We start from the raw sequence: 121,896 nt of genomic DNA on the forward strand, positions 1-121,896 counted from the left end.
CAAGGTGGAAGAAAACTTTAAATAACCCCGTTATATCCAGAAACTTTCTTGAAACTTATTTTAACGGCTACTCCGCCGCCATGCTGATCATTATATGTCTGGTACTGAGATGTGATCTGAAACGAATTGCAGTATAGTATGATGAAATGTTCTAAGTACTTCTACCAACATCTAAACATTCAGGCATTTATCTTGTATCAATGTATCAATGTGTAAAGAACAATATGGGTTGGCTACTTTTTTTTTTTGGATTTTCATTCATAATTGTTCATATGGAACTCTTCAAATAATGAATCCTTTTTTATTTGCGAGGATAACATTTCCAGTGATTAACATTCTTCCACCAGGTCTTTGATAGATTTAAATGAGAGGAAAGTGAGATGGTAGAAAAAATCCGACCAAATTGTTGGTTTCTTATTTCAAATATTCGGACTTGTTTCTAATAATATTGACATTTTCTGTGTACTTTTCATAATCAATGTAACAGACAATATTTTCAAAGAAAAAAAGTAAAATGAAACACAATACCGAACTCCGAGGAAAATTCCAAACGGAAAGTACATAAGAAAATTGCAAATTCAAAAGCTCAAACACATCAAATGAATGGATAACAACCGTCATATGACTGATTTGGCATATACATATTCGTACGTAAAAATAGTTGATTAAACTTGGTTTTATAGCTAGCTAAACCTCTCACTTGTATGAAAGTAGCATACAATTCAATTATATTGACATCGATGTGAACAAAACACACAGACATAATATGATAAGTAGATGTCAAAATAGGGATACAGCAGTCAACAGCGTGATATAATCTTAATTTCCATGAAAAGAAACAAATATGTCAACACATAAAATAAAAATGCACATGGACAAAGCACATTAATAAAATCGGAAGAAAAAATACACAAATTTACCAAAGCACAATAACACAATGATTTGCATTCTTAAATGTTGTTTAATTAAACAATCAAGTTTAAGGCAAAGCATAATATGCAAATAATTTAAATGAAAAATAGCGACCACAGTTCACTTTGCATTATCTGACATGATAGATAGCAGAATATCGGCGTAATTGATTTCAATGTCAGATCTTTGCCCCGTTGGTGACAACGGATGTTCAAGTTCTTCTAGGTGTTGAAAGTCAGAGTCATCCTTTGGAATTGCACCTATTGCCCATTGAAAGTGAAAATAAAAATCCATACCGAAAGCAATCGCTTGTATTTGCTCCACCAGTCTGTGAATTAGTGGGAATGTGTAATATAGACAGCGGACCAGTTTTCGGTTGCTGTCTTTCGTTTCGGCCTCTTCGTCAGCAGAACCTGTTACACTGAATCAAACATTCCCGTAACAACATCTTGAAATTTGAAAAATTCTTTTTTAGCAACACACGACGTTAACGTTGCATTTAACGGTTTATGCATCTAAGATCACCACGTGTTTTTGGTTAATTTCGTGTTTATTTCAGTTTTCAGTTTTCCATGTTGTGTTTTGTATACTGTTATTTGTCTTTTAAACTAAAAACCATATTTATGAACTAGGTGATTAATATCTTAACTTTTACCAAGGATTTGTATAGTATTACTATACATTGACATAAAACAACATCCAACCAGAATTACAAATGAAACATCATGGCTATAAATACATGAATGTTGGATATGAAATACCGAGACACGTCTAATATCAATGCGAATTTACACTCAGCAAATATGTCATTATAAGGAATAGGTCACGTTCGGTATTTAGAAGACCAGACGGCGTAGATGGAAACCACATGTAAGACGTGGTAAAAATGTCATTAGTTAGTTTAGACACAGACAAATCAGATAGATTAACCAGGGCGTGATGGTGTCCACTGATGGTGTCCATAAAATTTACGGAGTGTCATTTGTGTCAATATTAAAACAAAGATAAAGTAATGAAGTAGTCCTTCTCGTATCAGTAGTATCTTTGATTTCAAATTCACTGGTATATATAAGATACAAGTACTTGCTGAAATATTGGTTATTCAGTGATAGGATAGTATCTGAAAGTAAATCCAATAATTTCGCAAGGTGATATTTTCGTTTTGCCATTTAGAAGGTACTGAATTAATTCTGCTTCATACAAGTACAAAAACAAATCGGCCAGTAGTGGTGCCCACTCACTACCCATTGGAAAACCGACTAGCTGTTGAAATATCAATCATCCAAACTCCAAAAAATTGATATCGATAAAAATGTACAGTATTTTGTTGATATCATCTTCAGTATTTGTTTTGAATGAATCAGTGTGGTTCTTATAAACAAATATTATAACAAAAACAAGAAATTTATATCTACGGTTCCCAATTTTATAGAAAAAAAACCTGTTCAATAAGATGATGGAGTCGATCTTTTAATAGAACATTTTAAATAGTAGTGTAAAACGTAGAAAAATCAAAAGTTTTAATTTGCTGCAAAATTGCAGAGATTGTGATCTATAGTAAGCAATAGATCTCCAGAATGTTTACGAATCCGCATCTGATTGACACCACTGGTGGAATATATCTCTTCACAATGTTTTTGAAGTAAGTCTAATCTAAATTTGATTTTAAAAGAATAACACATGGACCAGTTCTTGATATATAATTTAATTACAACGATTGATGGAGTTTACCCTGGTTGTCTGCAACAATTGTCATCGATATAATCGATTTGAAAACATCCATTAATTTGAATAGTACTTTACCAAGAAATTCTACAAAAGATTAAGAAAAATCAGCTGAAGAGCTTAAAGATACCAGATATTAGTTGAAGCATACACTTATAATCATTTTTAAAATTTGTGGTATTGAAAACCAAATACGCACACAAACATGGCTGCTTCAACATAAAAACAACAATTTATAAACTAACTCGATATGTTTATATATATAAAAAAAAAAAAAATAACAAAAAAAAAAAAAAAAACCCACCTGTTTTTGAAATATTTAACGTTATAAGTATTGTATTCAGTAGTCGTTAAAACTCTCGTTATTCTCCTCAATGTTGCACTTACTGGTAATAATTTATTATGTTCTAACTTGAAAAGAAAAGAGCAGGGATCGAAATACGCCGTCAAATCTGTTTAAAACTGATACTTTTTAACGTTGCAATATCTGTTATTGACACCATGCAGAATAAAATGTGTTTCCACATCCGTCATTCAGTTTTATAGAAAGGTTTGCTGTAACGATATATATATAAAGCTGCTCATACGGGATCTGACAACGTCTCGTGAGACTATGCCTAGATAAGATATTACCACAATGGGGTAAGTAATCGATTTCCACTCATTCATTATTATTGAAATGGCATTACAAATGATTACTTAAATTAAAGAGACAAATGTTTATAGTTTTAAATGCAAGACAAAAACAAAAAGAACCTCACTTTTTACATAGTTGGCATTTGATATTTATCGTTTTCGAAACACTCGAAGGAGATTATAAAAGATTTTTTTTTTGTAATTTGTGCATTGATAATTTGATTTAGTTTTACATTATTAAAGCACAAAGATAAACTGTCGTTACAATTTTTTGGGAAAAGACCACAAGTAGTAAAGATCAGTTGGCATATAAATCAGATACGTCATCCGAACATATACAATAAGAACTTATTTACCTATACTGAAAGAGGAGCGAAAGATAACAGAGGGACAGTCAAACCCATAGAAAAAAAAAATAAACTGTCAACGCCATGGCTTAAAATGAACAAGACAAACAGACAAATAATAGTGCAAAAGACACAACATAAAGACTAAGCAACACGAATTGTTCTTTTTCTAGAAAGATTCGAAATTTTGCTCGAAGAAGATACGGATCGCATCGTTGATATATTTATATGCATATGGTCGATCGTGATCTTCATTGTTCTTTCAGTTCCAGGTTTTGTTGCATCTTTGTGTGTCTTGCATACTGATTGGAATATAATTAGAAATCTTATCTCCATCTTTCTGTCTAATGTTATTGAATTTATTCTCAAAAGAAAACCTTAACAGCGTTGTTCAATGGTTTCAATATCACATAAACCACATGTACCATTGTTCTATAGTCTATTTACACGAAAACATAATTATATTGAAAACACAGTGTAATTGATCGAATTCATTTCGATGGCTTGGAAATCATTTTGAGATAATTGACTGCAATGTTATCAAGGTGGAAGAAAACTTTAAATAACTCCGTTATATCCAGATATTAGTCACTTGTAATTGAAAGTTTCTTGAAACTCATTTTAACGGCTACTCCGCCGCCATGCTGATTATTATATGTCTGGTCCTGAGACGCGATCTGAAACAATTTGGAGTATATAGCATGATGAAATGTTCTAAGTTCTTCTACCAACTCTTAAACTGTAAGGCATTCATCTTATATCAATGTATCAATGTGTAACGAACAATATGGGTTGGCTACTTTTTTTTAATTTTCGTTCATTATTGTTCATACGGAATTTTATAAAAAATTGAATCCTTTTTTTATCTGCCAGGATAACATTTCCAGTGATTAACATTCTTCCACCAGGTCTTTGACGTGTCACAGTACTTTTCTATCCCAAATTCATGTATTTGGTTTTGATGTTATATTTGTTATTCTCATCGGATTTTGTCTAATGCTTAGTCCGTTGCTGTGTGTGTTACATTTTAATGTTGTGTCGTTGTTCTCCTCTTATATTTAATGCGTTTCCCCCAGTTTTAGTTTATTACCCCGATTTTGTTTTTGTCCATAGATTTACGAGTTTTGAACAGCGGTATACTACTGTTGCCTTTATTTACTGCCGTGTGGCCATTGTCAATTCCACAGTCAACCGTGTGGGCTTAACAGCGGTACAATACTGTTGCCTTTATTAAACATCAAATAAAAATCAAACAATTTACAATTAAATGTATACTACTTCAGATGAACTTTCTTTATATTGGTTTGACAAGATCAATATGATTATTGTCTATTTGATATACACAATTTCAAATCTCTAAAGGTAAAGATGACATTTGACGGTTTGGGTTGTTATGTTCTCATTTTTTTAAAATCCACGTGTATGATTATGGATATGCTCGAAACACTACTGTTTTGCACTTAAGTCCTTCATGTTGTTTTTGATATAGTAGGGAAACATTGAAATAATTCATTTGAGTTTGACTGACACGGCGTAGTTTAACATACCCTCACACATCTACTAGCCCTCTTCAGAATATGAAAAATCATACACTCTGCACAATAATTTAAAACCTAAAGTCAAAATGTGTACAGTTTTATTTAAAAATTCATTTTCGTTGCACTTAGTGTAACTTTCTGCTTTCTTTGGTTAAAAAGTCCTTGTATGTAGTAGTATGTAATCATCGGACGTCGATAGAATAGTACTGCTATTGATGAATAATTGCTAAGTATTTTATCAGATGCATGAACAGGATACAGTTCTTCTAAATCTGAAACCCGAGGCATATAAAGCTTTCAAGAAGTCTACGTTAATGCTTATATGTTATAAAGTTATTGTCTGGATAACAATTATACTTTTTACAAAAAAATGTCACATACTTTAGAAAACCTGCTGATTTCACAAAAAATACAATTTGACAGAAAGACATAAGAAAGTTTCCATCTGAGTCTGTTGTTTGTGATTTGTAATTTTCGTGAGATTTCTATATTCCTTTTGATGTTATAAACTTATTTGTGTCTACTATGTCTCATCTAATATTATTCAATATTGAAAGAACTTCATCATTAAATGCTACACCAGCAGCATGTAACGGTTATCTATATAATTCAATTACACCGATTGATATAGTTTATCCTGTTGTCTGTCTGCAATGGAACAGTGTATTGAAAATCCCTCGTAACAAATATCTTCAATAAAATCAATTCGAAAAAAAATGAGAATAATTCTATTACTTGCAACTACTTCCAAATATAAGTCATTTGTAATTGAATTTTCTATCAAAACCCAGTTAACAGCGTATTGTATTATTTGCTTATACAGTAGACGGAGAAACTAGCAGAATCGTATTTCATATAATGTATGAATAACGAGTTGTATTACAAAGAAATTAAAAAAAAACCTAAAAAATAATTCAGCTGAAGATCTGAAAGCGATCACACATGAGTTATATAGTATACGCATTGTCATCTTTAAGCTTTGTGGTTTATAATCAAATCAACCATGCACACATGTCTGCCAACATGCAGATGAATAAAAACAATAGTACTGTTGTTCGATAAAAGATTAAATCGATTTGATCAATCTAAAAACCAACATGAACTTTTATATTCCTGAATAATAAATTTTCAAGAATAGTATTCAGTTGATTCCATTCATTAGCAGTTATCATAACTGTATGAACTAGTGAGAAGGGCCTTAAATTATCGTCAAACTGAGAATTGTATTCAGTTGTTTCCATTCATTAGCAGTTATCATAAAGATATGAACCAGTGAGCAGGGTCTCAAATTATCGCCAAACTGATGTGTCTTGACAGAATACAAATTTATAGATTTATCACAAGTATTTCCTTTAATCTAAATAAAGCAGAAAACTTAACTTGAAAATTGCTTTCTGATTGACGGTCATTAACTAGGTGACAGGGTCCCGAAATAGTGATCAAACTGGTATAAACTGATAGTTATGTCATTTTATAGAAAGTAACATTGATCTATCACAATGGTTTTTACCAAACTATCTTGAGCTTAACAATTGATAACGCCCACGACGACGTCGCCGAAAAGGAAATTTTTGTTTCTCCTTCCTTGATTTTTGACGTAGACAAGACAAAAATAAACTCTTTTAAGAGTTGGTACTAAAGATTTTTTCCTCGATCTCGAAACACTAGAAGGAGATAAAGGAATGATAAAAAACAATCGAAATTTTAATAAAAAAATTTTGTGCATTTATTCTTGTACGTATTACTTTTTTATACTATTTTGTTTAATTGTTTGAAAGCATACAGAAAAGTTATCTGTGATAAAACATATCAGAAATGTTCTCCGATCAGATAAAGAATGAAATCATTTACCTAAACCCAAACTGAAAAAGGGATTTCAAAGATTAAAAACTATGAAGAAACTGAAATCGTAATTGATATTGTTCTATATACAACGGTGAGCCTATTCATTATTGTTCATTCAGTTCCATGTTTTGTTGCAATTATGTATGACTTGCAAACTAATTGGAAAATAATTAGAAACTGTGGAAATCTTATCTCCAACTTATCTGTCTAGTGTTATTCAATTTAATCAAAAGAAATCCGTAACAACATAGTATAATGTTTTCAGTGTCACATGTATCATTGTTCTATAGCCTATTTACATGAAAATGTAATAACATGAAAACATAGTGCGATTGATCGAATTCACCCTGGAAGTCAGCAGTCTATGACTTCGAAATCTTGTTCTGAAAATTGACTTACTAGTGTAATTTAATCAAAGTTGGAAAAAACTTTGCATATCCCCGTTACATGAAGATTTTAGTCACATGTAATTTAATATTTTCTTTAAAATATTTTTTAACGGCTACTTCATGCTGATAATTCTCTGTCTGGTACTGAAATGTGACATCCAATTAATAACAAGCAGTATGAAGGAATATTCCTTGTACCAACCCATTAATTTTAACGCATGGGTTTTGAATCATAGGATATCATTTGCATGTTTTGTTTCAGTTTTGTGTGACTTGCAAACTAATTAGAATATAATAAGAAATCTTATCTCCATCTAATCTGTCTAATATTATTGAATTTACTTTCAAAAGAAATCATTGACAACATCGCATAATGTTTTCAATGTCACATAAACAACCTGTATTATTGTTCTACAGCTTGGTTATACATGTATGAACACATAATTACATGAAAACACAATGGGATTGAACGAATTTGTAATGGTTGTCAGCAGTCTATGGCTTGGAAATCTTGTTGTGACAACTGACTAACTGTAGATGCGGGAGAAAAATTTGTATAACCCCTTTAAATCAAGATATTAGTCACTTGCAATTTGATATTTTCTTGAAATTCTTTTATAACGGCCACTTCATGCTAATTAATCTTTGTCTAGTACTGAAATGTGATCTTTAGCTAATTACAATAAATAGTCTGATGAGATATTCCTAGTACCAACACCATAACTTTAACACATTGGTCTAGTATAGAGGGACCAAGAACAAATGCGTTTGTTACTCTTTTTTTGTTCATTCATCATCGTTCGTGAAACTCTATAAACAATAAATCTTTATTTAGTAAGTATCACATTCTTAATAATCATATTTTCTTCCATAAAGTCTACGAAAGATTGCCATGAGGAGAAAGCAAGAAATTTTTAATGATTCTTTTATATCAAATAAATAATATTAGCGTTACATTTAAGGTTTTATGAATTCTCCATGACCATTTTATAACACATATTTGTGTTTCTCATCTATAACTATTAATGGTATATCATATAGTATTTTATTTATTAAACTGAAACTCTGTAAGTGTGTTTATTCTTTCCATCTCTATTCATGAATACAAAGCGCTACTGACATACTGTTATAATATTCCAAGAGAGTCAGTCTATTTCATTATTAATGCAATACAATGATGTCTTAAAAAATGACTATATTTTGAACCTTTTGGTTTTAATGCTCGCCAAAAGATTAACAGTGTTGGCTTCCAAAACTGGTTTTACTTTTTATAAGAAAGTGGTTCCAGAAAGACTGGTCAAGTATCATTATCTAATATCCTTGTGACGCGGTATGAGAATTTAGTTGACTATCAGCCGCAGTAGATAACATTCTCTTGGTAGCAGGTGCATCAGTATTGCAATACTATTTGTCTGTTCATGTTTAGGCAAACAAATGTGCAACTGTCCTAAATTCAAGGTTCAAACTCGCTCAAACAAAGCTGACACTTGTTGTAGTTTATTCAGAATTTTTAGTTTCGTTATTCGCAAATTCTCCATATTGCTCGTTTCTCAAACATGAGTTCATGATTATTCTAATTAAAAAGCTATATCATGGAAATCGGTTCCAGCAGATTTTTCTCAACAAATGTTTCGTGCAGAAATCGGTCACATATTTTTTGTCACTTGAGTGATGGGTCATTGAACCAATACAAGATCCTAGAAAGTTTGAATAAATCTCATTTATGATACATTAAAACATTCAATGCAAATATAATGTAGAAGGTATGGAAATATTAGCATTTTAGATTTTACATTAGAAGCTACACCAGTTTATCGATGTCGAGAAGATACAAATCAAGGTAAAGAGGACAAAAACCGAGGGAATCGAATGAACTTGAAAATATTTCTTCTTCTATGAATACACTCATGGAAAATGTCAAACGTTAGTTTCTAGTGATTGCGTGGTGTTTTTTGTGTTGTGTTTTTTAGGAGGGTAGGTCTTAATATGAACCATACTATTTAACGAGGTATGTGGAGGTGCAGCGTATATTGCTCAAACAATCAATTATAAAATATCATCATTTGGTACCTACCAAATATCCAATACAATCAAAGCTATATGTCCAAACACATCTTATCGTAGTCGCTTTAATTAACTGTATTTGTCAGATATAAAGATCAATCTTCTAATGAATTACTACACCACTTCACAAAATTTCATTTCATTTTAAAATCACCAGATTAATGAACACCCATTTGAAGATTTTGATGGCTCGACTTATGTCCATATAATATCGTAAAGTACACATTTAGACAAAACATTTCAATGTGAATGAGGAATTTCATTAACTTCACAACATAAACCACCGGGCAATATCCGTTTTCTAAGGATGTAAATCTGCAACTTTGATTGCATTTTAGTTGCTATCAACCCTGTTAATCTGGACATAACAGATAAATAAATCCTCTAGAAAGGTTTATCATGGAAATGCTTCTTTCATATTTGCAGGCTTACTCTTGCACTACCAGTTTTGAAATAACCCATTAATAATACCAGACTTATAACTTTTACGCCAGACGCATGTTTCCTCTACAAAAGACTCATCAGTGACGAAAGAATTAAAATAAAATACTGATAAATATAGTATGATTGCCAATTAGAAAGGATAAATATAAACAATATTGAGAATAATTATATATATATATATGCAAATATTGCATAGATTTCGCATTCTTAGCTAAACTGCGTCAGTTATGAAATGCATTTCTTCTTGATTCATTTTGGGCTTTATATGGTATAGAGCCATTTCTCTTGTTGAAGACTGTATTTTGACCTCTAAGTGTTATTTATACCGTTCATTTGTTACTATAGTGTGTGATAACATTTTGTGAGGGAATTCGATGTTTGCTATACCACTGTTCATTTCAACGCACTTTATGACGATACCACTTTATCAATATGAATGAATTTTTTTGCAGTGTTTTAAAAAATAATTTTACTTTAAAATCACGTACCATTTGTGAACTATTAAATGTTTTACAAGGACGAATTTTCTGTATAAAGTCAATAATTATGTGAACTTTTGAAGCTCAAACTTTTTATAGCTTTAAATACGCCAATGAAAGGTCCGAAAACTATACCAATACAGAACGATATATTTTTGAAAGTGTAGCAAAACTTTTGGTCGACAAATTTTAATTCGTTTTTGCATAAATATCAACTTGAAATATCTGTCATTTTCTCCCTACCCAGTTTACCCCTATTACTTATTATAATGTGGACTGGACATTGTTATTGAATCTTATGCAATTTGATTGGATTAAGTTCTTTTTGATTACCTTCAAACTGTACATGCTTTTCGTACGAGTATATTGATTAAATCAGACCATGCGTGAATGTGTACAGTAAATTAAATGACCTGCATACTGGACACTGGACCAGTCCATATCACGTTTTATTAATGAAACTTAAGGTATGAAAGGTAACAATTGCCACTTTTTTATATTTTCATATAATTTTCCGATTTCACATTAGATAAAATATTTTTGAAAGCCTATCGGGGAGAAAAAAGGGAAAGTTTACTGTTTTTACGTTCTATTCCATTAAAAACGCCATTTTTCGAAGATAAATACAGAAAAACATTTTACGCACGGCTACGCCAGGTAAAATTGTTGTTTATCCTATCAAAAAAATACATTTTTCAGTTTCATTCGAATATCATAATAATAATAAATCCCAAATTTATGAAGTCATTAGATAAAGTCCTTATATGCACGATCTGACTATTTTTGGACATCAAAAGACAATACGATCGTCTTAAGGTCAATTTCGTCTACCTCACCCAATCTTGTTAGGCACTATAGGGTGCTGTCTCATGGATAATTATTCACATCTTCCATTTCCATATCAATGTTTTTTTTTAAATTTTAGAACCTAAATACAATTTTGAAATAACATCGACTTTAATTTTTATAACTTAAAGAAAATTCTCTTTTTTTATGTTAAAACGTACTACTGGTTAAGCAATATTATTGATTTTTCACCATGATACACTTCAGGTGATTCATATCACACTGACTTTGACCTATAAGATATTTTTCTATTATCATTCATTTAATAAGTCAATTATTCTGCTTCTTATTTATATAAGGCGTTGTTTTGACACTGTTTTTATATTGATGTATTTGCAATGACAAGTTGTGAATGTATTTACGAAACTATTGCTTTCAAGCAGTATTTCTCACTGCTGGAGTGTTGAGAAAAGTAAAATGAATCAATGAACAAAAAGTTGACAAGAAAGCCAAACGACGAAGCAAAGCTGAAATTGTCAATTGGTTGCACACAATTCTTCCGGAAAGAAAATAAGTCTAAACAACACAATGAAATATATTACTTTCTTGTTAGAGGTTAATACTTGGAATACATTCATATTAACTTAACATTGCCAAAACATTAGTACAAAAAGAGAGTAAGAACTACTCAAAACACCATTCAAATGCAATGAGATTAAACACTTCATTCAAATACCAAAAGTAAGTGTATTTATTGAATTTAAGTAGTTAAAGATTGCTAATCGCAGCGTTTTCCCCACTTGATTTGTTTAAAACTATAGCTTACATGTGTGATAGCCACTATTAAGTTTGTTTATCTTTTTGTTAATGCAATTATGATCTTTATTTTTTTTAATTTTATAATATGTAGAAGTTGGAAGATTTGTCATAATGCCAGTGCGCTAAGTAGTAGTAAAGTGTATACAAGCATCTGTTATCTTCAAGTTTTATCAGTCACAACTACTTCAACCTGGCTAACAAAATTCCATAAAGGCTTCCCTTTCATGTAAGATTTATGCTGTGAAATTCCGTAAAGATATCCTATGCAAAACTATGGGTCATATTAAAATAATTTTATTTTACTAGGTTATATTTTTGTCAAGTTGCAAAACTCTTTGACTTTCAAATATTTTTCTCTTATCTGTAGCACCGTCATTTAAAGAGAATATGGTAATTAATTAGTTTGTTTGTTATTTGCTTGTGTTTTATGACTCTAATACACCTTATGACTAATCCCGGCTGACCCGGCTACCTGAACTTCTGACGCATATTACAATCACTTTTCCATTGTGGCGTCAGATATTTTGTTTTATGACGAACCTGTGTGCTATCCGGTAATGACTGATAAATAGCGATAAGGTGTATATATCAGTTATTTCCCCTGTATTTAATGTAACATTAAATATAGGCAACAGTAGCATACCGGTGTTCAAAAGTCACCAATCGTTTGAGAGAAAACAAATCCTGGTTGCTAAATAAAACCAAGGAAAACATATCAGCCATAAGGCCTCAGGCCACAATTAATTCCCTTTGTTCGTGGTCTAGGATTATTATTTCCAATTATTATCTAGGGTATTTCTTCCGATGTTATCTGTCTAATGTTTTCTTTGAAATGTTTACTATGTAAGTGGTCCTATCAGTTGCATATATATTGAAATAAGTAAAACATGTGCAAAAAAGTCATTGTTGAAAGTGAAAGTAGTGATTTGGCCAAAATGAAAGTAGGGTAGTAATTAGCTTTCGTCATGTATTCAAGATTCAAATCCTACCATTGACATGTTAATAGGGCTCTCAAAAGAAAAATCACTGATGGATTGTCCTGGGACAAGCATATTTTATTAGAATAATAATGGTCTATAAGCAGTTAAATTTATTTCATGTTTGAAGCAGTGCAAATTTTTTAATTCAATTTGAATCTAACCAAAAAAATGCATTGTAGCCAAGGGGAAGAATAATTGTGTTCTGAGACCATAAGAGGAAAACAAAAGAACCACATGAACACTGACGTGCAACAAATACAAACGCCAACACTCATTAACCTTTTTTCAATGGAATAATTGGCGAATGTACATCACTGATCTGATGATAGCCTTTTCACCAGTGAATATTGATCCCTGCTAAACAATTTATGATTCCATTTAGTTCCGATAATAGACGCAATCGGATGTAAAACCTGTTTGTGGTAACAGAGAAGGGATTTCAAATCCCGCACTCCATGCAACCAACAGACACAAAATTCGACAAAAGATTACACTGTTTGGGTTTTTCATTTTTATATTCGCAAAGAATGGAACAGGTCACCAACTTTAGCTAATATTACTTATCTAAGGAATCACATATCATCTGTCAACAACAATACATTTAAGAAATTTATATGTACTTTGTATTAATGATATGAACCCTCTTTTTTGTTAATTTATCAACAAATCCGTCAATGTAGTTAATACATGCAATTAAGAATTTTTTTCTCAGAAGGAAGCATTGATTAAAAGAAGCTGATGATATATAAAGTACGTATTGCTAGGAATATATTTTGTAGAAAAGTATGATTAACTTTGTAATAAGTGAGTTTAGATTTTTCTCTTGAAAATAAATCCCTTTCTCTAAATTTCGCCACCTGGAAAAATAGGCTTAATGATTCAAATCTTATGTTCCCCCAAGATGTTTATACATTTTGTCAACCAACAGAAGAAATTACATACGATTAAAGTTCAAAACTGAAAACGGAAAATGAGATGAAGTAGAATGCATTTTATTTCACCTATTTTTATATTCAGTTTCCTTGTCACCATGCATATCACATGCATGAAAGTTATGAGAACAAATCTTCGATATTGTGGTAGTCATGCTTTAAAAAAATTGTTAGTTGTTGATATCCTCCTATAGATTTGAGACAAAAGTAGTTTACCGATGCTTAAATCTCGTAAGTCCTTTCTATATATACTAATCAAGATGAAAATAACAAGAGTGAGAGAATCAAATCTAAAAATAATGCTTGTACCAAGTCAGGAGTATGACAGTTGTTATCAATTCGTTTGATGTGTTTGAGCTTTTGATTTTGCCAGTTTAGTATTTTTGAGATTTTACTTTTTACGCTATTAACGCCAATCTAACTAAAATATAGAGCAAGCCAGTTACTATACGTTTGCATTCAAATCTGATTATATAAATGCTCCAGACGCCCCAGTGAAGCAACATTCAGTCAAAATGTCACATAATATAGAATAAGTCATGATCGGCATATTTAAGATCAGACGACTTTAGTGGTTTCTAAAGATCTAGCACCACAACAACTTCTGAGTTTGTGTTGGTCAACTTAACCCCATGGTGTCCTTAATACTGATGTAATATTAATTTCGAACTTTCTTCCTCATAACCCTGTTGGAGTATTTTTTTGTGTCTGGAGATTAAGATATAAATTATGAAAATTCGGTAGCATTTCTAATTTTTAACCTTTAATCTAATTTGAAAGAGGGGCGAAAAATACCAGAGGGACATTCACACTTATAGATAAAAAATAATAAACTTACAACGCCATGGCTACAAATTTCATTCCACGTGAAAATGATTGGTGTAACTTTATCGTTACGACGAAATTAAGAAAAAGACAAGTATGATAATATCTTTTTTCTCATTTTGATAACTTCATAAAGTCGCTTTACATCTTCAAACACAAGTTAAAGTGGATAATACATTTCTGTTGATTCCACAAGCACTTTAAACTATTTGGTATTTACTTCAATCATATCTATCTCCTACATTTGTATTTTTTAGTCATCATATTGTTGAGGGAAGTTTTCAGTGTTTTACCGTCTTGAAAATTGTCACAAGAATACAATAGGACAGATTATATTGAAAAATAACTTGATAATATCATGTTCAGATGATCGGCATTTAGATGTAAATTACATCTATTTCTATAAATTTACTATTCTATTAGTTTAATATCGCTAAACTATTTATATTCATAAAAGCAGTAAATACCATAGACTTTTTATACACATTTGTATGTGCAATAGTAAAGAAGATTGATACATTTTTTTTTTTATAAAAATCATTGCAGTCATAGAAACAACTTAGAACCCCCATTCCAAATGCTGACAGTTCTGGTCGATTCATCCTCTTATCCAGAAAATACTTCTGCTCATTAAATCATCCCATTGAAAGATTTTCAAAGTCATAATATCTTCCATTGCAATTACAACAAATATTAGGTGCAATATTTAAAGATTATATCAGGATTAAAGATACATTTATTTATTTCTATAGGTGAATCACGATGAGTGGATCATGTGGTGCTGCAATTTCTTCAGGAGAACCTGAGATCATCGCTGGATTGTGGTAGGAATCAAGACGTTCAGTCGTTTGTTTTCTATGTTGCGTTTTGTATTCTGTTGCTTGTCTTAAGATAGTCTTACGTTTTTTGCAATGACATTGTCAGGTTTTTTTTAATAATGATGTTGAATTTTGATTTGTTCGCCTCTCTTTTGAAACTAAAGAAAAAAAGATTTGTAAATAAATATAAGATTTAAGGATATGCTTGAAAATAAAGTTACCAAAAGGTATGATCGGATATTTGAGTGCAGTGATTTTAATGCATAATATATTGAATAATATGACTGAACTTTGGACAGGTATGTGCTCCAGATGGCAGAAGTTATCTATTGAAATCGATTAGTTTATGAAACTAACAAAGAATATAAAAAGGGTATTCAAAAATAAAAAAAGAGATAAATATTTGATTACACAAGTTTATTAGAAATAAATTTACAAAAACATTTGACTACTTAGAAAACTTGGTTTCAGTAGTAATTTTCCTCTCAAAAAGCAAAATACAACCAATATTAGAAAAAAACACAATTTAGTTTGAAGTAGACACGATATTGAAAGTAGCTTAAAACAAATTTAGTAGCAAACTATCGATATTTCAGTACCGTAAAACAAAACAGTGAGCAAGGAACACAATATATTATTAATGAGAACCATCTGTACTGATGTCATTGCTAATGAACGACCTATATACAGGGAATGTTTTACACTCGATTTATACGAATGTTTTTATTACATTGACTTCAGTTTAGTCTTCATGATCCCTGGTTTCATAGATTCCCTGTAAACAGGTTCCCTCTCACAATGATATATTGATAGGAAAAGTATGCTTTCAATATCGAATCAACTGAATGATGTAAACCGCCAACATCACGAATGGTTGCCATATACAATGCATCGAAGTTTGTAACCTTAATTTGTCTTTTTTTTAATTGTTTAAAACATTTAAAAACGATTAAAACCTTAATAAACTCTATGTGAACACAGATATCGGATCTAACAATGATAAGATTGAAATCATCTCTTTTGTAGCATTATTATTTTCTCATTCGACCATCACTGTCAATTTGTTTTCTTGTATCTAATATAAAAAAAAAAAGATGTGGTATGATTGCTAATGAGACAACTGTCCACAAGAGATCAAAATGACACAAACATTAACAACTATAGGTCACCGTACGGCCTTAATACGATATAAGTCTAGATTTGAAGCAGACGTATCTGTAGTGTCTTTCATTTTCTTTTTTATATAGATGTGATCAATCTAGTTATCAAACTTTACGTATTCGGTAATAGGAGATCATCTATAAAGCGAAATGGCACGAAGCTGAATGATAATTCAGGTTTATATTCATTCTCCTTAAGAAGCCTCAGGATTTTGTCTTTCTCGTTCGCGTAATGTATCAAGGAGGCTCAACTCAACAAATTGAAATGCTGACTACTGGGCTGTATATATCCCCGATTAGTAAAACTCCAGCTGCAATGTCTAGTCGAATTACAGATTCTCGGTGAATTATTCGTAACTTTTGAAACAATTTCGATATACATATGAAGGTTAATCACATCAAACAAAATTTGACAATTCGTTTTTATTTGGTGAATTAACTTACTAATGATATAAAACGAAAGATTGATGTCCCGTGATATCTTCCATGTAATACTGTCTATGATTTTCGTCGGCTGTTGTCTGAATAACATTCATTAATTTTCTTTCTAAAATTGTTCTATTTGAAGTCATTTATTGAAGTGTTCACACCATATAAAGCGGATGTCGATAAATCACCTTAACCGATTGTAGGAATGATATACTTGTTGTCTCATTTAATTTATATTTTATTGTTTTCAGATTAAGGTCGGATTTCCCAATTTCTTAATAAACAGTCTTTCTATAAGTACATTTAGGAAATTGTGTCCTGATCATTTAAGATGCACCCACATATAGCGAATATGTTATTTATGTTTTTATATAACACAATAGGAGTATTGAAAAAAGTAAAATCACAAAAATACTGAACTCCAGGGAAATTCAAAACGTTATTTTCCTAATGTAATTTTATGTTTTATATGCAAAGTTGTTTTTGTTTGAAAGACAGTTGAACAGCAGACATGCAGCTGGAAACAATGATTCCCACTTTCAAAATAGCTTAACTGTTTTGGTTACAGTTAATCACATTTTCTATTGTTCCATAGACATTTCAGGTTTTAACATGAACTTAAGTTCGTTGTTCTAGCTGCCGAGAAAAGAGTTAGTTTTCTAAACTGACGACGGATTTATTTTCTGTAATAAATTCTGGTATAATTGAACTAAAATACTGGTATAATTGAACTAAAATACTGGTATAATTGAACTAAAATACTGGTATAATTGAAATCACCAAAGATACAAGGCTTAATTATGACAATAATGAAATAAACGGTACCACTTTTATTGCAACAGACCTGTATTTCGACAATCATATTCTCGTCAGTGATGCTCGAGGACAGCATATTTGAAAGTCCAAAATCTTTTTAATAATTGGAAAAATTATTATAACCAAAAAGACCAACATCATTTCTATATCCAGGCAAGGAAGGATATGTTGTTCATAATTTTAAATGATTTCCTTTTTTTAACATCAATTTTCAATCAACGATTATCTTTACTTTAATGTCAATGCCGAAGTACTCGCTACCTGGTTTAAAACTAAGTGAACTTAATGCGTGTTATTTCTGCCACAATACGAGAACATAGATGTCCCAAAACAGTAAACAGACAGGAGCTGGGTACTTCGTAAATCGAATTTATTTTCCTGCATCGATATGTCTTTTTAATAGATATATAGTGTTGATGACTTAAATTTAAAAGTTTTTAAAAATATTTCATGTTGGTCAACTAAATCTCAGATGGCGTCTTTGAAACTTTTAAAGGGATGCAATCAACTTGAATGATAACTAATTTTAAAGCATCTAAGTTTTATCGAGATAAAAAAACACGGAAGTAATGGAAGCATATCAACTGTAATGATGTAACATAGAAATGGATAAGTAACAATCTGAGAATCGCAATCATCTCTTTTGTCGGTATGTATTATATATGAAACGACTCTTAATGTCAATTTCCTGACGTAGAGAAGATGCAGTAGATACCAAAGAGACACTCTAACTCATAATTACAAAAAACCGACAACGACAAAGGCAAAAAGAAAAAAATACCTTAAAACAAACTACAGTACACAAAACACAACATAGAAAACAACTAAAGACTGAGCAAGGGGAAGCCACCGAAATCTGGGGTTATCCTATCTACCCCATAAGGGTACAGATCTCCTCTTCCTTTTGTTGCAACTGTTGTGCTGCTTATGTTAGTACAATCCCTGTGATACGTCTAATTCAGTAGGTTACATTTAAGGAAATAAGGATCGGAATATAATAAAGACAATTCGAACGTATCAGTCGTTGTCTGTGAAAATATGCTATTCCATATCAGTCAACTTAGTCGTGATAAAGTCCGTAAAATTTACGAAGGGATGATTTCCTTCGTCAATTGAAACGCTGTTTTTAATAGCTTCCTTGTGATCAGCAATCCTCTATCAAGAAAACCATAACAGTAAATACATGCCCTAGCATATCGTATCAACTAGGAGATATATACTCCATATGCATGTACAGCGGAAATGTTGCTACGTAGAAATAGAATGTTCACAATTGGGAAGCTGCAAATCATATCTACTTTTGTTCAGCGTTGTTCCCAACAAACCTCCATTTTTATTTTCTAGATATAAGTCAAGGTAGACTTGACTGTATCTGTTAAATTAATTTAATTCTTTATTTCTATAAAGAGGGTTGCCATCAGCCATCCTGAATTTGTTGCATCCTTTATCTCAATTTCGATTGTATAAAGATACGTCCTATAATGTTCCATTTGGATATTATGCATACGATTCAGAACTATGACATTTTTTATATAAGTAAACCATAGAGGAACGTAAAGTTATATGATTATGGTAATATATATTAAATAATACAAAATAAGTGAAAAAAGTTATAAGCCACCTTTTAGTTTAAAACGTATCTAGTTTATTTTAAATGATATTTAATATAATATCTTATATTATTTTTTTCCCAAAAAATATCTTATAAACTAAGATTTAATCAAAAGACATGCCAAAGTATGTATGTTCACGTATCTTCATGGCACAAAACCTGCTTAAACAGAGACTTCCTAAATTGACATATGTAAGTTAGACACTCACCGTCACAAATTGGTTAACCGATACGAAGTGTCTATGTCTCAATTCATTATATCTTTTAGAGGTCTTACATTTTGTGTGGATTCGTATGTCTGTCGACGTACATAGTCTCGCTCATTTTCGATGATTTCGAACGAGCCCTTCAGTTTGTTTTAACCTTATTTGTTTCTATTGAATGGATGTATAAGACCTACACATCGGTAAATGAAAATAACATTTAGTAATGTCCGTGTGTCCGAAGCCATTTTCTTGATTTATAAATAAAAATAGAAACAACATGAGTCTGAGGCGCTTTTCTGGATTTACCTTCATCGGGAACGTTCAAACATTAATGTTTGAGAGCAAGAAATGTATATCAACATTGAAATGTTAGTAACTCGATGACAAACAGGGACATCAAATGTATAACCAACGATAAACTGCCGTTGTCTTTAATTAACATAGATCTTGGAGAAATGATCCATAGGTTAAAGTTGACTTCATTCCTTATGAACATTTTGGAACACCTTTATCACAACTGATATGTTCCACTATTCGTAACCAGAATTTTGTCCTCTTAGATTGTGACGTATTTTATGTGACTTTTTATCGAATATGTGCTTGCATGAGTAGTAAACTAGGAACTGCTGACTCTACCGGAATACGTAAGTTCACCCGTTACTAGGTGGGGGTCGGATTAGCTTCCTATTTGTAATTTTGTTTGTCTATTCAACGTTTTTTTTTAACTTTGTTGTAACATTAAGATGTTGATAAATATTATTATTTTGATAAATTTCTTTTCTTTTGTATGATTAATGAACCAGTTATTTCGATTTACTAGTTTTGTAAACTTAACACATGGCGTACATCAAATTGTAAACCAATTTGTAGCAACCTATAAACTTCGTATCTTTGATGAGTTTTACATGTATTATCACTTCAAGTGGGATGTGTCTGTAACAATTTTGGAATTGACAGTTATTTTGTGTTTGTATGTTTTTATAGTGTTTTGACATTCTCCGGTGACCTTTCAATTTAATTGCAATTGAGGGTCCTTAATACTCTTAAACTTCGTTTTTTATTTTGGCCTTTTTAACTTTTGCTTTACTCAAGCGTCACTGGTGAGTCTTAAGAATACATAACGGGCGTCTGGGGGAACTTAAGCCTGATATCCTAGATGAGTTTTATGTTGAGTTTAACCAATTACTCTAAATACTTAAACCACGTGACCAATTCGGAAAAAAAAACCTGTTCTTTTTTAGATAGATTACAATGTTGTATACTATGAGTGTAGCCATCAATCGAATTAGAATATAAATTAAAGTTCGAGTTACTGTTTAAGTAAAACTTTGAGTCAGTCTTCGATTTCGAATTCAAGCCATCATTATAAAATTAAAGTTCTATTTAGCATTGAGTTTCGAGTTGAACTTAAGTTTGAGTCACATCTAAAGGTAGAGTTCTAGTTACAACTTTGAATCTGAGTCACTTTTTGAGGTAGAGTCTGACTAAGGTTCGAATTTAAGTTTCATTTAGATTAATTAATATTTTGAGTTGAAATTCGAGCTATCTTATATGAGTTCGTATTTAAATTTTCTATCGCGGACCAAGAGCTTTTGCGCGGGCTTCCGAAAAGAGGTCTCCGAGGAATGCGTACAAACTGAGATAAACAATGTTACAGTATACAAAACGCAACATAGAAGTTGAAATAAAGTTAGATGTGGTGTGATTTCCAATTACCACCAGAGTTTAAATGCAATGGATGTACGGAATCATGTATAGGCAACCGTACAGCCATCAGCACATCGCATAGTCAGCTACAAAAGGCCACCATGTGAACATTTAAAACAAAAAATCAAACAAAAAAACTGACGGTCTAATTTATAAATAAACAATCTACAAAAAAAATATGACACACATGATTCAACGACAACAGTTGAACTTCATGCTCCTGACTTGGGGCAGGTTTATAAAGAAAGTGCACGTAGCGGAGTTTATCATGTATGTGAGCGCTAAATATTAACTTAACATCGGACTGTTGTAGTATTGTAACAGCACAACATGTGAACAAAATGTAAACTAGTCAAAGTGATACTCCCCGCACTGCATTCTAAAGTAACTGTATTATAACAAGTCAACGTAGGACTTTCCTTGGGATATTTTTGTGTCTGCCCCTGCAGATGCAAAGTGTAATCTAAAAATAACTATAACATTTAACTGCTTATACCCAAAAAAATTAGTTCAATTACATTTGTTGTACTTCCCAAAAGAGCATACATTAATAAAACTAAAAACCCTGACCACATGCACACTTTCAATATATGTTCAAACAGACAGTAAAGAGAAAAGATTCAAACTGTAGGTTAAGTTATGCGGAATAACTATATACCCATAATGGGACGGACGGGCAGATAGGGGTGAAACAATATGCCTCCCCAACATTCAGTTGCGGGAGCATAAAAAACAGTTTCGATTGGCTGACTCAATAGATCGGTATGACTGAGTAATATAAATCCATCAGGGTGAACTCAGGTGCTCTAAAAATTTAAAAGATTCTGCTCGATGTTAGACACCCGTTCTGTTATTCGTGAAAGTACAAACCCAGAGATTTGCTATTATTTGGTAGTTAACATTCGAGGAAAAGTTGACGGTATTATGGTTACGACAGCTGGAACATATCCGTCGTCACATGTGAAACAAATATTCAAAAAAATATAATTTCTCAATTAGTGAGAGATAGATCAGAGAATTCAATCGATAATTAAAGTACGGAATTACTGAACATCGGATGATCGCAAGTTCTTGTGGATGGTCCGACAAACACTTGTTTCAGAAAAAAAAATCACATCTCTATACTTGAAAGTGAGGTTAATGTACAGATATAATTCTATTCTGGGACAAGTTTGTGCGTGGTGGATAATACATTAATGACGGGGAATTCATCCTCACAGAAATGACTATTATATTGTAGGGATACAAATCAGTATACTTTGGTTTATTGTTATATATTATATTAATACTTGTTTATTACAGGTACATGTACAAATAATTTTAATGCATTTGTATATCATTTTATTCTACTAAATTGATAATAGTGCAGTGCAAGTATTTGTTTGACACGTCACTCTTCTGTAATAATTTGATTTTTCTAATAGAATGGATTTGAGTAGGCGTTCGTATTTTCCCGCAAAAAATGTTTAATTATCCATGCAGAGTTATCGTTCCTTTAGATTGCAAACGTTCTTGAGATATACTTCCGTATGCGTGTGCATATATATTAATGATTTTTCACTTATAATTATATACATTTAACAAAACATTTAAAAAGTTTTTGATGAGTATTCATTGAAGAAATGAATTTATAACAATCGATAAGGACTATTCGTTTGCACTTGATGATGTCTACGTATAATCATGTTTATAGATCGGTTAAAAACCCAAAACGATTATTACGTAATGGAAATCTAGGCGATAGCAATACACCGGAATGCCCTCACGGCCATCCGCTGTTAAACGATTGACATTCGTTTATGTTCAAATGATCATTCACGTAAACAAAAAGTGGGAGACTTCTTATTTTATAGTATTGATGCTTTGTCGGTTAGTCCGAGCCCTGAACATCCCCTACCCATGTCCCTGTAACTTGAGTGTGGGTTGATTTAAAGTGTCTCATTTGTTAACAATTAAGTACAAGTCTTTTGGTTTGTATTGAGCCTGCGACATCACTGTAGCGGCAATGAGACATAGCAAACCTATATTCCGTCGTCAAATAGTGGTATTGGCGTCTCCATCGTTTAAATCGTTAGGTTTTATTTTTACATTTTTCATTTCGGAACCTTTTATAGCTTACGGTGGGGAATGGGTTTTGCTCATTGTTGAAAACCATACAGGCTTTATTTAGTTAAATATTACCGATTTAAACTATTTTGACATGATAATTTTTTGGAAACCACAATGAAGTGTTTTAAAACTTGTATAGGAGTTATTCCTCAATATAAAAAAAGCATCTACAGAATAAAAAACATTTTTTTTTAAATTTTGCTTTTACCGATAAATGTATCTATAAATGAACAGCCGGTCAACATTACGTTTTACACCGACAGCAGCAATATCAGGCGAGACACAGGGTCCCGCGGAATATTTTACAAAATTATATAATGCGGCTTCTATTAAAGAACTAAGAGGAAAACGGCAGGACTGAGTGATTTGGGAATATCCCAATTATGTCGGAAGTACTGTAAACTTTTAGTACTATTTTCTTATTATTCTCTGCCATTCCCCTTTTTCATACCAAATAACTCTGAACGAGCATTCGAACTTTAATTTAAACTTTTACTCAATGGATAGCAATACTCGTCCAAAGCACATAAAACAAACGACATATTTAAATCTGTTTAAAAATAGAACATATTTTTTTTCGAAATTATCACGTGATTTTACCTCATCAAGTAATGGGATAACCACATCAAGGAATGACAGGACCACATCAAATATTGAAAACAAACACATCATGTAGTGTAAAATTGTGAAACACCATTACGTAATGTTAAAACCATATAAAGAATAGGCAAATAATCATTACGAAATAACAAAACCACATCGTGTAATTAAACAACTACATAACATTAAGTTACATTCACATCAAGTAATGTTAAAACCAAATTGACTTATGACACAACCACATTAAATAATGGTGAAACCACATCGAGTAGTGACAAAACCATATTAAGTAATGACAAAACTATATCAAGTCAATACGAAATCATATCGTGTAATATCATAACATCATTACGTAATGTCTAAAGACAAAAGATCATCAAGTAATAGTAAGATAACATTACGTAATATCAGAGTTCCACACAAGACAGCTGTGGCGTTCCATACGCGTCTGGCAAACACAATTTGAATTCAGGTATCTATGATAAGTTTAGTTATAACATATGATGTACAGATTGACGAGAACTTTAACAAAAAAAATTAAATTAAATAAAAGCAACAATAGTATACCACTGTTCGAACTTAAGAAAATCAACCGAAAAATTAAAGACGACTGACACACATAACTTAATTAATACACTTATGGTCATCATTAAGATTTGTGCATCATAATCAAATTCACACCAAAAGATGACTGCCAAAATACAGATAAAAAGATTGACTTGGTCTGTCCATATCAACATAACTTATATATCGTTGAACAAGTAAATATTTTTAGAATTGTATTCAGAAGGCGTTAATGGTCAGTGTATGTCCTTTCAATGTAGCTCTCCAATTACATGTATCTTCCAACTAGGAGGCTTGAAAAAAAACTAGTCTGGTAAAAAACCCGATTTGGAATTCGAAATAAATTAACTGACATACTACGTCTTTATCTATGTTTAGAACTGATAATATTGTCGTTGTAATATCTTATAGGCACAAGCAATTGTGTTGTACGTTTTTGAAATAATTGCTGTAACAATGAATATAACGTTGAACATAAGGGTTCCGAAAACGTCTCATGAGAGTATGCCTACAGAAGATTAACAATAAGGAAGTTAGCAGTTTTCACTTATTCACCGTTATTAAAAAGGTATACAGGAAGCCTTGTTCAGCACAAATATTTAGAATGAGTATTTAAATTAAGTCGAAAGATGCCTAGGTTTAAGTAGGAAGACAAATTAAAGAAAAACATATTGTTTTTTAAAGAGTTGACATTAGTGATTGGTTTTTTTTTTCGTTCTCGAAGAAAACCGAATGTATTAAATAATTGAAAAGAATTGCCTTCATTTAATTCCTTTTTTTTTTTTAAGTTAACACTTATATCATTCTATTGCCTTTTAAACCAGTTTGTTTTACCTTCGAACGCATAGAATAACCGCCATTACATCTTTGGAAGAAGGACACAAACTAAGTGAACGATCAGTATCAGATAAACAATGAAATCATTACCAATACTCAAACTAAAGAAGATCTGAAAGATTATAAATTCTGTACTAAGAAGAAACTGAACCCGTATTTGATATAATTATATGAACATAGTCGAGCGGAGTCAGTATTGTTCAATGTTTTGTTGCAATTTTGTGTGACCTGTATCCTAAATGAAATGTAATGAGAAATATCATCTTCATCTTTTTCTGTATTATGTTATCAAATTAACTTTCTGAAGAAATCTTTAGCAACATCGTATAATGCTTCCAATGTTTCATAAACCTCGTGTATCCTTGATATATAGTCTAGTACCATGAAACATAATTACATGAAAACATACAATTTAATCAAGGTGGAAGAACACCGAATATCCCCGTCACATCCATATATTAGTAACTAGTTATTGTTTCTCGTTTAATTTTGCTCACGTGCTATAGATAAAGTGTCTTTATTATATACATTTTGTTTTCTCTGTTCTCTCAATGCTTATTAGTATCTGTCTGGTATTGAGAAGGGATCTGAAACTGGTACAATATGCAGTAAGATGAAATGTTCTAATAACGTCCATAACGTTAACAAAATGATCTGGTATCAGATGGCCAATAACAAATGCCTTGGTTACCACAGTGCTTTTCATTCATTATCGTACATGAAACTCTATCTATAATAAATCTTTATTTAGTGAGGACCATTTCCTGGTATTAGATATTTCCAGTAATAAGTTATTCTTCAACAAAGTCTTCGGAAGATTAACATGAGAGAAAAGCTTAAAATTTTGATAGAAACTTTTATTCCAAACAAACGATGTTAACGTTTCATTTAACGTTTAATAAACTAGCATTGGTATGCGTTCTCCATTGTCTTTTAATAGCTAATATTAATAATCGGCATATCTCAACGTTTACTTTTAATGCTTCATCCAGGTTCATATTTCGACAATGTTTTTTGATTAACATATACAAATATGTTTGTATTATTTTTTCCATCTCTATTCATGTATTCTAAGTGCTACTGAAATAAGTTTTGATGTACTCCCATATCAAATAACCTTGTATAATAAAAGGAATAAGGCCTACCAAAGTAAGTCATGTTCCCCTATTTATTATACAATAAATGAAAAAAGTTAAAAGGACAAAGTTTTGTCCCATTTGGTTTTAATGCTAACCTGCAGCATAAATTACCTGAGCTGTATTTGCCACAACTTTTTGGAACTTTGGACCCTCAATGCTCTAAAAATTTATACTTGTTTGACTTTATAAATATGTTGATATGAGCATCACTGATGAGTCTTTTGTAGACGAAACGCGCGTCTGGCGTACTAAACTATTGTTGCAACTATGTATGACTTGCAAACTAATTGGAAAATAATTAGAAACTGTGGAAATCTTATCTCCATCTTATCTGTCTAGTGTTATTGAATTTAATCAAAAGAAATCCTTAACAACATAGTATAATGTTTTCAATGTCACATAAAGCACATGTATCATTGTTCTATAGCATATTTACATGAAAATATACTGACACGGGTTATGTTCTTCTCATATATGTTATGATGGTATGATACTAAACCCCTAACGGGAAGGATTGTGCCTGATATTCATATGATGAAATCATAATCTTTCAGTCAGTTTAATTGAAGTCTGGAGCTGGCATGTCAGTTAACTGCTAGTAGTCTGTTGTTATTTATGTATTATTGTCATTTTGTTTATTTTCTTTGGTTACATCTTCTGACATCAGACTCGGACTTCTCTTGAACTGAATTTTAATGTGCGTATTGATATGCGTTTACTTTTCTACATTGGCTAGAGGTATAGGGGGAGGGTTGAGATCTCACAAACATGTTTAACCCCGCCGCATTTTTGCGCCTGTTCTAAGTCAGGAGCCTCTGGCCTTTGTTAGTCTTGTATTATTTTAATTTTAGTTTCTTGTGTACAATTTGGAAATTAGTATGGCGTTCATTATCACTGAACTAGTATATATTTGTTTAGGGGCCAGTTGAAGGACGCCTCCGGGTGCGGGAATTTCTCGCTACATTGAAGACCTGTTGGTGACCTTCTGCTGTTGTTTTTTCTATGGTCGGGTTGTTGTCTCTTTGGCACATTCCCCATTTCCATTCTCAATTTTATTACATGAAAACAAAGTGCGATTGATCGAATTCACCATCGTTTGACTTCGAAATGTTGTTCTGACAATTGACTCACTAGTGCAATTTAATCAAAGTTGGAAAAAACTCTGCATATCCCCGTTACTATAGTATTAATGAATAGGTGTTTTTATAATGGCCCTGTTATATGTCCAAGGTCTGTTATAATGGTCGAGGAAGTCTGTAATGGACTGAGGCAATTATTGAAAACCCTAACTGTGCAGACAAACCGGGCATTAATACAGGGCCATTACAGAAAAACAGGGCCATTACAGAAAAAACAGGGCCATTACAGAAAAACAGGGCCATTACAGAAAAAACAGGGCCATTACAGGAAATATATAATTTTTAATAAACAGTCATTTTTGGCAATAATGTACTTAGTTGGTTAATAAATGAAGATAATAGTCACATGTAATTTAATATTTTCTTGAAAATCTCTTTAACGGCTACTTCATGCTGATTATTCTCTGTCTGGTACTGATATGTGATCTACAATTAATAACAATAAGCAGTATAATGGGATGTTCTTTGTACCAACCCAATAATTTTAACGCATGTTTTTTTTATCATAGGACAAAGAACAAATGTATTGGTTACTTTTTGTGAGTTCATTCATCATTGTTCATGAAACTATATCAATAAGACATATTTTTTAGTGGGATATCATTTGCATGTTTTGTTGCAATTTTGTGTGACTTGCAAACTAATTGGAATATAATAAGAAATTTTATCTCCATCCTATCTGTCTAATATTTTTTAATTTACTTTCAAAAGAAACCCTTGACAACATCGCATAATGTTTTCAATGTCACATAAACAACCTTTATTAACCAACTAAGTACATTATTTCCAAAAATGACTGTTTATTAAAAATTACATATTTTCTGTAATGGCCCTGATTTTTTTTTCTGTAATGGTCCAGTTTTTCTGTAATGGCCCTGATGTTCTGTAATGGCCCTGTTTTTCTGTAATGGCCCTGTATTAATGCCCAGTGTGTCTATATTAAGCCCAGTTATGGTTTTTAATAAAGTTATTAAATTAAGTTGTAAAGAGTATAATACCTTTTTGTATTTTATTTGATTTAGTAACCAGCACCCAACATTAAAGAACCATATAAAGTGATCACTTTTCATCCTGTTTTTCAACACATAACTTCTTTCAACTTAATATCTTGGATATTTGGTATATTTAAAGCTTTATCATGGTGAAGTACAAATTATTTTTCTCAAACTAAACTGTCATTAAAAGAGTAAGAGAGTCAGGGGCGGATCCAGCCGTTTTAAAAAGGGGGGTTCCAACTACATGCTCCCATTCAAATACATTGATCTTCCAAAAAAAAAGAGGGGTTCCAACCACCGGACCCCCCTCCCCTTGGATCCTCCACTGAGAGTACAAGTTGGCAGCAACACATACACTTTTGTTCAGTTGGTTAATAAAATGTATTAAGAAATGGGTGCTTTTATAATGGCCCTGTTATATATCCTCGGTCAGTAATAATGGCCTCGGATGTCTGTAATGGCCCTCGGCGTTGCCTTAGCCCATTACAGACTTCCTCGACCATTATAACAGACCTTTGACATATAACAGGGCCATTATAAAAACAACCATTCATTAATACTATAGTATTATTGTTCGAAAGCCTAGTTATATGAACACATAATTACATGAAAACACAGTGGGATTGAACGAATTTGTGATGGTTGTAGTCTATGGCTTGGAAATCTTGATGTGACAACTGACTCACTGGTGAGTTTGTAGAGGCGGGAGAAAAATTTGTATAACCCCTTTAGATCAAGATATTAGTCACTTGTAATTTAATATTTTCTTGAAATTCTTTTATAACGGCTACTTCATGCTAATAAATCTTTGTCTAGTACTGAAATGTGATCTTTAGCTAATTACAATAAGTAGTCTGATTAGATATTCCTAGTACCAACACCATAACTTAACGCATTGATCTAGTATGGAGGGACCAAGAACAAATGCGTTTGTTACTCTTTTTTTGTTCATTCATCATCGTTCGTGAAACTCTATAACCCTATTAACAATAAATCTTTATTTAGTGAGTATCTCATTCTTAATAATCAAATATTCTTCCATAAAGTCCACGAAAGATTGCCATAAGGAGACACCAAGACATTTTTAATGATTCTTTTGTATCAAATAAACAATATTAGCGTTTCATTTATGGTTTTATGAATTCTTCATGACCATTTTATAACACATATTTGTGTTTCTCATCTATAACTATTAGTTGTATACCATGATTCTCATTTGACACCACCATGTATTTTAATTATTAAATGAAACTATTTAAATGTGTTTATTTTTTCCATCTCTATTCATGAATATCAAGAGCTACTGACATTTTCTTTTATTATTCCCATATCAAATAGCCTTGTACAAATAAGAATTTATGTATACTACTGAGAGTCAGTCTATTTCATTATTAATACAATACAAAGATTTCATCTAAAATTACTAAAATTTGACCCTTTTGGTTTTAATGCTCGCATGTCAAAGATGAACAGTGTTGGCTTCCAAAACTGGTTTTTACTTTTTATATGAAAGTGGTTCTTCCAGGAAGATTTGTCAAGTATCATAATGTAATATCCTATGCGGTATGAACATTTAGTTGACTCTTTAATTTAAGAAGTTAAAGATTGCTAACCGAACCGTTTTCCCCCCTCTTGGTTTGTTTAAAACTATAGCATACATGTGTGATAATCATTATTTAGCTTGTTTATCTTTTTTGTTAAAGCAATTATGATCTTTATTTTTTTTTAGTTTCATGATATGTAGAAGTTGGAAGATTTGTCATTATGCCAGTGCGCTAAGTAGTAGTAAAGTGTATACAAGCATCTGTAATCTTCAAGTTTTATCGGCCACAACTGCTTCAATCTGTCTAACAGAATCCCATAAAGGCTTCCCTTTCATGTAAGATTCATTCTGTAAAATTCCTTAAAGATATCCTATGCAAAACTATAGGTCATATAAAAGTAAGAACATGTAGTATGAATTCCAATGAGACCACTATCCACAGGAGACCAAATATAACAGAATGCAACAAAAACAGGTCACTCTACGGTCTTCAATAATAAACAGAGCCCGCATAGTCAACCATGAAAAGTCACATATATGACGAATGTGTATCATTCTAATGCAACATCGTTTGTAACGTTCATTTTGATTGGATAACGCGGTCGACAGTTAAATTTATCTGTGACCATCAATTCGCAAATTGATGCTTCGGAGTTTTAGAATACAATACAGTTATCTTCTTAATATAAGTGGGGAAAATAACGGTATAATTCATGTACAAAACAATGAACGAAAACAAATATGTAGCAAAGCAACAAACGACAACCACTGAATTGCAGGCTCCTCGGTGACTTTTGACTGGCACATACAGAATGCGGCGTTAAACTCTTCAACAACCCTTATCTAATCTAGGACAATGGTGTAAAAGTACAGCAAAGAACAAACTATAATAATCAGTTTTAAAAGGTTTAAAAGAGAGGCGAAAGCTGTATCTGTTGCATCCTTTATCTCAAGTTCGATGGGATAGATGCGTGTACATAGTCACCAAATTTTAAATTATTTAATAAGATAACATCATGTAGCGTAACGTAAAGTTAAGGATACTGCTAACTTCTTTTCTTTCTTCCTAAGTAGTTCCTGTATGCAGCCAGGCTCACACGAATAAAGGGAAAGGTTGGTTGGCAAGAAGAGGGATACAGTACCTATGGAAATGCCGATTGTTGAAAAACACGTCATCCAAATTTTTACAAATTAGGATTTCTTATTTCATTAACACAAATAAAAATACATCCAACAAAAATAGAGTATACGTTGATGATACTTATACATCCCCTAAAGACACTTATTACAGTTCTGAGAATACTCGCAATTACTGACAGCTTTTTCGAGCCGATAAGTTACTTCCGGTGTTTCCGGTATCGGTTGTTTACTTTTCCATTGTGACGTCAGATGTTTTTTATGACGACGTCAAAATTTACGGGAACTTTTGTGGGGATAGTTTAATACTTGCTAACAAATGCCATTGACAATTATGAATCATTTTATAGTACAACAAACATGGAGTAGTAATGATCGTAAAACTCTTCCAAATTTTCAATGTTTCAAAATTATATAGGAAATGTTACCATAAATATATAAGGAGTTAATGATGCTGTTGTTGGACAACTATTGTATATTTGATTCATAATATTAATTTTCTTTATAAAGTGTTTGACTGTTTTAGTTATTGCATTAGTTTATTTGCCTTACATAAAACTATTGTCGGAAGTATATGATAAAGCGATTAATACATGGCCTTTTCCATATCAGCCTGGGTATCATCCCTTGACCCATATCAGCACCTCGACTCCGTCTCGGGATGATACCCAGCCTGATATGGAAAAGGCCATGTATTAATCTCTATATATTATATAGGTATAATGTCATATTATTAGCTTGGCAAAGAAAAATGCTAAATAAATATAAAAAACTACTAGCATTAACCGAAAGTGATGAGATATATACGAGAAAAAGACCAACTGTCTTTTATTTTGGGTAAAATTAATTAAATAATTTTATTTTATTAGGTTATATTTTTGTCAATAAAGTTGCAAAACTCTTTGACTTTTAAATTTTTTTTTATCTGTAGCACCGACATTTCAAGAGAATCTGGTAATCAAGGTAGATACATGGTATACCGCCATCTTGGATTGTACAATCACAGTAAAATAATCGGTCTAGTTATTTGACTAAATCTGCAAATTTGAAGACAGATTTGCAATTTAAAGGTTAGACTGTTTAATAATATAAAGAAAACTTGTTAATTTATTGTATAATTCAAAATATTTAAACAAATATAATTGTTTTTGCTTTTAGAATAATTTTCTTCAAATGAGCCATTTAAGGGAAGATAATTATTATCATATTTTTGAAAAGAACATAGTAAAATCTTCATTTTGCTAAGTATAAGAAAAAATATTTACTTATGATCTACCTTAATTAGTTTGTTTGTTATTTGCTTGTTTTTTTATGATTCTAATACACCTTATCGCTAATCCCGGCTGACCCGGCTGCCTGAACTTTTGACGCATATTACAATCACTTTTCCAATGTGGCGTCAGATATTTTGTGTTATGAAATAACCTGTGTGCTATCCGATAATGGCTGACAAATTGCGATAAGGTGTATATATCAGTTATTTCCCCTGTATTTAATGTAACCTTAAATATAGGCAACAGTAGTATACCGGTGTTCAAAAGTCATAAATCGTTTGAGAGAAAACAAATCCTGGTTACTAAATAAAACCAAGAAAAACACATCAGCCATAAGGCCTCAGGCCACAATTAATTCCCTTTGTTCGTGGTCTAGGAATATTATTCCCAGTTATTTATCTGGGATATTTCTTCCGATGTAATCTGTCTAATGTTTTCTTTGAAATGTTTACTATGTAAGTGGTCTTATCAGTTGCATATATATTGAAATAGGTAAAACATGTGGAAAAAAGTAATTGTTGAAAGTGATAGTAGTGATTTGACCAAAATGAAAGTAGGGTAGTAATTAGCTTTCGTCATGTATTCAAGATTCAAATCCTGCCATTGACATGTTGATGGGGCTCTCAAAAGAAAAAGCACTGATGGATTGTCCTGGGACAAGCATATTTTATTAGAATAATAATGGTCTATAAGCAGTTAAATTTATTTCATGTTTGAAGCAGTGCAAGTTTTTTAATTCAATTTTACTCTAACCAAAAAATGCATTGTAGCCAAGGGGAAGAATAATTGTGTTCTGAGACCATAAGAGGAAAACAAAGGAACCACATGAACACTGAAGTGCAACAAATACAAACGCCAACACTCATAAACCTTTTTTCAATGGAATAATTACCGAATGTACATCACTGATCTGATGATAGCCTTTAAACCAGTGAATACCCTGCTAAATAATTTATGACTCCATTTAGTTCCGATAATAGAAGCAATCGGATGTAAAACCTGTCGTGGTAACAGAGAAGGGATTTCAAATACCGCACTCCATGCAACCAACAGACACAAAATTCGACAAAAGATCACACTGTTTGGGGTTTTTCATTTTTATATTCGCAAAGAATGGAACAGGTCACCAACTTTAGCTAATATTACTTATCTAAGGAACCACATATCATCTGTCAACAACAATACATTTAAGAAATTTATATGTACTTTGCATTAATGATATGAACCCTCTTTTTTTGTTAATTTATCAATTAATCCGTCAATGCAGTTAATACATGCAATTAAGAACTTTTTTTTTCTCAGAAGGAAGCATTGATTAAAAGAAGATGATGATATATAAAGTACGTATTGTTATGGATATATTTTGTAGAAAAGTATGATTAACTTTGTAATAAGTGAGTTTAAATTTTTCTCTTGAATACAAATCCCTTTCTCTAAATTTCGCCACCTGGAAAAATAGGCTTAATGATTCAATTATCATGTTCCCTTAAGATGTTTATACATTTTGTCAACCAACAGAAGAAATTACATACGATTAAAGTTTAAAACTGAAAACGGGAAAATGAGATGAAGTAGAATGCATTTTATTTCACCTGTCTTTATATTCAGTTTCCTTGTCACTATGCATATCACATGCCTGAAAGTTATGAGAACAAATCTTCGATATTGTGGTAGTCATGCTTTAGAAAAATGTTAGCTGTTGATATCCTCCTATAGATTTGAGTCAAAAGTAGTTTACCGATGCTTTAATCTCGTGAATCCTTTCTATATATACAAATCAAGATAAAAATAATAAGAGCAAGAGAATCAAGTCCAAGAAAATGACTGTACCAAGTCAGGAGTATGACAGTTGTTATCAATTTGTTTGATGTGTTGTAGCTTTTGATTTTGCCAGTTCATTTTTTTTGTGATTTTACTTTTTACGCTATTAATGCCAATCTAACTTATATATAGAGCAAGCCAGTTACCATATATCTGCATTCAAATCAGATCATATAAATGCTCCAGACGCCCCAGTGAAGCAACATTCAGTCAAAATGTTACATACTATAGAATACGTCATGATCTGTAGATTTAAGTACAGACGACCTTAGTTGTATATAAAGATCTAGACCACAACAACTTATGAGTTTGTGTTGGTCAACTAAATCCGAATGGTATCCTTAATACTGATGTACTATTGATTATGAACTTTCTTCCTCATAATACTTTTGGAGTAGTTTTTGTGTCTTGAGATTAAGATATATACTATGCAATTTCGGTAGCATTTGTAATTTTTAACCTTTAATTTAATTTGAAAGAGGGGAGAAAATTGCCAGAGGGATATTCACACTCATAGATCAAAAATAAACGTACAACGCTATGGCTACAAATTTCATTCCTCGTGAAAATGATTGGTGTATTTTTATCGGAAGGTTTCACGACGAAATTAAGAAAAAGACAAGTATGATAATATCTTTTTTCTCATTTTGATTACTTCCTATGTCGCTTTACATCTTCAAATACAAGTTAAAGTTACGATAATACTTTTCTGTTGATTCCACAATCACTTCAAACTACTTGGCATTTACTTCAATCATATCTATCTCTACATTTGTATTTTTAGTCATCATATTGTGGGAAGTTTTCATTGTTTTAATGTTTTGAAAAAGGTAACAAGAATACAATAGGACAGATTATATTGAAAATAGCTTGATACCATCATGGTCAGATAATTGGAATTGAGATGTAATTTACATCTATTTTAAAAATCACTTTTCTGATATATTCTATTAGTTTAATATTGCTATTTATATTCAGAATATCAGTAAATACCATAGGCTGGTTATACACATTTTTATGCGCAATATTAAAGCAGATTGATAATTTCTTTATTAAATCATTACAGTCATAGTAACAACCTATAAGTCCAATTCCAAATGCTGACAGTTTTAGGTGATACATGCTCTTATCCAGAAAATATTTCTGTCCATTAAATCATCCAAGTCATCATATCTTTCATTGCAATCACAACAAATATTAGATGCAATATTTAAAGATTATGGTAAGATTAAAGGATAAATTTATTTATTCTTATAGGCGAATCACAAAATAAGTGGATCATGTGGAGCTACATTTTCTTCAGGAGAACCCGAGATCATCGTTGGATTGTGGTAGGGATCAAGATGTTCAGTCGTTTGTTGTCTATGTTGCGTTTTGTATTCTGTTGTTTGTCTTAAGATAGTCTTACGTTTTTTGCAACGGCATTGTCAGTTTTCCTTAATAATGAGGTTAAATTTTGATTCGTTCGCCTCTCTTTTGAAAATAAAGTAAAAAAGTTATATATATATATACAAAAGATTTTAGGATAAGCTTGAAAATAAAAATACCAAAATGTATGATCGGATATTTAAGTACCGTGATTTTGTCTCTTTTTAATCGTTTAAAACATTTGAAAACTATTAAAACCTTAATACACCCTATGTGAAGTTGTTGTTACACAGAAATGGGATCTTACAATGACAAGATTGAAATCATCTCTTTTTTTTTTTGAACAGCGATATACTACTGTTGCCTTTATTTGTCGTAAAATTATTTTCTCAACCGACACTCACTGTCAATTAGTTTACTTGTATTTTGCTTTGAAGCAGACGTATCTATATTGTCTTTCAGGATAATGCAGGGTTATATTCAATCTCCTTAAGGGTATAAATCATTTTTTTTTATAATATAGGATTTCGCTATATATTTCTTATAAATGAACTGTATCATATACTTAATAGAAAAATGAAATAAAAAAATGGGGTCACCGTTCATTTAAGATCACAATCTGCCTCCGAAACAAGCATACATTTTTGTTAATGTCCTTTTTTCCGTTGAACTAATCGGAGGAATAGAGATAATATCGAAATAAAAAAGAACTGAATTACAGAAATCGCTTAAATTTTAACAATTATTTAGTGTATGTACAGCTTATTTGAAAACAATAATAAAAAATATAGATCACCGATGAGATAAAAAAAAGATCAATTTTAATGCCAAAATATGGCATTTTTGCAGCAAAGGGAGATAATTTGGAGCCTTTTTAATGATATAACCTTATTAAAAGCCATCCGGGGCCGAACCGAATCGATTTTTGGGGTGATTTTTGTACCATATCATAAATTAATAACTAATTGTGTAATGAATAAAATTTCTATCAAAAAAACAAATGTTTGATTTTTGCTGAAATTTTTGTACCCGCGAGCCTCCTATAGGTTGCCTCCTATAGGTTGCACTTTGTAAATACAGCTGTTTCTAAAACCACGTTTCTTTTTTGGGGATCTTGAATATTTATAAAACATTAATCTTGTTTACATACTGGTTCCCAGTTATGCTCTCTGTGTTTCATCTCACAGAGACAAAACTTGGGAATGTTACCAGCAAATAAACATGTGCATATTGTTTACATTGAAATCTGTGGTAGCCTTTCATTCGAGGTAGGGGTAGTTCAGAAAATTAGTGTTAGTTTAAACTCTGAGAAGTTCAGGGCATATAAACGTTAAAAATATGCCGCACAGCCTTTGAAAAAATTCTAGTGCATATGAACTTTCAATTCTAGGATAAGACTTTTCAAAACTTCATAGTAAAAGTGGTACAGTTTTAGCCGTAAAAGAAGTTCCTATGGTAAATTGCATTGTCAATATTTACAGAAATGCAGTCTTAAAAAGCCTCAGGATTATGTCTTTCTTGTTAGAGTAATGGCCCAACTCAACAAACTGAAATGCTGACTACTGGGCTGTATATATCCCCGATTAGTACAACTCCACCTGCAATGTCTAGTCGAATTACAGATTCTCGGTGCATTATTCGTAAATTTTGAAACAATTTCGATATACATATCGAGGTCAATCAAATCAAAGAAATTTTTGCCCAAGACAATTCGTTTTCATTTCTTTGGTGAATTAACTTACAAATGATATAAAACGAAAGATTGATGTCCCGTGATATCTTCCATGTAATACTTTCTATGATTTTCGTCGGCTGTTGTCTGAATAACACTCATTAATTTTCTTTCTAAAATTGTTCTATTTGAAGTCATTTATTGAAATGTTCACACCACATAAAGCGGATGTCGATAAATCACCTTAACCGATTGTAGGAATAATATACTTGTTGTCTCATTTAATTAATATTTATTGTATTTAGATTAAATTCGGTTTTCTTAATTTCTTAATAAACAGTCTTTCTATAAGAATATTTAAGAAATTGTGTCCTGATCATTTAAATGCACCCACATATACCGAATATGTTATTTATGTTTGTATATAACACAATAGAAGTATTGAAAAAATTGAATCACGAAAATACTGAACTCAAGAAAATTCAAAACGTTAAATTTTCCTAATGCAATTTTATATTCAAAGCTGTTTTTGTTTGAAGGACAGTTGAACACCAAACATGCAGCTGGAAAAAATGATTTCCACTTTCAAAATAGATTTTATATTTCAACAATTATAATTGAACTCACCAAAGATACAAGGCTTAATTATAATAATAATGAAATAAACGGTACCAATTTTATTGCAACAGACGCGTATTTCGACAATCATAATCTCTTCAGTGATGCTTAAGGACAGCATATATGAAAATCCAAAATCTAATTTTATAATTTAAGAAATTATTAAACCAAAAATAAACCAACAGTATTTCTATATCCAGGCAAGGAAGGATATGGTGTTAGTATAAATTTAAATGATTTACTATTTTTAATATCAAATTTCATTCAAACATTATCTTTATTTACATGTCATTGCCGAAGTACTTGCAACCTGGATTAAAACTAAGTGAACTCAACGCATATTATTTCTGCCACAAAACAAGAACATAGATATCTCAAAACAGTAAACAGACAGGAACTGGGTACTTTGTAAATGAAAGTTTTTTTTCCTGCCTCGATGTGTTTTTTTCCTTTCATAGTACTGATGTCTTAAAATAAAGTTACATTGAATGATATTACGACTGATGCAAATTGGACGTGAATTTCACTACAAGTGGAGGATACTTGTGGTCATATGTTACATATTTGATATTAATATTTCATGTTGGTCAACTAAATCTCAGATGGCGTCTTTAAAACTTTTAAAGAGATGCAATCAACTTTTACTTTGAAGCATCTAACTTTTATCGAGATAAAAAAAAGAAGTAATGTAGGCATATCAACTGGAATTCTGTTACATAGAAATGGAAAGTTAGCAATCTGAGAATCACAAATATCTCTTTCTTGTCGGAATATATTATTTCTCAAACGACTCTTAATGTCAACTTCGTGACTTAGATGAGATGCAGCAGATACCACAGTGACATGCTAACTCATAATTAGAAAAAAAACCGACAACGACACGACAAAAAGAGAAAAAGACATAAAAAAAACTTACAGTACAAATGACTGAGCAACGCGAACCCACCAAAATCTGGGGTTATCTCATCTGCCCCATAAGGGTAAACATCTCCTCTTCCACTGGTTGCAACTGTTGTACTGCTTATGTTGGTACAATTCCGGTGATAAGTCTTATTCAGTAGGTCACTTTTGGGGGAAAGACGATCAGAATGTTAGTACGATAATTGGACCGTATCAGTCGTTGTCTGTGAAAAAGGTACCCCATAGCAGTCAACTTAGTCGTGCTTAAGTCCGTAAGATTTACGAAGGGATGATTTCGACATTACCAATTGAAACTCTGATTTTAATACCTTTCATGTGAGTAGCGATCAACTATCAGGGAAATCATAACAGGAAATAGAAGCCCTAAATATCGTATCAACTAGGAGATGTAAACTCCATATGCATGCGATGCGGAAATGTAGCTACGTAGAAATGGAATGTTCACAATAGGAAAGCTTTCATTCATCTCTGTTGTCGTTAAATTTTGTTTTCAACCTACCTCTATTCTTCATTTCTATATACAAGTCAAGATATGAGGCAGAATTTACTGTATCTGTTAATTTAATTTAATAGATAAAGGCAGATGTGGTGTGAGTGCCAATGAGACAACTCTCCATCCAAATAACAATTTAAAAAAGTAAACCATTATAGGTTAAAGTACGGCCTTCAACACGGAGCCTTGGCTTACACCGAACAACAAGCTATAAAGGGCCCCAAAATTACTAGTATAAAACCATTCAAACGGGAAAACCAACGGTCTAATAAGTCTTTATTTATTTGAAGAGGATTGCCAACACCCATACTGTATCTGTTGTATCCTTTATCTCAATTTCGATGAATAATGATGCGGTCATTGAATTATCAAGTTAGAAAACATAATCTATAGAGGGGAAAGTAAAGGTAAAGGATAATGCTAAATTCTATTTTTTCTTCCTTATAAGATTGTGTATGGCGTAAGTCTTTTATATAGAAAGGACAGTTGTGTCCCATAGAAATGCCAAATTGATTGTTAAAAAAACATGTCTTCCAAGGTTCAATTTGGACATTATGCAGACGTTTCAGAGCTGTAATATCCTTTACTACTACTAGTATGTCAAGGTAACTGACTTTCGGTTAGAGCAAATTTGTAGAGGAACGTAAAGTCATATGATAATCATCATGGCAAGCCGTTTTTATATATCAAATAATACAAAACAGTTATAACCCACCACATTTAGTTCAAAACTTATCTAGTATTTTTCAACTGATATCTTAACTGATATCTTATATTTTGTTTATTTCAAAAATATCTTATAACACATTAAGATTTAATCAAAAGATATGGCAAATTATTTATGCTCGTGTATATTTGCGTATATGCTACCTAAATTGACACTACATAAGGTTGACTGTTATTGGTTAACCGATACGACGTATGTATGTCTGAATCCAATAGCAACATGTTTAGAGGTCATATATCTTTATATAACAGAATTGTTGTCAGATCTGTATATGGATTCATATGTCTCATGATTCAAGCCTAATATAGGAAAGGCTACTCTGTCGACGTCCCAAGTCTCGTTTTATTTTATCAATTTCGATCGAGCCCTTCTATTTTAAAACCTAATTTAAATCTGTAAAATAGGGTTATAAGTTCTATAGGTTGCATTTCTGTAAATATTGACAATGCAATTTCCCATAGGAACTCCTTTTACGGCTAAAACTGTACCACTTTTACTATGAAGTTTTGAAAAAAATCTTATCCTAGAATTGAAAGTTCATTTGCACCACAATTTTTTTCAAAGGTCAAAATATAGGGCTGTGCGGCATATTTTCAACGTTTATATGCCCCGAACTTCTCAGAGTTGAAACTTACACTAATTTTCTTAACTACCCCTACCTCGAATGAAAGGTTACCACAGATTTCAATGTAAACAATATGCACGTGTTTATTTACTGGTAACATTCCCCAGTTCTGTCTCTGCGATATGGAACACAGAGAGCATAACCGGGAACCAGTATGTAAACAAAATTAATTTTCTATGAATATTCTATTTCTCCCCAAAAGAGGCGTGTTGTCAGAAACAGCTGTATTTACAAAGTGCAACCTGAACATCGGTAAATGATTTATAATTTTCGTGTGTTCGAAGCCCTTTTATTGAATAATAAACAATTGAAACAACACGTTAATTTCATGAGTCTGATACGCATGGTTTTTTATTTATCTTCATCGGGAACGGCCAAACCTTAATATTTGAAAGCTAATAACGTTTGTAGCTCTATGACAAAAAGAGACATAAAAGGTATTGACCACGAAAAACTGCCGTTGTATTTAATTAACGAGAAAGATATTACACAAATGTTTCAATCGGTTAACGTCGAGGTTATTCCTTATGAAATAATATGGTACACCATCATCACAATGTGTATGTTCCACTATTCGTAACCAAAATTCTGTCCTCTTCGATTGTGACATATTTTATGAGACTGATTATCGAATATGTACTTGCCTGAGCAAAACGATCATTGTCATATGTGAAATAGGAACTTCTGACTCCTTCGGGACTGACGAAAGTTCATCCTTTACTTGTTGGGGGTCGTGTTACTCAATCTTAAGCTTTCTGTTTGTCTTTTCATCGTTTTTCATTTTGGTGTAACATTAACATGATTAAGGCCGTGTTCACATTGACCTAAACTCGATGTTGTGTTAGTGTAACTCACACATAAACTAAACATGATTACGTTCCCATTGATAAAACTCAATGTTTACATGTAGTTTAAATCATGTTTTGTCTACATGCAGTCGGTAGTCGATGTAGGTCTTGTGTAGGTTAAGTGTACACAAAAGTAAGGCCGTGTTCACACCATGTTCACTAAACTTGTTTACAATCAGTTTAATATACTGGACATTGGTTTCACATTAAATTTGTTCCCATCTATACACCTTGTTTAATTACCTGTACATAAGATTTGTTCACACTTGTAAACTCGATGTCATTTAAATGTTCATTACGTAGGACAGAATGCAAACTTTTCGGACAACTATTGTAGCAGTAAGGGAACGGCCATTTCACTTTAAATCGGGGGGGGGGGGGGGTATATTCCGAACCTCGATTGAAAAATTAATCTGATTCTACAGATGCATGATACATTATAGTGTTAAATGTTGGAAAAAAAATAAATACCAGCATCGAAAAAAAAACCGGAATAAAACGTTTGCGCGGAAAAACTTCTGACTCAGATAAATAAGCAAAATACCCCCTCCCCCTTTTTTGAAGTTAAGTGGTTGCTTCTTTATGAAAGCCATTTTGATGATTTGCAGTAGTTTAAAGTTACTAAAGATGTCTCGATTAGGCATGAGAAAACGTAGGCTGCAGGAGCGTGCTTACAGACGAAGAAGAAGGATATATTAGGGATCACGATATTTCTATCTTTTCTTTTTGTTCAAGTGGTATTTCTTCTTCAATGTGTATTTGGCAAAGGGAGGGGATAATGTTTTTTTTTCCCTTTTAAGTGTAATTTAACGGATCCGAGATACTAGACAAATAATACATTACCTCACACTTTTTAAGTAATGCATTTATGAGTGAATCGTTCTTTGAGTAAAGACCAGTGGCAAATATTTCTGTGTAAGTCAAGTTGATTCGGAAAGATGTGAACGTGTAAAAAGTCGGACCAATTTATGTATTTCTTATTTCGGACATTTAGACTTGTTTCTTATATTATTCAAATACATGTATTTCTACAAAGAACTTTATTAATAATTGTTATAAATATCAATTTTATTCAAACATCGCTTCTTCCTTAATATACACGGTGAAATTAATGTTTTAAATGCCTAGTTTTGTGTACACTTAATCTACACAAGGCCTACATCGAGTATCGACTGCATGTAGACAAAACATGATTTACACTTCATGTAAATATTGAGTTTTATCAATGGGAACGTAATTTCGTTTAGTTTACGTGTAAGTTACACTTACACAACACCGAGTTCAGGTCAATGTGAACATGGCCTAAATATTTGCCACTGATCTTTTTACTCAATCAACGATTCACTCATAAATGTATAACTGAAAAAAGGGTAAAATTAATTGTTTGTTTGTGTAGTATCTCAGGTCTGTTAAAATACAATTAGAAATAAAAAAAAAATAAAACCCCGCCCGTTTGCCAAATACTCCTTGGAGAAAATATACCAATTTTAACTACTGCAAATCATCCAAAATGACTTTCTTAAAGGAGCAACCACTTTACTTAATAAAAAGGAGGGGAAAGGGGGGGGGGGGGGGGTGGAGGTTCTTAGTCAGAATTTTTTCTCTCGCGAAAGTTTATAATTAGTGTTTTTTTTCGATTGTGCCAATTCAATATTTAACACTATAATGTATAGGGAAACTTTGGATCCAGAATATTTGTTCATTTTAATCATCTGAATGACCAGATTTTTTAAATCAAATTGTTGAAATATCCACCCCTTTTTTAAAGTCAAATGGTCGTTCCCTGATTGCTAGAAAAGTTGTTCGAACATTTGAATTCGGTTCTACGTAATGAACATTTAAATGGCATATAGTAAGTGTGAACAAATGTTATGTACAGGTAACGAAACAAGGTGTAAAGATGTGAACAAATTTAATGTGAAACTAGTGTACATTACATTAAACCAAATGTAAACATGTTTACTGTACACGGCGTTTGGTGTGAACACGGCCTAAGATATTGATAAATATTATTATTTTGATAAATTTCTTTTTTTTGCAGGATTAATGAACCAGTTATTTCGATTTACTAGTTTTGTAAACTAAACACCTGGTGTACATCAAATTGTAAAACAATTTGTAGCAACCTATAAACTTCGTATCTTTGATGAGTTTTATTATCACTTCAAGTGGGATGTGTCTGTAACAATTTTGGAATTTACAGTCATTTTGTGTTTGTATGATTTTATAGTGTTTTGAAGTTCTCCGGTGATCTTTCAATTTCAGTGCAAGCGTTATTTTTTTTCGTATATATTAATGTATAGATAATAAATACTTATGATTTTATAAACAGGAATGCATTACCTTAGCTGTGTGAGGCAAATTCTTCTAAATTTTGGGTCCCTAATACTCTTCAACTTTGTTCTTTATGTGGCCTGTTTAACTTTTGTTTTACTCAAGCGTCACTGGTCAGAATTAAGAATACAAAACGTGCGTCTGGGGGAACTTTGAGCCTGATATCCTAGAAGAGTTTATTGTTGACTTTAACCAATTACTCTAAATACTTACGATTTTCTTATCCTAGGCATAGACAACCTTAGCCGTAATTGGCACAACGTTTTGGAATTTTAGGTCATGAATGCTCTTAAACTTTTTACTTGTTGGCTTTCTGACTATTTTGATATGAGCGTCACTGATGAGTCTTTATAGTTGAAACGCGCGTCTGGCGTATTAAATTTAAGCATAGTACCTTTGATAACGATTCTCATGTCAAAATATATTGTTGTATTGTCTATTTGCGTATTTTCTGTCCTGAATGTTCTTGCTTTTATTTGTACTGTAGTCCTCTCAGGTAATATTGTTTTTTTTTGTATTATATTTAACTTTACAATAAAAGTGGGAGGTTTGGTTAGCCACAAAACCAGGTTCAACCTACCATTTTGTTCTTTCAATGTCTTGTACCAAGTCAGGGAAATGGCAGTTGTTAACTTGTTCGTTTCTGTGTGTGTAACATTGTCGTTTGGTTTTTTGTTGCACTTAAGTGTTTCTGTTGTTTCGTGTTTTTCCTCTTATAGTTGATGTGTTTCCCTCGGTTTTAGATTATGACCCGGATTTGTTTTCTCTCAATCGATTTATGACTTTCGAACAGCGGTATATAACTGCTGTAACATTTTGAAAAAGTTCTTTTTGCAAGAGAAACTGTCAAAATGATCAGGATCTCCTTTTATATCATTACGAAAATCAAATATTCTATGATGTCAGGCTACTTTTACATATACATCTGTAAAATATTTATAAAATGATGAAAAAAATGTCTGTTTAAAATATCTAAAGTGAAAACACCTTGCACGTGCATTATCTGTTTCTTGTTTAATCAGATATATTGGCAAATCAAATTCAATTTGCATCAATATACATCACTATATCATAATTTTAAACCAACACATTGCACTCCACCAAAATATATATATAAAAAAAAAACACGATACAAATGCTACACTTTAGCAACGGTTATGAAACAATAGAATCAAATTTAGAGTATAAGTGACAGTCAATATAATGTCTACAGAGACTGCAACACTAATTACTAATTACTAACAAAGAGAGCTGTGGTCTAGTGGTTAGTGCATCGGACTACTAATACAAAGGTTCCTGGTTCGATTACCGTTTGGGATGAAAATTTCAGGAACTCAATTTTCGGCTCTCCCTTGACACCATCTGCGAGTATGGTCTTGAGGAAACGATGGTAGTCCGTCGGAAGGGGACGATAACTGACTGACCCGTGTTAAGAGAGAGCCATATCTCTTGCACTTTAAAGACACCCTTGTAGATTTCAAAAAAGAGTAGGCTAATGCCGCTACAAGGCAGCACTCGCACCCGCAAAGTAGAAAGGGATTAATATAAGTTTCAAAACTTGTTTCCCAATCCACTATAAATAAATATGATTAAACTAATCACGAGAGGGATTTATTTCTAGTATTAAGTACGTCGAACTGCAAACTAGCATAAAAAGTCAAAGAATTAACAGGAGTTAAAATAAGTCGTTTTGATATAAAGTTGGAGAAAATCAACAATTTTTTGACACTGTTTCCTATTATTTACGCATGGTTACTTTAATATCAAATCGAACTCTTCGGGGTTTTTCATTTCTAAAAAGAAGAAATTATCAAGAATGAGAAATATCAATGCAAATGCCACTTTAAAATTGCGTGAGTTGATACAAATTTGTAAGTACATATTGTCAATATAGCTATTGCATGGATTGCACACATCAATTGTGTATAATTGTTAGGGGTAAAAATTAAGTTTTCCTAAACACTTCCTTTTTTAAAATTGAACATATCTATAGAACAGAACTGTTTTAAAAAATCGTTTACTATTTAAATCATACTGTATTTCTTATCCTTTTTATTACTCAATGTGTTCACAGATTGAAAACAGTTTATCAATGCAATATGCTGTTTTTACCATTATATAAAACAGCTAAAACTCATTACATAATTCAGCGAAGACTAATTCTGCAATTATAGTACTAAGTACACCTTTTTGTCAAAGCTTAGACGAACCATCCTCCTAACCAATAGCTTGCGAGCGTTGGTGATCAGTAAAGTCAATACTTTATCATTACGTTATGGATGGGAACTGAAGTTAATTCTAAAAGAATTTCATCGAGTCTTACTATTGGAACCTCTCGTGTCGTATTGATCTCTGTAGATGCCTCCGGAGAGATTGGAATCGTCTGTCAGAAAAGTTGTTTCAATTATACACCTTCGCTGCCAGGTTATGAAATTAATAGCCATCGATTTGTAAAATTAGCAATTTTAAGGACACAATTGTCGTGAATATATTTAGTATCTTTGATGATCTATTAACGTATTCATTGTCGAGTCGGAGGTACAGATACAATATCATATTTATTTTAAGGATTTAAAAAAGAGAGACAAACAAATCTGAACGATGGCAGAGATGGAAGAGGAATCAGGTCAACGCATTGTTGTCATGGCTGTTGACAATAGTGAGAATTCAATGTGGGCTTTTACCTGTAAGTATAATTATTTTATTCCACTTGATCAAGAATTGACCGGCTTTGATTGGTATGATACAAAGAAAAATGTTAGGACAATGACTTGTATAACAGTATCAAGTTTTAAATCGATAAGAAATATTGAGATTTTCTACAACTGTGAAAACATTGTTAGTTCTTGTAGTGTTATGCAGCTAAAATATTCTTAGACAAAACAAGAATTGATCGGCAAATGTAAACTATTGGTTCTGTTTAGATATCTATATTTCCTACGAGGAAAACAAATCCTTATCTGACAAAACCTCATGTTTTCTGAACATTGATGATTTTGTTAATCTTTTTAGTTAAAATAATAGTAATTGTTTTAGAATTAAGAATTTTGTTTCCTTTATATCGGAATGGCGTCAATTATTTATAAGATCAATTTTATACGTGCACAAAAACCGCCAAAATTACATAATTATCAATAAACCGTTTCTGCGCTACTTCTTCTTCCAGTTATTTTACATAATTTACTGACAGGTTTTCATACCATGCTGCAATTAGTCAAATGTAATAAGTAACACAAATAGAAGAATGTAATGGAACGTTGTATACAATTAGTTGATTGAAAAGAGAGAAAACGAGATGGATGTTTTACACGTAACAATGGTCTCATTAACAACTGGGAAACATTCAGTATATACATCATTTATATTGTTTGATTTATTCTAAACTCTCTTACCTCTTATATCATCACTGATATTGGAAGGAGCATACTTAAATAACAAAACCTGGAATAGTGACCCTTACAATCCTATCGCTAGTTGTTATATACTTAAAATCACAACAAACATACATAATCATAGACAGAAAATCACAGGTTATAATCAAGTTTACTTGTTGGAAAATAAGAACGTTCATACGTTCATTGGTTCTTATCTTAACCATGAGAAGATGAATTTGCTGTAATGTTTTACTTATAATGGAGTTGCAGAAGATTTAATGCATTAATCTCAGTATTAACGTTTATGTTTGATGCTTGTGAATAAACCAATCCAGGTTGAAAAAAATCAAAAAAAATCCTATATGATATGTTTAATCTGTAAATCATTTATTGACTCATTTGACAAAAAAATCTTACGCTATGCGTAATGCATAAACATTTTAGTATTATTTACGATCAATTTTTGGCATTTTGTTGTAAGTTTTTTTGAAAAGCGACCCGATAATTTTGAAAAAAACAATGCGAGTCAGGTCTTAAAAAAGTGAATAAAAGCATGGATTAAATATGTATGTTTTATTTTGTTACTTTTTGATATTTTCCTTTTTGGTCATATTATTTTCGATTTCATTCTCCTTTCTGCTTCAATCTAATCGATCTAGACGGTTACTGGACATCTACAAAATAAGTAATCAAACAAAATTCAGTAAATACTATTGCCTTTGGAAGACATGCAACTAATAAATGATCTCTGTAAAGACAACACATTTAATAGAGTTTAACTGACAATTAAAAAAAGTAATATTTTAATGTTTTTGACGCAAATAAAACAGATAAGTTAATACAAGATTGTTATATCTAAAACGAATTTCGATGGAAAAAAGAAAGTTCTTTATAATAGATAATTACGAAAAATCTGCTACAATTAGATATTGAATCCAAACTGAAGGTTTAAGTGATATGAGCTACTTGGGGATAACATGGGTGTGTGGTCCATTTAAATTTTATCGTTAGACTCTAGGGCGGTCCACATATTGGACCTCTTGTCCCTTAAAGAAATGTTTTGGGGCTCCGGGTTCCTTCAATATGGCTTCAGAATACAATAGGACTATTAACTAAGGAAGAAATCCACGCTAAAGTTATGTTGACTCGTGTGCCTTAGGACATGAGCCTGATAACTCCAATGTGCACTTTGATGTTAAAATATCTTGTTGATTTTTTACTTTACAATTTTAAAGCATCTTCCAAAATGTTTATTGTACAATATTTGCAATCTGATTAAAGTGAAAATCGTGTGTTCATGCTTCGTTTTCCCTTGTGAGTGGATCATGGACACATAATCTGTTAGTGTTTCAATCAAATGGGCACGGACAAATGAGACAATAAGCAACATGAAGTATTAGTTAACATGCCTTACAAATCTGACAACACACCTGATCACGGTTAAATTAGAACTCATACGACTTCATTTAGTTTTACTCTCAGCGATCATCTGTATCAGTTTTACACTTTGAAGTCATATGATTAGAAGTCGCATACACATCGTATCAACTAAGAAAACTAGAAATTCATAAACATTCTTGAATAGAATGCTAGATATGAATTTTATTTTATTAAATTGCCAATTCAATTGCAAGTAAAAAAGAAAGGAATCAAACATAGAAATGTTTACATTGGTTGAAAAAAAAAACACTTCGATATTATTACTATATTAGGAATTAAACTTAATTACAATGCACATTGTACAATATTCTTCTGTATACAGTTGTTACTACAAAGGTTTACAAGAATACATTAAGCATATGATAACAAACTATATCATGTTGTACTGTTTAAAATCTCCTTAGAGCTATGAAAGAAGGCGTTATTTCGTTATAAACCGATAAAGAACACCAACATTGCCTTCATTAACCGAGAAAATGTTTTAGTGAGCTGTAGCTGTAGCTGTAGTTTTGTGTTCTGTAATACCGATACTATTGAATGAAATTCTTGTGTTTTTTTATTATTATTATTTTATTATTTTATTTTCATTATTTTTTGTCTTAACAGAACAACTACTTAAACTTTATGTTTCAATTGGTGAAATTACATAAGAGATTTGTTGCGTTTGAACCTCGTATTTTTATATGATGCACTCGATTTGCATTGAAAATTATATAACCAATGCTCTTTGAAATATGTAAAACTGTTTTGAATTGATGCTACAGTACCATGACTGCATGATTATTTGATGGATGCAAATTTTTGTCCATGAAACATATTTATCATCTTTAATACTTAAAGTCTTAGAGAAAACAAGGTCAGTCACTTAAGAAAAATATGTTTTAAACGTTGATTACGAGTTGATTGGAGTAATTATTCATATTCTCATGTTAGCTCTTCCTTTGTTGTTCATTGGGGATTTGAAATTAGCAATATTACTTCCAAGATAATGAAGTATGCTTTAAGTTTAAAAAAAGCCCAAAGACATTGTTAGGGTGAATGTCCATTTGTAACAAAACAAATTCTCTCTCCACTTTATTACATCGATTATATGTTATAGAACAGCGGCTTGTTACAATATTAAATAACGAAACCATAAAACTAATGAAAGAATCAATACATTGTTAGGGTACTGTAGTTCATAAGAAAAGATAATGTTCAGTAGCAGAACAGAAGTGGGAGTAAAGCGCTTTAGGTTCAAGTTATGAATGTCTTTTAGTAGTTACTTATTGCTCGAAGTCATTGCAAAATGTTACGGCTACGTACCATAAAATAATACGACATTTCTGATATTAGTACCTGTACTGGTATAACTTAGGGACCCCATAATGATCACAATTGCTAATAGTTGTTGATGGCTGATATATTGTAAATGATGGAGTGATGGGATGAATGTTTAACGTCCAGCAGCAAATTAATTGCCTATTCAGGACGAGATCACATTAAAGTAATATGAATATTACCCCTGCTTTGTACAAAACCAACACGCCAAGCCGAATTTTTAACTCTCTAGTTCTCAATGCAACATTCCGCAGGACGATATGCAACCCTTCCCGGACATATTATTTTGACTCCGACCCGACCAGTCATTAATGATCATAAACAAAAACGCTACCACAATTCCACCAAGAAGGTCTGATTTTGTAAAGAAACATGAAGCATGAAGTTATAACTGGTATAACAAATAATGAAATATAGACATAAATATATTTAGGTTTAAACAGTACTCTTGAGAAAGTTTCAAACAACACAAAGTCATTGTTTAACTAAGTTATATTAGCATATATCATCTAGTTTTTATAAATTTGAAAAGGACACGATATTGCTACGAAGAACATACCCAGTTAAAGCTGTACAGGATAGTACTAAGAACATTCATTTATTTCGATTAAGCAATTTCAGCTATGAAAATAACCCACGATCATCTGTTCATATATAAACGAATCTGTTAACAATCTCCTCGTTCATTTCAACAACGTGAGTAGGAAGAAAACTCCAAATCTGTTCCCTATAAAATAGAGCACATACATTAAAGACATGTGATATCTGAAACCTATCTAGATCTAGCAATAAGATATCGTCACAGAAAAATGTGGCTCTTGTGCTGCATTTGATGAATACACTTAAGAAGATATACAGTTTTTAATGAAGCTTAAAGCAACTATCAAAATAAAAAAAAAAATCAACAAAAGCACAAAAGGAATCTTCTGCAATTTGACTTTAATGTAAAATTTTATCTTTGACATTTGATTAATGAAACGAGTGACTGTAGAACAGAACATAATAATTCCATAGAATAGAAAACAGAACATAAACAGCATTTCATGTAACACTTCAAAGAGATATTCAATATATTTACCCTCTAGCCGTCTTTCTTTCATATAACAAAAAAGCAATTTAAGATGAAAGGATTTTTGTTATATCTTCTTATTTTTATATTGTCATATAATTTGCCTTTCTGAGGTTAATATTTAATCAGTCGATTGAATGTATCAAAGTAATTGTATCGTATTTACACTAGATTGTTTGTACAACTAGAACAATGACAACACATAAATTGTAAGAAGAAATAACAAATTATGTGAAAAACAGCAAAATAACTGCTTCTTTGCTTTTGACATTGTCATGTGTGCAAAGAGATTTTGTGATATGTCACAATATATATTTCTTTCCATTAAAAATATTTTCTTTTTTTTTCAAAAAATATGGTTTTCACAATTAAACAAGAATATGTTTCCATAAGAAAGCATGTTCCGTTCACACTAGCATATGTCTTTGTTCAATAAAACATGAAATCGAAGTCAATACCCTAGTTTAAAATAGATTAAGTTAACCCATCATAATACGAGTGAACTAAGTTTCAAGTTGATGTGACCACTATGTCACGATTACCTACTTTAAAACGAAACCTAAAAGAGGGACGAAAGATACCAGAGGGACTCATAAATCGAAAATAAACTGACAACGCCTGGCTAACATTCTTTATCCAAAACTAAGACCTACCTTCTAAACTAGATCATATTTTAAAACTCTACCCTCAACAGTGGTATACCGTTGTTCGAGAGTCATAAATCAATTGACAGACAACAAATCCGACTTAAAAACTAAAACTGAGGGAAACACATCAAATAAAAGAGGAAAACAACGAAACAACAGAAACAATAAAGTGCAACAAAAACCAAACGACAATGTAATACACTTAGAAACGAACTATAAGATAACAATTGCCACTTCCTGACTTGGTACAGGACATTTTAAGAAAAATCAGTGGGTTGAAACTTGTTTTCTGGCTTGCCAAACCTCCAGCAATGTTAAATATAACACTAAAATGACGTCATTTCATGACAGAACACCGATACAAATAAATTAAAGAACATTCAGGGCAGTGAAATGCAATAATAAACAATACAATAGAACATTACGACATGAAAGTAGTTATCAAAGGTACCAGGCTATAATTTAATACGTCCTACGCTTGTTTCATACATATTATCAGTGCCGTTCAGGTCAAAATAGTAAAGAGAGCCAAACAAAGATGAAGAGCATTGAGGACCGAAAATTCGAAAAAGTTATGCCAAATACACTAGGGTTATCTGCCTAGGATAAAAAAAATCTAAGTATTTAGAATAATTCATACTTTTGCAAACAGTAAATAGAGATTAATACATGGCCTTTTCCATATCAGCCTGGGTATCATTCCGAGACCCCCATATCAGCCCGAGACAGAATCGAGGTGCTGATATGGGTCGAGGGATGATACCCAGGCTGATATGGAAAAGGCCATGTATTAATCGCTTTATCATATACTTCCGACAATAGTTTTATGTAAGGCAAATAAACTAATGCAATAACTAAAACAGTCAAACACTTTATAAAGAAAATTAAATTTATGAATCAAATATACTATAGTTGTCCAACAACAGCATCATTAACTCCTTATATATTAATGGTAACATTTCCTATAGAGGCATTTTGAAACATTGAAAATTTGGAAGAGTTTTACGATCACTACTACTCCGTGTTTGTTGTACTATAAAATGATTCATAATGGTCAATGGCATTTGTTAGCAAGTATTAAACTATCCCCACAAAAGTTCCCGTAAATTTTGACGTCGTCATAAAAAACATCTGACGTCACAATGGAAAAGAAAACAACCGATACCGGAAACACCGGAAGTAACTTGCACGAGAGGCACTATTATGGGTTTTGTGCACGAGATGCACCTGATATGGGTTATCAGCCCGGGTGGGAAATTATGGCTTGTGTACTTCCGCTCATTACACATATGCAAAAGCTATCATATCAATGCTAAGTATATGATAAATCTATAAAAATGACCATATAATTGATATACATGTCAACACCGAAGTGGTGACTAACTACAGAATAAAAACGAACACGTAAAAGAACCTAGGTGAGCACATAAAAACAGCACAGCTGAACTACGTATTGCATTTCACCCGACTACATCGACGCACAAAAGTGACGTCAAAGGTAACTTTCTAAACATTTCCAAAAAATAGAATACAATTCAAGATTAGGTTTGTAATAATGATATTTGATGTTTTCAATAAAAAATACAATACAATTAATATAGACTTGTGTTAGTAATTAGATGATAAATTGTATTATCTAGCTATGTCGGTATTTTTTCTTAATCAAACTATAAACCAAATACATCGTATACGTTTAGTTGTCCCAAACTAAAATCTTATAAATGAACTTGGTGATTAATCATCTTTGACCTCAGACACGAATAGAAAATAAGAAAATTAAAATTACAACTAGAAACGATAAGACATTTAACAACATCCTATCAGTATAACAAATATAGCATCAAAATTAAATACATGAATGTTGGATAACAAATTCCGTGACCCGTCTTATAGCAACGCGAATTCACCTTCAGCAAAATAGTTACAATTTGGAATAGGACACGTTCGATAATTAAAAGACCAGACGACGTAATGGCAAACCAAAATCTAAAACGTGGTTAAAATGTCCTTAGTTAGTTTAGACAAAGACACATCGTCCGGATCATAATTTCATAACCTTTTTGGAGCAGTTTCTGCGTAAGGAGCACACTCCTGTATATAAAGTCTATATAGTGTGAACATGCACGAGCATGACGTATCAACTGTGATATGTAAACACCATACGAAGGGTCAGTATGTTACTGCAGAGAAATCGTCAATCGTCAATTGGGATGCTGAAATCGTCCAGTTTGTCATAGCTTTAGTATTAAGTCGTCCATTTATATCAATATTGAGGAAAATATCAAGGTATGAAACAGTCCTTCTAGTATTAGTAGTATCCTTAATTTCAATTTCAGTGGGATATATGAGAATATCGGCTGAAATATGGGTTATTCAGTGATAGGACATCATCAATATATCTGAAAGTGAAATTAAAGAATTTCGCAAAAGATATTTTCTATAAATAGTTTGTATATTCATACCATATTTAACGCCTTTCTCCCTAACATTATGATACTCTCAAGGAGGATAAAATTTATATAATGTAGATATGTGTGGACTGCTGCTGATCTCATGTCATATGTTAGTGGTGTTTGATTTAAACGTATAATTGTGATTGCCTCGTTGCACCTTACTACTTTTTTTCGTTAAAAACAAAGTAAACAAAAACTTAATGATTTTAGCGAACAACCATACAGTATGGGATTTTTTGTATGGTGCTTACTATCACTTCATTGAAAATCTGTTGTATTGTGTATCGTTGAAAATCCTTCCACATTTCCTCCTTTTTTTAGACAAAAATAAAAATTGCTGGAAAAGATAATAAAGACTGAATAAAATTAAGACAAACGGAACATTTACGTGGTTCTCTACAGAAAAAAAAAGTTAATAGAAAAAGAAAATGAATTCTGCAGTTCACTTGCAATTTTCGTTCATTAAACCATAAAACATAAGACAAAAAAGATTTATCTAGAGTCGGTTCAAGCAATATAATTACGAACATTAGCTCTGAAGAGCTTTTAAACCATGAGTTAAGTTTTTTTTGCCAGTTTATCATATGTCAGCACATTGCTAATCGTATGACAGAAAGTGTCATTAACCAGGATATCTGAATAAAAGTGACAAATCGAAATAATGCAATAAGTAATTATTATTCATGTATAGTAATGATGGTAATATTACCAGGATAGAGTAACAAAGCTTTACATCCATAGTAACCAGCGTATTTAACATGCAATAATACCAAAACAATTAACTAATAAATAAATAGTTAATTAGATGAATGTATCATCAATATAACTGTTATTTCTAAACTGCTATCGAATACATTGAATACAGAGACAAGAAAAAAAAACCCGCCGTATAACAGTATTTCGAATAAAGCCTTCATCTGTATGCGTATAGCTATCAGAGAGAATTAAGTTAAAATACAGTTGAAGGTTGATCATAATGTAGACGCTACATCTTGAAAAATAAGCTTTCACGACACAATAAATAATCAATTTAAGTTGTGTTTGCAATTGGAGCGATCCTTAGTTTCGAAAAAATAGAATGCTTAGCCGACAAGACTTCTTTTACAATCTTTCAAATTGATTTTGCATGCATGAAATGACTGAATCCTAAGACATGGTAACAATGGATAAAATTATAACGTTGGATATTGATTAAAGTGTGCATGTTACGTGTTTCTTGAATAAGGTCACAACCAAGAGCAGGTTAAAGAAACCAAACGTATAAAATGTAGCAACACCAAGAGAAAAAAAGAAATACAAAGCTATGACGCATGCACTAGTTATTGATAGCAAGCGCGTTTATCATATCGTAATGCTTAAAAGACATTACCAGAATCTAATGTTTCATCATTAGCCATATATTTTAAAAACCAATGTCTATGTGCAATACGTAAGGCTTAAAAGACATTACAAGAATCTAATGTTTCATTATTAGCCATATATTTTAGGATATATATATGAAGACCAATGTCTATGTGCAATATCAAGTCAATTAAAATTAACTTTACTGTGAAGAAAAATGACATATAGGCCAGAAATACGATATTGAAGTATCAGTTTAATGAATACAATTCATCATTTGATATTGGGAGAATGATGAATAGACAAATACCGAGCTACCAATAAGGTTTTGTGATATTATCAAATACGAATCATGTTTTGTGACGGACATACATGAATTAGGGGAGAACCTTTAAGAACCAAAATAGGGGGAACATTTAAGAATCTTAAAGTGAGGTTATTTTGGAAGTTTTTGATAATTTTGTAATAATCTGAAGAAACTATAAAGACATAATTCAAATAGAATATATTAAAAGTATAGTCTGACAGAATAATGTCTAATGAAAAACTACAGGATTCTATTTTCCGTTTGTTTTTTTAACTTTCGAATTTAACGAGCCACATAGGTGCTTCTGACCATAGCTACCGTCTCCCTTAACTGAATTGTGCTCCCTTGGCCATTCACGTACTTCTAACATGAATACTTTTCACATTCACAGGATCATTCAATTTCTTTCAAGCTACCTTCCAGTATGGTTATAATCATTTTACAAAACATACACTCAATATTTTTCAAAGAATTTTCACTTATTGGTGAACAGATGGATAATGTTCTCATGAAGTAGGGTGTGAAACAACCCTTTGATATGAAACTATGAACACGTTTGAAAATTCTCACTGTCCATTCTTTGGTCGTCTTGATATCCAGACTATCAGTGTTCTGTATGTAAGGTTCCAAATCAAGCTCATAAAACAAAGCGTTTTTTAATTCATAGCTGGTGATCATGTTTCTTTTGCTGTACACTCCCATCATTGGATGAATGGCTGACAGGAAAATGTCGATCCCCTGCTCCTCGTTACTGATAATTTCTATTTATATAAAAACAAATATATTAGTGTAGTCTGCTTATTCGAATAATATGTATACTAGCAACCCGTTTTGAAAATAATATGAAGACGATTTAACGTCAGCAACAATGTTATATATGCTATTGTTTTGAGGTTTTGTAATGGCCAATAATAAGAATGTCAAAAAACATACAATAATGAAAAACCCCTAAGCAATGTGAATTATTCTTAGCAGATTTGGAACTTTGAAATATAATTTCCTAACTCATAGAAAGTGATTTGGTCGTGCACTTAGACGATAGTAAAAATTCGTATCTCATCTAAACAATAATGACATAATTTTTCAGCAAAAAAGGGCACATACCTTGTTGAGTGATTTCCGTTAATGGAGGATATAAGTGTTTCTGTTTTAGGAGAATCTTTGCCAATTTGTATGCGTCTACTACGGCTTTAGGAAGAGATTGCATTATACCGAATTCCGCCAAGTAAACTGACACTGTAAAACGAGTAAGGAATGTGACAACTTCACCAGATAGCATAGTCTGTTTGTTAGGTCTACACATAATCATACAACCATTTTTCATTATATTCACTGTGTTTAATCTTCCGTCTTGTTTTGTAAAAGATGGCCACCAATGTCTCTGACGTATTACGGGTACGATATCGCAGCTTACTGCCATCGCTTTATGCTTTGCATCAGTATATAAGAAATGTAGACAAAGAATACCCGGAAAGTCTTCTGCGGAGGGGAATTCAAAGTCAAAAGTATCTTCTGACAATCCAGGTGCACATTTCCAAACAGATGGTATTCCAAGACATTCTTTTAAATGCAGGTAGAATGATTTGGCAATTCGATTACCCATCAACAGACCGTTTTCGTTAAAGAAGTCATTATATGATTGATTGTGTTCATCTTCCTTTCGTCTACATTGTACACAGTATAATTCCTGGATTTCTTCAACATCGCATAGATTTTCGAAATTATCAAAAAAACACAGAATATCGAACTCGTCGGGCGCGTCAACTTTCGTACCCTCTCTAGTGCTCCCTGAAAGCTCTATCGAAACTTTAAATCTGTTGTCACGACGTTCCACCTCAGTAAACACTGACTTCATGAGATCAAGAAGTTGTCTTAAAACAATGTTGTCTGAGACCTTGTTTGATAAAGAGATATTTTGAGAAGGATACAGTAAATGAAGGATTTTTTCATCACTAAGTGTAATTTTTTCAATGTTACAAGATAACCACTTTGACACATCACTGATATGAACAGTTTCTAAAAACACGTCTAGTTTATCGCCAAAAAGTTTAACTCCCTCAGCCAAGAACTTTTTGAATTCAACACGATTAACAATAAAACAGAGATCTGAAGCAGTCATTCCTTCGACATCTTTTAAACCATCATCTATTCCTTTTTCCAAAAGTTTTAACGCAATAGTTTTATTGCCGCCATATACTGCGTAGTGTAGTGCTGACGATCCATACAAATCTTGATCATTTATGTTAGCGGCAGCTTTCAATAGAATGTCAAACGCTGTACTGAAATCGTCAAGATCTGTGTCTAATTCTTTTCTCGTATTAATAGCAAGAAGGTGGAACGGTGTAGCTCCATGTTTGTTACGCATAGATACATTGGCATTGTTTTCTATAAGACATGTAAGAAACTCTACATCACAATGCAATGTAGCATCGTGTAAAGGAGAAAATCCGAATATATCTTGACAGTCGAGGTTAGCACCGTGCCTAATCAACAAAGCTAATTTATTTTTCCAGTTTGTTTGTATTACATTTTTCATCGGACCAGGTGCACTGATTTCTCCTTTGATTAAACAATGTACGGGAGTTTTACCAAGAAAATTTCTCGCATTGACATCAGCTTTTGCATATTCCAATAAACCCTTTACAACGTTAGATGAACATTTTATATCCGAAACTGCGAGATGCAGGGCTGTTGAACCACACACACGTTTAGTATTATTTATATAAATTTTCATATGTTTTAAGACAGGGCGCAGACTGTCTTCAAATCGTGACTTGTAATCAGAGAGGTGGAACCAGTCTGACTGCTGCCTTTTGTTTGGAAGAGATTTACATGTACATGATGCATGACTGAATATCATAGACATCGGAGGTGTATCACATATGTCCATCACTGAAGTCGAAAGAGAATGTTGATATAACATTACATTTATCATTTCAACGCAGAGAAATTTACAAGCCAGATGAAAAGGAGTAATTCTATATTCGTTTGGCAAGAAAATATTTGCCTTTTTGTTTATGAACATTTCTGTAATAAAACCACATAGAGACTTGGATTTTAATTCTTTCAGTTCCCCTGGAACCAATTTATGCTCTACAATCTCTGATTGTACACAATTGTGGATGTTAGAACACAATAAATGCAAAGAAGTATTACCTTCATTGTCCAATGAATCGATGTCACCGTCGAAACTTAGCAATAAGTGCACTTTTTTTACTATTTCAATAGAAACATTAGAAATAATTTCTTCTTCGTCGCAAGCTGGTTTATTCATGCATACATAATGAAGAGGTGTTCTTCCAATAACGTCGTTCGTGTCTAAAGCACCGTCTGTTTTTGAAGCTACATGCACTATTCTTTCGAAAATTTTGTACGGCACATTATTAAACGCTGCCCAGTGAAGTGGTGTTTTTAAATCTGTGTCATGTACATGAACATTACAACCATGGTCAAGGAGAAAATTAACTACACAATCTTTTGAAAATATGACTGCAACATGTAACGTTGTCCAACCTTCTGTAGTCTTCTTCTCTAATACAGACACACCCTCTTCTTCAACAATTGACTTAAGAATTTCAATATCAGATTCCAAGACAGCAGCAAAAACTTTATTGTTCTTTCTGACATTTTCTTTTCTTCTTAATTCCATTTCTAAATGAAAAAGAATGAAAATAATACAAGTACTTATAACTAAAATAATTCTCTTGAAATGAGAATAAATAAGCTCAGGAGTCAGTACTTCAGCATTGATATGAACTTTGACATAACTCTGATAAATTTTCTGCTAATTAATTTTGAATGTATTTATGAATGAATCTGAACTAAGGCACAAACTCATACAGGCAAAGTTGACTGTTCTTTTTTAAATTCCCTTTGTTGATATAGTTATAAGTATTGAATTTTATATACATCGTTAGCGTTCGTTTTTATTAGCTGTTAGGCGTTACTGCTGAAGGTTTATTCATGAATACAATTCGGAGGCAAAAGGGTTTTAAAGTGTTACTTTGAATTTTATTACTTTTCGTGAGATCTCAATTTTTGTAGATTTCGTGGGTACAGGTGATCCACTAATTTAAATGTTTAACAAAGTGCAAATTTTCTATAGCCTTGTAGGTGTAATACCACCATTGATTTTCCCCTATTAGTCTTTGTTAAATTTGCACTTTTCAAAAACATGTGCAGAATTTATCTTTGTTTCAAATAAAGAAATACTTGGCATGAGTAGATTTTATCCTGTCTAGTTCTATAGAAAAAAATTCACATAACATTTCATTGCATATAAGAAAATAACCATCATTGGAAGTTAACCAATAAAATTTCTCCCCTTATTTTATCTGTGTACAAGGTTTAGTCACCATGTAACCTCAAGATTACAAAATTTTCTATAGAAATCCCAAATAAAAAATAATGGTGTTTTGAAATACCCATGACATATGTTTATGACACAGAAATGGTTTTACTGCAATAAAATGTAGGATTAATTACCTACAACTGTTAAATTCAAGGGAATATTTTTTTCGACCTACTTTCGTATACAACCGGATGTGACTTACCATGATTTAGTGGTATTACACCTTGTATGCAGACTAGTGTAAAACCACGAAATCAAATATTTACAAAATGTGCAATTTCGTCTAAATCCACGAAAATCAATAACAATGAAAATAAATGAATCCATGCACAGTAAATATATTCAAGTTTGCGATATTAGGTCAAGTCTATACCTTACTCAATTGTCTGTTTACTGTTAATGCTATATATGATATCATCTCAAGCTCACTAAATTGACTTATAAAATATTCATGCATATCGTATGTTATCGTCAGCTGTTTAATTTAAAATAACGCCACAAAAAGTTTCTTTGTTAGATTCCATGACAACGGGACACATTTTATCATTTTTTTCTGACGATCGATGAAGTAAGTTATAGGCTTTTTTCCATTTCTAATATAAAAAAGTAATGGAAATAATACAATCAAAACAATATAGTGTGTTGTGTCATGTTTCATAATTGATATTTAACAATTCTATTTTGTACATGCTACGTAAAATTTAAGATTATATACCGATTTAATTATCTATCTATATATATAGACAATAAATTACTTCCTGCATGTTTGTCCCAGTATATAAAGACTTGTAAATGATTTAACTTGTTGAATTTCCTGGGAACTTTTCATTATTGTTGTCAAATCTAATATTTACATACATATACTTACTTGCAATAATGCCATGTGTTTCTTGTGATTCCTGCAAAAATGAAAATCTGAACACGTTTAAGTAAGTATTTTTATAAACAAATGTCACGTGACAGGAATTGAATCCTTTGACCCAAAAGACATGGATAGATTTATTCTTTAAAAAAAAGACCCATCAGTGACGCTCGAATCAAAAAAAGCTAGAAACTATTGAGACATTCAATGAATAAAATCAGTGTTTTTGCATCCAACTGCTACATATTGAATGATTTTTGTCCGCTTAAGTTTGTGATTCAAGTTTTTTGGAGGAAATTCTTATATTTTTGTCAAAGGGGCAAAGAAAATATTTTGTCAAAATTTTACAAACATTAAACAAGCCAAATTCATTTTAGCGAAGGTGTTTAGTACTACCTTCAGTATTTCAAGGTTTTATAATGGTCATCTTCATAACTAAGAAGATAAAGGAATACGAATAAGAACTAGAAAACTGATAATTAAGGAAGGGAACCTCAGGCCAAATAAAAAGAATGAGTGTGTTTCCTAAAACCATACCCTCCCTATTTTATAAGCTAAAAATAGCCAGCCCTAAAGAGTGTTTTTTTGGTCATTTTTCAATAATCACTGGCAAAGTCAGAATGTCCCTCTACCTATTACCATACCCTCCCTATTTTATAAGCTAAAATAGCCAGCTCTAAGGTTTTTTTTGTAATTTTTCAATAAGCACTGTTAAAATCAGAATGTCCCTCCCATAGACTCAATGTAAAAAAAGGGTAAAAGAAAAAAAACACTACGAAAATTCCTATTCCCATTGAATACTTTTAAGTGTTTACAACGACTTTTAATCCGTCAACTACATAAATCAACTATAAATGTGATTTTAAGCTTTGCTGTCAGATTTGATTGTACTTGATATAACCAATCATTAATTTATATGATATAATATTCGGGCGATTGACTCTGATAATTGTAGAATCACTTTGATCTCTCTTGAGTAATAAATCTTATCATAACGATATGTCAATATTTAGCTGAAGCTTTTAATATGTGTTGCCACAGTACACTGAAATATTCCGTTCATTTACGTGTATAAGCTTAATGCGATATCCAAGAGCTTTCTTAACCGGGATCAGTGTAAAGTGCAACAGAGGAAGAAACTGTAAAAATCAGTTGGTAATGGCTCCAAATATCCGATCGACAAATTGCAATTCAGCGAAAAGACAAAAGACACATCGTACCGATTATGACCGGTTTTGTAATGATCATGAGTTGACACTTACTGCTGGATGTAACTATAAAAAACCTAATATTATGTGACTTTTGGCATAAGTGTTTCCTTGAAAAATCCTATACCAATAAAAGTCCTTCAACAAAAGACAGTTGATTACAATTGGTACCTCTGAAAATCGTCCTGTCTCGAGAATAAATATAACAGAAACTATAATAATTTAAAAGTATGCATGTGGACTTTACAATATCATGTTTTCATGTATAGTTTGCTTTGTCCTTTGTTCATTTGTATGTTATGCTGTATAGGTTGTATTGGTATCCTGGATAGTTTGTTATGTGCATTGTATATTATCAAACAATCGTTTAATGGCTTTAAATATTTCTTTTCATCTCAAATTTGTGAATCTGTTACGAAAAGGAAGTGTAGACTGTAGCAGATATTTTCACACCTTATTTCAATAAAGAATGGCAAAACTCAGATTCAATTAAATAATTTGTATTAGAAAAAGTATAACTGTCAATGGCGGGACACTTTCTTCAAAAGGAACGTAGCCGATCTAAGACTTTTGAAGAGACTTTTTTTTTAAACTCAAGAAATTTTTTTATGTTCTATACTATTGACATAGCCTTTGTTACAGTATTGACAACAACAACAACAACAACAACAACAACAACAACAACAACAACAACAACAACAACAATAACAACAACAACAACAACAATACTTTATTTTAAAAGGGCTACACAGTTAGTTATATAACTAATCTTCCCTGAGGCCATCATCATGAAAACCAAACAAAATGCAAACATATTCATTGCTTACATTAGTATAAAAAGTCAAGTATGATAATAACGTTCAATACAACTTGATAAAATGTGATGACAAAATAAACATGATGACAAAATCAGTTTTTAATATCATTTATACAGCTAGGTGTATTTCAATAAATGATCTGTTATTTTGTATTTGAAAGAAATAACATTTGTAATATTTCTTAACGGTATTGGGAAATTATTCCACAAGAATGGTCCAGAATACATAAAAGATTTTTTGAACAACTCTTTTTTTGGTTGAGGGAGTATGAGGTTTCCTTGAACAGCATTTCTTAAGGAGTATGGATCTCTGTCTGAAACATAATGAAACTTGTTAGTAAGATTTGATGGGCATCATTTTTAATGCACTTAAATGTCATCACGAACTTGTGATATTTTATTCTCTGTCATCCAGTTTAAATGTTTGAAGGGCTCAAAAGGAGCGAAAGGTTCTGTTTCTAGTATTAATCTAACAGTTCTCTTTTGTAATTTTAATATCATATTTAAACCCTAACGAGTTCTTAACAGTTGTAAGAACATAAGTCAGAAGAATCATTAGTACAGCATTTACCTCAGGCAGATAAATAACGAAATCGGCATGGTTTAATGTAATAGTATATTATTAGTGGCTAATACAAAGTGGGAATCTTGACGTGCTTAGCAACTTTTTTTAATGCAGTCTTTGTTAAAGCATAATAGTATTTGAACTATTGTTACTTCAATTATTCATTTGAATAGCAAAAACGTAATAATACGAAAGTACATGTGCAATTGATGAACTTGTATATGCAATCAATTTATATCAATTTATACTTGCCTTTTTGACTAGACGACATTGAATAGTTTATGGCCTTTGAATCAATCAAACCGTAGCAATTGCAGTTCTCATTCGATATACATGAAATTTCAAGAAATCTAAACTGCTTTTTGGTTGTTATAGTATCAAATTATAATTTATAACAGATTGCGTATTGATATATCTTTCGTTATAGGATTGCGTGTTGGTAATCAGCGGAAATGAAATTGATTTTACGTGGTAAATGTATGTTTTACTGTGATTGATGCCGCTATTTTGTTCACTGACGTATTTATTATTGTATGATACAGCTCCATCTCTATAGTAAGGAAGATAATATTTATCGTGATTTGTCAGGGTTCAGAAGATCATTTCTTACTAATCATTATTACAATATAAACACAATTCATTTACGTCACATTCACATTACCTTAACCATTGGGATTTTTAGCTTTAGACATCATCTTAAATTAATCAGGTTTTATATGTATAAAAAAAAAACATTATCATTTTGATAAGGATATATTGCCTGAAATCACAACATTGTTTAATTAAATGATTGTTTTCTTAAAAACAGTGTCAAATAATTTTTCATGCAGAACTAAAACAAATGAAAGTCAAAGTTGGTCGAACACGATCACGGGCTATAATGTCTAATCTGCCTAGTAAAAAAGGGAGTTTGTTAGATTGAAACCGGAAACTTGCCACATACTGGCCTCAAAGAGTTGCTACACTGTTGTTTTAACTGCAGGATAGCATGACACTAGACATACGTTCACGATGCGTATAATTCAACGTTCCAATTTCAGGCCTGCATATTTAATCTTCTAAACAAACATTGTTTTCTCCAACCTTAGTATGGGTCTCCTTTCAGTTCGCGGAGAAGTTTAGTTGAATATATTTTTATGACTCAGATATTTTTCTGATTAATTTTCAGTTATTCTCCCAATTATTCCTTGTTGTACGACGATTGTAAAATAGTTCAATTGGTTACATTGGTTTTCTAGACCACGTTAACTGTACTATTATGATTAATGTCCACTCTATCGGTTATGATTATTTTGCAATGTATATGAAAGCCGTGTTTTATTCGCATTTTTATTGACATCGTTTTGTCCTGTTGCAATAAAAGAGGGACGAAAGATACCAAAGGGACAGTCAAACTCATAAATCTAAAACAAACTGACAACGCCATGGCTAAAAATGAAAAAGACAGACAAACAACAGCACAACATAGAAAACTAAAGTATAAACAACACGAACCCCACCAAAAAAAAAAAAACTAGGGGTGAAACTTGCAGCTTTCCCTTTCTTCAAATGTCGAAACATCTGTCTTATTTTAAAATTTTCACGAATATGTTATTCTGTTTTAAAAGCTATCAAATATTTATGCTGTCAGCGAAAGATGTTTTAACGTTTATTTTCTTTGCCGGGACTCTAGAAAGAACAATATTCGATTACATCTTATTGTCGGCCATTATTTGATGTATTGTCACACACCACGGTTTTCTCTAATTTTTGTAGCACCAGTTTCCTTCTATTTTCTTCGTATATGACATCTCGTAATGTGAGTTATGTTGAAGTAAAAGACTTATCTTCTTATCTTTTGAGTCTCTTGTGTTTGTGTTTCCATTTCTGAGAATATGCACAAAGATGACAGCACTTTACCAAAATTTGATTGTTTTATGGAGGAATTATTTTTTGCCTGGATATATTATGGTATCTTCTGTTTAGGCATTTAGTTTTCTCACAATGTTTGCTTTCAATATCATCTTTTGCTTTATAAGCGTATGCTCTTCAACTTTGTACTTGTTTGACTTTATAAATATTTTGATATGAGCGTCACTGATGAGTCTTATGTAGACGAAACGCGCGTCTGGCGTACTAAATTATAATCCTGGTACCTTTGATAACTATTTACACCACTGGGTCGATGCCACTGCTTGTGGACGTTTCGTCCCCGAGGGTATCACCAGCCCAGTAGTCAACACTTCGGTGTTGACATGAATATCAATAATGTGGTCATTTTTATAAATTTCCTGTTTACAAAACTTTGAATTTTTCGAAAAAAAACTAAGGATTTTCTTATCCCAGGCATAGATTACCTTAGATGTATTTGGCACAACTTTTTGGAATTTTAGATCCTCAATGCTCTTCAACTTTGTACTTGTTTGACTTTATAAATATTTTGATATGAGCGTCACTGATGAGTCTTATGTAGACGAAACGCGCGTCTGGCGTACTAAATTATAATCCTGGTACCTTTGATAACTATTTACACCACTGGGTCGATGCCACTGCTGGTGGATGTTTCGTCCCCGAGGGTATCACCAGCCCAGTAGTCAACACTTCGGTGTTGACATGAATATCAATAATGTGGTCATTTTTATAAATTTCCTGTTTACAAAACTTTGAATTTTTCGAAAAAAAACTAAGGATTTTCTTATCCCAGGCATAGATTACCTTAGATGTATTTGGCACAACTTTTTGGAATTTTGGATCCTCAATGCTCTTCAACTTTGTACTTGTTTGACTTTATAAATATTTTGATATGAGCGTCACTGATGAGTCTTATGTAGACGAAACGCGCGTCTGGCGTACTAAATTATAATCCTGGTACCTTTGATAACTATTGTGCAAATAATTTACATTTTTAAAAATTATCAGTAATCTTTGCCAAAAAGAATCATCCTGAGAGATTACTGTGAGAGTTCATTCTAAGTTTAATGTAATAATTATCCAATAATTAAGTCAAATGACGTTTGGAGAGTATTTTTATATTAGAAAACTTGTCATCAAAGATTAAATCCAATTTTATGTTGAAGGGAACATTTATCACCAATTGAGGTTTATTGCAAAATTAAACACTGTATTTTCCTCTTTTGTACTCGGTGTGAAGTTTTATTTTCTATAAATGAGTAAAACGAGTTGAACTTTGTGGTTTATTGTGATTCATGACTGTACTTTTGGCAGGATTTATTAGCAAAAACTCATAAAAGGTTCAATCCTTATAATTTGTCACGTTAGACGCGCGTTTTCGTGCTAATACCGTATATAGTTTATATGAGAAGCACGGTTTTGTAGACACCGATACCGAAAAGACCGCCTAAACCAGACTTTCAAATTGTTTCTATAATGAAATCTCTGATGGGTATTTATTACAAAAAAATATCTATTTCACGTAATAATCCTGTCAAAACCTGTAACTACAACCTTTCAAACTGCCAATTTATTTTAGTAATAATAAAAGTACAAGCTGTAAACGGTATCAGTACTTTCCAAAGTGCTTACTAACTATTGTGTTTTGTTGAGTCAATAACACAAATTAATTGAAAATTGACACGTTTCAAACTACATTAACTGCCGAAAGAACTTATACGTAAAAAGCAATATGGATGACATAATAATAGTCAGTTCATTTCTGAAAAGACTATGCAAATCAGTATTATTCTGATCTTGATGTAACTATGCTTGTTTAACTATACATAACCACATTCACTCAACATTATAGTTGAAGCATGTTTCAATCTTTTAGATTTGATTGATCAAAGCGAATCAAAGTTACTGTATTAATAATATTGACATTGTTCCCAGTCACTTGTACATATGATATGGACAAATGGACGTTCATTACTTAATGAAAAACGGATAATAATAAGGAGAGAATTTTTAGGTTTATCGTAAATTCTTTTTAAGAGCACTATTATTACAAAATTTTAATAATAGAAATAAGTAACTAATATTAATGACTCTTAAGTGTTGAAAGATGCGACTATAAATATCACGAGGTCAAGTATTTTTTTTCTGATGTTTGTTTGTGTGTACTTTTTTCTTTGGGAAGATGGAAATGCGGTGAATTTAAGAAAAAAAGAAAATCACATGACTTTTTAACCAGGAATAGCTTATCTGCATTTTGCAAAACCAAGGACGTATATAATATGTTACTCATACGTCCAAGGCAAAACGTTTCGTAATTTCGGATCGTCTCTGCTCCTCAAATTCGAACTCTTTTTGGCTTTTTAATTTCTTTGATATGAGTGCCACTGATGAGTCTTTTCTAGACAAAATGTGCGTCTGTTGCACAAACATAACGGGAAATGTCTTTCTTATGCTTTCCTCAACAATTTCAAACTCAAAACTCATAAGTTCTTACCGTAATCTTTTGTTTCCGAATATTATTGCTCTATGTAAAAAGTACCATATAAATCTTATTATGCAATCCCAAGACTGAACTCCTCACTTTTCACCCAAAGCCATAGCACGTTTACTACTCAATCAAAGCCTCTTATTTTTTTATTAGTTCCATAAGAATAAAGTACAAAAACCAAATTATCTATCGTTTTAATATCTTAATGTAATACTGTCTTTATTAAATTGCAGTGCTTTTCTTGCACAATAGACATAAAGCAGTTATTCGATTACATTCTCGACTATATAAAAGTTGTATATTCTTTTTGGAGAATTTGCTTCTACCAGTAAAAGTATTTTTCAAGATACATGTATATTTGATATTGCAATAGTTATCAAAGGTACAAGGATTATAATTTAATACGCGTGAAGAACGTTTCGTCTACAGACGACTCATCAGTGACGCTCAGATCAAAATTGAAGAACTATTCTGTCATATAAAAATAAAAACTAAATGAGTATGTACATTATATTATTAAGTTGAAGTCTATAATGTATTTAAACTCGAGTAGAACTAAATTTTCATGTCACAGAGGAAACAAACTTAACAAGACATGTTATCCTGATAGAAGAGCCAACAGATTTTATTGACGTTATAAGTATTTCTGGTAGTTGGTGACTTTTCTGAATAAAACGTACTAACGTTCACGCTAAAGTAAAGTGTAAACAAGAGAACAATTTTCTCTTCAAAAAATGACATCCTTCGATCTCTAAACCCCGTTATCATTTTTTAAAATGGTAGTATATTTCAGTGTCACAGATAGGTCGCTCAATACAAATACAGACTAATTTTCGCAATCATGGCTTGCATACTACTTTTGAAAGAATCTACTGTCATTCAACAAAGAGATAAATGTTACGCAACCAAACTGAATAGGAATTTATTATCTCAATTTAAACTAAGATTTGCAGAACTAAATAAATTACCCTTGATAATGTCATTCTGCTTTAATACCATGAAAAATGATTCTAGATTGGCGCCTTATCTTACACAATTTATAGGAAATTGGCATTGTCTTGACAAACTGTGAATCCCTGATAATAACTATCGAATGAAATGACTCCTCGTGAAGGCAACAACTAAACAAATATTAAGAAATTATGCCATTCAGATGTTAGAAAAAAACCCTAAGAACTATATTACAATTGGTTTCCTAAATGCGCTGACATTTATGAGGGAAAAATGATCAAAACGACTTTTCTATATAAATAAAAACCAAATTACCCACCGAAATTCATTGCTGTAGATCATTAACAACTGGACCTCTCTGCAAACAAAAAATAAATCTGGTGTCTTTAAGCTCACATCTCACAAAACATGTTTAACCAGGCCGTATTTTTGCGCCTGTCACAAGTCAGGAGCCTCTTTTTTATAATTTTAGTTCATTTGTGTATTTTTGAGATTATTATGGCGTCCATTTTCACAGACCTCACCTAGTACACATTTTTATTTAGTGTTGACTTGAAGCCCGCCTCAAATGCGGGATTTTCTCGCTGTGTCGAAGATCCATTAGTGGCCTTCGGCTGATATCTTTGGTCGGGTTGTTGACTCTTTGACATATTCCCCATTTCCATTCTCAATTTTACATAGGTTAAGCCAATACCTAGTATCTTTATAATTTACAACATGCAACCTATGATTATACCTCATATACTGTATAAAGGGGTTATCCCCAATAAAGTGATACCATTACATACTCACATTGAAAAGTCAATTTGTCCTGGAAAGAGCTAAATTTATAACTGATCTTTTTTTTTAATCAGTACACGGTCTTAAGTGATATATTGACTGAAATCAGACCGAAAGTCAATGTTTCACATTTTGATTTCTAAAGGCAAAATACAGTTTAAGTTTTGGAACGGATCTTTGCTCCTTGTTAAAGGTCTAATAATGTCAATGCATAGCTTACTTTCGTGACGTTTTTGTATATTGTTAAAGTAAATTTGTGCCTACTGTTAAATATCTAATGACTAGATATTTAAGTTGTTTGTTTTAGTGGATAGTTGTCTCATTGACAAGCAAACAAATATCTCTTGATTTTGTTATAGAATATTTGTATTTCTATTGAGAAAAGTCTACTAGAAATTAGCTTACATAGACAGCAAACAAAAATTAATGTAGGTGCTTACAAAGTTTCGATACATATTTATCATGGGTGTCTTGATGAAAGTATCATCACTTAGGAGTCTTCTCTAGAGGTAAGATACCGTCTGAAGACATTTATTTTGTTATATCGTTTCTGGAGATATGTTTGATTACAAATATGCAAATATAATGAAATATAAGACATGACGAAAGTTTGTACTGTCAAGATGTTTTTCAACACAAAAAAAAAAACATATTACTTTAAACAAAAAGCCGAATTTCATTATCATATTGATGTTCAAAATAGTAAGAATAATTAACTTATCAAAGATAAAAGAGGTAAAATGGCTACTTCCAGTTATCAAAAAAATAGTTCATTCGTGTGCCATTTAAAGCTACCAGAACATTAAATCTGAAAAGTTTAAGAGCTTAGTACCACAGTCATAAAATCTTGTGCAACATTGAATCTAAAATATCGTCAACACAATAAAGCAAAATGACTATTTCAGATCAACATCAAATCATTCCCGGTAACACAAGAAAGCTTTTATTTCATCAGTTAAATCTAATTGGTCGTTTGATTCTATTGTACGAAAGAATTTTTTTTAACTATTATTTCCTGTTGATATAAGTTACTTTCATTGTCATTTGAAAGATTTTTTAACGACATTGATAGATACTTATCAATATAATTACGATCAAGAACATCTATTTGCTGTTTATTCAAAACTTTACTTTCATCTGTAGCCTTAATTAAATAAACAACATATGGAATCTAAAATTGTCACGAATGCGGACTATTAATCAAATATAAAGTTAAGTTTTAGTCTTGCAGTACAACTGTATAGAAAACACAGAGATATGATACGTTTTACTGGAATTACCTTCGTGGCATACACTTGACACTAAAAGCAAAACATAAACGTTAAAGTGCACAAGATTCAAAAGGGTCTAAATAGAACAGTCAGAAGAGTCTAAACAGAAAATAACAGAATAACAGAACACCAAAAAGAGTGTAAACAGAACAGCCAAAAAAGAGTGGAAACAGAACAGTCGAAAGAGTCTAAACAGAACATTCAAAATGATGTATACAGAACAACCAAAAAGTAAACCGAATAGTCAAAAGAGTCTAAACAGAACACCAAAAAATGATGCAAACAGAACAATCAAACAGTTAATATAACAGTCAAAAATGTCTAAACAGACCTTTAAAAATGTTGTAAAAATAACAATCAAAATAATAAATAGAACAACCATCAGAGTGTAAACAGAACATCCATAGTGATGTAAATAGAACAATCAACAGAGTAAACAGAACAGTCAGAAAAGTCGAAAGAGTCTAAACAGAACATCCATAATGATGTAAATAAAAAATATTTAAAAGGTGTAACCAGAATTATCAAAGCTTAATAGATATACTTTTCACAAAGGAGTTGAGACCGGGAATTTAGATTTCATCAACTTGAAACTTATATAGACAAACTGTGTCATTTCAATCATGCTAGGCCACAGTACATAATCATTGGCTATGATACCCTCGGGGCACATTACAGTCGACCATCAGCGGTAGATGTTTGATAATTTCTTTACTCATTTAACTGTTGGAGTGATTTGTTCAATATGTACTCTGCTGTGTTTAATAATCAAAGCATGTTGGGTAAATAAACTAATTTTAAAACGTAATTTTCATTAAGGAATGGTGATTAGATTTATATGGAAACTAGATATTACATTTAACTCGAGTACTGTTATGTAATCACAGTTGCATGATTCCCGCAATCTGCCGTAAACAACTAATTTGATGAAAATAAAGCTTGAATTTCAAACATCTAGGTTTGGTAAAAATGAAATAGAGTACATGCTGCTCATAAATACAAAAATAATGATACGATTGACGCATTATTTGATAATGGTACATAAATGTCTCACTGACTAGGAAATACAGACAGAAAATCATATTTTTTATTTGCCAAAAAATATTAGCAGACGCATTTCATTTAAATGCCGGCAATCGGATACACTTTTCTTTCATCCTTTTACCATGTTTGAGACATTTTGTAAATGATTGGAATCTTGATAACTTTGATAAAGCACGCCAGCACATAACTGAGGGTATTGTTAATGGTTCGTTTGTTTTTTCATATGTAAAACTTATATCCCCTCATTTTATTTAGCGTACTCTTATGTACTTTTGCTTTTCAATTGACCTATATTGAAAGGAGGTTGTTAGTTAACAAAAGGTCGTTTGACCATTTCAATATTCATGTCTTTAGTCAGGAACATTGATAGAAGCTATTATAACTATATATATATTTTTTTTATATATCCTTAGAATAGAGTTGATGACTGCACATCTTTTGAAGTATCTGTTTCTCAACTTGTATAGATGGTCGGCTATAAGACCTTTAGCAGCCCTTTAACCACTTGTGTAATGATGAACATGATAATAAAGTTCATATCTAGATGTCTCTTTTCGTTTTTTGTTTCGCGGCGATGCTCTATCTTTAGGGTAAAGACCATATCAGCATTTATAAAAGTAATATCGTCACTAATAAATTAAAGACATTAGTAGTTTTCCGCTAAATTTCTAAAGACATTTAAGGAATAACAGTACTGTTGTTGAAGAGTTGCCACCGTCAATTGTAGATTTGACGGTCGCAAATGCAGTTTTACTGGCGACGCGTAACGGAGACAGTAAAACGGAGATTTGCGACCGTCAAATCAAAATTGACGGTGGCAACTCTTCAACTACAGTACTGTTATTCCGATTCTAATGCATTTCAAAAAGAAATAATACGATAAAACTTGGAAAAATGTCTAAATTTGACAAATAAAAAAAAAATCCGCGAAACTTTATGAATGATTTTGGCGCAAAGACGTCATGGGTAAACGTGTCGTCATACAAATGAAAACTTACAAACTAGAGGTTATTTCGTTACATGTACGCTTCAAATTCGAATAAAATAACATTAAAACGGCGAATTCGAGGTAGGTGTTGTTTTATTTTCGATTATATAGTAGTAATCGAACATTTGTTGATTCAATCATTTCAAAATGGTTGTTCCTCCTTAGTTACGCCTGGTCAACTGTGGATTTGACGGCAACTTTTAGCCAATGAAAAAAAATGTTACATACAAATTGCATTAGAATAAGAAGATACAAAGCAAGTTTTGAAACCAACAACAAAAAAACTACGGGAAGTGCATGAATTCCAAAAAGCAGCTAAACCGGAAAAGCAGCACCTTCTGCGCACGTATCATTCGCCATGCGAATACATGCACTGAATCAATGAATCACAATCGGGAAGAGAATAAGTAATCAGTAAATATATAGATCAGACAAGTATTAGAGATAGTAACATATATTACAGAATTTGGAAAGCAAATATACCCGTTGCTACTATCTGATATGGTAGACAAAGTTACCTTATACAGCTGCTTGGCAGGCAATGCCAATCAGGAAACGTGTTTCACTGACATCAAAACAATCAAAATGGCAAATATATTATTGGAGGAAAAAGTGTAAAGCTTAATGTAGGGTTAAATGGATGGTTACATAACGTCCTTATCAAATAGTCGACCGACGGAATATAATGTGTTTAAGACTAACATCATCTTACGGCATAGGGAGTATAAACCTAACTGTCTAAATGTTAGACTTCATGAGATTCCGAAATAAAATATCACGCAATCTGTATTACAGCTTTAGTGACTACCTTTGAATCATGATAGATATACTTACACCAGTAGTTTGTTTCTGACTGTGTGAAAGAATGGTTTTTGTTCAGAACAAAGATGCATTATGAAACGCAACTCATAAATAAGATATCAATAGCATAGAGACAGTAATCACTAAATACATTTATATTGAATTATAGAGATAACCATATCTGAAATGTTGTATCAAAGCAGAATATTAAAAAAAAATCCGCACCGAATTGCGTCGGCTCAGTCTTGCGAATTAAACATTCTTCAACCATTTAATGTTCAATATCAAAAACAGGAAAGCATTAACTATAATAGTCTTACTCAAAGTTATGGGGTCAATACCAGAAATAATTCTAAATTATGTATTTAAAAACAAAAAAGCTTCTTTATATAAACTTTGTGTATTTCGAAGATATGATAATGGTATTTTCTGATGAGAGTAAAAGTGATATTTCAGATTATGTTTATTGTATAAAAAAGCCAAGCGGTAAGATTAAGGTAACATTGCATCTTGTCATTTGACGAAATGTTTTGAACAATGGGGTCATCCTTTTTGAATAACCTTCTTTCCACTATTTTCACCTTCCTTTGCCTAAAGTGTGAGACTTTACCATCGTTTAACATCAATTGTGCATAATTTGAATGTCTGTTCAGATAATGATCTAACCATAGTCAGAGCAGTCTTTTCATCACCACCTTTACCACGTTTAAATAAGGGTGACATCAAGGGCAACTTTTCTGATATTTGTAACTACAAAATGTATAAATAGAAAATAGTGGTTAAATCAAGCCTCTACTGTCAAATTTTGAAAAGAGGATACATAATATATCACTGGTTTTGATATCGAATGACATTTTACATGACTTCAATTTTTACGAAAGACAAACCATTCGACACCAAAAAATCAGTATGTATTTACATGAGCGAGATCCTGCTCCAACTGAAACCAAATTCATTTAAAGTAAATTATAAGTTATGATCCATTTAAAGACGTACTAGTATTATAGTTTGAAATGCCGTCAACAATATCTGCTCCTGTAACTGAAATAAAGCGTTTATAAGGATATAGAACTCTTGACGACCAAACGGCATCGTTTAGAGACAAACAGCAAGTAAAGATAACAATTTTCTTGTTATTATTTATTTACTTAACATCAGCTGATATTAATCTAATTAATGGTTACTCGGCAAAAAATATTTCCATACTGCCTACCTTTTCCTCTAAATGGCACGATTTAGATCACAAATTTGATTTAAAAGTACATAAATGAACTGAAATATGCGTAATTATATATATATATAGATATTCTCGAAGGAAAAGGAATAACAACATTACATAATTTTGGTGGTTTCAATTGAATAAAACAAACGACAAATAACTCATATTTTAATATAGCCTTAATAAAATAAAAAAAAAAAAAAAACAAATGGGATCTAAATTTGTCACGAATGCGAACTTTTAATCAAATATAAAGTTAAGATGCATTTAAATGTTCAGCTTGCAGTACAACTGTAGAAAACACAGATATGATTTCGTTTACATGGGAAAAACCTTCATGACGTACACTCGACACAAAAAGTTTGAAATACAGAACATCAAAAGTTAAAGTGCACAAGATTAAGAGGGTCTAAAAAAAGGACATACAAAGAACACCCAAAAGAGTCTAAACAGAACATTCAAAAGGATGTAGACAGAACAGTTAAAAGAGTCTAAACAGAACATAGAAAATAATGTAAACAGAACAGTCAAAAGAGTCTAAACAGAACATACAAAAGAATGTAAACAGAACAGTCAAAAGTGTCTAATTAAAACAGAAAACCAAAAAGGATGTAGACAGAAAAGTCAAAATGGTCTCACCAAAAGGGTTAAAAGTTTCTTAGATAGAGTTGCGACCGACGATCTAGATGCATGATTCCTGCAATCTGCCGTAAACAACTAATTTGATGAAGATACAAGCATTGATTTCAAGTATTGAGGTATTGTTAATGGCTTTTTTGTTTTTTTCATATGTAAAACTGATATCCCCATTTTTTGAAGCATACCCTTATGTACGTTTGCTTTTCAATTTACCTATATTGAAAGTAAGAAGTGGGTAATCAAAACTCGTTTGACCATTTCAATGTGCCTGTCATAAGCCAGGAATTTTGAAAGTAGCTGTAAAACATATCTTTTTTTCTAAATATCCTTAGAGTAGTCCTGATGACTGTATATCTTTCGTTGTATCTATTTCTCAAATTGTATATATTGTCGCCTATTATACCTTAAGTAGCCCTAAATCCACTTGTCTAATGATGAAGATGGTAATAATGTTGATATCTAGATGTCTCTTAATTTCGTTTTTTTGTTTTGGCGCGATGCTCCCTCTTTGGAGTATAGACCATATCTACATTGATAAAAGTAGTTTTGTCACTATAATAAGTAAAAGACACCAGTAGTTTTCCGATGTTTAAATCTCATAAAATAAAGAAGAAAAGTGTTTCGCTGACTTGAAAACGATGTAAATGGCAACCTTGATTATGGATATTGGAGGAAAAGGTGTAAAGCTTAATATAGGGTTAAATGGTTTCATAATGTCCTAATCAAATAGTCGACCGACGGAATATAATGTGTTTAAGTCTAATAGCATCTTACGGCATTGGGAGTATCAACCTAATTGTCTAAATGTTAGACTTCATGAGATCCCGTACTAAAATACCATGCAATCTGTAATACAGCTTTTATGGGTGCCTTTTAATCATGATAGTTAAACTTAAAAAAGTAGTCTGTCTCTGAATGTGTTAAAGAATGGTTTTTGTTCAGACCATGGATAAATAACAAAACGCAACATCCAAATGAGATATTAATATTATATAGACAGTTGTTACGTTACATATTTACTGATCAGCATCGAAATTAAAAACCATATCTGAAATGTTGTATAAATACAAAATATAAAAACAAATCTGCATCAAAATCTGTTGTCTCAGACTTGGAAATTTAACATTTTTGAAACGTTAAATGATCAATATTCACAAACAGGAAAAAAATGTCTTACTCAAAGTAAAGGCATCAATACCACAAATGGGTACTAAAAACAAATAAAGCTCCATTATAAAAACTTTGTGTATTTCTAAAATATGAAAATTGCATTTTCTGATGAGAGTAAAAGGGATATTTTAGATTATGTTTACTGTATAAAAAGCCAAACGGTAAAATTACGGTAACATTGCATCTTGTCATTTGATGAAATATTTTGAACAATGAGATCATCCTTTTTGAATAACCTTCTTTCCACTATTTTCACCTTGCTTTGCCTAAAGTGTGAGACTTTACCATCGTTTAACATCTAAGGATGACATCGATCAACTTGTCCGATATTTGTTACTACAAAATGTATAACTAGAAAATAGTGGTAACATCAAGCAACTACTGTCAAATTTTGAAAAAAGAGATACATAATATATCACTGTTTTGATACTGAATGACATTTTACATGACTTTAATCTTTACGAAAGACAGAACATTATACAAAAAAAATCCGTATTTATTTTCTTGAGCGAGATCCTGCTCCAACTGAAAGCAAACTTTTTAAAAATAGATTATAAGTTTATGATCCCTTTAAAGACGTACTAGTATTATAGTTTGAAATGCTGTCAAAAATGGCTGCTCCTGAAACTGAAATAGAGTTTATAAGGTTTAAAAATACTGACGACTGCAGCATAGGGCATTGCTACATTGTGATCGGCTGCATGAATTTTTGACAACCAAACTGCTACTATATAATTCCTCAATATAAATCGCAAGGCATCGTTCAGAGACAACAATCACGTAAATATGACAATTTTCTTGTGATTATTCCTTTCCTTTACATCAGCTGATATTAATCTAATTAATGGTTACTCAGCAAAAAATATTTCTATACCGCATAAATTTTCCCCTAACTAATTTGATATAAAAGAACATAAATGAACTGAAATATGCGCAATTATATATTTACAGATAGTCTCTAAGGAAAGGGAATAACAACATTACATAATTTTGATGGTTTCAATTAAATAAAACAAATAATAAATCGCTCATAATGAAAGTCAATTACAAACTATCTTGTTTAATCCAATATTGATTACTTGATATAATGTACTTTCATTTAATTTTAAACATGTATCTGTAGAACGTATCTTTGACATGAATGTCACTTTAAATACATGTTTTCTTAGACTTCGTAGACAGCAGTGTGCATATCCATATATAAAATGTAATTTGTATAATCTACTAAGGATCCCAATAAGCTAAAGAAGTTTTGTTATCCTGTTCTAAAATACAACATGTCACCAATTGCATGTTTTATTTGACTTTTTCCAGTGATTTCTCTCTTTGACCAAAATTTGACATCACTATTTCAAATGACAATTTGGTAAATCAGTTTATACGAAGAATCTGTGCAATTGCATTGCAAAAAGAATCAAAATAAAACAAAAAAAATTCATACTAGGAATCCTAATAGTTTGTATTGGTATATGGAAAGGTTTATAACGAGTCAAAATCAAAATCGTTGATGTGTGGCTTCTGTAGGGCATTTATGATGCAATATTTTTATTTAAATCTCACTTCATTTATATGTCTACTTTTATCATGAACGCTCAAACCCAAAACGTTGAAAGAAAAGCCATGGAAAAGAAAGCCAACGATATTTAAATTCTGTTGGTTGTGGTTTGTTGTTGTATATCATACATGTGTTTGTTTTTCGTTCATTGTTCATTGTTTTGTACAAATAGTCGGAAAGACAGACAAAATTCTGGAAAAATTGAAATTTATGTTAATAGTTTTGTAGATTGACAGTTCGTATTAGTATGGTTAAGTTATAATGTCAATTTAATATTGTTTTTTTTCCGTATTACTATTTATGGAATAGAATAATGTCAATTCTAAAAAGCAAATGACAAAAGCGAAGGAAATTTAAAGTAATAATAAATACAATTCACAGCTAGAATATCCAGTGCCATGTTTCCTATAAGAACTTCAAACACTTACTTAGTCGGTCAGTACTTACATTTCCGTGCTATTCTATGAAATAAGTCATCTATCTCATTATGAAATCATGACAGATTCTGTATTGCTATGTCTATGTTACGTATAGTTGATCAAATAAAATGGATTACCTGCGATGAAGTCTGTTATAAATCTGATTGCTACAACTGCTTTAATCACTGATGTGTGCTAATGTTATGTAATTTTCTGGAAAATACTGATCAGATACCGTACAATTTCTATCACTACAAATACATTTCAGTAGTTAGGAAATGGAAAAAGCATAATGTAATTTATTCATACTAGGTTTGGTATTATACAATTCGACTCAATATCTTTCATCTAATTTTTGTTTTGTTTTAAAGGTTAATTCAACGACCAGTTAAACTACGTTAATTGTTCTGGCTAGAACCATCTTCGTTGCATGCCTATATTGTTGTATGTCTTTGGAATGTTTTGCTTCTAAATTTCGAGCTTAATATATCATAAAGATAGGTAGTACACACCGATGTATTGTTTATTTGAGGCTGATTTGTTTTGTTGGTTATATACATGTAATAGGTATATGCTGTAATATTCCTAGCAATGCAACAAAGCAATCATTGTTGTGAAACAGCATTACGTTAAGGTAATGGGTTTTGATAAAAAGTAAAATCACAAAAATACTGATCTCCGCGGAAAATTCTTAACGGAAAGTCCCTAATCAAATGGCGAAATCATAAGCTAAAACGAATTGATTACAACTGTCATATTCCTGACTTGGTACAGGCATTTTATGTAGAAAATGGCGAATTGAACCTGGTTTAATAGCTAGCTAACCTCTCACTTGTATAACTGTCGTATCAAATTCCAGTCTAGCTATGTCAGGTCAATATTTCAAAATATGAAGTCTTTTGACAAGCAACAAGGATAACCACATCCGCCATATAGCTTGCAATCTTTTTAATTTCTAATTATATACCGAAAATTTATTTTAATCAATAATTTACAGAACTTGATTAATTGATTGATTTGTGTTGCGCTACGTCAAAGGCCAATATTGCATGTGTGTTCATGATGAGAAAAAAAGAACAAACAAAAAAAAAGGTCCTGAGAGGTAAGCGTTCGACCTTGATAAAGCTCGCGATTTGTTTTTTTTATGGTCATTGGAAATAAGAATTTATTAGATAAGGACAGACATTTTGCTTAGTAAGAGGTAACCTACGGAAAAATTAAGGAGTTGCTGCAATTGTATTTTCACATGTACAGAGCGTGGTTTTCTTTCCGCATGAAGGCATTGATTATAATGTTTACGTGCCGACCGGTTGCGTATTTATGCACCCGCTGTCAATCTGTCTATTCACCTAAGAAAATTCTCACGTTATAAACCCCATATAACCAATGTTTGAGTTTCCGTATTCATTTTTTTGTATGTCAATAAATCATTGGTGAACGAATATTCGAAAGCATTTGACTTTATAAAATTGGTATGTGATGCCATTGTTGCGCCTTTCCTAAGAACATGTGCAAAGTTGACAACAATTTAAAAAGAAACTTTATTGTTTTATATAGAAATTATGTTTTGCCTAGATGTATTAGATCTATTGTTTAGGCATTTGTTTTTCTAACAATATTTGCTTTCAATATAACTTTTTGCTTAATAAGTGTTTGTGGAAATAATTTACATTTAATATTTCCAGTAATCTTTTGCAGAAAATTTATCCTTATAGTTTATCGTAAGAGTTCGTATGAAGTTTAATGCAATAATGATACAAATGATTAGTTCCGATGACAAATGTTGAGTTTTATATTTTTATTTTAGAAAACATTTCATCAAAGATTTAATCCAATTTAATGTTAAAGGGAAAATTTATCAACAATAACAATTGAGGTTTATTGTAAAATTAAACACTTTGTTCTCCTTTTTAGAATCGATCTGAGGTTTCATTTCCTATAAATGAGTTGAACTTTGTGGCTTAATGTGATTCGTGACTGTACTTTTTGCAGGATTTACTAGTAAAAACTCATAAAAGGTTCAAGCCTGATAAATTTGGTCATGCCAGACGAGCGTTATCGCACAAATACCGTATAGTCCGTTTCTGTGTGTGTCACATTTTAATGTTGTGTCGTTGTTCTCCTCCTATATTTAATGCGTTTCCCTCAGTTTTAGTTTGTTACCCCGATTTTTTTTTGTGTCCATCGATTTACGAGTTTTGAACAGCGGTATACTACTGTTGCCTTTATTAAAACTTGACTGGGAAGGAGAGGTTTTTTTTTGAAGATACAGGTTCCATAAACCAGAAATAGCTTTTAAGACTTTCCAATTGTTTCTGTAGTGAAACCTCTAGGGTATTTGTAACAAAAAACAAATATTTCACGAAATAAAACTGTCAACATCTCTAACTATAATAATTCAAACTATACCAAACAATTTTAGTAATAAAAGTGCATGCTGTAAACGGTATCAGCACTTTCCAAAGTGCTTACTAACTATTGTGTTTTGTTGAGTCAAATAACACATATTAATTTAAAATTGACATGTTTCAAACTAAACTGATTACTGAAAGAACTTGATAGGTAAAACGCAATGTGGATGACGTAATAACAGTCAATTCATTTCCCACAAGACTTTTACTGTATTTTTGTCCATCTCATGAGTTAAGCCTTTTTCAACTGATTTTGATAGTTCGTTCTTATGTTGAACTGTTATACCACTGTCCCAGGTTAGGGGGAGGGCTAGGATCCCGCTAACATGTTTAATCCCGCGACATTATTTATGTATGTGCCTGTCCCAAGTCAGGAGCCTGTAATTCAGTGGTCGTTTGTTTATGTGTTACATATTTGTTTTTCGTTCATTTTTTTTACATAAATAAGGCCGTTAGTTTTCTCGTTTGAATTGTTTTACATTGTCTTATCGGGGCCTTTTATAGCTCACTTTGCGGTATGGGCTTTGCTCATTGATGTAGGCCGTACGGTGACCTATAGTTGTTAATGTCTGTGTTATTTTGGTCTTTTGTGGAAAGTTGTCTCATTGGCAATCATACCACATCTTCTTTTTTATATTTTAGCATATGCAAATCATTATAATTCTGTTCTGAAGTTACTATACTTGATTATACATTTAACCACAATCACTCAACATTATAGTTGAAGCATGGTTTGTTCCAATCTTTTAGATTTGATTGATCAAAGTGAGTCCCAGTTACTTTATTAATGTGTTTGTTCCCACATATGTGCACATTATATTATTAAGTTGGAGTCTTTAATGTATATAAACTCGAGTAGAACTGAATTGTCAAGTTACTGAAGGAAGATTCTTGACAAGACATGTTATCCTGATAGAAGAGTCACCAGATCTTATTGACGTTATAAGTATTTTTGGTAGTGTTTTCTTTTCTGAATCGAACGTACTTACGTTCACGCTAAAGTAAAGTGTAAACAAGAGAACAATTTTCTCTTTAAAAATGTCATCTCTCGATCTTTTAACCCCGTTATCGTTTTTTAAAATGGATGTATATTTCAGTGTCACAGATAAGTCGCGCAATACAAATGCAGACTAATCTTCGGAATCATGGCTTGTATACTACTTTTGAAAGAATCTACTGTTATTCAACAAAGAGATAAATGTTATGCAACCAAACTGAATAGTAATTTATTATCTCAATTTATACTAAGATTTACAGAACTGAATAAATAACCCTTGATAATGTCATTCTGCTTTAATACCATGGAAAAGGATTTTAGATTGGCGCCTTATCTTACACAATTTATAGGAAATTGGTATTGTCTTGACAAACTTTGATTCTATCGAATGAAATGACTCGTCATGAAGACAACAACTAAACAAATATTGTAAAAGTATGCTATACAGTTGTTAGAAAAGACACAAACAACTACAAATGTATGTTACAAATTTTATTGTATTGACATTCATGAGGGATGAATTATCAAATAGACTTTTCTATATAAAAAAGTGGCTACCGAAAGTCATTGCTGGAGGTCAATAACAAATGGACCAACCTAGCAAACAAACAAAAAATCTGACGTGTTACTACTTGTATGAATCTCTACTTAAGGTTGCGGTTTTCTTCTTCTTCATATACACATCTCACAAAACATGTTTAACCGTGCCGCATTTTTGCGCCTGTCCTAAGTCAGGAGCCTCTGTTTTTTTTTTAAATTTTAGCTCATTTATAGGTTTTCATAGACCTAGTACACATTTTTATTTAGAGGTGAGCTAAAGCCCGCCTCCGGGTGTTGGATTTTGTCATTGTGTTGAAGACCCATTGGTGAACTTCTGCTATTACCTTTGTTCGTGTTGTTGTCTCTTTGACATATTCCCAATTTCCATTCTCAATTTTACATAGGTTAAGCAAATATCAAGTATCTTTATAATTTACAACTTCCAAGCTATCACACCTCATATACTATATAAAGGGGTCATCTCCAATAAAGCCATACCATTACATACTCCTATTGAAAAAAATAAATTGTCCTGACAAGGGCAACATTTATTTTTGATTGGTCACTGTTCAGATATCAGATACATCAGTTCTTGGTCTTATGTGATATATTGACTAAAATAAAGCGAAAGTCAATGTTTAAAATTTTGATTCATAAAGGCAAACTGAAGTTAACTTTCTGGAACAGATCTTTGCTCATTGTTAAAGTTCTAATAATGTCAATACATGGCTTACTTTCATGACGTTTTTGTAAATTGATATATAGGATATTTGTACTTCTATTGAGAAACGTCTACTAGAAAGTAACTTACGTAGACAACAAAGTTTCGAAACATATTTATCATGGGAGTCTTGATGAAAATATCATCACTTAGGAGTATTCTCTAGGGTTAGACACTGTCTGATGATATTTATTTTGTTGTATCGTTCCTGGAAGATGTTTTTGATTATAAATTTTCAAATATAATGAAATATAAGACTTGACGAAAGTCAAGATGATTTTCAATACAAAAAAATATTATTTTAAACAAAAAGCCGAATTTCATTAATGATATTCAAAAAAGTCGAAATAAAATTATCAAAGATAAAAGAGGTGAAATAGCTACCTCGAATTAAAACAAATAGTTCGTTTGTGTGCCATTTAAAACTGTCACTACACTTAATCCTTAAACCTTTAGATTTAAATGAACGCTTTCATATCATTGAATCTTAACAAATCGTCAAAATAATGAAGAAAAATGGCTACTTCAGATTTACATCAACTCATTCCGGTAACACACGATAGCTTTTTTCCATCAGTTAAAAACTAATCGGTCGTTTTTATGCTTTTGTATGAAATAAAAAAATAAAACATCTTCTTCCTGTTTATATAAGTTACTTTCAGTGTCATTTGTAAGATGTTTTACTAACATTGCTAGATACCCATCAATATAATTACTAAGAAGTACATTTACTTCCGGTTTATTCAAAAAGTTTCTTTCATATGTAGCCTTAATTAAATAAAAAAAAACCCAAATAGGGTCGAAATTTGTCACGAATGCGAACCTTTAATCAAATATAAAGTTAAGATGCATTTTAAAGTTCAGCTTGCAGTACAACTGTAGAAAACACAGATATGATTTCGTTTTACATGGAAAAACTCGACACAAAAAGTTTAAAATACAGAACATCAAAAGTTAAAGTGCACAAGACTAAGAGGGTCTAAACAGACCAGCCAGAATATCAAAAGGACGTAAAAAGAACAACCAAAAGAGTCTAAACAGAACATACAAGAGAATGTAAACAAAACAGTAAAAGTGTCTAATTAAAACAGAAAATCAAAAATGATGTAGACAGAAAAGTCAAAATAGTCTCACCAAAATGGTTAAAAGTTTCTTAGATAGAGTTGCGACCGACGATCTAGAAACGTATAGACTCACTGTGGCAATTAAAGCATGCTAGGCCACAGTACTTAATCGTTGACTAAGATACCCTCGGGACACATTATAGTCGACCATCAGCGATAGAGGTTTGATAATTTCTTTATTCGTTTAACTGTTGGAGTGATTTGTTTAATATGTACTCTGCTGCGTGCAATGATGAAAGCATGCTGGGTGTATGAATTAATTTTTAAACGTAATTTAGTATTTTTAATAAAAAAATGGTGATTAGATTATGGAAACTAGATATTACATTTAACTCGACTACTGTTATGTAATCACAGTTGCATGATTCCTGCAATCTGCCGTAAACAACTTATTTGATGAAGATAAAAGCATTGATTTCAAATATTGAGGTTTGGTTAAAATGAAATAGAGTACATGCTTCTAATAAATACCAAAAGTTTGAAACGATTGACGCATTATTTTATTATGTGATATAAATGTCACAGTGGCTGGGAAATACAGACAGATAATATCATTGTTTTATTTGCAAAAAAATAATTATCTCTTTCAAATATTAGCAGACGCATTTCATTTAAATGCTGACAATCGGATGAAAGTTTCATTTATTCGTTAACTATGTATTGGGACAATTTGTTAATGATTGGAATCTTGATAACTTTGAAAAAGCACGCCAGCACATAACTGAGGGTATTGTTAATGGTTCTTTTGTTTTTTATATGTCTTACTAAGCATATTCTTATATAGATATAGGAAGAAGTGGTGTGAGTGCCAATGATACAACTCTACATCCAAATAACAGTTTAAAAAAAAGTAGACCATTATAGGTCAATGTACGGCCTTCAACACGGAGCCTTGGCTCACACCGAACAACAAGCTATAAAGGGCCCCCAAATTACTAGTGTAAAACCATTCAAACGGGAAAACCAACGGTTTAATCTATATGAAATCAAAAAGAAACGAGAAACACGTATAAATTACATAAACAAACGACAACTATTTACGTTTGCTTTTCAATTTACCTATATTGAAAGTAAGAAGTGGGTAATCAAAACTCGTTTGACCATTTCAATGTGCCTGTCATAAGCCAGGAATTTTGAAAGTAGCTGTAAATAAACTCATCATAGATACCAGGACGCCAGACGCGCGTTTCGTCTACAAAAGACTCATCAGCGACTCTCGAATCCAAAAAAGTTAAAAAGGCCAAATGAAGTACGAAGTTGAAGAGCATTGAGGACCAAACATATCTTTGTTTTCTAAATATCCTTAGAATAGTCCTGATGACTGTATATCTTTTGAGGTATCTGTTCTCAACTTGTATAGATGGTCGGCTATTAGACATTAAGCTGCACTATAGCTACTTGTCTAATTAAGAATACGATAATAAAACTCTTATCTAGATGTCTTTTTCGTGTTTTTGTTGCGGCGATGCTCTATCTTTGGAGTAAAAACCATATCTACATTTATAAAAGTAATATCGTCACTAATAAATCAAAGGCATTAGTAGTTCGTCCCAAATTTCATAAACACATTTAGAAGATACAAATCAAGTTAAAAAAACAACAACAAAAAACAAAGGGAAGCGCATGAATTCTAAACAGTAGCTCAACCAGAAAATAATCCTGCGAAGCAATGCACTGAGAAATAATTTCACAATAGGGAATACAATACAATCATTTAATATACCGATCAGACGACTATTAGATATAGTAACAGATATTACAAGACTTGCAGAAAAGAAAGCAGATATTGCCGCTACGTAGATGTTTCCACTGCTTTTGTCTAATATGTTAGACAAAGTTACCTTATACAGCTGCTTGGCAGGCAATACCACCCAAGCAACGTGTTTCATAGATATCATAATAATCAAAATGGCAACTATATTGATGGATATTGGAGGAAAAGAGTGTCAAGCTTAAAGTAGGGTTAAATGGTTACATAATGTCCTTATCTAATAGTCGACCGACGGAATATAATATGTTTAAGACTGATAGCATCCTACGGCATTTGGGGGTATAAAATTAACGGTATGAATGCTAGACTTCATGAGATCCTGTTAAAAAATACCATGCAATCTGTAATACAGCTTTTACGGGTACCTTTGAATAATGATAGTTATACTTTCATACGTAGTTTGTTTTTCTTTATGTGTGAAAGAATGGTTTTTGTTCAGAACAAGGATGAATAATAAACAACGCTGCAATATGATATTAACATGTTAGAGACAGTTGTCACTATACACATTTACATTTACATTGCATTAAAAAGATAACCATGTCTGAAATGTTGTATCAATGCAGAGGATAAAAATATCTGCATCAAAATTTGTCGACTCAGACTTAGATAATTTAACATTGTTGAAACGTTCAATGATAAATAATAACAAACGGAAAAGCGTTAACAATAATTGTCTCAAAGTAATGGCGTCAAAACCATAAATCATATGGGTACTTAAAAACAAATAAAGCTCCATTATATAAACTTTGTGTATTTCGAAATTATGAAAATTGCTTTTTTTATGAGAGTAAAAGTGATATCTTATATTATGTTTTTGTATGAAGAGCAGGTGATAGGATCGTAACCCTTGGCAAGCGAATATGGGTATCTACGTATAGAATAAAGATATATTCCTCGTACCACGTGCACACTGCGGAGTATGATACAAAAAATCGTCAATTTGATTGGCTTATCCAGCATCATGAAACTATTTTACGAAACTTCCATTTCCCGTATGACTTAACATGTTCAAACTATGTGCATTTCCTCCATACAAATTGCAATGCATCGTTTAGAAACAAACATCACGTAAAGATGATAATTGTCATGGGATTATTCTTATACTTAACATTAGCTGATATTAATCTAATTAATGGTTACTCCATGTAACTATTCAGCAAAAATTTGTCCATCCATACCGCATACCTTTTTTTTCTTACCTGCACGATTTAGAACAGAAATTTGATATATAATAACATTAATGAACTGAAATATGCGTAATTATATAGTTACACATAGTCTCAAAGGAATAGAAATGAAACATAACATAATTTTGATAGTTACAATTAAATAAACCAAACGACAAATCAATCATAATGAAAGTCAATTAAAAATTATCTTGTATAATCAAATATTGATTACTTGATATAAAGTACTTTCATGTTATTTTTAAAGTGCATCTATAGAACGCATCTTTGACATTAAAGTCACTTCATATACATTTTTTCTTTAGACAGCAGTGAGAACATATCAATATAAAATGCCATCTTCCTGGTCTACAAAGGAACACAATAAGTTATTATAGATGTTTCGTTATCCTGTTCCAGCATCCAGCGTGTCACCACTGACATGTTTTATTTGACTTTTGCCCAGTGATATCTATCCTTGACCAAGATTTCACATAATTATTTCAAATAGAAATTTAATTGTTTAATCAGTTAATACGAAGAATCTATGCAATTACATTGCAAAATGAATCAAAATAGAACAAAATAATTATAACTTGGAATTCTTATAGTTTGTATTGGTATATGGAAAGGTTTGAAAATGAAGATCACTGATGTTCGGCTTTTGTAGCGCATTTATGTGTCTACTTTTATCTGGAACGCTCAACCCCCCCCCCCCCCAAAAAAAAAAACAAAGGAAAAAAAAGCCAATGAATGATATATTTATTCGGTTGGTTGTCGTTTGTTGCTGTAAGTCATATTTATTTTTTTTCGTTTTTCGTTCATTTGTCATGGTTTTCTACTAAAGTCGAAAAGACAGACAAAATCTTGGCAATATTGAAATTAACGTGACTGTAGTTTTGTAGGTGAACAGTTCGAAATAGTACGAGTAAGATATAATATCGGATACATTTTGTTTTTATACTCGTATAACAATTATTTGGAGAAAATAATGTTAATTCTAAAAACAATGACAAAAGTCAAGGACTTTCAAAGTAATACTAAATATAGCTCACAGTAAGAATATCCAGTGCCACGTTTCCTATAAGAACTTCAAACACTTACTTAGTCGGCCAGTACTTACATTTCCGTGCTATTCTATGAAATAATTCATCTGTCGCATTGTGAAATCATGACAGATTCTGTATTGATATGTCTATGTAACGTGTAGTTAATCAAATAAAATGGATTTCCTTCGATGAAGTATGTTGTAAATCTGATTGTTACAGCTGCTTTAATCACTGATGTGTCCAAATGTTATGTAATTTTCTGGAAAATACTGATCAGATACCGTACAATTTCTACCAACGCAAATTCATTTCAGTAGTTACAAATTGGAAAAAAAGCATAATATCATTTTATCAGATTATGTTTGGTATTATACAATTCGACTCAATATCTTTTATCTAGTTTTGTTTTGTTTTAAAGGTTAATTCAAAGTCCGTTGATTGTTCTGGCTAGAAACTTCTTCCTTCCATACCTCTATTGTTTTATATCTTTGAAATGTTTTGCTTCTCAAACTTCATGCTTAATTTACTATTAAGATATGTAGTGCACACCAAGTTAGTGTTTATTTGATGATTAATTGGTTTGTTGTTGGTTATACACATGTAAAAGGTTTATGCTCAAACAGTCCTAGCAATGCAATAAATCTATCATTGTTGTGCAACAACTTTAAGCCTCGGTCACACCTTAACAGATAGCTCGAACGGATGCCTAACGGATAACTTTTTTTTCAATCCGTTCACGTCCATTAGACGTCCGTTCTTATCCGTTAGACGTCCGTCCATGTCTGTTGCATGTCCATTTAGCGTACGTTTTATCCGTCGACGTCCGTTTTGTCCGGTGGAAAATTTTGAGCATGTTCAAAACTTTGAATGGACGTCCAACGGATGAAATATCCGTTAAACCTCCGGTAGGCGTCCGTTTCGTACGGTACTCGTCCGTTTCGTTTCCGTTTTGAATCCGTTACGTGTCCGTTATACATCCGTTGGAGGCCTTGCAGATAAATTCACCAACGGACTTTTACCGGACGGCTAACGGATTAAACGGATGTTGAACGAATGTGTAACGGATAAAACGGATAGTGAACGGATCAGAAAAGGATAAATGCCAATTGAAAATTTCGCGTCAGAAATGCCAATTATTGGTATGTCAGATTTTTTAAGGTTCATGAATTCTTACTGTTTATAATCTATCTTAGAAAAAGGGCACATCTTCACAATCAAGCAGCTCTTAGTCAGGCCAGACACTGCCCTTTGGCGACATTTCGAAGAACAGACCAAAACCAGTCACACAGACACATTTCGATTTACATGTATTATTATTGTCGCTTCTAGTTTTTCCGTATATCTTGTTCATCCGTTTTATCCGGTACGCTCCGTTAAGTGTCCGTTTTATGCGGTACTCGTCCGTTAGATGTACCTTTGACATCCGTTCTGTCCGGTACGTTTCTGTTTCTCGCACGATGCATATCCGATGTATGTCCGTTATGCATTCGTTATGCGTCCGTTTTATTCGGTCAGTACATCAACGGACTCCCAACGGATTATAATTTTGTCAACGGACAACTTTTATTTTCATCCGTTAGGGTCCGTTCGTGCTATCCGGTAAGGTGTGACCGGGGCTTTTCATTTAGATTATGAGTTTTGATAACCAGTCTACCTATGTCATTTCAATATTTCAGAATATTAAGGCTTTTAACATGCAAGATGGCCGATTACCACACATGCCATATAACTTGCAAACTCTCTAAGTTCTTATTTACCGAAAACTCATTTCAACCAATAATTTATAGAACTTGATTATTTTTAGTAGTTTATTAATTTGTGTTTGTTTTACGTCAAAACAATCAAGAAAATAAACTACTTCAGATCAACATCAACTCATCTTTTGGTAATTTTGAAATAAAGAAAAAAAAAAACTTTACTTCCTGTTACTTTCAGAGTCATTTCTAAGAATTGTAACAACATTGCTAGATACACATCAATAGAATTACGAAAAAGTACATTCATTTCCGGTGTATTCAAAAAGTTACTTTCATATGTAGCCTTAAAAAGATAAACAACAAATGGAATCTTAAATTGTCACGAATACGAACTCTTAATCAAATATAAAGTTAAGTTGCAATTAATAGTTCAAATTGCAGTACAACTGTAGAACAAAACACCGCAGATATGATATAATTGTGTAGAAGATTTTTTACTTGAATTATCTTCGTGACGTATTCTGGCCACCAAACGTTTGAAAAGCAGAACATCGAACGTTTAAGAGAACAAGATTCAAAAGGGTTTAAACAGAACACGGCCAGAAGAGTTTATACAGAACATCACAAAAGGATGTAAACAGAACAGTCAAAAAAGTTTAAACATAACATCTAAAAGGATGCAAACAGAACAGTCAAAAGAGTCTAAACAGAACATATAAAAGAATGCAAACAGAACAGTCAAAGCGTCTAGCGTATATACTAAATTAGGTCCTAGTATCTATGATGAGTTTATTTACAACCACTGGGTCGATGCCACTGCTGGTGGAGATTTATTTCCCCGAGGGTATCACTAGCCCAGTAGTCAGCACTTGTTGTTCTGACATGAATTGTCATTGATATGGTTATATTTATAAATTTTATGTTTACAAATTTTTTGAATTTTTTGAAATACTAAGGCTTTTCTACCTCAGGCATAGATTACCTTAACTGTATTTGGTAACACTTTTAGGAATTTTGGTCCTCAATACTCTTCAACTTCGTACTTTATTTGGCCTTTTTAACTTTTTTTTGGATTCGAGCGTCACTGATGAGTCTTTTGTAGACGAAACGCGCGTCTGGCGTATATACTAAATTAAGTCCTGGTATCTATGATGAGATTATTTACTGGTGGAGATTTATTTCCCCAAGGGTATCACTAGCCCAGTAGTCAGCACTTTTTGTGCTGACATGAATTGTCATTGATATGAGAGTCTAAACAGAACATATAAAAGGATGCAATCAGAACAGTCAGAAGAGTCTAAACAGAACATATAAAAGGATGCAAACAGAACAGTCAAAAGAGTATAAACAGAATATCCGAAAAGATAGAACAAGAACAGTCAAAATATTCAAACAGAACATCTAAAGGATGTAAAAAAAACAGTCAAAAAGGTCTTACCAGAATGTCTAAAACTTTCTAAGATATAGCTGCGACCGATGATCTAGAAACTTATAGACTAACTATGTCATTTTTATCATGCCAGTCCACAGTGCCTAATCATTGGCTATGACATTCTCGGGACACATTATAGTCGACCATCAGTGGTAAATGTTTGATACTAGTAATTGCTTTACTCATTTAACTGTTGGAGTTATTTGTTCAATGAGTACTCTGCTGCGTTCAATGACCAAAGCATGCAGGGTGAATAAAGTAATTTTAAAACGTAATTTAGTAATTTTCATTAAGGAATGGTGATAAGATTATGGAAACTATATATTACATTTAACTCCACTACTGTTATGTAATCACAGTTGCATGACTCCCGCAATCTGCTGTAAACAACTAATTTGATGAAGATAAAAGCATTGATTTCAAATATTTAGGTTTGGTTAAAATGAAATAGAGTACATTCTGCTCATAAATACCAAAAGTATGATATGGTTGACGTATTATTTGATTACAGTACATAAATGTCACATTGACTCTGGGAAATATAGACAGGAAATATAATTTTTTTATTAAGTATTATCTCTTTCAAATAGAAGATGCATTTCATTTTTGTTTATTTATATGTTTAGGGGTTTATAGTATGGCGTCCAGTTTCAATGAACTAGTACACATGTATACTTAGATACCAGCTGAGGCCCACCTTTTTGTGCAGATTTTCTATCTGCGATAAAGACCCATTTGCGGCCTTTGGCTGTTATCTGCTCTTTGGTCGGGTTGTTGTCCCTTGGACATATTCCTCATATCTAGTCGCAATTTTAGTAATAAATTAAAGGTATCAGTAGTTTGTTTATGTTCAATACTCATAATCACATTAAGAGGATAAAAAAAAACAAGGTTAAAAAAAATAAGAAGAAGAAAGCCCACGGGAATCACATGAACCCTTTATTTGGCTTAAACCGGAAAGCAGCCCTGGTTTGCACTCGATATCCGCCATGCGAATCCATATATTTAGTCAACATTTCACAATCGGGAATAATGTACAATCACTCAATTTATAGATCAGACGACTATAAGAGATAGTAACAGATACTCAGTCTAGTATAACAAGACAAGGAAAGCAGATATTCCTACTACTACCGTCTTATTTGTTAGACAAAGTTATCTTATAGTAGCTGCTTGGCAGGCAATGCCACTCAGGAAACGTGTTTCACTGACATCATAACAATCAAAATGGCAACTATATTTATTAATATTGGAGGAAAAAGTGTAAAGCTTAATGTAGGGTTAAATGGATGGTTACATAATGTCCTTATCGAATAGTCGACCGATGGAATATAATTTGTTTAAGACTGATAGCATCTTTCAGCATTTGGAGTATAACATTAACTGTCTAAATGTAAGACTTCATGAGATCCCTTATAAAATATCATGCAATCTGTAATACAGCATTACTGTCTACCTTTGAATCAGGACAGTTACACTTATACAAGTAGTCTGTACCTCAATGTGTGTAAGAATGATTTTGTTGAGAACAAGGTGAACAATAAAACGCAACACCGTAATGATTTTTTTTAATATCTTGTCTTTTTAAATTTTAATATTTACATATTTATTGATTTACAGCGAAACTAAAAAGTTAACCATATCTGAAATGTTGTATCAAAGCAGAGTATAAAAAGATCTGCATCCAAATTTGTTGCCTCAGACTTGGAAATTTAAATATTGTTGAAACGCTTAATGTTTCCGAGAAAGTATTAACAATAATTGTCATATTCAAAGTAATGGTGTCAATAACATAAATGGGTACTTAAAAACAAATAAAGTTTCATTATATTAACTTTAAGTATTTTGAAGATATGACAATGCCATTTTCTGATAAGAGTAAACATGCTATTTTAGATTATGTTTATTGTATGAAGAGAAAGTGATTGAATCGTAACTCTTCGCTAGCGAATATGGCTATCTACATATGGAATAAAGATATAAAAATCGTCAATTTGTTTGGACTATTCAGCATCATGAAACGATTTTTCGAAATTTTCAATCGCAATTCGTTAATTCGTGTATGACTTTTAAATATCAAAGTGGTGTACATTTCCCCCATACATATCGTAAGGCATCAATTAAAGACAAACATCACGTAAAGATGACAATTTTCATGAGATTATTTATTTACTTTCCATCAGTTGATATTAATCTCATTAATGGTTCTCCATGTAACAATTCAACAAAAAAAGTTTCATACTGCATACCTTTTTCTCTGACTTGCACGATTTAGATCGGAAATTTGATTTAAAATTACAGAAATGAACTAAAATATACGTTATTATATAGTTACAGATACTCTGGAAGGAATAAGAATGACAACATTACATGAAATTGATGGTTACAATTAAATAAAACAAACCACAAATCAATCAGAATGAGAGTCTAGTATTACAAATTATCTTCTATAATCAAATATTGATTACTTGATTTAAAGTACTTTCATGTTATTTTAAAAGTGTATCTTTGACATTACTGTCATTTTATATACATGTTTATTTTTAGACCGCTGTTTGAAAATATCAATATAAAATGCCATCTTCCTTATCTACTAAGGATCCCAATAAGCCAGAGAAGTTTCGTTATGCTGTTCCAGCTTCCAACGTGTAATCATTTATTTTACCTTAGCTGTATTTGGCAAAACTTTTAGGAATTTGTTTTCGTTCATGCTTCATGGTTTTAGTACAAGAAGTCAAAATTCTGGCAATATTGAAATTAACGTTATTGTAGTTTTGTAGATTTATAGTTCGATTTAGTACGGCTCAGTAACATTATTTTTATTCTCGTATAACTATTTATTGGAGATACAATGTAAATTCTAAATAGCAAATGACAAAAAGACATGGGAGTTCAAAGTAATACTATATATCAGTTCGCAATTAGACTATCCCTCAGAGGACCATCTAGTGCCACATTCTATACGAGAACTTCAAATACCTACCTCCTTACATTTCCGTGCTATCCTTGTAAATAAGTAATCTATCTCATTATGAAATCATGACAGATCCTGTATTGATATGTCTATGTTACGTGTAGTTAATCAAATAAAATGGATTTCCTGCGATGAAGTATGTTGTAAATCTGATTGTTACAACTGCTTTAATCACTGATGTGTCCAAATGTTATGTAATTTTCCGGGTAATACTGATCAGATACCGTACAATTTATACCACTACAAATATATTTCAGTAGTTATAAGGAAATGGACAAAAACCTAATAATGTCATTTCATCATACTATGTTTAGAATTATACCAATCGACTCAATATCTTTCATCTATTTTTGTTTTGTGTAAAACTTAAAGGTTAATTAATCGGCCAGTTAAACTACGTTGATTGTTCTGACTAGAAAATTCTTCGTTTCATGCCTATTTTGTTTTGTCTCTGAAATGTTTTGCTTCTCAAACTTCGAGCTTAACTTACCATAACAATATGTCGTGTACACCAAGGTAGTGTTTATTTGATGCTGAATGTTATAGTTGTTGGTTATATACATGTAATAGTTATATGCTCTAACAGTCCAAGCAATACAATAAATCAATCTTTGTTGTGCAACACATTACATATAGGTTATGGGTTTTATTAACCAGTCTAGCTATGCCATTACAATATTTCAAAATATAAAGGTTTTTGACATGTAAGAGGGATTACCTCATCTGCAATATAACCGAAAACCGAAAACTTATTACAACCAACAATTTACAGGACTTGATTAATTGATTTGTGTTTGCTTTACGTCAAGTGGCAAATATGATGATTGCATGCATGTTCAAGGCGAGAACGAATCAGTACAAAACCAATAAGTAGGTCCTGTGAGGTAAGGGTTCGACCAAGATGAAGGTCGTCATTTTTTCCCAGCCATTGGGAATGAAAATGTATCCGATAAGGACAGAATATTTTACTATTAATAGGCCACCTTAAGGGAGTTGTTGCAATTGTTATTTAACATGTAGAGAGTTTGGTTTTATTTTCTGTGCATGCCGCACAGCCAAACTGACGCTCCACCTTAGCGAGGATTTAGCTTTTGATTTTGTCATTTGATTAGGGACTTTCCATTTTTAATTTCCCTCGCAGTTCAGTATTTTTGTGATTTTTCTTTTTACTGTCGAAACGGAAGGTCTACGGCTCTGCAATACACTTGGTGTTATAGTACTTGACAAAATCAAAGAGATCAAAATTGAACGATAAAGGATGAAAAATATAGAAGGTAAATACTGATAAAAAGATGGAAAATAATAAAAGAAAAGAAAGTAATCAAACTTGTATTTTACAATCTTGTTCAAACAATTTGCTGAGTATATATTTCGCAATTACAGGGGAAATGTTCATTTCAAGAATTACAAAGATAAGAATTCGATAAACGAAACAACATAGAGTAAAAAGCAAACTGATCTGCCAACTTATTTAAAGAAGGCATTTTTATATGTTTGACTTACTACAATTTGTTGAGTTATCCATACTATTTTTGAAGTTTACAGATTAGAAACTTTCAAAAGAACCAGGAAACATTTTCACAAATTGTTATACAATGTAGTATGTTTATAATATGGTAGATATACACATTCAAACAAAATGATAGAATTATAGAACCTTTGAAATGAAAATAAACCATAACACTTTTGTTAGGACTGTTTATCTATGCAAAGCTGCCAATCTATCATCATGTTAGAGTACAATAATATACAATGCATATATCTTCTACGTTCAACTTAAAACAAGTAAAATCATTAAATAATACGAAGAATGCGGTGGAGAGGTTTACTAATTCGATTTCGTTGGCACTGTTGTGACACTGAATGGTAAATAAAATTAACTCAAATTGAGTATTGAGTTAAGTTATTTCAATTGATATTTTATAACGTGTCTTTCTATGTTGTAATGTTACATTACAGATTCAGATTCAATATTGTATTAATTATTAATAACCAACTAAGTACATTATTGCCAAAAATGGCCAGTTAGGGTTTTTAATAAAGTTAATAAAATTAAGTTGTAAAGAGTATAATACTTTTTTGTATCTTATTTAATTTAGTAACCAGCAACCAACAGTAAAGAACCATATAAAGGGATCACTGTTCCTCCTGTTTTTCAACACATAACTTCTGTCAACTTAATATCTTGGATATTTGGTATATTAACACATACACTTTTATTCAGTTGGTTAATAAATGTATTAAGAAATGGGTGTTTTTATAATGGCTCTGTTATATGTCCTCGGTCAGTAATAATGGACTCGGATGTCTGTAATGGCCTTCGGCGTTGCCTCGGGCCATTACAGACTTCCTCGACCATTATAACAGACCTTGAACATATAACAGGGCCATTATAAAAACACCCATTCATTAATACTATAGTATTGAGTAAAGCCATTTCAATTGATATTTTATACTGTGTCTTTTTATGTTACATTACATCACTATTTCAGGTTAGGGTGAAGGTTGACACCTATAAAAACGTTTAAACCTGCTGCATTTGTTTTTACCGACCGTGCAAGGGCTGTATAGCCAGTCAAGGTCGTTAAAAACTTCCATTTGTTGTCATTTGTTTGCACCTGTTCCAAGTCAAGAACCTGATGTTCAGTAAAAGAGGGACGAAAGATACCAGAGGGACAGTCAAACTCATAAATCGAAAATAAACTGACAACGCCATGGCTAAAAATGAAAAAAAGACAAACAGACAAACAAAAGCACACATAACACAACATAGAAACTAAAGAATAAGCAACACGAACCCCAAACAGTAATTGTCGTTTGTTGATTTGGTTCATAAGTATTGCTCTCTCTCTGTTTTTTTTATCATAGGTTAGACCTTTGCTTTACCAGTTTAAATAGTTAGAAACTTGGTCCGAGAACACAATTAATTCGTAGTGCATTTCTTTTAGAACATAAATGAAAATAAAAAAAATCCCACCTGCGCTTTCTCAATGAAATTTTTACAGTGTGTTGAACTACTTTTGGGACAAATTATATCAAAAATATAGAAAACTTCATCGCCTCTAACTCAAAATATGGACAATTTTGTGTTTAGGGTGTCTTGAAATCTTTTGACAGCTTCCGAAGTGCTAATTTTTAACCTTTTTCAGCTGGACCAAATCACTACTTTCCTGTAAAATTCTGGACCCAAATTTTTTTACAGTGTAGTTTCACCCCCCTACTTACAATTTGAGGCATTAAACATGGAGAAATAAATTTGGAAGGGGTATAAAAATTATTGACAAGTAACCCACTGTTAACACTAGGGACTATATTCGTGAACAACGAAAATCAAGGGACGACAATTGTGGTCTCGGACCACTTGTAATTTTTTTTAGCCCTTTAAAGTTTGCTGTTCCGTGTTAGCCAAGGCTCCGTGTTAAACAGAAAACCGTACTTTGACCTATAATGGTTTACTTTTACAAATTGTTACTTGGATGGAGAGTTGTCTCATTGGCACTTATACCACATCTTCTTAAATCAATGTAAAACAAATACACTTAGTCACCGTCTCAATTATTATTATACCTTCCTAATAAAGCAATAGCTGATATATGGGTTCTTTAGATTTTTGTATAATTGTGGTTTCATCTCTCGTACTCTGAAGTATGATAGGAAATTAAGTGAGGGCTTAAACTGATAACGTGTTGCTCAATTCAGATTGGATTTTTCAATCCATATTTATGTGAATTTAAGGGCATACGATACAGTTTTGAACCTGTATTTACAAGTTGATGAAAATTTGCATATAGGCTATTTTTTACCTGATTAAATCATATATGTCATAAAAAATATACCTTCATGTGCTACTTTTTGAGTAAAATGAGGTCGAAATTTTGTATATTTACTCAAAATTCAGATTTGTGTCCGTATTTTCTTTTTCGAAAGAACGACGTAACTTTTTTGCTTTAAAAGATAAACACAAATTGTTTTTTGTTAAATAATCGGTAATTTCTGTATTTTATAAGTATCATTAAAAATTATGCAATTTTTATTCCGAAATAACTCTATATTTATCAAATGTTCATGAATAGAGGAAAAAACGTCATTTTTTGCTGCATTTTTATTAAAATTAAAAAAATTGCGCTATTTACAGTTTTATCAAATTTGGGTCACATAATCTCCTTGCAAAATGAAACAAATTACTGTTTTAAAAAATAGTGGTCCATGAACTCGTTTTCAAATTAAATCAGTTTGAATGATAAAAATCAGTCGAAAAATGCATCTTTTCCCGATATGTCATAGTTTGACGTCGCGAAAATAACATTTTACGTTAGCAACGTCATTACCTCCCCTGTAACTGTATCGTATGCCCTTAACACACTGATCTGTGTCCACACTATGTAGTTTTTTTTCCGTATTATATCTTATCTATAATAGACGACAAATATTAACACGTCTAGCACAATTTCATAATATTTTAATACAATTGTTTCTATAAACAGCTTTTGATAAAACGTACGACTTCACAAGTGTTTTTGTCATCGTAACATTTTGTCCTCAGAGACAATTTTGTCAAAATTCAAAGATTCAATCAAGACCTATATTATATATCACCACCAATAATGTCTGATGGGATTAGTTTATCTGGAATTGATAGACAACAAACATGAAATCCATTATTATCAGTATAAAGGATCAGCTTTTTTTCCGTGGCTGTTATTTTTTCATGTTTAGATCAACTGAAAATCTGAATCATCATTATTTATTTCCTACTACTATGATGGTTATCATTTATTTTATCATAGAATAATTTCTTAAAATGGATGTTCAATGTATAAGTACGATTTTAGAAATAACAAGGTTTTTATCACCAACAAGGTGTAAAGAACGGGTACAGATATTCCTCGAACAGCATGTACTGTTAGAAAATAAAAAAAATATATATGTTAACTTAAAGCTGGTATTGAATTAAACAATAGATATTAGAGGACAACGATAACACTATTATATATATATATATATATATAGTATAAAGAATGGCTAAGGAGTTCCTAAAACGAGTAAACTAACGGACTTAAAACGCATTTTGGGAAATAATTTTGAAAGTGCGAATGAAAAACATAGACTTCGTATTCCTTTAAACTTTCTCCCACATCTTTTAATTATAAATATTTGATAAAGTTATCAACGTTAAACAAATCAATGCAACTCAATTTTGAATAAATTAATCTTTGGTATATTTGATGACTCAACATAGTCTTGGTTCGATATCAATTACTAGTAATTGTAGTTTGTCAATTATTTAAGTGAACTTTGCGTCAACAGAGAATCGACAAAATAAGTATTTAGAAATTAATTTCGTGATGTATGCATTTTTTCAAGGATTTATATTGTAAGACCTAATATCTTCCTGCTTTTCTATTCTAGACAAATTACCAAAATTCAGACAATTTCATCTATATGACATTGACTCTATAATTAACAGTCTATTCATTTCCAGACTTGATAATTGTTTCTGTTGTTGTAAACTTATGAAGTAGGCATTGTTGTCATATTAATTCTTTCATTTAAAATAAGTCAGATAAAAAAAGTTGATAATTTATATTATGGTCACCATATAAAAGACCCCTTTTATATTTTTTTTCGAACACTGTACATCTATTTAAAATATTAAAATAAGAAGATGTGGGGTGATCACACTGAGACAAAATGATGAAGAGGTATACAATGAACAAAACCCATATTGAAAATCAGTAATAAAGACCCCGAAATGACAAATGTAAAACAGTTAAAACGAGAAAACTAACGGACTGATTAAAGACTAGCACTGAATGACTGTAATTCATTTTGGACAGGCACAGATAGGATGGGACGGAGTTAAACACATTTCCTGGTATACCCCCGCCTGCCTGTTACAGTGGTGTAACAGAACAAACTATAAAAGTCATTTACAAAGGACACAAAAAAGCAAAACGAACATTCCCGCAACAAAAAAGTCACTAAGTTCAGCTAAGAGTAAGAGTAGTTACTGACAGCTAGTACAACTAATAAGGAAAATCATGTACTGTATCCGAGACTAAAATATTGATTAGTACACGTCTAACACTCAATGGACCATGAACTTATGCAATGCCAAAAAAATAGGTATCAACGGATAGTAGAATCGTGAATGTACATATATGTATAACTATTGTATTTAGCATGGTTTTAATTTACTAGTAACTAAATAAATATGTACCAATAAAAACAATATTCAAAGATAAACAGTGTTGAATGTGTTATCTTTTAGAATTAGTGTGTTTAAAGGATCGATCCGGATCGTATCTAGATTTTGGTAAACAATATCTCCATAAAAATAAGAATGTGCTCTCCCGTTAAGATTAAGTGTACACAAAACTAGGCATTCAGAACTTTAACTTTCTCATGTACATTTAAAAAAGAAACGATTTTTTTATAAAATTGATACTTATAACACTTATTAATAAAGTTCTTTACAGAAATATTTGTCTAAACTTGATATATCTATTTGTTATAAAAACATTTTACGTAGCCTTATCAACCCCTTTTCAAGACTCATCCATCATCATTGCCGAACACATAATTCATTTGAAAAGGTCTTCCCGATTCGACTGGACGTACACGATGACAGAAATATTTGCCACTGGTCTTTACTCAAACAACGATTCACTCATAAATGCATTACTGAAAAAGGGTGAGGTTTATTGTTTGTTTGTGTAGTATCTCAGATCCGTTAAAATACAATTGGAAAAATTAGAATTAGAAAACATTACCCCCTCCCTTTGCCAAATACTCCTCTGAGAAAAAAAATACCATTTGAAACAAACAGAAACTGAGATAGAAATGTCGTGATCCTTAACATCGCAATTATTTTTCTTCGTCTTAAAGCACGCTGATGCCGCCTCCGTTTTTCATGCGCAATCAAGACATCTCTAAACTACTACAAATCATCCAAAATGACTTTCTTAAAAAGGAGCAACCACTTTACTTAAAAAAAAAGGGGGGGTTGAGTCAGATATTTTTCTCGCGCGAAAGTTTATATTTTATTTTTCGATGGTATCCATTCAATATTGATCATTATAATGTAGGGGGAACTATGGATTCAGAATATTTGTTCATTCTAATCATCTGTATGACCCGATTTTTTTTTTATCAAATTGTGGAAAAATCCATCCCCTTTTTTTTTTAAGTCAAATGTCGTTCCCTAGCTGCTAGAAAAATTGTTCGAACATTTTAATTCGGTTCTACGAAATGAACATTTAAATGACAAAGTGTGAACAAATCTTATGTATACAGGTAGCTAAACAAGGTCTATAGATGGCCGAGTTCACTTGAAACTCTCGAGTTAACTTTACTTACTCGGGTTTCAACAATACGATTTTACTTGAACCACTTGAGCTAACTCCTCGTACTCTGGTTCCCACCATCATCGAGCCAGGGTCAACTCGAGAAACTCTTGAATGACGTCAAACCAATAAGAATATTTTATTTTTTATGCTTGGTCAGGGCCTTACCCTAGAGTTACTTAGAGTTGTTCCGTATATCAACTCGAGTGCGTTCACATGATAATTTATCAACTCTGAAGTCGATTGTAGAGTTTCAAGTGAACTCGGCCCCTGTGAACAAATTTAATGTGAAATAAACATGTTTACTGTACACGGCGTTTGGTGTGAACACGGCTTTAGTAAAGGTTTTCGTAATTTGTGGTTACAAAATTACTGACAATATAATATACCATGCAGAAGTATAATGATTGCGTTCATTTAAATCCAAAAACGTCACTACAGACACTGGAAATAATAGCAAACGAGTTGGGACATATAAATGAAGTATTGTTCAAAGTCTTGTTTGTTAAGTTTTTTTTATCATTACATGATGTAATCTTTACATTACGCTAAACAAAAGCTAATTGTCTAAGATTGGCTACTATAAATTTACTCTCCGATGATGTAAGAAATACTTTAAATCACTTTGTAACATTTACATTTTTCTTGCTGATGACACGCGCTCTTCATTTGGTTATCTAGGAAATAAATATTGGTTTGATGGATATGAGTCAACGATTTCATTGAATAATAGTAAATAAAACTTGATGAATCTCTTGACGATAACTTTGTCGGAAGGTCTTGGAAAATTGATATGGCTTTTATCATATTTATTACATTCGTTTTAATTGGTGAGCAAATGGATTTCAAATATGGTACTTTTTCACTATTTACAGATATGAGGCATTGAAATATAGCAGTAACTTCTTAAAACAAAATTTCGAATGCAAATTCAAATTTAATCATTTGAATCTTTGTTTTTGTGACATGTACAAATACTATTTCAAACATAAAAAAAAAAACAAAAAAAAACAAAAAACAAAAAAAAAATGATGGCGTTCACATACGAACGAACTAGAGATCATATCAGTTATTGGCTTATTGCTTATAAATCAAATGATAGCAGTTCAATTTCCTAAATCCTAAATACTCTTTAATTGATTGATATGCTCGGTTCCAATAGGATATACTGAATTAATGTCAGATGTCAAAATGACTGTAACATGCGAAATCTCCATTAATATTCACTATCCTAAATGTTACACAGACAAGAGCAGCTTATACTATGTAACATTATGCTCTGACCTTGACACACGTTGTAAAAATTAACATGTCGTGGGCTTGGTTGCATTTCATATACAATCAGCATGTATAAATGCAAAAATATGCATAACATTAATTACAAAATGGTTTTATTTTATTTTACATTTTACCAGTTTCATGAGTCTGAGTTAGTCATCTTTCAGACATTCAACCTTTAGGCATAGCCATACTTACTGAATTGCAAGTTCAAATTCAAAGTTGATATTGAGTCGTAATACTCATTTAAAACACTTATAACCGAGAAGATATACATTTAGCTTTGTCATTATTGTTTTACAAGACAAGACAAGACATATGACAAGACAATGTTTTTTTAATTCAAGTCTCAGCTCATCAAAACATTTACTACATTTTTGTATATACATGTAGATATAAGAAGATGTGGTATGAGTGCCAATGAAACAACTCTTAATCCATGTATACATTTAAAAAAAATCATTATAGGTAAAAGTTAGGTTTTCAACCCGGAGCCTCTGCACACATCGAACAGCAAGCTATATAGGCCCCAAAAATGATTAATGTAAAACCATTCAAACGAGAAACCCAACGGTCTAATCTATGTAAAAAAAACGAGAAACGAGAAACACTTATGAACCACATCAACAAACGACAATTACTGAACATCAGGTTCCTGACTTAGGACAGGTGCACACAATTGCAGCGGGTTCTAATAGCTGAGGTACCAACCTTCACCCTTAGTCCTTCTCTAAACACATATGGATATTAATAGGTGAAAAATGAGCAATACTGTTCAATACAAAGGGCGTAACAAATGATTAGTATAAACGTTCTAACAATTGATTAACCCAGTCTAAGAATATCATCGTCTATAGTATATCAAAATAGACGAACCAATTTGGGAATGTGATCGCCTATAATCAATATGTAGTTAAGTGGTCTATTATTTTTCTCTTTAGATAAGCTCAGTGGATTTGCAATAATATTATATGTATAAAACAAAAACTGTTTCCTGAATATTAACAATACCCCTGACATTTACTTAATTAACAATTAACAACATGTGTTTGTCCTGAAAAATGTTGGTCTAAGCAGTAATTTTTTCGTTTATTCAGAGTTTCGTGTTGATGTCAGAATTTGGTAAACCGATATCTTCATTCACAATTTGTTAAGGATGGGCAAATGGTGACGCACGAACAACATTGCGTACCTTAGATCTACCTTGATGACATTTTGTTGTTGTGCTGTTGTCTTCATCCCGTATCTGCCTTTATTCCTACAATTACAAATTTATCATATTCCATTTTTATATGTTTTAGATACAAATAATTCAAGAATGAGCTTTAAGACTGTACTATTAAGTATTAATTAAACATTTAAAGGAATATGTTCGAACAATATTTTGTGGAATATTAAGCGTTCTTGCCTTGACAAGGACTGGTGCCATGTCAACAGTTGTAACTCAAATCGTTCCAATTTGAAAAAAAAGTAATGGCTATCCATAATTAATCATTGCAGACTGATGCATTTAATTATGTTTCCGAACAATTTGCTTTGGACTTGTTGGGGCCATGGGACGTCAGAACATATTTCATATAGAAAACATGGAAGTAGCATCCATACTTGAAGCGTCAAGTTTCTCTCTCGAAATCGTAAAGAAAACATACATCATTCGATTCCTTCGTCTTTTAACTCCACGATTGTATTCCGATTACTGCATAAACGAAAGCTTTATGTCCATCGACCCACCTATTTCAGAAGAATTATTTCTGTACAAATGGCGTCAAGATTCAATAATAGCTTGTATACATTAATTTAATGTAACAGGTTCTTGTTGAACTAGAATTTCGGAATTTCCCCCCAATTGATGAATATGGACCAAATCCATTTTTAAATATGTTTAAAATTTCAACAAAGTTTCTCAGGAAAAATCATAAAACACATAATTCGATATCTCAAGGGACACTTCTTTCTAAATAGCTGAAATGTCAAACGAAGAGACTCTTACATGGGTCAGATAACTATATAATCTATGTTAATTCCTACATATCGTTGTATCCATAATATGAAAGATATTTTCATATAGGATGTCAAACTTAATGGAAGTTTTTGTACTAGAACTTATCATTTACATTTGAATGTCTTACTAACCGTGAACTGTTGTCTTTTCTAACTTGCTTTACAATGTTGGCATTTATATATTTTTAAAAGGGTCATATGGTGACCTATATTTCCATGTCCTTTTTATTGTTATATTCGTTATATAATACATATCTACGCAGTTTCATTGCGCAGTTGTATACAAAAGGTATATATATTACAATACTTGAATGGGGAAATATATCATATTTGTATGGCTAAATGTATATCGTGAAACATCCAGTTTGAATCTGTTTATGCAAGTTACATAAAAAAATAATGCACAACTATATATTATGCGAGGTAAAAAATACTTATTGTCCCAGCTGGTAAATGGACGCGAAACAAAACAAGCAACACAACTTTGGCCCACCATACGGAAACAAGACTTCTCAAGTTTTTTTAAATTACTGTTGATTAAATTTTTATTATTTTACTATTTTTCAACAGACCAGCTTTTTCTCAAAGTCAACGTTTTCTGATTATACTTCAAGATTACAATAATTATGATAATAATTTACGCATTGATTTTTCTCCGTAAACCTGTGTAAACAAACATTTCAACTCCAAATTAGTATTTATTTCACAATTTTAAAATCCCATTTGAAAGACGATAACCGAGTGGAAATTTTTGTTAGTGATTGTCGAAGTGTGGAAATAAAACGTAGTACAGATTTGGGTCAGTTATTAATATATTATCAGTCAACAACTATAGTTAACATGGCGAAAGTTGTTATATGTTTAGATGGAAGTCAGTATGCTGAGGATGCATATAACTGTGAGTATGACAAATATTGTGTGGCTAAATGTCTTATGTAACATGTTTACGTTCATCGTGAAGTTACGCGAATTATTTAAAGAATGTTTAATATCGACCAGGTATAGAGTAGCCATTGACATTTACTTAATACGCATATGTTTACGATTATGCTATTTTCTGAGGAACAGCGGCAAGGGATAAGGGTACGAGATTAGCTCTCCTTCACTTTTCACTAAGATCCCCCCCCCCCTTTTTCTTACCCGACACATGTCGATTTGTGGTTAGATACACACTAAAATCAATACCGGTATCAACTCGCAGTTTCCGTATCATGGACCCTCCTCCTCTTTTCTGCACTAAATTTAGTTTTTTTGTTGGAATTATTGACTTTATTTTGAATATCTATTTAAAACAAACCATGATATACGCATGTTTATTTGTATTATGTATACATGTTTGTTTTTGTAAATTGTATGTGTGGTACAAAGTATATATTTGTAGTACATTGTTTATTAACAATTTTACACGTCACATACACAAGGCTTATATAAATAACTATAATTATGACCGCATGTCTGAAGCCTTCATGCAGTATTATCACGTCTCATCTCTATTTTCCTTGTCCTAAATAACCCTATCCGTTTCGTGTTCTGAATCAAAATGAATGTTATATTTTAGCGGTCAGCGGGGAATAATTGTCAAGTCATTTTGCTACCATACAGGGAATAATAAATTTTAAAAAAATTGCTTGCCAAGTATGGTCGGATCATTGCTCAAGCTTTACAATAGCATTGGACTTTTTCTTGTACAAAAGGTGCAGGGTGTCTCTTTTTCATCTTTCGTCCGTTCCTTACTTAAATATGTTAAACTTCCCTCTCTGGGAAGGGGTGTTTGTTGTGGAAAAAGGGGGTGGAGTGCAGCAGTTTTTTATTCCTTATTCCTACTTCCCTAGACCCTTATTTCCAGGTCTTGTTATCCCTGTCCAATCTTTGCATGCCATGTATGTTGGTCCTTTTTCTGTTAATTCATTTTGGTGTGGATGAATAAGACTTTCTGATAAAAAAAATAACCAAAACTTTTGTTGAGATAAATATAAATTAGATCGTTTCGAAGTGAAATATTTGTTTTTATTCATATAAAATGTGCCTTTACTGATTAGATAATTTTGAACCGGTCTTTGAACTACACAAAAAACTAGAGTTTAATGTCGTGAACATAACATATTTGCCATTAGTCGGGTTAACATGCTTGACTGCTCAAATATTTCAAGTTTTTAAGATGTATGCTTAGTATATATGAAATGCACTGTTGATCTTCAATTCGTATGCACAACGATGTTTTTCAAAATCTAAAGACCGATGTAGGAAATGTGTTAAATACGCTTTTATATTGAAATGTCAAATGTGAGGTGGAGGTCCTTTTACAATATCAGCTGAGAATGTATTAAGTAATTTTTTAGTTTGGGTTAAGGAACAATGCACGTCTAATTCAACCAAGTGAAATAAATACCAGAATATTCTAAATGCTTTCGGAACCACAAATTAAACTTCAAAACGCAGTTTTATCCAAACGTATCTACCATTTCATGTTTTTGTATTTCCATCCATGAATCATTCTAAAAGTAAATGTGCAGTAAATATGTTTCTATATGTATAGTTTAAGAAGCTGTATACTATATAGATATCGCTTTAAAGCTCCGCCCACTGCCGGACTGAGTATTGTATGAACCTACGTGACCTCAGAATGTGTATTGGAGTCGCATTCCAATGACGTATCAATTGCGAATTAACGATTACTTTTATACGTTCTGTTTGTTTTCAAACATTTCTTTAGAGCAATAAGAATCACACCAATTTTCTGATAACATACACACATGAACAGCAGTCTTTTCTACGATGACAACTACCGATTTCAACACTTGAATGTGTATGATTGTGTAACAAAAACAACCATGTCAATTTCAGCATGCATTTTTAGTGAGGGCCCTCATGGGGTTTTTGATTATGTGATTACTTGGCCGTTTTTTTAATGATTATTTGATTATTAAGCCAAATATTTCATGATTATTTGATTACCTAGGACTGTATTTTTAGTTTATGATTATTTGATTACTAAAGATAAGCAAATATTTAATGATTATGTGATTATATTGGCAAAAAAATGGTGATTATGTGATTACTAGGACCCCCCATGAGGGGCCTCTTTAGTGAATGTCGAGTCTGAAGCGTAGGACAACTCGTACACTCCTGTCTCAAATTGGACAATGTTTTGTTATTTGTTTTTACTGTTGAAATTAGTTGTTATATTAAAATAGATAATTACTCGGCTCGAAACAGGTGTAATAGCTCGCTAAAAGCTCGCATACACCTTGTTTCCTAGCCTCGTACAAATACAGCTGACACTAAACAGTTATTGTCTATATATTTGTCTGTTCTATCCCTTAAAATTGTTGGCCTAACTTTACACTAGATGTGTATTGTTATTTTGAGAAATTATTTAGGGATCATATATTCCTTAATGTCTCTACATACTTTTACATCTCTAGATTTCGAATGATTAGGTCCTAGCGTTCCTAATGAAGAACATAAAAAGCTTACAATAAACACTAAGTACAAGCAATTTGCTATTCATATTTTTTACTTTTTTTTTTACATAAGAGTACATAATTTCTCGTTGCAACAAAAATGATTATGAAGCAGTACTGGAACTAGTCTGGCATTCCAGACAGTATTCAGAACGCTATGAACACGTGATTAAGCTGTCACTTGATGTCATTCTTGTATTCATTGTCAGGTATAATCCCAGTCGTTTAGTCGTTCGTTGTAAACATAGACCACTTAGAATGATCCAGATGATTTCAATTATTAGCTTGTCAGATAAAAGTCAGGTCGATACGAATTTCTTTGTTGAATCCTGTAGCTTTGTTATTATTACATGTAGTATTTCTATGTTGAATGCCATTGGAAATACTTTTAATGTCGCATACGTTTTCAAAACTGAAATCTTGCAAAAATACAAATAAATGAAAATTATCGAATATGTTATTTGGTTTATATTGTTTAGATTTACTTTTTTATGTTGGTGGTGGTAATGTTTCTATAGAGAAAACTACCTCAAGATCTTAACGTGTTATGTGTGGTAAAGATACCATGGGGAACATGGGGAGACGGTTTTATTTATTTGTGGTGGGTAGAACTTTACTATCATATGTAAACTTCTTTATAGTCGCGATAGTAAATAGGTTACATTTTACTGAAGACAGATTTCTCTCTTTAGATGATATCAAAAGTGCCCGTATTATGCTTACCTTGACACTTTACTGTTTATCAGTGTGTTGTAACTAATTAGGATAGTACATATTCTTCTCCTGGTTTTTTGGTAAATTGAATAATTTTTAAAATGATAATCTTATTGTGTCACTAATGAAGAGGATTAGGTTACCTCTGTTGTGATAGTGAGCAGATACAATACTAAGGCTTTTCTACCTCAGGCATAGATTACCTTAGCTGTATTTGGCAACTCTTTTAGGAATTTTGGATCTCAATGCTCTTCAACTTCATACTGTATTTTTTTTTTTTTTTTTTTTTTTTTATTTGTTTTTTTTTTTTTGTTTTTTTTTTGTTTTTTTTTGTTTTTTTTTTAACTTTTTTGGATTTGAGCGTCACTGATGAGTCTTTTGTAGACGAAACGCGCGTCTGGCGTATATATAAAATTTAGTCCTGGTATCTATGATGAGTTTATTTACAACCACTGGGTCGATGCCACTGCTGGTGGAGATATATTTCCCCGAGGGTATCACACTTTTTTGTGCTGACATGAATTATCATTGATATTGTTATATTTTTAAATTAACTGTTTACAAAATTTTGAATCTTTTGAAATACTAAGGCTTTTCTACCTCAGGCATAGATTACCTTAGCTGTATTTGGCAAGACTTTTAGGAATTTTTTATCTCAATGCTCTTCAACTTCGTACTTTATTTAGCTTTTTTAACTATTTTGGATTCGAGCGTCACTGATGAGTCTTTTGTAGACGAAACGCGTGTCTGGCGTATATATAAAATTTAGTCCTGGTTTCTATGAAGAGTTTATTTATCCTTGTCTTGATCTGTAGAGAAGATGTAATAACATGCGCTCATGCAGCATTGCTTTTCCATGGCAAACATGCAGAAAAAGATCTGATATTACTGCTAGCATTTTTTCATAAGAAACAATTGTATTTCTTTTTACTTTTTACTTTCATGTATATGTACCAAACACAATAATTTAATTTTGGATGTAACGCGTCTTCTGATTGGATGACGTTATTTTGTTATGAGCCCATAGACATAATTTAGTCATGTGACCGTGACGTCATCAACGTTTTTTCATGGTTTTCTACGGTTTAAAATGGAATTTAGAATTAAATTATAAGAAATGACTGTAATATTTTTTCTGTCTATTCGAAATAACATAAAAAATGTGGTGCACACTGTTAAATAACCCGCTACGCGCGTTATTCAGTGTGCACCAAATTTTTTATGTTATTTCTTCATAGACAGAAAAAATATTACAGTCATTCCTTAAATGTAGTCCGTAAAATAAGAAGTGAAGCCATTTACAGGGGAGGTAATGACGTTAATAACGTAAATTGTTATGTTCGCGACGTCAAACTATGTTTTATCGGGAAAAGATTCAGTTTTCGACTGATTTTATCATTCAAACTGATTTATCTTGAAAACGAGTTCATGGACCCCTCTTTTTTAAAATGCCATATGGTTTGATTACGCGAGAAGATTATGTGTGCCAATTTCCATGAAAACGTAAATGGTGATTTTTTTTAAAAATTTGATAAACATGATAAATATACAGCAAAAAGTGATGTTTTTTTTTCTACATTCATGAACATTTGATAAATATGAGTTATTTCTGAATAAAAAAATGTATAAATTTTTAGAATACTTAAAAAATACAGAAATTACAAATTAGTTAACAAAAAACAATTTGTGTTTATCTTTTTAAACAAAAAAGTTATGGCATTCTTTCGGAAGGGAAAATACGGTCACAAATCCGAATTTTGAGCATATATACAAAATTTCGACCTCATTTTACTCCAAAAGTAGCACATGAAGGTATATTTGTTAGTACATATTTGATTTAATCAGGTAAAAAATAGTCTATTTGGAAATTGTTATCAAATTGTAAATACGGGATCAAAACTGTATCGTATGCCCTTAACCACGTTGTACTATTGTTTCAAAAGTGTGATTCGTGTTAGGAGAGCAATAAGGGAAATTTTTGTTACTGCATTAATTAAATGATAGTTATCTGTATAGAATTTTTCTCGCATCTTTTTTTTCAGGGTATGTCCAGAACTTCCACCAAGCCGGAAACAAAGTTCTTTTTCTACACAGTCCTGAAAGTTACATTAACGCAACTACAATGAGTAAGTAAAGAGCGTCTATTCAAAACAAAACAAAATGAGATATTCATTTTAATCTGTTGTGACGTTTTGAATACGACTAAATATATACGTATAAAAGGTGATTATAAAGGGTTTAAAGAGATGGCTAGCCTACAGTGTCATGTAGATTTTACTAAAACATTTGACTTGCATAGATAGTTTATGGTAAAACATTTCCTGCATGAGATAGTCCAGACGAGTACATATAAAAAAGAAGATGTGGTATGATTGCCAATGAGACAACTCTCCACAAGAGACCAAAATGACAAAGAAATTTTAAAACTACTATAGGTCACCGTACGGCCTTTAACAATGAGCAAAGCTCATATCGCATAGTCAGCTATAAAAGGCCTAACAGCCTTATTTATATGAAAAAAATGTTTGTTTAATTACATCTTCCTTTTCAAAATAAACAACAACAAAAACAGTGCCCTATACATCACCCAATTATGGAAGAAGAGATACAACCACGTCTGAGAAAATGATTAAAAATCGACCCATCCAAAATAAGATAAGCTTCATAAATTACTTTTGTCAAGAATCGGTTTTAGCCCTTGAATGTGGACAACAGTCTCTTATATATCTTGTTTTTCTTAATAATAATTTGAAAGTGACGAAAATAGCTGTAAATAATACTGGTATAAATTGATTCATCGAAATGTTTATTTTTACCAACACTTTAATTATGTTAAATAGGTCCAGGAAGAGTTCTAGAATGTCAAAGAGAGGCTGATGCAAAAACTGCTGAGTTAAAGGCCAAATTTATATCCAAAGCTAATGCAGATAATGTATGTACATATAGTATGTTATGTAAATGTTTAGTACATAATCCTACTTAAAACAAGTAGTTTACAGTTATCAACATGTCACTGAAATGTATATATACGATGCAAAATATCCAAAACAAAGTAAATCTGCTTTAAGCCAGAAAAGTCTTGGTACTAAATTATTCAAAAACTAATTACAGTACTACCAGTAATCGAACGAAAATAGTTTTTATCAATAAGAAGCAATCAAGACAAATTTAATAAGTAGCAAGCATCGTATGCTTTACTTATGCCTTAAATTACGAAGTTGTGTAAATTCGAAGCAATGTCATTTACTCAGTTACATATTTCAAAAAAAATACGGTTTATGTGATGTTTCAGGCCAATGTATTGGATATTCGACACCCTTCACAAACATTTTAGTGACATCTACATAAAAGTACAAAAGTGAAAGCAATATCGACTTGGGAAATGCAGTTGAACATAATTGAAATAACCCATCAGACAAGAATGGATTTACATTTTGTCTCAGCTAAAATGATTTTAACAATCAGCATATTCTATGCTTACCATTTCCATTTTCAATTTAATCACCAAAGTATCACGCGTGTTCGGTGCGTGACCACAATTTGTTGCGTTATGATTTCTCCGTAAGGATGAAAACATATAAGTATTGAATAGAGATAGCCGACTTTTAACAAAAATATGTTAATTTCACTCTTATTTTTATAAGAAGACATTTCGAGTTCATAGACTACTGTTTGACAAATAATTCCAACAAATACTTGTTGCACATTGACAATATGAATTATGAATATAATTAATTATGTTTTAGGTTGAAGCTGAATTTGTTGTAGAATCGGCAGAAAAACCCGGTCATGCCATTTGCGAGTTTGCCCAGAAGCATGACGCAACATTTATTGTTACTGGAACTCGTGGAATGGGCAAACTCCGAAGAACACTACTCGGAAGTGTTAGTGACTTTGTTGTTCATCATTCCCATGTACCTGTTTTAGTATGTCGTCATACCAAAGATAAGTAAATAGCGGGAAACATGCTTACTCGTCACTATGGTTACCGGGAACAGATGGACTTCAACATGCAATATTTATAGATGACATAGCGGATACCATTTGGACTGTTTAACATTATGTTGACAAACAAATTGTACCAATGCTTTAGTATTTGGTTAATTTTATGCTTTTGAAAATATACTTTGAACAAAGTTTATATCTAAGGAAAATGTTAGTCAAGGTATTAATATAGCAACTGTGTAACCAATGTAAGCCTATTAAACGTATAAAACAGGGTATATAATAATAAAATATCTATATCAAATATTTATATAGTGATCTTTTGAAGTTACTGATGTCGTTATTTGTGACAGATGGTCAATGTCTAATCCATGATGCTGTCTCTAAACTTTCGATAAGATTAAATTAACTTTACCACAAACCGGAGTCATATACCTCATATGAGAAAAGAGGGACAGTCAAACTCTAAGATCAAAAACAAACCAACAACGTCATGCCCAAAAAATAAAAAGACAAACAGACAAATATTAGAACAGAAGACACAACATACAAAACTAAAGACTAAGCAACACGAACCACACCAAAAGCTGGAGTAACACTATTGCTACAAAGAAATGGAAAGTTTACAATGGGAAATGTTTTACTCGACACTGTCATATAGTTACGTAAGTAGCTTGCTCCTCTACTACGAATATTGAATTGGACGACATATATTCTATTAATAAAACATCATTTGACAACGTTGGCAGTTGAATGAAAGAAGATGGAAGCCTATCATTTAGCAACCAATTGGAACAAAAATATATAAATTGAAAGTCATCAATGAGTATGAAAGAACTGTAGTTTATATGTTATGCCCCTCTACCCTTATTTTCCAGAGTAGTGGGTAATTTTCTTTGGAGCTCGGTATTTTTGCTAATTGACATTTTTCAGTACGTATTCACAGTTATAATAAGATTGTATAAAAATGAACATAGGTATAAAAACAAATGAGGCATGTGTGCCAATGAGACAACTCTTCATCCAAGTCACAATCTGTAAATGTAAACCATTATAGGTCAAAGTACGGTTTTCCACACGGAGCCTTGACTCACACCGACCATGCAGCAAGCCCAAAAAATTACTATTGTAAAACCATCGAAACGGGAAAACCAACGGTCTAATCTATTAAAAAATGAGAAACGAGAAACAGTTATGAACCACATCAACAAACGACAACTACTTCACATCAGATTCCTGAAATAAGACAGGTGCAGACAAATGCAGCGGGTTTAAACGTTTTAATATGTACCAACCTTAATGACAAATAGAATGTTAAGCATTTAAATATCACGTGCAGTTAATCAAACCGACATTAAAGAAATAAGTATAGTAAAGACGCAGTTATAATGTGTATTTAAACAATATATTGTATTGAATGGAATTTCGACAAACATCTTCAGACTTATAGTTCCAATATTTCTATCTTGGATTTTGTAAACATGCGGAAGCTATGTTTTTCCACCAACTAATGCCTAAAAGAATATTTTTTCGTCATCTTTTCACTATTTTGATTTTAACACATCAAACATTTATACATTGATAGGTATAAGTATACATTGGAACACAGTTTTTGTCCATATTTTGATATATTTTGATATTCTCGCACAGACGGTATTAATTGGGATAACCTTTATTTTTTCAGATACATGCTTTCGTAACCGTACTGTTTTACTTTACACTACACATTTTTTAAAAGATGGATTTGACATACATGTGAAGTGCAGTATTTTAAGTTGATTTAGCAGCACAGTTTAAGAAATATAAGACCTACTTTTTACCATATCGTTCTGTTTCTTATGATGTGAAGTTCACTACGCAAGAAATGGTTGCATAGTCGAATTGTTCGTTTTTAACAAATGAAAAAAAAAGATATTCAAATGAGATAACAACGCATATTTATTATATAATGATATAACAATTTCATCAGGTAATCTATTGTAAGCAACTGTCGATGTGGATTAAATATCTTACGTGACAACCCTCGAAATGAAACGTATATACGAATAAACCAAGAAACATTCGGTTAATACTAAAATGAACAAGTTCAAGTACAGGTTATTTTTAAAAAGATTATAATTTACGTCTGTGGGAACAAATGGATATGTATTGTATTGGCCTTTAAAAGCTTTTACTGGTTTATGTACCTGTGAATGCCCGGTCTTATATGTCAAGGTTTCATCTCCAAAAAATGTTATATGACCTTCTACAGTTGACTGAATAAGTATTTAATGCTTAATAGTCTCATGAGTTGACTCATATTTTGGGACGATATAATGTTAAAATTTTGAACTTTAAACTGACAGTGGGTTGTATTCTATCGCTTTGCGGTTCCAGATTTGAATTCAGTCATAGGAGACTTGTTAACCCGTCAACGTCCAGTGACAACTAATTCAAGCATATCTTGAACTAAAAACCAAATGATGAACAGGTCAATTAAGACAATGAAAGAAAATGATGTATAACTACTTAAATAAGTGAGGAAAGAGAATTAAGAATATAGCCAAATAATCTAAGATCAACTTTGCATGCCGAAGTTGGAACCTTAGTTTAAAAAAATCCAAATTTAATCAACTTTAATTTAAGAATGGTATGATATAAATCATGTAAATACCGAGGCACTGACAAGAATGCACTGATGATAACCTCGTTTATCGACAGCGCTTGGAAATGAAAATAGCACTATATTTGTTCTGCGTTTCTGGGTTTACCTCCATCAGGAACGATTAAACCTTTCAAAAAAAAAAAAAAAGCACTGAATGTGGTATTAGTAAGTACTTGCATACTTGAGAGCGCTTATGGTCAAAAGGAAATCTAAAAAAGGACAGAAAAATCCACTCAAGGTCAAGTTTAATTTGGTTGGCATGAAATGCAGCACACTTTATGAAAATGCCACTCTTTTTTTTATTATTTTTTTTGGTTTTCTAAGGATAAAGTCACTAATCAAGAATATCTAAAGAGAAAATTTCATTCGACACTATACAATACAATACAAAGTATTACACAAGTAGTAAGCCGGCGATTATTACAACGAACAGAACTATTTCATTAATTCAACTCTTAGTTTCATCATTTCCCCATATTGAACTTTCCATAAAATTAATAAAATTATGTCTGTCCAATTTGCAGACAATAGCAGGTGTTTTTTCTGATAAAGCCTTGATAACATGACTTCAACAACTGTTTCAATTTGTTTGTGGGGCATTATCAATTACGACTGTATTCGGTTATTTCCGCTAAAAACTCCGAAGTTTACCGAATCTGAACATACATCAATCATTATCATCACCATCACTGATCATCACCTTCATCAACAAAAAAAATATAATGTTGTGACCACTGCATATAATGTCCCGACAACTGCATATAATGTTGTGACCACTGCATATAATGTCCCGACAACTGCATATAATGTTGTGACCACTGCATATAATGTCCCGACAACTGCATATAATGTTGTGACCACTGCATATAATGTCCCGACAACTGCATATATATAACGTTGTGACCACTGCATATAATGTTCCGACAACTGCATACTAGTATACTAGTAATGTTGTTACCACTGCATATAATGTCCCGTCAGCTGCATATAATGTTAGGACCACTGCGCATAATGTTGTGATCACTGTATATAATGTTATGAGCACTGCATATAATGGTGTGAGCACTGTATATAATGGTGTGAGCACTGCATATAATGGTGTGAGCATTTCATATAGTGTTGTGAGCACTGCATATAATGGTGTGACCACTTTATATAATGTTTTGACCACTGCATATAATGCTGATCATCAACATAAGGCAGTCACGTCGTTCCATAGATTATAAATACTGTAAATTCAGAAATTATTGCGTATATTTATTACTGCGTTTACAACTCTGTCACATTATTCGCAATAATAAAAATCTTGCAATAATTTCTGAACTTAACCCTAACCCTTACCCTAACCCTAACCCAAATGGATACTTATGTCCCATTATAGTTCTTTATGAAGGAAAACAGATATATCTTAGTAAAAAGATTTTTATATTAATTTAGAACACTATTCAAGTTCATACATTTTATTATCTGCAGCTAAATCAGACCCAATTCCGTTTCATAATGATTTATGATTATGTGTCTGACAATTGTTTAGGTGATTCATAAAACAAATACTTATCACATGACAAAATGTAAGTGATAAATTTGTCCTGGTAAATATGTCTGGGCGGACAAACATTACTAGTATAAAAAGTCCATGGTTACAGAATTTACTAGTATATTTAGTCCGATGTTAGTAATATATGTCCCCAGACTAATTTTCCTAGGTAATCATGTTCTTTAAAATCATATAATAAATTCAATTACATTTAAACCATGGAAGTTTAAATGTTATGTTTTAGTAATGTTTAAGAGTTGCATAGTTATATTTTTGATAAATTCATGTCCCCAGACTAATTTTCCTAGGAAATCATGTCCATGTCATTAATAGCCCTAAGTTAAAATGTCCCTGCCCTTAATTCTAAAAGGTGAATATGAATGTAATATGTTTTAATATTGCTAAAGACAAAACGAAAAAGTTGTGTATCAATCTGTTAAATAAAATTTGTCTCCAGACTAATTTTCCTAGGAAATCATGTCCATGTCATTAATAGTTCTAGGTTAAAATGTCCATGCCCTTAATTTTAAAAGGTGAATATAAATGTAGTATGTTTTAATATTGTTATAGAGTTGTGTATCAATTTTTTAAATAAAATTTATGTGCCCAGTCTAATTTTCCCTTAATTTTAAAAGGTGAATATGAATGTAATATGTTTTAATATTGTTAAAGAGTTGTGTATCAATTTTTTAAATAAAATTTATGTGCCCAGACTAATTTTCCTAGGAAATCATGTCTATGTCATTAGTATTCCTAGGTAAAAATGTCCATGTCTTTTATTATAAAAGGAAAATGTTATAAGCAATGGAAACTCAATATTCATGTTTTAATTAGGTTATAAAGGAAATGTCCTTCATTTTAATTGGAAAAAAATACGGAAATTTTCCAATCTTATCTAACATTTTTTTCATCTATTTTAAATATATTTTATGATATAATAAAACTATAAGAAAAACAAGTCTTTGGACAATTTTTCCCAGGAAAACAAGTGCCAGACATAATTTACTAGATATGGACTTATTTTCCTAGGAACATTTGTCCTAGGACTTATATTTCTAGTAAAATCATGGAAACGACTTGGTTAACTAGGAAAAAAGTCTGGAGGACAAATTTTACTACCGGACCAAATTTACTGTTACAAAAACACCAATTAGAAGATATAACATCATAGAGCGTGCTAGATTTAACTTTCATTTGTCATGATTATTGAAAAGAAAGTACTAAAAATATACAGTCCGGTTACAAAAATGGTTATGGTGGACAGACTTGTCAGGTTATGCTCGTGTATCCACTTGCCATAAGATGTCTGCAGTAAGTTCATTGCATGATCAGTCTTACGTGGCTAACAGTATGGATACCTACTACTGTTGGTCTGCAAACATTATGGATAAATGTCGGATGAACTTGTATGCCTGTTGTTGGAAAAGAACCAGCATTCCAATGTCTCGAATGTTACAGGTCTACTGAAATTATGATCACTTCCCACCAAACGCTCTCCCAGAAAAAAACCAAGAAAGCTCCCTACAAAGCCTTGATCCGGAAACTCAGCTAAGTTTGTTTACAAATATGGGAGTCAAAAGGTAAGCTTGCATGTGTTTTTTGGTTTATATTATCTAGATATTGTGTAAAATAAATAGTTTTAGCCTCTTTTCACGATTGTCATATCATGTTAATGAATTCGATGCATATACATTTTAATTGGACATGAGGACAATTTCCTTTTGATAATCACAATGCATTATAAAATCTGATGGAACATTAACTTATCATTTATAATTCTCTATTTACAAAAAAAACAACACAATAAACAAATGTAGTTCCCTTATTTCTTAGTTATCCGTGTTATTTCTTTATCAAGTTGTCTTTGTTTACACACTGACAGATGAATTGCAGAAGTCCGATAAAAATGACCGATATTTTGTATTCAAGAAACTAATCAGAGTTATCCATCTTTTTACGCTAAATCATTTCGTTTAGATTTATGCCATATTTGGTGTAGACAGATTGAAGACAATACATTATTAAAAAACGCGAGAAAAATTAATAATAAACACAAATAAAATATAGCAAAGCTAGAATGAATGATTTAGTTCATTGGTTTTGGAATTGAGAAAAAGTTAGTTTCGGGGAGTAGTTTTTCAACAGAAATAAATAAAAGATGTATTCAAAACTGTATTAGACAGTGGGGTGAAACAAGTTTTGGTCAAGAGAATCATAAGAGAATCTTTAAAGGTTTCGATTCCCTCTGTAACATTTAATGAAAAGACTAAACACGGGATGAAAAAAATAATGATGTCAGTTTGTCTCTTTTCGGGGGTTTGTACGGAATGACAAAACGATTCAAGAAACAATCAAAATTCATAAGTAAAAAAGTAATCGACAGCCCCATTTATATAAAACGAAAAACAATAAGAAGACAAACACCAAAACAGAAAATACTACATAGAAAATACTCAGCAACACGATACCCACCAAAATATTGGGTTGATATCAGGTTCTACGGAAGGGTAAGAACATTCTACTCCACATTTGTTATCCTACGTGTCTATTGTTGGAAGTACACATTTTGGTGCTATGTCACAAACGATTACAATTAAAAAGACGGGATTATTTCTACAAACATTGGAACATATCGATATCCGTGTTGATCCGTGACACAGCTATCCCATTACCGGTTAACCAACTTATATATGGCGTCCGTAAAACTTTCAAAGGTATGAACTCAACTTTATCACAAAGATCACACACTTCAGTAGCATCTTTGTAAGCAGCAACCCTCTATTAATGGAATTATTTCAGGAAAAGCAAGCGATTGAATCAACTTGGGCATATATATACAGTATTTGTTGGAATTCTTGTCACTTAGAAAATTAACAACTGAGAACTGAACGACTGTCAGAGAGCCAAAGTCACTAGATTGAAGATACAACACTATAATAATAATAATAATAGATACACGGTGAGTAGTCTCTAAGTATGGCACCAACTAAAATCTTATTTTCACTTTCCGAACGCATTATTATACAGCACAGACATTTGTCTAATATTCTATTTTACCTATATACCTTTATATAACCTACGGACACCTCCCGTTTTTTGATTGAGTTGTCGTTGTTCAATCTTTTAAATTAGTATTTAGCGACTGTTGTTTGTTATGCTGGGAACTCGTCATTGCAAATTTTTATAGTAATAAGATATTCTTATATTGAATTATTTCTTTTAATTAGTAAAATAACAGATTTCGAGGTCTCTTAAACTATACGATTATACATTTATATGTACAAAGTCAGGATCTTTCGAGTGAGACTTGAGGATATGTGTTTTTAAGTGTCTTTTATAATTGAATTGCTCCTTCATCTCTCATATGAAAGAATGCAATATATTCAAGTTGTGACTAGTAACTAACATAAATACCGTGCTGTAGCCTCGACAGAATGTGCAATGAATGTATTATATCTTACAGCAAAAAACGGATGCCATCAAAGTATATTTACCATCTTTGATTAAACTTTTAAAGGAAGGATATTTTATATCTGATTCTACCTTTAAACAGTTAACATAAAACCTAACAATATATCGACTGTAAAACTTTAATGAGCAATTACACATGTAAGAGGAACAATAGGAAGTTCTGGAAATTGGAAATTACCGCAGATATTGTTGGCAGAGATTTACAATGCTGGCAACGGTTCATCTAGGAAAACACATAAGATATCTGGAATTCTAAATTAAATAAAGATATGAAGTATTTACATAGCTGTCCGTTTACAGAATCTTGTTCATTTCATTTGAGAACTGACAGGTGTTTTCAAAGATAAACAATATCTTCAGCATCTGGATTGTTTACACATGTTCTTCACGTAAAATATTAAAACAAAAT

General features: G+C 31.8%; 1 protein-coding gene and 2 long non-coding RNA genes across 6 annotated transcripts; 2 read left to right on the forward strand and 1 right to left on the reverse strand.

The window, feature by feature from the left end:
* Nucleotides 1-24,586: 24,586 nt before the first annotated feature.
* On the forward strand, nucleotides 24,587-36,044 carry LOC143054615 (uncharacterized). 3 transcript variants are annotated; one of them, XR_012971779.1, is made up of 6 exons: nucleotides 24,587-24,650; nucleotides 30,582-30,731; nucleotides 31,467-31,508; nucleotides 32,464-32,602; nucleotides 34,109-34,146; nucleotides 35,885-36,044. It is a non-coding gene; the product is annotated as an uncharacterized LOC143054615 (long non-coding RNA). The 3 variants fall into 3 exon arrangements; XR_012971764.1 differs by having other exon boundaries at nucleotides 31,470-31,508; XR_012971795.1 differs by lacking the exons at nucleotides 32,464-32,602; nucleotides 34,109-34,146; nucleotides 35,885-36,044 and having other exon boundaries at nucleotides 31,470-31,635.
* Nucleotides 36,045-46,717: 10,673 nt separating this feature from the next.
* On the forward strand, nucleotides 46,718-114,141 carry LOC143051530 (universal stress protein Sll1388-like). 2 transcript variants are annotated; one of them, XM_076224425.1, is made up of 4 exons: nucleotides 46,718-46,919; nucleotides 111,933-112,016; nucleotides 112,731-112,822; nucleotides 113,637-114,141. In XM_076224425.1, exons 1-4 carry the CDS (start codon nucleotides 46,835-46,837, stop codon nucleotides 113,841-113,843), a joined length of 468 nt encoding a protein of 155 aa, XP_076080540.1. In that variant the 5' UTR covers nucleotides 46,718-46,834; the 3' UTR covers nucleotides 113,844-114,141. The 2 variants fall into 2 exon arrangements, with proteins under 2 accessions (XP_076080540.1, XP_076080548.1); XM_076224433.1 differs by lacking the exon at nucleotides 46,718-46,919 and adding an exon at nucleotides 106,188-106,610.
* On the reverse strand, nucleotides 56,368-61,491 carry LOC143051517 (uncharacterized). Its single transcript, XR_012970821.1, has 3 exons — nucleotides 61,404-61,491; nucleotides 57,289-59,835; nucleotides 56,368-56,945 (listed from the first exon to the last, which is right to left on the reverse strand). It is a non-coding gene; the product is annotated as an uncharacterized LOC143051517 (long non-coding RNA).
* Nucleotides 114,142-121,896: the final 7,755 nt, after the last annotated feature.

Source organism: Mytilus galloprovincialis, chromosome 1, assembly GCF_965363235.1.
Source record: "Mytilus galloprovincialis chromosome 1, xbMytGall1.hap1.1, whole genome shotgun sequence".
Taxonomy (NCBI): domain Eukaryota; kingdom Metazoa; phylum Mollusca; class Bivalvia; order Mytilida; family Mytilidae; genus Mytilus; species Mytilus galloprovincialis.

Coding starts and splice junctions, on each gene's coding strand:
- LOC143051530 (XM_076224425.1), top strand. CDS start 46,835: ATGGCAGAGATGGAAGAGGAATCAGGTCAACGCATTGTTGTCATGGCT. Junction 46,920..111,932: donor TTCAATGTGGGCTTTTACCT/GTAAGTATAATT, acceptor CTTTTTTTTCAG/GGTATGTCCAGAACTTCCAC. Junction 112,017..112,730: donor CATTAACGCAACTACAATGA/GTAAGTAAAGAG, acceptor TATGTTAAATAG/GTCCAGGAAGAGTTCTAGAA.